Source organism: Aegilops tauschii, chromosome 7, assembly GCF_002575655.3.
Source record: "Aegilops tauschii subsp. strangulata cultivar AL8/78 chromosome 7, Aet v6.0, whole genome shotgun sequence".
Classification (NCBI taxonomy): domain Eukaryota; kingdom Viridiplantae; phylum Streptophyta; class Magnoliopsida; order Poales; family Poaceae; genus Aegilops; species Aegilops tauschii.
In genome coordinates, this window is record NC_053041.3 from 354,213,481 (window position 1) to 354,329,795 (window position 116,315).

Genomic DNA, 116,315 nt, shown 5'->3' on the forward strand with positions numbered 1-116,315 from the left:
GTTGAGTTCGTTATTGACCTTGAGCCCAGTACAGAACCCGTTTGTAAGCGCCCCTACAAGCTTGGGCCAGAAGAGCTGAAAGAGTTGAAGAAAGAACTCGATGAACAAGAACGTCTGGGTTTGATCAGACCAAGTTCGCCTCCTTAGGGATGTGGTGTTCTCTTTGTCCAGAAGAAGGATGGCACGGACCGACTTTGCGTCGATTACCGCCCATTGAACAAGAAGACAATCAAGAACAAGTACCCCCTTCCCAACATCAACAAGTTATTCGAGCAACTCAAAGGTGCAAAAGTGTTTTCCAAGCTTGACCTCCATATGGGGTATCACCAGATTCGCATTCCTGAAGAAGATATCCCAAAGACAGCTTTTAGAATGAGCTTTGGTTCTTATGAATATACTGTCATGTCTTTCGGGCTTGCAAATTCCCCTCCAACATTCTCTCGCATGATGAACTTCATCTTCAACCCCTACACCAATGAATTTGTCCTGGTATATCTCGATGATATCCTGGTGTTCTCCAAGAATAAAAAGGATCATGCTAAACATTTGTGATTGGTGCTCGACAAGCTCAGAGAGTATCAATTCTATGCAAAGTTCTCCAAATGTGAGTGTGGCTTGATGAAGTTCTTTACCTTGGTCACATCATCTCTGCCAAGGGCATTTCTATCAATCCGGAAAAGGTTTCTGCAATTGTGAACTGGGAGCCTCCTCAGAACGTCAACCAGCTCCACAGTTTCCTTGGGCTTGCAAGCTATTGTCGAAGGTTTGTCGAGAACTTCTCAAAAATCGCTAAGCCTCTTTCCAACCTCCTCTAGAAGAATGTCAAATACTCCTGGACTCCTGAGTGTGATGTGGCCTTCAATACACTCAAAGAGAAACTCGTCACAACTCATGTCCTCACTCCTCCTGATGAGTCCAAGCCCTACCAAGTTTTCTGTGATGCTTTGTTGCAAGGTCTCGGTGCTGTGCGAATGCAAGAAAGGAAAGTTGTGGCTTACACTTCTCTTCAGTTGAAGCCAAACGAGAAGAACTACCCCACCCACAATCTTGAGTTAGCGGCAGTTGTCCATGCATTAATCACATGGAGACATCTCGTGTTGGGTAGGCAACTGGACATTTTCACCGATCACAAGAGCCTCAAATATATCTTCACTCAGCCCAACCTCAACCTCCGGCAAACTAGATGGGTCGAAATGATTCAAGAGTACAATCCAAGCATTGAATACACTCCAGGCAAGGCTAATGTGATTGCAGATGCGTTGAGCAGAAAGGCATATTGCAACAGCTTAATTCTCAAGCCATTTCAGCTTGATCTTTGTGAAGCATTCCGCAATCTCAACCTCCAAGTTGTTCATCATGGTTTTCTTGCCAACCTTCAAGTCACTCCAACTTTGGAAGATCAAATCCGTGAGGCACAACTCCTTGATACCATGGTGAAGAAGGTGAAACATGGTGTTGCCAAGGGCTTACCCAAATACAAGTGCTATCACATTGATGATAGAGACACTTTGTTCTTTGAGGACCGGATTGTGGTTCCAAAAGGTGATCTCAGGAAGGTCATAATGAATGAAGCTCATAATTCTCTTCTTTCCATCCATCCAGGCAGTTCGAAGATGTACCATGACCTCATGCAGTCGTATTGGTGGACTCGCATGAAGCGAGAGATTGCTTAATTCGTGAATGAATGTGATGTCTATCGAAGGGTGAAAGTAGAACATCAACGACTAGCTGGTCTCCTCCAACCTCTTGCTATTGCAGAATGGAAGTTTGGTCATACGAGATGGACTTTGTCACTGGCTTTCCCAAGTCCAAGCGAGGGAATGATGCTATCTTCGTTGTCATCGACAAGCTTACAAAAGTGGCTCATTTCCTTCCAGTCAAAGAATCTATCATGGCAACTCAGTTGGCAGAGCTATACACCTCCAGAATTGTCTCGTTGCACGGGATTCCTCAATTGATCTCCTCAGAACATGGAAGCATTTTCACTTCAAAGTTTTGGCATTCCTTCCAAAAGGCCATGGGCACCAACATTCTTTTCAGCACGGCTTTTCATCCTTAAACAAATGGCTAAGTCGAGAGAGTCAATCAAATCCTCAAAGACATGCTAAGAGCTTCTGTCATCTCTTTCGGTATGAAGTGGGAAGATTGCCTCCCATATGCTGAGTTCTCCTACAACAACAGCTATCAAGCAAGTTCGGGCAAGGCCCCCTTCAAAATTCTATATGGCAGAAAGTGTCATACTCCTCTCAACTGGTCCGAGACTAGTGAACGCCAACTTATTGGCAATGACTTGATCACAGAAGTTGAAGAAATGTGCAAAGTCATCCGTGAAAATCTCAAAGACGCACAATCGCGCCAGAAGAGTTACTATGATAGCAAGCACCGTGACTTGGCTTTTGAGATTGGAGACCATGTATATCTCCGAGGCTCTCCAATGAAAGGCACTCAACGCTTCGGTATCAAAGGGAAGCTTGCCCCAAGATATGTGGGTCCTTTCAAAATTGTGGGCAAAAGAGGCGACCTTGCCTATCAACTGGAGCTCCCTTCCAACTTCTCAAATGTGCATGATGTGTTTCACGTGTCACAACTTCGCAAGTGCTTCAAGATGCCCGAGCACACAATCACCTTCGAAGAGATTAACCTCCAAGAGGACTTGTTTTATCATGAGCATCCCGATGCCATTCTTGAAGAAACCGAGCGAAAAACTCGCAACAAGTCGATCAAGTTCCTGAAAGTTAAGTGGTCTCACCATTCCGACCGAGAAGTTACTTGGGAGTGCGAGGATCACCTCAGTTCCGAATATCCGGAGTTCTTTCAGTCCTAGATATCGGGACGGGATCCTTTTGTAGTGGAGGAGAGTTGTAACATCCCATTTGTAAAACTTCCATATTTGGCAATGTATCCATGTTGATCTCCATCCAATTCCATTTGGGGTTCCATCTTTTGGTCTCATCTTGTTTTGTTATGTTGTTTTACTCATTTCATTGCCATGCTTACCTTGTCATATTGCATTTGTGCCTCTTGTCATTTTGCATTCCATCCTCATCATGTGCATTGTGTGATTGTTTTCATGCATGTTATATTGTTGAATGCTCCATGGGTGATCCATGCACCATCACTTCTCCTTCCTACCCCTTTCTTCCTTCTTTTGGCAAGTCCCATATTGCACTACTCCATTAATGTTAAAATTCCCCCAATTAATCTTGCACCATGTCCTAAATCTTTCTGCCAAATTTCACCTCATTTGAAGTTGTTTTGGTTGGGTTCAAAAATGCCTCAAGTTTGAATTATATTCAAACTTGTTTTATTTTTCTACCTCTGAAAATGCCCAAGGCAATTAATTCAAATACTACAAAATTCCAGGACCCCAGTCATATTTTTATCTCTCCCTAGATCCTCTCCTATCCCTCTGTGCTTTTCATGTCTTATTTTGTGGTTGCAGAAAAGAAAAGAAAAGCTGCAGTGGGTAGCCAAGCAGCAGCACAGCCTACCTGGGCCCCGGCCTCCAGACCGGTCCATTGGCCCGCGCGCAAGCCAACCCAGCTAGCCCGCGTGCCCTCCCCCTCTCGCCTTTTCTCACCCGCACGCGCACACACCCCCGCTAGCCCCTCTCCACATGGCCGTCCCAGCCCCACCTGTCAGCGTCTCCGCCCATGCCCACACCCACCTTTTCGTCCTCCTCCCGCCTTCGCCATGGGGACCGCGTGAGCTCCAGCTCGACGCCTCCGGCCCCTTTTTAAGCCTCCCTCTGTGTTCACCGAACCCCTAGGGTTTCCCTCTTCCCTCCTTTGCCGCCGCCAGGAACCTAGAGCCACCAGATCCGTCCCGCTACCACCATCCCGAGCGCACTTGAGCGCACGGCCTCGTCACCGAAGTGCTCCCCGTTGTCCTCCACCTTGCCGACCGTGTCCCTCTTCTTCCTCGTCATTGACTACGTCCCCGTCATCTACTACGTGGAGCCGGAGCCTCTGCATCGACCTCTTCTTCCCCGTCTTTGACCATGGCCACCATATCTGTTCGATTGCCGCCATCATCGTCTCCATCCACCTCCCGACCAACGGAGCTCACCTCCGAGCTCCTGGTGAGCACACGCACCTCCCTAACCTTTTTCCCATTTGCTAGCCTGCTCCGTCGCCGTTTTCCGCTTTCGCCCGAGCTCATCGCCGTCGGGGCTCGTCTCGGGCGAGTACCCTGACCCCCGTAGGTCGCTTTCTCGTGTCCATCTCGCTCGCCGCGCTGCATAGATCGATCTGTGCCCTCAGCCGCTCGCTTAGGTTGCCGCTGCGTCGCGTTCGTGCTCACCGTCGCCGCCTCTGTGCCTCGTCGCCGGCGTCGCCTCAGTCATCGTCTGGTGCGCGGAGACGCACGCGCGTGTGCGGGATCGACTTTCGATCCTTTTGCGCACCTCCGCCGTGCCGTAGGGTTCTCAGAGCAACCTCGGCGAGGCCCTCCGCAGTGCCCGTCGCCGGCTGGCAGTGCCTCTGCTTTGCCGTACTTTTGCTTCAGCCGCAACCACTGCCAGGTGGGACCCACGGGCCCCACTGCTCAGCCAACCCACCCGGCCAGTCACACACGCTCACGCGCACCCTCACACATGACACGTGGACCCACGGGCCCACATGTCATCCTCACGCCTTTATTTTAAACCCAATTGAGCATATTGCCGTTTTGAGCCATTTCCAATTCGGGCCTTTTCCTTATTTGGCAAGTCCAGATCGGGACATATCCATTTAGGGCATTTTCCTTTTCTGTATAGCTTCCATTTAAGGCAGTATTTTGTTTATTGCATTCATGAGCATTTTTCTACAGTAACATATGCATATTATATATGTTCTTGGGCTAGAAAAATCCCAGCAATCCAGTGGTGGCGTTAGTTTCTGCATCTGAGCAAGTTTGCACACATGTCATTTTACATCATGTTGCTGTTTTGTCATTAATGTGGATAATTATGCAAAGGTGTTATGTGTTAGTTTTGCACATGAACATGCTCTTCATCATGCCTACATTCTGCTAGAATTAATTTCATGCCATGATATGCCCTGTGTAGAGTTAAACAAGCTTGTAAACATGCTATCATGAACCTGTTTCTGTCATGCCATGAGATTCTACAGTCCGGGTCAGTTCATATCACTTGCCATGTTTGCATTGATGGTATCATCATTTCTGTATATCTTTGGAGCAAGTTCAGTAAGATAGTTTTATTAAGTGCATTTAGTACTAGCATTCCATGCTCAAGTTTGCCATGATCGGCTCTTGTGTCATGTAGTTTACTAGCTCTAAACTTTGCAACCTGTTGCTGTTTCTGCCATGTCCAGTATTTTCACTGTTTGTAAAACTGTTATCATTTGCATTTTTTCCATGCTGTTTTAGTCATGCTCTAGTGGTTTCTAGCAGTATCTCAGTAATCATGTTTTGTAGTGCTTGATATGTACTTCACTGCCATGCCTATTGTTTTCATGTTTGAGTTTTGTAGCATGTTTAAAATATGCATCTAAGTGGCCATGTTGCTGTTTTCAACAGATTGCACTGCATCTTGTTTGGCTTGTCATTTTCAAACCGTGCATTCGTTTCCGATGATCTTTATATCGATTTCAACCCAAATCTATCAATATATCCAGTGGCATGCTTGGGTTACCAAGATTGTGCCATGTTCATCTTTTCTCCTTCCGTATCGTTTGCACCCCTTTCGAAGCACCTTATATGCATTGCACCTCATATCTTAGATTCCATGTCATGTCTTGCATCATGTTGCTTGCGCATTGCACCATGATTGATTGTTGTTCCGTTGTTGTGTTCTTGCTTTAGGTAGAGCCAGGAGACAAATTCGTGAACAAGGACCCTGTCGAGTACGTTCACGAGGAGCAATGATTCGATACCTCTGAAAACATTGCAGGCAAGATGATCATTACCCCGATATCATGGTCTATCTTTGCTTGCTAGTTGTTCGTTCTATCGCTATGTCGCGCTACCTACCACTTGTTATACAGTCTCTCAAATTGCCATGTCAAGCCTCTAACCCACCTTCCTAGCAAACCCTTGTTTGGCTATGTTACTGCTTTGCTCAACCCCTCTTATAGCGCTGCTAGTTGCAGGTGCAGTGCAGGTTGTTCCTTGTTGGAACATGGATATCTTGGGATATCAAAATATCTCTTATTTTAATTAATGCATCCATATACTGGGAAAAGGGTGGAAGGCTTGGCCTTTTGCACGGTGTTTTGTTCCACTCTTGCCGCCTTAGTTTCTGTCATACCGGTGTTATGTTCCTTGAATTTTGCGTCCCTAACATGGTGGGGGTTTATGGGCCCCCCTTGATAGTTCGCTTTGAATAAAACTCTTCCAGCAAGGCCCAACATTGGTTTTACCATTTGCCTAATAACAACTAAAACTTGCATAGGGAGTAATTAACCCGAGGATTCTTAATCAACAACCCGGGCCAATGCTCCTTATGAGTGTTGGTCCAAACTAGAGCACCTAGCGGCGCCCCCTTGGCAACTTGGGTCTCACCGACCGTAAGCTTAGCTCATCCGGTCATGGCCTGAGATGAGATACGCGCGGCTACTATCAGGGTGTCGGCACGTTGGGAGGTCTTGCTGGTTTTGTTTTACCATTGTCGAAATGTCTTGTGCACCGGGATTCCGAGTCTGATCAGAGGGTCCCGAGATGGAGGATTGTCTCCGTGGATCGTGAGCTTGTCATGGGCTAAGTTGGGACACCCCTGCAGGGTTTAATCTTTCGAGAGTCGTGCCCGCGGTTATGTGCTCGATGGGAGTTTTCAATATACGGTTGTAGTGAACTTGAAACTAATCTCATTAAAACACACCAACCGCGTGCGTAACCGTGATGGTCTCTTTTCGACAACGTTCGGGAAGAGAACACGGTGGGGTTATGTTTTAACGTAAGTAGTTCAGGATCACTTCTTGATCATTACTAGATCACGACCGTTTGCGTAGCTTCTCATGTTATTCTTGTATTCGTAAGTTAGCCATCATACAAATGCTTAGTGCTTGCTGCAACTCCACTACTTAACCATGCCATACCCACTTAAGCTTTGTTAGTCTTGATACCGTGGGTGATATGATTGCTGAGTCCCCATGGCTCACAGTATACTACAAACACAGTTGCAGGTACCAATGAGTCTGATGCAGGTGATGCCACTGAGCTCAAGTGGGAGTTCGACGAAGACCGTGGCCGTTACTATGTTTCCTTTCCGGACGATCAGTAGTGGTTCCCAGTTGGGTCGATCGGGACTTAGCTTGGGTGGTTGTCTTTTATTAATTTGCTTTCGTCCGTAGCCGGACTCTCTGTTCATCTTGAATGATTGTATTGCTTGATGATATTTGTGTGACATTGTGGCGATTGAAAGCCAAAGCTCGTACTCTATCTATTCAGTACATGAGATGTGCAAAGATACAACCACTCTTGCGACCATACCAATATGCGCTTATGCCCCAAGTCGTGCCTCGACACGTGTGGAGTATAGTCGCATATTGGGCGTTACACCGGCCCAGCAGCCTGGGCGCTGCCCCGCCACCCCGGGTGCCCGGGCCCTTAGCCCCTGGGTGCCCGTCCCCAACAGCCACAAGGCCGCGGCCTCTCTGACCGGATCTGGAGCCCGGTCCTCCGCACCCCGGGTGCCCGGCCCCCCGTGACACATCTCTCTCCGAGTGCCCGGACCCCTTTACCCCGGGTGCCTGGACACGTCCGGTTTGTGTCTGCGTGCACTAAGGGAAAAAGACCCATGTACCCTTGTTTTACCCCCCAATTCGTCCCTAGCCTATATATACTCCTCACCTAGCTTCTTGGGGAGGGTAGCAAAGTATTACATAGACAAAGAGAGATCTTTGCTCATCTTCCTCTCGGAGATCTAGACCTCCTCTTGGAGAAGCTCCTCTTGGAGATCAAGCCCTCCTCTTGGAGAAGATCCTCTTGGATATCAAGACCTCACCTACTGGGAAGAACTTTTACCCTAGTGCTATTTTCCGTGAATTGTTCATGTATGCTTGTGGATCTCTTGTATGCTACTCTAGTGCATGTGTTATTTGGGTTTGTTAGAGTGATTTACTCCTTGTGATCTTGTGTGTTCTTGCTGTCCCCCCCTCCAAGTGTGAAAAGATCCCCTCTAGGGTTTCACCCTACAACAAGAGGGGTGCTGAGATGAGCATGCATGAAGAGGGAACAACTATATTGAGATGAGAATGCAACCAAACACACCCACGCGCTTTGTGCTATTGTGAATGATCTGCATCGTCTGAGTTTGATCGAACGGCCATGTTGCACCGAGACATGGACATGTCCATGCAGAGGACGCCTAAACACCATTGAAGTCCCTCTGCTTCTCGAGGCGCACGATGTTGGTGATGCAGGGTGCCACCACCCAAAGAGCCCGCTCTGATCGACGGGAGCCAGCTCGTCAAAGACGGCGTCCAATGGCACGAATGGATTCCGGCGACGAAGCCCTGAGAGGATTCGCCCGGAAATGGTGATGGCAGCTCGCAACCCCTCCTTGTCCAGCTCCACCCCCACCATGCGCGGAGACGGCTCAGCTCCTCGGAGATATAGATGAAGAAGGAGACCAGGTCAGGAAGCCGTGGCTCGTTGAAGTCAACAAGGTGGTCGAACAGGTTTAGCTCGACGGCCGGCATGGTTGCTCTGGCACGATGGTAGGCATCGCGCTGCCGCAACACGTGCATGGCAACATTGATAGAGGCAAAGGTGTCCCGTCTTTCCATGAGATGGTGATTATCGTTTCGGAGGAGTAGACTTTGATGATCCGAGAGGTTATTGAACACGTCGGAGCATGATCAACCTGACCACGAAGGTCTATTTCCTGCAAGCAAACGAAGAACAAGCAAGAATCTAATATTGCAATCTGGATATTGCAAATATAAGAAGTAAGATTTATTGAACAAGGTGGGGTTCTGTGACGTCTTGGTCTGGTCATTGAACACAAACGAAGTATGCGAAGTTGCAGCTATGGCAAACTTTGAATCTAAACAAAACCCAAGGAAAAAGCTACTAGATAAATCTAATTATATAGGAGCAAGGGGTGGTGGCCAAGGAGGTGGGAGGACGTCTCAAGGCAGCCTAAAACTAACCCTAAGTCATACAAGGTTCATGGGCCCAAGTGGAGGTGATGCAACACCTTTGGACTTGTAGTTTGACTCGGATTCTGGTGCAGCATCAAATTGTTTCGTCGATAACTCAACGCTCCGGACGAATTTTAAGGTGAATCCAATTGGGTTGGAAAGAGAACAAAATCTACTTTCCAACAACAAAATAATCACCCAATTCAGAGTCTGTATGAAAGAGTTCTTAGCATTTTAAGTCAGGTATGTCTGTGTAGTCCGAATCTGAATCCAGAACGTGAGAGACTTGGACTCTATGTTCTCTTGGCCCAAAAGTGACGTGAGATGACTTTTTGAACGGCACCTAAGCTTCTCTTTTTCCCTTATCTTCATATGTGGATTGTACAAATGTCCCATACACCTGCAATTAGACATGGCACAAAAGTTTGTGAAGTATTTTTGTCCTGGATGACATAAATAAATTATTGCATAGTTTGCATTAGAAATCACCTCACAAATATACATGTATGCAATATTTGTGGTCGTATCCTTGGTAGTCATGTCCTCATCATCCTCCCCTTCTTGAAATTAAAGCTGTCCTCGATGTTGCTTAAGCTGAAATGTGGCTAACCAAAGAGACAAGGTGTACATGTTGTATATGTATATGTCATCCATTTTTACTTTCCTTGGTTTTTTCACATATGACACATGTATACATGAGTAACTTTCATAGTTCATAAAATATAAAGCCAAAATATTATCACAAGAAGTAGAAGGCATGAAAATATTGCAACTCAGTTTGCACATATAAGTGAAGCTGTTATTCATATCAAAAATTGACAATGTTCATCATTAAACCATCCCAACATTGGTGAATAAACCTTACTTGCATCAAATTTACATGCAACAACATTCTTAAATAAGCAAACATGCAATAAGTCATTTGACACAGAATCATCACCAAGATTAGAGGTCATATCAAAATGATTAAACATTGGTTCTTTTGCATCAACAGTTAATTCAATGGGCGCATTCAAAATTGTTGGTATTTCAGTTGTTTGATCACATGATGCATTCATGACAGTAAACTGATTCTCTAAAATAGGTGGTGTGTTCAAATCAATAGGTAACTCAACACATGATGTATTCAAGTTAACTAGGCATGCATCATTCTCATGTGAAAGTGGAAAATCTATATCTTTGTCCTTACCTCTTATGATCAACTCAGATGATGTAGGCTCTCGGTGGTGATGTGTCACATGGTGGAGATGATGTAGTCCTTGCAACAACGGATGTGGTTGTCATAGTACGCCAAGTAGCTAAAGGAACAACCATATCAACTCCTGGAATGTGCACCATGCGCTTGTTCTCCTCATGGGCAACGCGTCATTTTATTTCCTGTTCAGCGTTGCAAGCAAGATGAAACAAACGGTCCATAGGATAGCACTCTTCATGAATTAGTATCTCCGGAATATCACAGTTTAATCCTCCCCAAAATCTATCCATAAAATCTCTTCACTTTCTTCTAAAAAGGAATGCAACAAGGTAGTTTGTAAATCATCATAACATTTTGTTACGGTGTCACTACCTTGTTTTAAATATTCTAGTTTTTTAATCATGCCATGAGTATAATAAACATAGACTAATCTATCTCTCATGATAAGTTTTAAATCATCCCAAGTAGTAGGTATATAATCAGGGTATAACCGACAATGTTCGCTCCATCAAACTAAAGCAAAGCTATTGAACGTACTAACCGCAGCTTTAACTTTTCTACGCTCATCAAAATTATGAAAAGCAAATATAGTATTTATTTCGTACTCCCATTCAATATATAAATTAGGCCTAAAATGACCAGTAAATGGTGGCATGGAAAGATTAACCTGATTATGTGTATTCTGATGTTGTTGCTCCTCTTGTGACGGTTGTTGTATTTTTCTTAGGTGGTGGCAAATCTCCCACGATCGATGAAACCCAAGAACTAACAACTCCGGAACCTGCCATAATTAGTAGAAAACAAGAAACAAAATCCGAGAATAATGTTCCTATGAACTACTAGGATGGGGTGGTAAAACAGTCAGAGTGTAGCAAATATCAATATATTACAAGTTCTTACCATGCAGCAGGTGGTGACTAGCAACCGGCGGTGTCAAATAACTCCAAATATTGAGAAAGCGATTGCCAGGTGAACGTAAATATGCACGGTGTAGAAATACGTGGAGCTGGGTTGGCTATATATGGTAGCAAAAGAATAGCGATAATCAATTCAGAGATGCAATGTTGAATAAACGCTCAACGACGCTACTATGTTGGTCCTAGGCTAGACCGGACTAGAGATGCGAGCCTAGAACACTAATGAGATCACGGCGTAGAACAACTAGCATCAACAAAGGGTATGAAGTAGCTCTGGACAGCAAGATAAAAGTGAAGATCACAATAGCGGTAAACATAATGATGTGAAACAACTGCCAAGCAGGATACACCAACAATTTCTCTCCAACTTTCCTCTCGAAAAGTTTGTGCCAATTTTCTGATGATTTTTCTCAAGAATGGCATCGACTCAAGCTATCAAACACAAAAAGGATCACTCAATTCCGAGTTGATATGAGGAGTCAAAAAATTCTAAAGCCGGAACAAGGTGTGTTCACGAACTTCGGAGGGCAAGAAGATCTATTTAGAAGCCGATTTTGAAGTGTCAAATATTGAACTTGCGTCTGCAACTATTTAGATGTGGCTTGGCGCTAGCTTTAATTTGAGTACTCACGGAGCCAAACCGTCTTCGTATGAGGAAGATATGCCTGTTTTACTGAACAGTGCACAAAATAGATTCCAATCCGAATTCAGCTATGAGATTGACTCTAGATAGATCCGAATTTTGATTTTTCTTCTCTTTTTTCCTCACACTTTTTTCTTTTTATTTCTCTCTTTTTTTCTATGACTTTTTTACTTTTTCTCTCTCTCTCTCTTTTTTCTCTCTCTCTCTCTCTCTCTCTTTTCTCTCTCTTTTTTTCTCTCTGTCTTTCCAAAACAAACTAGATAAGATGCAGATTGGATCAAGCAAAGATGTGAACGACCTCAACTATGATTATGCCAATGAACGGTGGGTAGCATGTGGTGGAAATTGATGGATGGAATGGTGGACAGCGGAAGGAATAACGATGCAGCGGCGGCATGACTAATGTGAACAGAACTTGAAACTCTAAACGAACTAGACCTAAGACCAGCAACTCGACACGACGATGCAAGCGATAGTACAATAATGCAAACAATGAAAAGAAAATTGCAAAGACTCAGACTGGCTAGGATAAAAGATGAATAAATCTAACTTTTTTGTGGCTTTTTCTTGGACAATTGGTTAGAAATATAATCTAGGGATAACTGGAAATTCTCACCGATCAACCTAAAAACTGATACCACTTGATAGAGGCAAAGGTGTCCCGTCTTTCGATGAGATGGTGATTATCGTTACGGGGGAGTAGACATTGACGATCCGACTACGAACGTGCAAGGATGTCGCGCCTTAGCAATCGCTAAACCAACTCCGAGAGGTTATTTACCACGCCGGAGCATGATCAACCTGACCACGAAGGTCTATTTCCTGCAAGGAAATGAAGAACAAGCAAGAAACTAAGATTGCAAACTGGATATTGCGATTATAAGATGTAAGCTTTATTGAACAAGGTGGGGTTCTGTGATGTCTTGGTCTGGTCGTTGAACACAAACGAAGTACGCGAAGTTGCAGCTATGGCGAACTTTTAATCTAAACAAAACCCAAAGAAAAAGCTACTAGATGGATCTACTTATATAGGAGCAAGGGGTGGCAGCCAAGGAGGTGGGAGGACGTCCCAACGCAGCCTAAAACTAACCCTAAGTCGTACAAGGCTCATGGGCCCAAGTGGAGGTGTTGCAACACCTTTGGACTTGTAGTTTGACTCGGATTCTGCTGCAGCATCAGATTGTTTCGTCGATAACTCAACGCTCTGGACGAATTTAAAGGTGAATCAAATTGGGTTGGAAAGAGCACAAAATCTACTTTCCAAAAAAATTCACCCAATTCGGAGTTCGTATGAAAGAGTTCTTGGCATTTTAAGTCAGGTATGTCTGTGCAGTCCGAATTTGAATCAAGAATGTGAGAGACTTGGACTCTATCTTCTCTTGGCCCAAAAGTGACGTGAGAGGACTTTTTGAACAGCACCTAAACTTCTCTTTTTCCCTTATCTTCATATGTGGATTGTACAAATGTCCCATACACCTGCAATTAGACATGGCACAAAAGTTAGTGAAGTATTTTTGTCCTGGATGACATAAATAAATTATTGCATAGTTTGCATTAGAAATCACCTCACAAATATAATGTATGCAATATTTGTGGTCGTACCCATGGTAGTCATGTCCTCATCAAACATGGTCCACCAAGTGGTTGAGGCGGTCCTAGACCTCGTCACGATCGGCCCGCTCGCGCTCCAGCCAGCTGGCCTTACCGCCTATCGTATCTCCTGCTTTCTGCAGCAACGCCGCCGACGCCTCAAGCATCTTTGTGGTGGACGCCTACCTCTTTTGTAGCTCCATGAACTCCCGCACATAAAGGAGGAGCATGGCAGTCCTCTCCTCCTTGAGCTCACAGAGCTCCACGTCCTTGGCCCTGAGCTCCACATCCTTGGCCTGGAGCTCCTATGTCAGGCGCCTCACCTCCGACTCCGTGATCTGGTGCGCTGCCATGGAACCAGGTAGAATCAATGGGGAGAGGACGCAAAGGGGGTGAAACGGCTAAAAGGCAATGCAATCTATGGGAAGGCGGAGGGAGCCAGCCGAGGAGCAGGGTGAATCTTTTGGTTTTCACCATGGGAAAACACCAGTCAACGACTTTTCACATCAGGGATCAGTGGGTTTTACAGGCGGCGTCATCATGACTAATTGTTGCTCCGCTTGCTCCCGTCAATCGAAAAAATAAAAATCCTGCCGCGCTTGCTGCACCCAAAGACTAGAGCAACATCACGGTGGATATTTAAATTTACCTGCCGGCAAGGAGAGAAAAAAGGGGTGAAAAATCAAATGTGGCGGCGGCCAAGCTAATCTGTCGCACTAGCCCAACTAGCTACCCACCGTGCTTCACTGATGTACTTGGTGGGAAAGGTGGGATTTTGTGATTTGATGACTCATTTACTTGCTTCGGCGCTACGACCGAGGAGGACCCAGAAAATGCGCGGTAGGGCATCCCACGTCTCGGAAAGGAATAAAATATGCGTGAACCACCCGGGAGGACCCAGAAACCGCGCGTTAGAGTGTGCCACATCTCGGCACGGAGGAAAAATGTGCGTGTAAAAATATAATGTATCAGACGTACTACCTATGGTTCGACCTTGGGACCCAGCCAGTCAGTCCAAAACACCCCACTGGCCACACAACTTCATCATGCTAACGTGGCACGGAGGATAGGTGTGGTTAGCTCCGTATCGACCAGCCACAACGTCTCTTGTTCTAGGCAATTCTTCTATTTTCCAAGCATTTTTTAGTTATAATAACACCACGGCAAGCTCGCGCCGCTCTTCGTGTGTGCCCGTGCGTCTAAAGGTTAGACGATGGAGAGGAGAGAGAGATCGCAGACATGGGACCCACCAGTAAGTGAGTCAACGGTCATGCACGTGTTGACGAGCCACTCCCTCTACTCTACTCAACGTAATACTGTATAAAATCAAGTTATGCGACAAAGCCAACAACCGTTGCTGTTTCAGGCTATCGACTTACGCTTTATAGTCTAGGTTGACAGTTCGAATCTCGTCTTTCAGATGTGTTAGTCTTAGGTCCAAATTTGATCAATGACAAGTGGGACCCCCGTGTGTTGTTCCGAATTTCAATGTAGGATGGTTTTTTTTTTGCACAACACTTTGCGCGGTTAGACAAGTAACGGCACCAGTTACACGTATTTTGCAAGTTTAGGAACAAAAATGACAGCGGCATAGAATATCACATCCACGCCATAGCTTAGATGCTATGGTGATACGAGTTTTTACGTCGTTGGATCTGAGATCCCATGGCTTGGGAATAGTGTTTGTAATTATGCGCAATTTCCAAAATCTCCAAGGTTTTTTTGCAAATAAAACATCTAGGCCTCGTGTGTGCCGCTGCATCTTGGATCAAACGGCTCCCAGTAGCTCATAATAGGTGCTCCCCATAGCTTAATTAGCCACTACGGTGATATGGGGCACATTAGCCAACCCCAACCACTCGAGCCTCCGTGTTTCAAGTCGAAATATCTGGCGGCCAGAATTCCAGCCCTAGGAAATTCCCCTCATGTCCCCGCTCCATAATGCCTACCGATGAACAATGGAGGGATGCTTTAGTAACTAGACAACGTTACCTACCGTGCCGAGCAGGGTTCAATTCCCTCGGTCGCCGCTACCCAAGGTCACCCGTCAACTCCATTCCCTAGTACTAATAGGAGTACTACACCAGGATGAGCACAGAACTAAGCCCCGTTTGTTCGTGCCTAGTACTTGAGTTAATATATCAGGCAATGCACTGGTACGGAGAGACTATCCTTTTACTCTGCATATATAACTTGTCTAAAGGCTAACTAAGCAAAATGTTTGACCAAATCCTTTCTTAAGAAATATTAACATATACAACAGTAAAGATGTATAGCTTGAAAATTTATTGCATGATACAAGTTATGATATTGTTTCGCATCCTGGATTTTAAATTTCAGAAAATCCAAAAGTGACCTGAAATTCATGAAACTGAGCATGGTCTCGTGATATGGCACAAATATGCTGTCATATTTTTTTGTTCAATTTGAGACAAGCTGCTTATGAAAAGTTGCACAAATGAAGAGCCAAGGTATTTTGGAACAAAGACCTGTCACGTTAACGCGAACGCTTTCACTATTCAAACCGTGGGTGTTTACATGTCGCCATGAGTCCCGCTTCTCATCAGCAGGTGACGTCCGAGCAAGCGTGTGAGTCAACGAGAGGCGTGCGAGCAGACCGCTGCGCTGGCTGACCAGGAGGCATGCGAGCAGGCCGCTGTGCAGGCTCACCGCGAGGCGAGCCCTTTGACCAAGCTCCACCGCCACCTTCGTCCCAATTGCCCCACTTTTAATGGCGTCAGCGCTGCAGTTTAAAATCACCCCAGCACTGCCCGGTATCGCTACGATCTTCTCTCTTCCTCTCCGATTCTCATGTCGTCTACCTCCAACCAGTCTGACCTAACCATACGCCATGATGCATCACGATGGTCTGCCCTTAGTCTTCAAGTTTCCTGAGGAAGACACCCAGATGGAGTCTCAAGAATATAAGGCGCTTTGGGACGAGCTTGAACTGGCCTTGCGGGAAGACGTCGTGCTTGTCCCCGCTCCCATTTTGGCTCCCGTCGCCCCGACTACGCCAACACCCATCCCCGTGGCATCGATGGGCTAGGAGCCGCACATTGTCACCGAGCTTGATGCCACGTGGTTCCACGAGGTCCCCATCGACTTTCACGCGATCGTGCACCTGCCAGTGCATGCGCCTGCGCGTGCACTAATGCGCGCGCCCGTGCCAGTGCCCGTGCACACGAATGTCTCCGTCGTGCCGTTGCCAGCGCCTTTCCCCGCGCGGGTGCTAGTGCCCACCTCAGCGGCATGCATCGCCGCCGTCGACCGCTTCCTTGCACCAACGCCAGTTGCCTCCTCCCGCCAGTTGACTCGCTCCTAGAGACCGAAGTCCAGAACATTCTGCCCTTCCTTGCTAAGCGTGTGGCATGAATTCCTCCATAAAAATAACCACTACTAGTGTTGTGTTGCAACTTGCGTGCAACAATCGCTCCAAGATTATAACTTCTATCACCGGTGAGGGCGGTGCATATGAGGCTCAAGTCTGGAGCACAAAGTGTACTACAATCTTGTTTACCTACAATACATTTTCCATTAAATAATGCAAAGTACTGAATTGCGGGGAAAGAATGCTCTTTATTATACCTTGCGTCACTCCCCTAGTCTCACCATAGCAAAGACTAGTCAAGAATGTTTGAAACTCAGATCTTGGTGGTTCGTCAAGCGAACCCTAGAATGGGATTTTGCAGTGGTGAGCAAATCTCTCTAAAGATATGGTAAATGGATTTTCATACAGTTTAAATGGCACCCTAGACTCACGGGGATGGAATTTAAATCCTTTGACAAATGATTCAGTGAGAGTGAGGTGTTGGTTGCACTTATCTGCAATGTAGGGACCGAGCTCGGCATTGTGAACATGTTGCTCAAATTCTTCCTTAATGCCCACACTCACCATATAATCGTTGCATGGCCATAAGCATGTTTTGGTGGCGGCATCTCGTATGGAACTTTCACTTGGTTCAACATAAGACCGATGAGCGGAGCTACTACTAGAAGATGCCTCCGAGGATCTCGAAGAACTCCTTCCAAAGAGGTTAATCATGTTCACGTACAATTTTCTAAAAAAAATTGGGTCACAAAAATTTATCAACAACACTCTACAAGATTGATAGCAACTACTCATAGGTACATAGAGGCCATCACAAGCATTCAAACTACTTAGAACTCTAAGAATTCAACATGCAAGCTCATCTACAGCAGCACCAAGAGCAACTAATTATTCAAAATATAAACTACTAAAGCAAAAACTAATTGGACAAACGGAGCAGTCACATACCAAGCAACAATCCCCCGAAACAGTTTCAGAAATGGAGCTTCGAGCAGAGAGATCGAAATCCGCGGGTTTGAGAGCAAGAACATGAGAGAGAGAGCAATGACGATTTTTTTCTAGAGGTAGGTGGTGATGTGGGATGAAGAGATAAGTGAGGGGCCCACGTGGGGACCACAACCCACCAGGGCGCGCCTAGCGGTCCTCGCGCGCCCAGGTGGGTTGTGCCCACTTGGAGCACCTCTCTCTGATATTATTTGCACCAGATATTCTTAAATATTTAGAAAAAAATCATATTAAATTTTGAGAGCATTCTGATAACTTTTATTTTTGGGTCATTTTTTATTGCACGGGAAATTCAGAAAACAAACAAAACATGGCACTTTATTTTATTTAACTAATAAAAACAGAAAACAAAGGTAAGGACAGAAGGTAGTGCTTACTAAATTCAGCAACTTTATACCTCTCAAAAATGATCCATTAATAAGGTTGATCAAGTCTTATTAACAACCACTTTCGATTAGCATGAAACCGAAGAACTTTCGTAAATCACTAAGTTACCTCAACGGGGATATGAATGTCCCCAACAATGAGCATTTCATATTTATTTTTAATAGTAGGTAGAGGTAGTTGAAAACTTACAATAGTGATTGTCGGAGATTTTTCAATAACATTAATACCATTCACTTGGAATTGTTTCTTCGGAAAGTGCACCGTATGCTCATTACCATTGATATGAAAAGTGACCTTGCTTTTATTGCAATCAATAACAGCCCCTACAGTGTTCAATAAGGGTCTACCAAGGATAATCGACATGTTGTCATCCTCGGGCATCTCAAGTATAACAAAGTCAGTCAAAATAGTAACATTAGCAACAACAACGGGCACATCCTAACAATACCGATAGGTATGGCAGTTGATTTATCAGCCATTTGCAAAGATATTTAAGTAGGTGTTAGTTTATTCAAATCAAGTCTTTTATATAAAGAGAAAAGCATAACACTAACACGAGCTCCCAAATCACATAAAGCAGATTTCACATAATTTCTTTTGATGGAGCAAGGTATAGTTGGTATTCCCGGATCTCCAAGTTTTTTAGGTACTCCATCTTTAAAAGTATGATTAGCAAGCATGGTGGAGATTTCAGCTTCCGGTATTTTTCTCTTATTGGTGATGATGTCTTTCATGTACTTTGCATAAGGAGGCATTTTTAAGATATCAGTCAAGTGAATAGGAAAAAAGACAGGCCTAATCATTTCAGCAAAGCATTCAAATTCTTCGTCATCTTTCTTTTTAGTTGACTTAGGTGGAAAGGGCATAGGTTTTTGAACCCATGGTTCTCTTTCCTTACCATGTTTTCTAGCAACAAAGTCTCTTTTATCATATCTTTTATTCTTGGGTTGTGGGATATCAAGATCAACTATCGATTCTATCTCAACATCATTGTCTGGTTCTTTATTATTTGTTTGAGTATCTTCATGAACCTCACCATTATCTTTTTCATTATCAGAAGGTGAGTGTTCACTACCAGATTGAGTTTCAGCATCATAGATAGAAACTTCATTATCATTATCAGGAGGTTTTTCTACTTCAGGTTCACTAGAGGCATGCAAAGTCCTATCATTTTTCTTGTTATTTTTCTTTTGAGAAAGACTAGGTGCATCAGTGTTAACTCTTTGAGAGTCTTGTTCAATTCTTTTTGGGTGTCCCTCAGGATAAAGTGCTTCCTGAGTCATCCTACCTCCTCTAGTCATTACTCTAACAGCATGATCATTGATATTATTATTCATTTGATCTAGCAACTCTCTTTGAGATTTAGCAAATTGTTCTAACTAAGTTTGAACCATAGAAGCATGCTTCCCACACCTCTAACATCATTTCAGATTCTAAATAACAAGTCACTCAAGCGAGCAATCATATCTGAATTGTATTTCAATTGCTTCATTACATTTGCATTGAAGTGATCTTGCTTTCTAATGTAGTTTTTAAACTCATAAAGGCATTGGCTAGGGTGCACATTGTGAGCATTATCATTATCATTGAATTTCATTAGAGAATTTGCCTCTACCACCTTAGCTGGTGGTGATGTATCAAGCCCATGTATTTCTTCAATGGGAGGTAAAATTTTAACATCCTCTGCTTTCATACCTTTTTCCTTCATGGATTTCTTTGCCTCTTGCATATCTTCAGGACTGAGATATAAGATACCCCTTTTCTTCGTAGTGGGTTTAAGCAGTGGTTCAGGAAGAGTCCAATCAACATAATTTTTCAACATGTTATTCAATAACTCTTCAGCTTGTCCAATAGTTTGTTCCCTGAAAACACAACCAAAACAACTATCTAGGAAGTCCTTAGAAGCATCGCTTAGTCCATTATAGAAGATATCAAGTATTTCATTTTTCTTAAGAGGATGATCAGGCAAAGCATTAAGCAATTGGAGAAGCCTCCCCCAAGCTTGTGGGAGACTCTCTTCTTCAATTTGCACAAAGTTAAATATTTCCTGTAAGGCAGCTTGTTTCTTATGAGCGGGGAATTTTTTCCAGAGAAGTAATAAATCATATCCTGGGGACTATGCACACAACCAGCAGCAAGAGTATTATACCAAGCTTTAGCATCACCCTTTAATGAGAACGGAAATAATTTGAGAATATAGTAATAGCGAATTTTCTCATCATGAGCAAAAAAGGTGGCTATGTCATTTAACTTAGTAAGATGTGCCACAACAGTTTCAGTTTCATAACATGGAAAGGATCAGATTCAACCAAACTAATTAACTATGGGTCGACAGAGAATTCATAATCCTTATCATCAACAAAGATAGGTGAAGTAGCAAACTTAGGATCACACGTCATTCTAGCATTCAAAGATTTTTCTTTATACTTGCATAATAATTTCTCTAGATCATCTCTATCCTTACAAGCAAGAATGTCTCTAGTTGTCTCCTCATTCATAACATAACCTTCCGGTACCTTTGGTAATTCATATCTAGGAGAACTAGTTCTAATAGGTGTTTCAAGATTTCAGTTTCAAGCTCATCATCAGTTTCAACAATATCATGTTGTCTTACTCTAGCAATTTGCTCATCAAGAAATTCACCAAGCGGCACATTATCGTCAAGCAAGGTACTAGCATCATCAAGAGTAGCATTCATAGGAGAAGTAGCATCATCAATAACTTGCGACATATCAGAATTGATAGCATGTGGTGGTGTTGCAAGTTTCCTTATAACAGAAGGTGAATCTAAAGCGGAGATGGCAGTTCCTTACCTCCCCTCATCTTAGAGGGAAAAATCTTAGTCTTAGCATCCTTCAGATTCTTCATACTGACAATTTGATAATAATCCCAAGTGACTCGATAAATATAGCTATGCTCCCCGACAACGGTGCCAGCAAAAGGTCTTGATAACCCACAAGTATAAGGGATCGCAACAGTTTTCGAGGGTAGAGTATTCAACCCAAATTTATTGATTCGACACAAGGGGAGCCAAAGAATATTTGTAAGTATTAGCAGTTGAGTTGTCAATTCAACCACACCTGGAGATTAATTATCTGTAGCAAAGTGATCGGTAGCAATGTAGTATGATAGTTTTGATAGTAGTAGCAAAAGAAGTAGTAACGGTAATAATGATAGCAATGATTTTGTAGCAAGTGCAATAGTAACAGCAGCAGTAGTAACTTAGCAGAAACAATATGTAGGAAAATCATAGGCATTGGATCGGTGATTTGTTGGATGATATTCATCATGTGACAGTTATAACCGGGCGATACGGCACTAGCTCCAGTTCATAAATATAATGTAGGCATGTATTCCGTAAATAGTCATACGTGCTTATGGAAAGAACTTGCATGACATCTTTTGTCCTACCCTCCCATGGCAGCGGGGTCCTATTGGAAACTAATGGATATTAAGGCCTCCTTTTAATAGAGAACCGGAACAAAGCATTAACACACGGTGAATACATGAACTCCTCAAACTACGGTCATCACCGGGAAGTGTCCCGACTATTGTCACTTCGGGGTTGCCGGATCATAACACGTAGCAGGTGACTATAACTTGCAAGATCGGATCTAGAACATAGATATAATGGTGATAACATAAACGGTTCAGATCTGTAGCCATGGCACTCGGGCCCAAAGTGACAAGCATTAAGCATGTCAAAGTCATAGCAACATCAACCTCAGAACATAATGGATACTAGGGATCAAGCCCTAACAAAACTAACTCTACTACATGATGAATCTCATCCAACTCCTCACCGACCAGCGAGCCTACGAAGGAATTACTCACTCCCGGTGGGGAGCATCATGGAATTGGCGATGGAGAAGGGTTAGTGATGACGAAGATCAAAGATTCCCCTCTCCGGAGCCCCAAACGGACTCCAGATCTGGCCTCCCAATGAAGAACAGGAGACGGCGGCGGCTCCGTCTCGTGGAACGCGATAATTCTTTCTCCCTGATTTTTTTGTCAAAAATTGTGATTTTATAGCGTCAGTTTCAGGGTCTGCGGGGCCACCAGGTGGGGACAACCCACCTGGGCGCGCCTGGAGGGGGTGGCGCACCCTGGTGGGTGATAACCCACAAGTATAGGGGATCGCAACAGTTTTCGAGGATAGAGTATTCAACCCAAATTTATTGATTCGACACAAGGGGAGCCAAAGAATATTCTCAAGTATTAGCAGCTGAGTTGTCAATTCAACCACACTTGAAAGACTTAATATCTGTAGCAAAATATTTAGTAGCAAAGTACTATGGAAGTAGCGGTAACAGTGGCAAAAGTAATAGTAGCAGTTTTGTAGCAATTGTAACAGTGGCAATGGAAAAGTAACGAAGCAAAGATCAATATGAAACGAGCTCGTAGGCAATGGATCAATGATGGATAATTATGTCGGATGGCATTCATCATGCAACGGTTATAACATAGGGTGACACAGAACTAGCTCCAATTCATCAATATAATGTAGGCATGTACTCCGAATATAGTCATACGTGCTTATGGAAAAGAACTTGCATGATATCTTTTGTCCTACCCTCCCGTGGCAGCGGGGCCCTATTGGAAACTAAGGGATATTAAGGCCTCCTTATAATAGAGAACCAGACCAAAGCATTAGCACTTAGTGAATACATGAACTCCTCAAACTAAGGTCATCACCGGGAAGTGTCCCGACTATTGTCACTCCGGGGTTGCCGGATCATAACACGTAGTAGGTGACTATAACTTGCAAGATAGGATCAAGAACTCAAATATATTCATGAAAACATAATAGGTTCAGATCTGAAATCATGGCACTCGGGCCCTAGTGACAAGCATTAAGCATAGCAAAGTCATAGCAACATCAATCTTAGAACATAGTGGATACTAGGGATCAAACCCTAACAAAACTAACTCGACTACATGATTAATCTCATCCAACTCCCCACCGACCAGCGAGCCTACGAAGCAATTACTCACTCCCAGTGGGGAGCATCATGGAATTGGCAATGGAGAAGGGTTGGTGATGACGAAGATCGTAGACCCCCCTCTCCGGAGCCCCAAACAGACTCCAGATCTAGCCTCCTGATGAAGAACGGGGCTTGGCGGCGGCTCCGTCTCGTGGAACATGATGAATCCTTCTCTCTGATTTTTTTCTCCCCGAACGTGAATATATGGAGTTGGAGTTGAGGTCGGTGGAGATCCAGGGGCCCACAAGGACAGAGGGCGCACCCTAGGGGGTGGGCGTGCCCCCCAAACTTGTGGCTAGGGTGTGGGCCCCCTTCGGCTGATTCTTTCGCCAGTATTTTTTATTTATTCCAAAATTGATCTCCGTGAATTTTCAGGTCATTCCGAGAACTTTTATTTCTTCACAAAAATAACACCATGGCAATTCTGTTGAAAACAGCGTCAGTCTGAGTTAGCTCCATTCAAATCATGCAAGTTAGAGTTCACAACAAGGGCAAAAGAGTTTGGAAAAGTAGATACGATGGAGACATATCAACTCCCCCAAGCTTAACCCATTGCTTGTCCTCAAGCAATTCAGTTGACAAACTAAAAGTGATAAAGAAAAACTTTTACAAACTCTGTTTGATCTTGTTGTTGCAAATATGTAAAGCCAGCATTCAAGTTTTCAGCATAGATTATGAACTAACCATATTCACAATAACATTTAGGTCTCACATTTACTCATATCAATAACATAATCAACTAGCGAGCAATAATAATAAATCTCAGATGACAAAACTTTCTCGAAATAATCATGATATGATATAACAAGATGGTATCTCGCTAGCCCTTTCTGAGACAGCAAAACATAAATGCAGAGCACCCCTGAGGACTGACTAGATGTTCTAATTCATGGTAAAAGAGTTCCAGTCACAGTCATACTCAATATCAATTAATAACAATGCATACAAATGACAGTGGTGCACTCTAACAGGTGCTTTTTATAAGAGGATGATGACTCAGCAATAAAAGTAAATAGATAGGCCCTTCGCAGAGGGAAGCAGGGATTTGCAGAGGTGCCAGAGCTCGAGTTTTTGAAATAGAGATGAATAATATTTTGAGCGGCATGCTTTCATTGTGAACATAACAACCAAGAGATCTCGGTATCTTCCATGCTACATACATTATAGGTGGTTCCCAAAAAAATGGTAAAGTTTATACTCCCCCACCTGATGTGGACATCAATACCATTGTTACACCCACAGCCCCTACTACTACATATACTGGACCAATTACTAGAGCTTGCGCACGCCAATTAAATTATCAAGTACTTTTGTTTCTTGGTAATGATTCTAATGTACATGAGAATATGATGCTGCCTAAATTGGATGCATTTGTTTTGCTTACAAATGAAGGGCCTGGCATGGATAAAAGCGATAAACACTAGAGCAAGACCAAGCATGGAGATGATGGCATGTGCAAGGGGAAAAGAAAGGGGGTTACAAGTGATGATTTCAGGACTTTGAAGCCACCATAAGGAGTGCATGAAGCCTTGGACGAAATATACAAAATGGCACTTCATAAATTTCGTCTAGATGCTATTCTAGGTGCCGCGTCACCTTATTATTGGGCCAGGCCCATGTAATTTCGAAATACTTAAGTATAGGCTGTGTTTAGAGTTCGTATGTGTGGGGAAACAAGAGTTAGGGTTGGTTTCGGACCCCTCCTCCAAGGGAAATTCCCCCCTCTTCCTCCATATATATAGCCCTTAGGGCGTCGTTTAGCCTTTGGTGTTTTGTTTAGACTAAAAGTTCGACATAGCTACAACTTCGCGTACTTCGTTTGTGTTCAACGACCAGACAAAGGCGTCACAGAACCCCACCTTCATTAATAAAGATTTCCTCTTATATTCGCAATATCCAGATTGCAATCTCAGTTTCTTGCTTTTCCTTCATTTCCTCGCAGGAAACAGACCCTCGTGGTCAGGTTGATCGTGCTCCGAGGTGGTCAATAACCTCTCGGAGTTGGTTTAGCGATTGCTAAGGTGTGACATCCTCGTACGTTCGTAGTCGGATCGTCAAAGTATACTCCACCATAAATGATAGCCACCATCTCATCGAAAGACGAGACACCTTTGCCTCTATCAAGTGGTATCAGATTTCTAGGTTGCTCGGTGAGATTTTACACTTTTCCATAGTTTAGATCCAGTCTGTTCTTCATACTACAGTCCATGAAAAAGCCAAAAAAAATAGGGTTAGTTCATCATATCCGAACCAATCTGAGCCTTTGCATAATCTTTTTTGGGTTTTGCTTTGTTGAATTTGCGGTTGCATCATCGTGTCTAGTTGCTGATCTTAGAGTCTAGTCTTTTAGAGTTTTGAGTTCTGGTCATAAGTTGTCACGCCGCGACTGCATGATCATCATTAGCCCTGCCATCTACCACCACCGCTTATCCGCCACCGATCCGTATCCATATACCATCACACTTTCGTATCCATATACCACCACCAATATGTATCCATATACCACCACCTATCCGTATCCATATACCACCACCAATCTGTATCCATATACCACCACCAATCTGTATCCACCACCGCTGCCATATCCTACCACCATATATCCACCATCAATCTGAGTTCTTTTCAAATTAGGTTTGTTTTCGAGATCCATCTATTTTCCGATTCGTGTTTCCTTGCCTGAGTAGGTTTCAAAAAAGAGTCTGGAGACCCCGGGCAGTTTTTAGGCCAGAATTTCGGCAGTCGAAAATATTTATTCCCTATCCTGTTTTTAGGCTTTTCTGAGTCTTTTGCAACACTCACCATCATAGTGATTTTTCGTCGCACTTTTTCGTCGTCGCTGCCCTGATTTCCGAAAAAAATGTCAAAAAATTTTGTGCCTATCAGTTTAACTTGGGAAGAGTTTTGAGACACTCGCCATTATAGTGATTTTTCGCAAAAAAAAGGAGCAAAAAAATTCAAAGTGTGCTTTTCCCTTGTTTACGTGCCGCGCCGTGATTTTGTTCGTGTTCTAGGCTCGCATCTCTAGTACGGTCTAGCCTAGGACCAGCATAGTACCGTCGTTGAGCGTTCATTCAACTTTGCATCTCTGAATTGATTATTGCTGACCCTTTTTGTTACCATATTATAAGCCTTCCTAGCTCCACATACATCTATGTCGTGCGTTTGACTCTCCCTGGTAATCACTCTTTCCAAGCTTTCAGAGTTTTGACTACAACGGTTGCCGATCACCGCCTGCTGTTGGGTAAGAACTGGTAAGAATTTGAGATTTGCTTGACGGATTTGTGACACCCACCACCACCACTTGTTAGTAGTCCGTAGGATCATATTCTTGTGTGTTTCTATTACTGCTAACCATGGCAGGATCACAAGCCGACGAGATTGACTGGGAGAACTTGACGAACAAGGAGCTTCATGATAAGTTTCAGAAAATGATGAGTGGACAGGTGGAGGATGTGCTCAACAGATTTGAAGAGGCCATGGAGAAGATATATGGCATTGAGAAGGCGTTCAAAAAATCAATAACAAGTTTAATGAATTTCTCGCGCGTCTTCCACAACCACTGCCCGCGGCACCTGCCGCACCTCTACAGCAACTACAACAACAACATCGCCTTCCAAATCAAGTGGGACGAGCACTGCGCGTTCCCCTTGAGCCTGGTCAAACTTCTGGTGCCGCTGTACCTACTGTTGATGCTTCTGTATCTCCTGCTGCTACTACAGAGGTGGGACCATTACGAGGATGAGGTTTATCAAAATCAGAACTGCGTGCAACCACCGGCACCACGTCCAACAGGTCGTCCTCATGCATATCATCGCAACGGTAGGGCTACACCACCACCTGAGGTACGAGATTATGACCATCTTCCTAAACTAAAATTGCATATTCCACCATTTGAGGGTAGATATGTTCCTGATATATATCTTGCTTGGGAGTTAGAAACTGAACAACGGTTTACATGTTTACAATATCCTGAGGAGAGACGTGTTGCTGCTGCTATTTGTGCTTTCACTAGTTTTGCATGTGTTTGGTGGTCTGAACATTGTAGATTATATCCTATTCCAGCTACTTGGGCTGCTTTGAAAAATGTTATGCGTACTCGTTGGGTTCCACCATATTATCAACGTGAATTGCTTCAAAAATTGCAGCGTTTGGGACAAGGAAAAAATTCTATAGAAGAATATTATCCGGAATTACAAACTGGTATGATGAGATGTGGTATTGCTGAGGATAATGAAGCTATGCTTGCACGTTTATGGGTAGATTAAATAAAGAGATTCAGACCATTCTAGAGCATAAGGAATATAATAATATCACTCGTTTATTCCATCTTGCTTGCAAAGCTGAACGTGAAGTGCAGGATCAACAGGCATTGGCACGAACTAACTTTTCGGCAGGTCGACCTTCATCATGGACACCACGTCCATCCTCTACTTCCACACGTTCTGCTGCACCAGCACCTCCGTCAGCTTCCACCTCCAACCGTGATACAAGAAAGCAGGCACAACCACCACTATCAGCCAAGAGCAGACCTTTTGGGCCTGCACAGAGCTCTTCTTCATCCATGGAATCAACAGGGCAAACACATGATATTATGTGTTGTTGTTGCAACGGTGGAGGTCATTATGCAAGAGAATGCCCATCTAAGCGTGTGACGATTGTTACTGAGGATGGTGGGTATGACTCCACTAGTGACTATGATGAGGATACTTTGGCTCTTATTACAAGTGAAGAACACGGTGGAGATGATTCTGATCATGAGACGCAATACATGGCTGCTGAAGATGCTGACAGGTATGAACGTTTAGTTGCTCGACATTTTTTGAGTGTGCAGGTTACACAAGCCGAGCAAAATCAGAGGCATAATTTGTTCCATACAAAGGGAGTTGTGAAGGAACGTTCTGTTCGCGTCATCGTAGATGGAGGGAGTTGTAACAACTTGGCTAGCATGGAGATGGTGGAGAAGCTATCTCTCACCACAAGACCACTTCCACATCCTTACTACATCCAATGGTTCAACAAGAGCGGCAAGGTTAAGGTAACACGTACTGTTCGTGTGCATTTTAGTATCTCTACATATGCTGATTATGTCGATTGTGATGTGGTACCCATGCAAGTGTGTTCCTTATTACTTAGTAGACCATGGCAATTTGATAAAAATTATGTACACCATGGTAGAAACAATCATCATACTCTGGTTCATAAGGATAAACATATTACTTTGCTTCCTATGTCTCCTAATTCCATTTTGAAAGATGATATTAATAGAGCTAATAAAGCAAAACAGGAGAAAAATAAGAGTGAAAATCAGATTGTGGTAAAATAATTTGAGCAACAAATGAAGCCAAATAATAAACCATCTAGTGTTGCTTCTGAAATTAAATTGAAAAGTTCATGTTTACTTGTCAAATCTGATATTGATGAGCTACATTTTAGCAAATCTGTTAACTATGCTTTTGTGTGCAAAGAGGCATTATTTTCATTCGAGGACGTGCCTTCCTCTTTGCCTCCTGCTGTTACTAACATTTTGCAGGAGTTTGCTGACGTTTTCCACAAGACGTGCCACCGGGATTACCACCTATTCGAGGGATTGGGCATCAGCTTGACTTAATTCCCGGTGCATCGCTACCCAACCGTGCACCATACCGTACCTATCCACAGGAGACGAAGCTGATTATGCGTCAAGTCCAGGAGCTGCTCGACAAAGGTTATATACGCGAATCCCTTACTCCTTGTGATGTTCCTATTATTCTAGTGCCGAAAAAGGATGGTACATCGCGTATGTGTGCTGATGGTAGAGGCATTAATAATATTACTATTCGTTATCGTCATCCTATTCCTAGGCTAGATGATATGCTCGATGAATTGAGTGGCTCTATAATATTCTCCGAATTTGATTTGCATAGTGGATACCATCAAATTCGTATGAAATTTAGGGATGAATGGAAAACAGCATTTAAAACTAAGTTTGGATTATATGACTGGTTAGTCATGCCTTTTGGATTAACTAATGCACCTAGTACTTTCATGAGATTAATGAACGAAGTTTACGTGCTTTGATTGGACGATTTGTGGTAGTCTATTTTGATGATATACTGATTTATAGCAGATCTTTGGAGGAACATTTGGAACATTTACGTGCAATTTTTATTGATTTATGTGATGCACGTTTGTTTGGTAACCTTGGGAAGTGCACCTTTTGCATCGACCGAGTATCTTTTCTTGGCTATGTTGTTACTTCACAGGGAATTGAAGTTGATAAAGCCAAGATTGAAGCTATTGAGAGTTGGCTGCGGCCCAAAACAGTCACAGAAGTGAGGAGTTTTCTTGGACTCGCTGGTTTCTATCACTACAGGAATCAGGAACTTTGTCGTCAGTCATGGCGGATGGCAAAGTCACACATGGCGGATGGCAAAGACCTTTGCCGTCAGCCAGCTGACGGCAACACCTCCGGCTGAACAGGCTACGGCAAAGGCTTCTTTGCCGTCTGCTGGCAGACGGCAAAGATACAAAGGTCTTTGCCGTCCGCCAGCCGATGGCAAAGAGCCTGGACGACGCACGTGTCAGTTTAGGTCCGAGGGGTTAACGGCATGCATTGCCGTCGGCTGGCGGACGGCAAAGACCTTTGTATCTTTGTCGTCTTCCAGCACATGGAAAATAGCATTGAATCATTGCCGCCAGCGGACGGCCAAGCATGCCACGTGGCAGCACCTGGGTGCCTGGCCTATTTGGTAGCTTTGCCGTCAGCTGGCTGACGGCAAATATTAAACGTTCTTTGCCGTCCGCTGGCCGACGGCAAAGCAACAAAATAGGAAGCCTACTGCCCCAGGTTGCGCAGGTAGCTGACATGTGGCATGTTTGCCGTCCGCTAGCTGATGGCAAAGCTCGTTGCCGTCCGCCAGCAGACGGCAAAGAGTCTATATAGCCCCTGTTTTTTCTATTTTTCTTGAAATCATTCAATTTGACAGAATTTCACACATATATATATATACACATATGAAAATACTTTCGACAAGCATACCAACACATATACATACCAAATCATATCCCTGCCATATGGATACGATCATCCAACACATATACATAGCAAATGGTTTCATCCAACACATATACATAGCCAACATATCCAAGAATAAGCATTAAATAGTTTCATCCATACATATATATATAGGTAGCAAGTTTGACATTGTTCATCGTACAAAATCAAAATAAAAGGAAGCATAAAGAGAAGAGTAGACTCCGTCAACGGAAGCTTCCTCATCTAAAGCAAATCTGCAAATTGGGAAAGAAGCAAGTTAGAAGAAGAAGAAGATGATGATGATGATGATGATGACGATGATGAAGAAGAAGACTATCTAGAAAAAGAAGAAGAAGAAGAAGAAGAAGAAAAGGAAGAAGAAAAGGAAGAAGAAAAGGAAGAAGAAGAAGAAGATTTTTTTTCTTCTCTTTCTTTTTCGCCTCTCCTCTATTTTATCTTCTTCTTCTAACCAAGGTAGGTAAAAATGCCATTTTATTGGTAAGCTAGGTAAAAAATGCTAAGTGTAGGTCATTTTAGAGCTAAGCTAGGTAAATAGGTCATTTTGGAGCTTACTAAGGTTATTATGTCATTTTCGAGGAAAGTAGGTCTATATCATTTTGGAGGTAACAAAGATTATCATGACATTTTTGAGGAAAGAAAGCTAAGTATAGTTCATTTTTTGTCTAACTTAGGTAGTTATACCATTTAGGAGGAAAGTAAGCTAAGTATGCATTTGTTAAGCAAAACACTGGAGAAAACTTATCCTCATCACAACAAATACGATGAAGATCGCAACTATGGTAACAATTGATCCAACGGCATAATGATACCAAGCCTCATTATCAATGGCATATTTTCTAATCTTCTTAAGCTTCAGGTGCATTGCATCCATCTTCAAGCGCATTGCATTCATCTTCATCTTGTGATCATCGACGACATCGGCAACATACAACTCCAATGTCATCTTCTCTTCTTCAATTCTTTTAATTTTTTCTTTCAAATACTCATTTTCTTTTTCAACTAAATTTAACTTCTCGACAAGAGGGTCGGTTTCAAATTCCGGTTCACATACCTCCTAGATTAAAATATCTCTATGTCAACTTGATGGCCATAATTGTCATAAATGAGAAATGCAACAAATAGTTATGAAAGAGAATTTACCACATCTGAATCATAAAGCGGGCGAGGGCCGACGGGGACGGACATCAAGTCCATGGCACTATGTATACGAAACAATCATACAAAGTAAGAAAAATATACAAGTAACTATATAAATCATACAATCATACAAGTAACTATATAAATCAAGTACAACATAAAAGATTGAATACCTAGTCATAATCTAGTTCAATAAATGCTTCAGGACCAATAAATGCATCATCATCATCACTATCAGTAATGACGTGCTCATCATCATCATTAATAAATGCATCATCATCATGTGGAAGGCCACCTCTACATAATCTGTCAAGCATTGACAGGTCATCCGCAGTAGTAACCTCTTCTAGTTCAGGCTCTTCTTGTTCTGGCTAAGGGGTGAAGTCGGGTTCAGTGTCGCTGTCTACTTCAATGTTCTGGGGTGAAGTAGAGCGGTTCTTGAAACGTTTTTTGGAAAGACGCGTTTCTTGGAAGAATTCTCCTTCGTATGTGTTTGGGTTAATGTGAGGTGCATAATCATCTTCATTGGGGGGGAGGTGGTCTAACACGTGGCGGCACTTCATAAACGACATCCCAACCTTTGAGATTAGGATCACTTTGATAGGCCCATAGTAGATAGAAAACTTGGGTTGCCTGTTGAGCCATAATATAGACATCGGGAACATCCAAATGGGTGCTTTGATTGATTTCCACTAGCCCTATATGTTCATGAGTCCTTCTAGTCTCCTTTGGCTGGAACCAATAACATTTGAAGACTACGACGTTTGGTGGGTTTGCACCATAGAATTGAAGTTCATAAATTGCTTCAACTCTTCCATAATACTCGGTATCTCCTTCAACTCTTCCATAATACATGTACCAGACACGCATTATGAAGTTCCGTTTGGTAAAGGCGTCGTCTGTCTTGAACCCATTATCCCAGGCTTCTTGCAATTCGTCCTTCAGCGGCTGCATGTACACATTCATATTCTTCCCCGGATAGTTGGGCCTAGAATTATGAACGTCAGGAAAATATTCTTTCTTTGCATAATCTGTCCGGGGGGGAGATTGAGTGGAAAGACAAATATGGGCCAACAACTGTATTGGGCTGCCGTCAGACCAAACACACTGAACCCATCCGTGCTGATGCCGACTCGAGGATGCCTCAGATCTGCTACTTTGTCATCATGTAATGCATCGAAGCTCTTCCATGCTTCACCGTTCGATGTGTGCACCATCATCAGCTTCCCATCTGCATCTAGTTGGGTTCTTTTGCCTGTTTTGTGCCATGTCATCTGTCTTGTCGTCTCTTCGACCATGAAAAGACGTTGAAGTCTTGGTACGATTGGCATATACCGAGGAACATTAACGGGGATTTTGGTCTGCGTCTTCTCACCCATACCGTTGTCTACCACAACATACCTGGATGACTTGCAAATGGGACAATAGTTCAAGTCCGCATACTGAAGCCTAAATAGGGCACTTCCTTTCTCACAGGCATGTATCTTCTCATAGGGCATCTTAAGAGCACGGAGAATTTTGTCTGACTGGTACAGGTTTGCAGGTAGTACATGGCCTTTGGGTAGAAAACGTCCAAATATTGTCATAATTGCGTCATAGCATTCTGTGCCCAAGTTGAATTGAGCCTTCAGAGCCATTATTTGTGAGATGGCATCCAGCTGACAAAGCTTGGTGTGCTCATGGAGAGGACGTTTTGAAGACTCCAACATTTCATTGAAGGCCTTTGCAGATTCCTCCATCTCATCGTCCGAGTCCCGAGCATCATCAAAGTTTTGCACCATGTCTTGCATCCCGGTACCATGCTCGTCGGTGCGACGAGGAAGCACCTTAGCTTTGGCACATTGGGCAGACTCGCCATGAAATGTCCACACCGTATAATCTGGCATTAAACCCCACTTCTACAGGTGTTTGCCCATTTCATCCTTTGTCCTCTTGTGCCAATTGTTGCACCCGGCGCAGGGGCACCAAGTTATCCTCTGGCCATTTGCAAATGCGGCTCTCAGAAACCCCTTGGTTTTTGTTAACCATTCAGTGGTCATGTCTTTCTGACTAGTGTGACCGGTGTACATCCACGCACGATCAGTCATCTTGCCTAGCTACTAGACACATAAGAAAAATATATATAAATCAGCATGTATATATTCATCAGTTAATGGAGTTTGTCACTTTTAGTACGTCCATGCAACCTAGACGCTAATAGGTAAAGATAGGTCCTAATCCCACCCGAGTATGTGTAGATTGGGTTTGTTTTCCCATGCTCTGCTCCGGATCCGACGCAAAATTTTGGCAGCACCTCCCCGCTGTTCTCCTGATACACGTCTCGGCAATAAGTAGAGAGCATGTGTACCCGGAGAACAACAGGGAGGCACTGACGAAATTCTGCATCGGATCTGGAGCAGAGCATATGGGAAAACGAATCCAATCTACACATACTCAGGCTGTCCATGGATAACGTTGGATTCGAAAGAATCACCGTTATAAATATGCAAATGCATGCATATTTATAGATGCAACCCTTTCGAACGGGAGACACATACTGGTCACGCATACTGATGATTGAATACACCTATAGCTAGCAAGTTTCATCGGCACGAAGACCGGAACAGAGCAAATCAAGGGGGGAGGAGATGTCATTTGTGCTAACCCACGAACGCAGGGGCGGAGCTCGTCGAACACTAGACCCTCGCGGCGATGAAAAAACTGCACATTTAAATCGAAAGATGAGTTTCGTAGCAATATTGTATATTCCGTCAACCTAACTAAATATTTACAACAGGACGAGCGGGTTAGGAGTTCCTCGGCGTCGATAGAACCCTAAATAGCAAGTATCATCGGTGCAAGATACATGAGGCGCTCGGCGTTGAACATTAGATCCACGTCCCACAAGTGACGCCGGCGCCCGGCGTCCCGCAACAATAGTTCTGGTGGCCGATGATGGTCAAACACCTTGGCAAATTTGTCTGGCAGCCTCTGCGATGAGGATTAAAGCCAAGTTTTGAAATTTGGAACAACCAAACCGACTTGAGTCAGTTTGGGTGTTTCAAGTTTCAACACTTAGCTTTCAATCGTCATCTCAGAGACTGCTAGACAAATTCGCAATGGTGTTCGACCGCCATCGACGCCGAGAACTATTGCTGCGGGATGCAAGACCCCTGTGTCACTTGTGGGACGTGGATGTAGTATTTGACACCGACGGCCACATGTATCTCGCACTGATGATACTTGCTATTCAGGGTACCATCGACACCGAGGAACCCCCTAACCCACTCGTCCCTGGGTAAACTAAATTAGCATGCATTCAATAAGCAAAACTACATAATCACTTGAGTCCGTACATCGTCGAATATTATCACTAATACATCTCGAATAGTATCATACATATAGCATCACTAATACCGCTAGAACCGTAGCGAACGACGGGTATCGGTGCGGGCGGTGGACACCCAAAGAGAAGGAACCATCACAAGATCATAGCTCCAATGAGATCCCTGAAGAACCTGCCAGGTATTGTCGAACATGCCCTCCAACGCAACCATGTAGCGACGGATGTGCTCATCCTCCTCGCTGACACGGTGACGTACCACCTCCGCGGTGTCCGAAAGCCTCGGCACCATCACTGGCCCACGCGACCGCCACCAAATAAGGTTCGGGTCAATGACGGGCTGGCTCCTCACCAACCTGCGCCCCCCGAAAGGTAGAACCTCCCAGTACCAGCCCGGTGGAGCGCAGTCTCAGATATGGCTACAAATAACTACAAATTTCACATGTTCAAAATAAACCAGAAACTTAACCTAAAGTAAACTAAACTAAACCTAAACTAAACTAACTATACTAGACCTAAACTAATCCTAAACTAAACTAACTAAACTAAACCTAAACTAAACCAGAAACTTGACCTAAACTAAACTAAACTAATCTTAAAGTAAACTAACTAAACTAAACTAAACATAAACTAAATTATACTAAACCGAATTAAACTAAATTATACTAAACCGAATTAAACTAAATCTAAAAAACAGAAGAAGAAAAATGAAAATGTCTCACCTTGGAGCGGCCGGGACGGCGAGGCGGGGCGGCGGGGCGGAGCGGCCGGGGCAGCGAGGCGGTGCGGGCCGGCGGGGCGGCCGGGGCAGGGTGGCCGGGGCGGGGTGGGGCCGGCGCGGCCTATCGGGGCGGCCGGGGCAACGAGGAGGCCCGGGCGCGGCGGGGTGGGGCGGCTGGGGCGGGGCGGAGTGGCGGAGCGGCCCGGCGTGGCGGGGCGGGGCGGCGCGGCGAGGGGGGCGGCCGGGGTGGGGCGGCGGCGCGGGGTTGGGATGAGCGGAGGGAGAGAGAGGGGCACGGCGCGAGGGCGTTATGTTACATATAGGGCACAACTCTTTGTCGTTCGCTAGCTGACGGCAAAGAGCCTAGCTAACGGACGTTAGAATGGCCACTTTCTTTGTCGTCTGCTAGCGGACAGCAAAGTTTCTTTGCCATCAGCTAGCTTACGGCAAAGAAAGTGGCCGTTAGCTGCCCCTCGCTATCGGCCCACCCTGCCTCTTTGCCGTCCGTAGCGGACGACAAAGGTTCTATGCCGTCAGCTAGCTGACGTCAAAGATGGGGCTGACGGCAAACAGTTTCTTTGCCGTCAGCTGCTTCTTTGCCATCAGTTTTCTGCTAGCTGGCGGCAAAGAAATGGCTGACGGCAAAGTTCCTAATTCCAGTAGTGTATAGGCATTTTGTGAAAGATTTCAGCACGATTGCTACACCTCTCAATGAGCTTACAAAGAAGGATGTGCCTTTTGTTTGGGGTACCGCACAGGAAGAAGCATTCACAGTATTGAAAGATAAGTTGACACATGCTCCTTTACTCCAACTTCCTGATTTTAATAAGACTTTTGAGCTTGAATGTGATGCTAGTGGAATTGGATTAGGAGGTGTGTTATTACAAGATGGCAAACCTTTTGCATACTTTTCTGAACAAATGAGTGGGCCTAGTTTGAACTATTCTACTTATGATAAAGAATTATATGCTTTTGCTCGGACCTTAGAAACATGGCAACATTATTTATGGCCCAAAGAATTTGTTATACGTTCTGATCATGAATCTTTGAAACACATTAAAAGTCAAGCAAAACTGAACCTTAGACATTCTAAATGGTTTGAATTCATTGAGACTTCTCCTTATGTCATTAAACACAAGAAGGGTAAAGAAAATGTTATTGTTGATGCATTGTCTCGTCGTTATACTATGCTTTCACATCTTGACTCTAAAATATTGGGTTTGGAGACCATCAAAGATCAATATGTGCATGATGCTGAATTTAAAGATGTATTGCAGAATTGTAAGGAAGGGAGAACATGGAACAAGTTCATCGTTAACAATGGATTTGTGTTTCGTGCTAACAAGCTATGCATTCCAGCTAGCTCCGTTCGTCTTTTGTTGTTGCGGGAGGTGCATGGAGGAGGATTAATGGGACACTTTGGCGTGAAGAAGACAGAGGATATACTTGCCACACATTTCTCTTGGCCAAAGATGAGACGGGATGTTGAGCGTTTTGTGGCTCGCTGCACTACATGTCAAAAAGCTAAGTCATGACTCAATGCTCATGGTTTATATATGCCTATCCTTGTACCTAGTGTTCCTTGGGAGGATATATCTATGGACTTTGTTTTAGGTTTACCTCAAACAAAGAAGGGGAGGGATAGCATATTTGTTGTTGTGGATAGGTTCTCGAAAATGGCACATTGTATACCATGTCATAAAAGCGATGATGCTGCTAATGTTGCTGATTTGTCTTTCGTGAAATTATTCGCTTGCATGGTGTGCCAAATACAATTGTTTCAGATCGTGATACTAAATTTCTTAGCCAGTTTTGGAGATGTTTATGGGCTAAGTTGGGGCGTAAACTGCTTTTTAGTACTACATGTCACCGCCAAACTGATGGAAAACTGAAGTAGTCAATAGAACATTGTCTACTATGCTTAGGGTTGTTTTCAAGAATAACAAGAAATTGTGGGAAGAATTCTTGCCTCATATTGAATTTGCTTATAATCGTTCATTCCATTCTACTACTAAGATGTGCCCTTTTGAAATTGTGTAGTGTTTCCTTCCTCGTGCACCTATTGATTTGTTGCCTCTTCCTTCTTCGGAGAAGGTTAATTTTGATGCTAAACAACATGCTGAATTGATCTTAAAAATGCATGAGCTAACTAAGAAGAACATTGAGCATATAAATGCTGAATAGAAACTTGCTGGAGATAAGGGTAGAAAACGTGTTGTCTTTGCACCTGGAGATCTTGTTTGGTTACATTTGCGTAAGGATAGATTTCTTGATTTGCGCAAATCAAAGCTAATGCCACGTGTTGATGGTCCATTTAAGGTGTTAGAGAAAATAAATGATAATGCATATAAACTTGAGTTGCTGATATGTCTCCAACGTATCTATAATTTTTTATTGTTCCATGCTATCATATTATCCATCTAGGATGTTTTATATGCATTTATATGATATTTTATATGATTTTTGGGACAAACCTATTAACCTAGAGCCCAGTGCCAGTTTTTGTTTTTTCAATGTTTTTGAGTATCGCAGAAAAGGAAAACCAAACGAAGTCCAATTGACGGAAATTATTTTTGGACCAGGAGAAGCCCACGGAGTAGAAGAGTTGGGCCAGAACAGTCCCGGGCTATCCACGAGGGTGGGGGCGCGCCCTACCCCCTGGGCGTGGGCCCCTATCTCGTGGACGACTCGGAGACCCCCCTGACGTGAAACCAATGCCAAAAATTCCTATAAATACATAAACCCCCAGAAAGAAACCTAGATCGAGAGTTCCGCTGCCACAAGCCTCTGTAGCCATGAAAAACCAATCGGGACCCTGTTCCGGCACCCTGCCGGAGGGGGGATCCCTCACCGGTGGCCATCTTCATCATCCCGGCGCTCTCCATGACGAGGAGGGGGTAGTTCACCCTCGGGGCTGAGGGTATGTACCAGTAGCTATGTGTTTGATCTCTCTCTCTCTCTCTCGTGTTCTTGATTTGTCACGATCTTGATGTATCGCGAGCTTTTCTATTATAGTTGGATCTTATGATGTTTCTCCCCCTCTACTCTCTTGTAATGAATTGAGTTTTCCCTTTGAAGTTATCTTATCGGATTGATTCTTTAAGGATTTGAGAACACTTGATGTATGTCTTGCATGTGCTTATCTGTGGTGACAATGGGATATTCACGTGATCTACTTGATTTATGTTTTGGTGATCAACTTGCGGGTTCAGTGACCTTGTGAACTTATGCATAGGGGTTGGCACACTTTTCGTCTTGACTCTCCGGTAGAAACTTTGGGGCACTCTTTGAAGTTCTTTGTGTTGGTTGAATAGATGAATCTGAGATTGTGTGATGCATATCGTATAATCATACCCACGGATACTTGAGGTGACATTGGAGTATCTAGGTGACATAAGGGTTTTGGTTGATTTGTGTCTTAAGGTGTTATTCTAGTACGAACTCTATGATAGATTGAACGGAAAGAATAGCTTCGTGTTATTTTACTACGGACTCTTGAATAGATCGATCAGAAAGGATAGCTTTGAGGTGGTTTTGTACCCTACAATAATCTCTCTGTTTGTTCTCCGCTATTAGTGACTTTGGAGTGACTCTTTGTTGCATGTTGAGGGATAGTTATATGATCCAATTATGTTATTATTGTTGAGAGAACTTGCACTAGTGAAAGTATGAACCCTAGGCCTTGTTTCCTAGCTTTGCAATACCGTTTACGCTCACTTTTATCGCTTGCTACCTTGCTGTTTTTATAATTTCTGATTACAAAAACCTATATCTACCATCCATATTGCACTTGTATCACCATCTCTTGGCCGAACTAGTGCACCTATACAATTTACCATTGTATTGGGTGTGTTGGGGACACAAGAGACTCTTTGTTATTTGGTTGCAGGGTTGCTTGAGAGAGACCATCTTCATCCTACGCCTCCCACGGATTCATAAACCTTAGGTCATCCACTTGAGGGAAATTTGCTACTGTCCTATAAACCTCTGCACTTGGAGGCCCAACAACGTCTACAAGAAGAAGGTTGCGTAGTAGACATCAAGCTCTTTTCTGGCGCCGTTGCCGGGGAGGTGAGTGCTTGAAGGTATATCTTTAGATCTTGCAATAGAATCTATTAGTTTCTTGTTTTATCACTAGTTTAGTCTATAAAAGAAAACTACAAAAAAATGGAATTAAGGTTGCCTCATATGCTTCATCTTTTTAATGTCTTACGTGAAAATGATGGGATGGAAAATTGTGCTCAAGTACTAGAAGAAGAATTACATAGAATGCTTGGCATAAAATATGTGAATGATGAGCATGATTGCAATGTTGTTAGTATGAATGCTTTGAATACCCATGATGCTAATGATATGCAAAGCCACAAGCTTGGGGATGCTATGTTCGATGAGGATGATATGTTTAGTCCCCCAAGTTTTGATGAGCAAATTTATTATGATGAAAGCATGCCTCCTATTTATGATAATTATTGTGATGACATGTATGCTATAAAGAATAAAGATAACCATGAAACTTGTCATAATTATTTTAATTTTCAATTGGATTATGCTTCACATGATAGTTATTTCGTTGAGTTTGCTCCCACTACTATTCTTGAGAAGAATTTTGCTTATGTAGAGAGTAGTAAATTCTCTATGCTTGTAGATCATGAAAAGAATGCTTTAGGTGCTGGTTATATTGTTGAATTCATTCATGATTCTACTGAAAATTATTATGAGGGAGGAATGTATGCTTGTAGTAATTGCAATAATATCAAGTTTCCTCTATATGTGCTTAAAGTTTTGAAGTTATGCTTGTTTTGCCTTCCTATGCTAGTTGATTATTGTTCCCATAAGTTGTTTGCTCACAAAATCCCTATGCATAGGAAGTGGGTTAGACTTAAATGTGCTAGTCATATTCTTCATGATGCTCTCTTTATGTTTCAATTCTTATCTTTTTTGTGAGCATCATTGAAATCATCATGCCTAGCTAGGGGCGTTAAACGTTAGCGCTTGTTGGGAGGCAACCCAATATTATTTTTGTTCCTTGCTTTTTGCTCCTGTTTAGCAATAAATAATCTATATATCCTCTTGTTAGATGTGGTTTTATGTTTTAATTAGTGTTTGTGCCAAGTAGAAACTTTGGGAAGACTTGGGTGAAGTCTTTATGATCATGCTGTAAAAAACAGAAACTTTAGCGCTCACGAGATGTGCTGCCATTTTTTACTGGAGAGTGCTTTTAGGTTGATTATTTTTGCAGATGATTAATAGATAAATTCCTCACGTCCACCAATTTATTTAAGAATTTCTGAAGTTCCAGAAGTATACGTTTGATACAGATTACTACATACTGTTCTGTTTTTGACAGATTCTGTTTTCCTTGTGTTATTTGCTTATTTTGATGAATCTATGAGTAGTATCGGAGGGTATGAACCATAGAGAAGTTGGAATACAGTAGATATTATACCTATATGAATTTAGAATGAGTTCACAACAATACCTAAGTGGTGGTTTTATTTTCTTATACTAACGGAGTTTACGAGTTTTCTGTTAAGTTTTGTGTTGTGAAGTTTTCAAGTTTTGGTAAAGATTAGATGGGCTATGGAATAAGGAGTGGCAAGAACCTAAGCTTGGGGATGCCCAAGGCACCCCAAGGTAATATTCAAGGACAACCAAGAGCCTAAGCTTGGGGATGCCCCGGATGGCATCCCCTCTTTCGTCTTCGTTCATCGGTAACCTTACTTGGAGCTATATTTTTATTCACCACATGATATGTGTTTTGCTTGGAGCATCATTTTATTTTCTTTTATTTTGCTTGCTGTTTGAATAATATCCCAAGATCTGAAATTCTTAAATGTTAGAGAGTCTTCACATAGTTACATAATTATTCAACTACTCATTGATCTTCACTTATATCTTTCGGGGTAGTTTGTCGTTTACTCTAGTGCTTCACTTATATCTTTTTAGAGCACGACGGTGGTTTTATTTTGAAGAAATAGATGAACTCTCATGCTTCACTTATATTATTTTGAGAGTCTTAAACAGCATGGTAATTTTCCTTTGTTATGAATTTAGTCCTAATATGATGGGCATCCAAGAGGGATATAATAAAAACTTTCATATAAAGTGCGTTGAATACTATGAGAAGTTTGATACTTGATAATTGTTTTGAGATATAAAAATGGTGATATTAGAGTCGTGCTAGTTGAGTAATTGTGAAATTGAGAAATACTTGTGTTGAGGTTTGCAAGTCCCGTAGCATGCACGTATGGTTACTGTTGTGTGACAAATTTGAAGCATGAGGTGTTCTTTGATTGCTTTCCTTATGAGTGGCGGTCGGGGACGAGCGATGGTCTTTTCCTACCAATCTATCCCCCTAGGAGCATGTGTGTAGTGCTTGGTTTTGATGACTTGTAGATTTTTGCAATAAGTATGTGAGTTCTTTATGACTAATGTTGAGTCCATGGATTATACGCACTCTTACCTTCCACAATTGCTAGCCTCTTCGGTACCGTGCATTGCCCTTTCTCACCTCGAGAGTTGGTGCAAACTTCGCCGGTGCATCCAAACCCAGTGATATGATACGCTCTATCACACATAAACCTCCTTATATCTTCGTCAAAACAGCCACCATACCTACCTATTATGGCATTTCCATAGCCATTCCGAGATATATTGCCATGCAACTTTCCACCGTTCCGTTTATTATGACACGCTTCATCATTGTCATTTTGCCTTGCATGATCATGTAGTTGACATTGTATTTGTGGCAAAGCCACCATGCATAATTTTTCATACATGTCACTCTTGATTCATTGCCCATCCCGGTACACCGCTGGAGGCATTCATATAGAGTCATACTATGTTCTAGTATTGAGTTGTAGTCTTTGAGTTGTAAATAAATAGAAGTGTGATTATCATCATTAATAGAGCATTGTCCCGAAAAAAAGGCCAAATAAAAAAAGAGGCCAAATAAAAAAATGGGGAAAAGAAGAAAATAAAAAGGGACAATGCTACTATCCATTTTCCACACTTGTGCTTCAAAGTAGCACCATAATCTTCATGATAGAGAGTCTTTTATTTTGTCACTTTCATATACTAGTGGGGATTTTTCATTATAGAACTTGGCTTGTATATTCCAACAATGGGCAATGAATCAAGAGTGACATGTCAATGTGATGGGCATCTCCCTAGCCCGTTGATTAGCCACGTCAATGTGAGACTTTCTCCTTTTTTGTCTTCTCCACACAACCCCCATCATTATATTCTATTCCACCCGTAGTGCTATGTCCATGGCTCACGCTCATGTATTGCATGAAAGTTGAAAAAAGTTTGAGATTACTAAAGTATGAAACAATTGCTTGGCTTGTCATCGGGGTTGTGCATGATGAGAGCATTTTGTGTGATGAAAATAAAACATGGCTTAACTATATGATTTTGTAGGGATGAGCTTTCTTTGGTCATGTTATTTTGAGAAGACATAATTGCTTAGTTAGTATGCTTGAAGTATTATTATTTTTATGTCAATATTAAACTTTTGTCTTGAATCTTTCGGATCTAAACATTCATGCCACAATAAAGATAATTACATTGAAAATTATGTTAGGTAGCATTCCACATCAAAAATTCTGTTTTTATCATTTACCTACTCGAGGACGAGCAGGAATTAAGCTTGGGGATGCTTGATACGTCTCCAACGTATCTATAATTTTTGATTGTTCCATGCTATTATATTATCCATCTAGGATGTTTTATATGCATTTATATGCTATTTTATATGATTTTTGGGACTAACCTATTAACCTAGAGCCCAGTGCCAGTTTTTGTTTTTTCCTTGTTTTTGAGTATCGCAGAAAAGGAAAACCAAACGGAGTTCAATTGACCTGAAAATTGACGGAGATTATTTTTGGACCAGGCCCACAGAGTAAAAGAGTTGGGCCAAAAGAGTCCCAGGCTGTCCACGAGGGTGGGGGGCGCGCCCTACCCCCCTGGGCGTGGGCCCCTATCTCATGGACGACTCGGAGACCCCCCCTGACGTGAAACCAACGCCAAAAATTCCTATAAATATAGAAATCCCCAGAAAGAAACCTAGATCGGGAGTTCCGCCGCCGCAAGCCTCTGTAGCCACGAAAAACCAATCGGGGCCCTGTTCCGGCACCCTGCCGGAGGGGGGATCCCTCACCGGTGGCCATCTTCATCATCCCGGTGCTCTCCATGACGAGGAGGGAGTAGTTCACCCTCGGGGCTGAGGGTATGTACCAGTAGCTATGTGTTTGATCTCTCTCTCTCTCTCTCGTGTTCTTGATTTGGCACGATCTTGATGTATCGCGAGCTTTGCTATTATAGTTGGATCTTATGATGTTTCTCCCCCTCTACTCTCTTGTAATGGATTGAGTTTTCCCTTTGAAGTTATCTTATCGGATTGAGTCTGTAAGGATTTGAGAACACTTGAAGTATGTCTTGCATGTGCTTATCTGTGGTGACAATGCGATATTCACGTGATCTACTTGGTGTATGTTTTGGTGATCAAATTGCGGGTTCAGTGACCTTGTGAACTTATGCATAGGGGTTGGCACAATTTTCGTCTTGACTCCCCGGTAGAAACTTTGGGGCACTCTTTGAAGTTCTTTGTGTTGGTTGAATAGATGAATCTGAGAATGTGTGATGCATATCGTATAATCATACCCACGGATACTTGAGGTGACATTGGAGTATCTAGGTGACATTAGGGTTTTGGTTGATTTGTGTCTTAAGGTGTTATTCTAGTACGAACTCTATGATAGATTGAACGGAAAGAATAGCTTCGTGTTATTTTACTGCTGTAGCGACCCGACCCAAATGGATCAAGTCTCTGTGCTTAAGTGTCATCCCTGGATCGGTATGCTGACACACACAGTACTCGAGGATTTATAACAGAGGTAAATCACATGTATAAAATAACGTAAATACTATTACCTCAATCCAAAATAGCGGAAGTAACAAGGTTGTGGATTCCCATCAACACCAACCGCAAAGTTGAGTGTAGAAATCGTAACCCTAACGTATCACTTACTCGTCGTAAGATATCCTGCAACATGAAATGTTGCAGCCCGAAAACGGGTCAGCACATGGAATATGCTGGCAAATTCACACCATAGAGAAATGATGAACAAAGTCTATCACTACATGCATATATGGCTGGTGGAAAAGCTCTATGGTTATAATGTTTTTGCGAAAAGCCAATTTTTCCCTACTTCAAAGGAATAAATTTTATTTAACTATCATGGTGGTTGTGAAACATTGAGATGGTTGACAGCATCTCAATCCCAATTAAGAACGTGATTTAACCCAAATCAAATTTAAATTAAGTAACATGATGAGATCAACGGGATAATCCAAGAACTAGATACTCAAGATGTCCATAACCGGGGACACGGCTAATCATGATTAGTTTGTACACTCTGCAGAGGTTTGTGCACTTTTCCCCACAAGACTCGATCGCCTCCGCTTGATTCTCGCACTACATGATGTTTGAGAAACGGATGACCGAGACACAGTCTTTCAGAAGCGTTAGCACCTTACGATGGGTAGACCGGTACACCTACATCCCCTACATCTGCTAGTCTACCACTGTAAGAGTTCACACAACTTAATCAACTATGCTAGAGCCCATAATAGCTTGCGGCTGCACATGGAAGTTTCTAGCATGAATAATCTTATGATCCCTTTGAGCCTGGGTGGCGGTCCTTATACAAACAGACAACACTGGATTCTCCAGGTGCCTCAATCCACCCAGATGTGAGTTTTAGTTGCCACCTTAGGTAAACCATTATTAACAATCTCACATCTGTCATGAATTTCACTCAAACCCAATCCACGTCTACGGGCATAGCATGGCAATATAATAGCAACATAGAAGTAACTCCCAAGGGTTTGATAAATAACACAGGTAATGGGTACTACCTCAACTACTTCCCAATTCCCACAATTTAATTAGATCCTAATCATGCAATGTTTGAGAAAATAGATCTAATGCAATAAAAACTGGGTATGAAAGGTATGATCAAAGTGTTACTTGCCTGCAATGTTGATGAAGATGATTCGCACTCAATACTCTGGATAGATCTACTCGTCACACTCCGGTCAATCTATCGTGAGCAAGCAATAGCAACCATACATAAGCAATCACTCAAAAGATCAGAAAGAACGAGGGAAACAATTCGGAAAAATTTCAAAACCAAGCAAATAACTCTTGCAACATAAAACAATTTCTAACAGCACCAAAATTATGTGAATTTGGCCTTATCAGAAAGTTTAGGTCAAGAGCTTCGCTTTGCAAAAAGAATCAACTCAAACGGAGTTACGGAACTTAAGTTACGAACAAAAGAAGTTTGAATTCAAATCTGATATAATTCAAATTTTAAAATTTCAAAAACATGTTTGAGTTGGATTACTGGTTAGAGGAGGTCATAACGAAGAAGTGGGCGTTGGTTTCGTTGGATTTGGATAAACGAGTAAAAAGTAACGAACGTTTGAAGAACAGGGACTAATCTGTAAAGAAATCATCAGAGATAGGTCCCTGACCGAAAATAACAAAAAAAAAAGAAAAAGCTAAATAGTGAACGTTCGTTTATAGGATCTAAACAGTGGACGTCCGCTGTTTAGTAAAACCTAAAAAACAGATCTAGGCTAGGTTTTTTTTTAAAAAAAAAACCGAACTTGAAAAAAAAACGGATTGGACCGGCGGGTTATACCAGTTCAGCAACGGTCCGGCGCCGGCGGGGAAACTCCGGCGAGGCGGGGCAGTGGCGACGGCGAGCTCCGGCTCGGCTGCTTCGGGTCGAAGCACGGGGAGGCGCGGCGCGGCGAGGTGAGGAGGATGGCGGCGTCGGCGGCGGTCCTCGGCGACGGGACGAAGCGAGGCGGCGGCGGAACTCGTCGGGGCGGGGCTCCGGCGAGGGCGGCGGTTGCCGCGGGGAGGAGGAGAGAGAGGTCGGGGCCCGAGGCGACGCTATTTAAGGGGGGAGGGGCGGCGCGGTGGCGTGCGGGAGGGGCAGAGGAGAGGCGGCGGAGGGAGTCCCGCACGGGTACGGGCGGCGGCGGCGATGTCGTGGTGGAGGCGGACTCCGCCGGAGTCGGGGACGGGCGCGGGCGCGCTGGGCCGCGGCCTAGCTGGAGCTGGGCCAGCCCAGTTCGGCGGAGGGAGAGAGAGGAGAGAGAGAGCAGTGCTGGGCTTCGGCCGGGCACTGTTCGAAGAAAAAAAAATTAACAGAGAGAAAAAGAAAAGAAACAGAATATAAAATAAAATATTATATAGGCATATAATATATCAAAATTTTCAGAAAAAGATTTCCTTCAACGTGAACATTTTTCTAAAGGCAAATAAAATCCTCACAAATTTTAATAAATCAAACAGTGCTACTGCCTTAATAAAATCCAATAAAAATCATTTTAAAAATACCAAAATGATTTCAAATTTATTTTTCTCCAATTTTCTGACGTAGGGAATCATGTTACCCTATTTTCTGTATATTTTTATTTTGGAGAAAAATAATTTGAATAAAACTCAAATAAGTCCAATATTGGAAAATAATTTCAATGGGACTTTGAATTTAATCCTTTGAAACTCCCAACTCCTATTTCAGATGTTTTGAAGAAGTCATTTTATCTTCTCTCGTGAAAATCATTGAGTTGCATAAAGTTTCTGAAATGGGAAATATTTTCAAATGAAATTCAAATATTTTCAACACCCCTTGTCATTTAAATAAATGGAAGAAGTCATGTCATCTTCTCTCGAGGGCTTTGTGATGAAAAGAATTTGAATTCATGGAGATCATAAAAAGAAAAATGAAAGTTTGGGAAAGTCCTTTTATTCCCTCTCATTTAACTTTCAAAAGATTTCGAATTCCACTCACTTTCAGTAAATCAATCAAACAATCAATCCAATCTATCTGTTTATTATAACATTCCAAAATTTAGAATTTTGGGATGTTACAAACCTACCACCCTTAAAATGAATCTCGTCCTCGAGATTCGGAGAGGCTAGCAAGAAATAGGTTAGGGTTTGGGGGTCTTCTCAAAATCCATCGATCATCACAGGGGGTCTGGGGTGCTACCACCCTTAGAAGCATTGTTACTGTTCCATCAAAACCCATATACTCCATCCTTATTGTTGACAGTGTCGGTCTTCTCAGATCGTAAGGATAATAGGCTCTTCCGGTAGTGGCATAACCTTTTTCCTCAATTCTTCTGTATCCTTTCATCTTGGTATGGTTCTTCCATGACTGGGTCTTCTTAGCTGACGGGTCTGGCGCCAAAACTAAACAACTATCGATATCTCATGGTGGTCAACGATTTATGGTTTCTCCTGCAGGAAATGGGTCTGGTTGATCCTCACCGTATAACCTACGATTGGCATCAACTGCCGTGTACAAGGGAAACATTCTTATACCATTCTAAGGTTCAAACAAGGTTTAATACCGTCGTCTCTCTACTATAGGTAGGTCACTCAGATTTACCATCCCATATAGCAAAGCGAACAATAAGAGTAAGTCGGTATGGTGATCAATCCATCCCGCACCCAAATCATTATCTTGTATATGGTTTAGCGAATCTCGCATACTAACACTCGGTCATCCTCGCAAGCATTGCAGAATTTCTCTTGTCGACGAACCAAGTTCGGATAAATCCATGGATTCTGCAAGCCAAACAAACATCTATCGTTCCTTCCCAACCCTCAGGTTTTGCGTAACTCCTATAAGATCGTTTGTCGATAAAATCGTAACTTCTTCCGGGATCTTTCCTTCAGCAAGACTGTGCTTGCTTCTTGGCAGGTCCTGGGGCCTGTGGGTTATGGGCCCACCTCATCACTTGTAGTTCTTGAACTTATCATCGAGCAACTGATCATTAATCCAACATCCAACTTCCTGGTATTCTTAAATCCATCCAATTGTACTGTCTTCCTTCCTTCTATTGGCACCAAACTAGGACATGATTACTCAAACTCATCATCGAATTCGATTGATCCATATTTCCAACATCATACCTCCTTTATATCCAATAGTAATTCATCTCTTCATCCTCGTGGGATATCTCACATACCGAGATAAAAAAACACTTATACTTATGAAGTCCATACTCCACTTCGTGGAACATCATTATCCTTTCCAGGGTCAAGCATCCTTACAGGGGAATATTGGCCATCTCTGCATGGCACTTCTTCAACTGGGAAACATGAAACACATCATGAACTCCTGACAGTCCTTCGGGTGACTCCAACTTGTTGGCCACTTCTCCCATACGCTCCAAAACTCGGTATGGTCCTACAAATCTCGGGGTTAACTTTCCCTTAACTCCAAATAGTTTAACTCCTTGCAGAGGGGACACACGAAGACATGCTCTGTCTCCAATTTCATAGACTACCTCCTTTACATCCAATAATACTCCATACCCTCATATTCTTGGGGTATCCAACATATCGAGATAAAACTCATACTTATTTTGTTCGAAATCCACTTCGTGGAATATCATTACCTTTCTCCAAGGGTCAAGTTTCCTCACAGGGTACTACCACCTTTAAAATGCACAATCTTCCATAGACCGTATTTCTCATATCCTCGAAAATGGTCAAAATCTTTCTTCATAGAGTAACAACTCATAGAATCCAAATCAATACCAATGATGCTAACTTTATTGATTCTCAAATTATTACAATCTCCTGCATTCCATTACATGCCTCAATCCGACACCTCACTAATAAAAGAAATGTCCACACTACTACTACTATATTTCTCGTTGCACTCAACTATTTATCACAAGTCTCCGTCTCCTTGGGGCATTCTCTGGCAAAGTGCACTGCTTCATCACAACGGAAACATATTACTTATGACATATCTCGAGGTTTCCTTGTGATTATATAGCCTCCTGGGGTCCTCATCTTTCCTTTTGGGCAATCATTGTGGTAGTGTCCTGAATTTTTGCACCTGAAACATGTGATATGACTCAGGTCTCTCTTTGTAGAAATTGGGTTGTTCCTGGGATCCAATCTACTTCTCTTCCTGGACTTTTCCGTTCCAATCAGGGCTTCTATTTCCTGTGGGTCATACTCTACTTCCTCTGTCGGGAATTCTACTAAATCCCCATTCAGACAATTTTGGGAGATGTGTCCTTCTTCTCCACATGAATAGCATGACTTGGTGCAGGGTTTAATTGGTTCTTCTTTGGGTGTGTCCTCCACCTCTTCCTTCATCACAGATTCCTCTAAAATTTCCATGAGGGCTCTTTTCATTGCTTCTTTCTTCTGCTGGACGGTCCTTTGTACCATGGGGTAGATGTGACACTGAGCAGGGTAGTGGGTACTCCCTTCACACAAGAAACAAGTGATCTGCCTAGTTGGGCATTCTTCAGCTGGGTGACTTCCTTCACAATTAGGGCATTCATCCTTGTGTTCCTTATGTTTGTGTCCTATTTCTCCACAAGGCTTGTATGCACAAGGTTTCTTCATATCCTTTCCATAAGGCTTCAATTTCTGGGACACAAGACGAGATCTTTGTAGAGTCCACTTAAATTCTTTCCAAGTGGTTACTCCTTGCCATCCTTTGATGGTTTGGTACATCCTCCACCAAGTAGCAGCACCTCTTTCAAAACATTGAAGAGCATGCCGGGTCATATCCTTTCCGATAGGGTTATTCTTCATGTGATCCTCCATGTTCTGAATCCATCGGTCCGTCTCCAATTGACTCATTGGTCCAGAAAATACAAGCTCATCTCCATTCATCCTCTATTGGGTCCATGGGTTTGGGGTGAGATAAGAGAGGTCGAGAGGGATGCACACAATACAAACAAAATTTTGAAAAGACAGATTTTTTTTTGTGGCTGTCGGAAAAACAACAAACAAATGACAGCTCACAAACGTCGCATCTAACATAGGTATAACAGGGGTTTGGTCTTCTAAAGGTCAATAAGTCTTCAACGTCGCCAAACTCTTCAAGTCTTGTTAATGTCTCCGATGGCTTCTTCCAATCATGCTTGTCCTTCTCAAGTTCTTTTGCCAAATCATCTCTGTTGACGCGAAGTCTCTCGTGACGTCCTTTAAATTTCTGGAGTTGCGTTCCAAACTTCTGGGTTTCAACATCCTTGACATGAACCATGATCCTACTGTCCTTCAGTTCCTGACGAGTCTTTGATGTCTCGAGGTTTTGCTCCTCTAGCTTGGCTACTTTCAGCTTCTGCGTCCCGAGTTCTTCACAAAACGCTTCCTTATCAAATACTATTTCCTGCAGGTCCATCTTAACGTCTTGATGTAATACTCCAGATCCTGGTGATACACCAGCTAAGGTTAAAACTTCGTCTTGCTGGTAGGTGCTCCATCAGCCTTCTACCATCCAATCCTACCATGCATATGCAGGCTTAACTCAGCACGGTGACAATAGCATAAGCGGGCGATAACCTCATGGGTATCTGTGTTTCTGCTCTTGTCATTACCATGAGCTATCATTCCATAGTTGATATCTCCTGCCTTAGGGTTTCCTTGACAAAACTTTGAGTTTCTAACTCTCCATGTTTCGGTCTTTCTCCGATACACCTTGCTCTCGAGTATTGACAGCTTCCATAGTCTGCCAAGTTCCATAAGGGTAACCTTCCTAGGTCATACACATCTGGCAATTCTTCAGAGCCTCCAAATTCTCCCAGTCTTCAGAATCTTCAACCGTTGTAGTTTCCATTATCATAATGCACGGTAAAATCCTCTTCATTCCGAATGGTCTTAGTTGTCCGATATCCTGTACTTCTTGGAGTGGTTTCATCAGTCAAATCTTCGAGTGGTCAAAAGGGGAAAGGGGTATGGTCTCACTAAAAGGGAATATTTGAATAAGACTCAGAAAAGGAGAGAGGTAAAAGATCTTTTTGAAAAGGAAAGTTGTAGAGAAAAAAATTCCTATGGGCTTGCCAGTTTCTAGGGTCACGTCCTACAGTCAACATGTGCTCTGATACCATCTTGTAGCGACCCGACCCAAATGGATCAAGTCTCTGTGCTTAAGTGTCATCCCTGGATCGGTATGCTGACACACACAGTACTCGAGGATTTATAACAGAGGTAAATCACATGTATAAAATAACGTAAATACTATTACCTCAATCCAAAATAGCGGAAGTAACAAGGTTGTGGATTCCCATCAACACCAACGGCAAAGTTGAGTGTAGAAATCGTAACCCTAACGTATCACTTACTCGTCGTAAGATATCCTGCAACATGAAACGTTGCAGCCCGAAAACGGGTCAGCACATGGAATATGCTGGCAAATTCACACCATAGAGAAATGATGAACAAAGGCTATCACTAAATGCATATATGGCTGGTGGAAAAGCTCTATGGTTATAATGTTTTTGCGAAAAGCCAATTTTTCCCTACTTCAAAGGAATAAATTTTATTTAACTATCATGGTGGTTATGAAACATTGAGATGGTTGACAGCATCTCAATCCCAATTAAGAACGTGATTTAACCCAAATCAAATTTAAATTAAGTAACATGATGAGATCAACGGGATAATCCAAGAACTAGATACTCAAGATGTCCATAACCGGGGACACGGCTAATCATGATTAGTTTGTACACTCTGTAGAGGTTTGTGCACTTTTCCCCACAAGACTCGATCGCCTCCGCTTGATTCTCGCACTACATGATGTTTGAGAAACGGATGACCGAGACACAGTCTTTCAGAAGCGTTAGCACCTTACGATGGGTAGACCGGTACACCTACATCCCCTACATCTGCTAGTCTACCACTGTAAGAGTTCACACAACTTAATCAACTATGCTAGAGCCCATAATAGCTTGCGGCTGCACACGGAAGTTTCTAGCATGAATAATCTTATGATCCCTTTGAGCCTGGGTGGCGGTCCTTATACAAACAGACAACACTGGATTCTCCAGGTGCCTCAATCCACCCAGATGTGAGTTTTAGTTGCCACCTTAGGTAAACCATTATTAACAATCTCACATCTGTCATGAATTTCACTCAAACCCAATCCACGTCTACGGGCATAGCATGGCAATATAATAGCAACGTAGAAGTAACTCCCAAGGGTTTGATAAATAACACAGGTAATGGGTACTACCTTAACTACTTCCCAATTCCCACAATTTAATTAGATCCTAATCACGCAATGTTTGAGAAAATAGATCTAATGCAATAAAAACTTGGTATGGAAGGTATGATCAAAGTGTTACTTGCCTGCAATGTTGATGAAGATGATTCGCACTCAATACTCTGGATAGATCTACTCATCACACTCCGGTCAATCTATCGTGAGCAAGCAATAGCAACCATACATAAGCAATCACTCAAAAGATCAGAAAGAACGAGGGAAACAATTCGGAAAAAACTTCAAAACCAAGCAAATAACTCTTGCAACATAAAACAATTTCTAACAGCACCAAAATTATGTGAATTTGGCCTTACCAGAAAGTTTAGGTCAAGAGCTTCGCTTTGCAAAAAGAATCAACTCAAACGGAGTTACGGAACTTAAGTTACGAACAAAAGAAGTTTGAATTCAAATCTGATATAATTCAAATTTTAAAATTTCAAAAACATGTTTGAGTTGGATTACTGGTTAGAGGAGGTCATAACGAAGAAGTGGGCGTTGGTTTCGTTGGATTTGGATAAACGAGTAAAAAGTAACGAACGTTTGAAGAACAGGGACTAATCTGTAAAGAAATCATCAGAGATAGGTCCCTGATTGAAAATAACAAAAAAAGAAAAAGCTAAATAGTGAACGTTCGTTTATAGGATCTAAACAGTGGACGTCCGCTGTGTAGTAAAACCTAAAAAAACAGATCTAGGCTAGGTTTTTTTCTAAACCGAACTTGAAAAAAAAACTGGATTGGACCGGCGGGTTGTACCGGTTCAGCAACGGTCCGGCGCCGGCGGGGAAACTCCGGCGAGGCGGGGCAGTGGCGATGGCGAGCTCCGGCGCGGCGGCTCGGCTGCTTCAGGTCGAAGCACGGGGAGGCGCGGCGCGGCGAGGTGAGGAGGATGGCGGCGTCGGCGGCGGTCCTCGGCGACGGGACGAAGCGAGGCGGCGGCGGCGGAACTCGTCGGGACGGGGCTCCGGCGAGGGCGGCGGTTGCGGCGGGGAGGAGGAGAGAGAGGTCGGGGCCCGAGGCGACGCTATTTTAGGGGGGGAGGGGCGATGCGGTGGCGTGCGGGAGGGGCAGAGGAGAGGCGGCGGAGGGAGTCCCGCACGGGTACGGGCGGCGGCGGCGATGTCGTGGTGGAGGCGGACTCCGCCGGAGTCGGGGACGGGCGCGGGCGCGCTGGGCCGCGGCCTAGCTGGAGCTGGGCCAGCCCAGTTCGGCGGAGGGAGAGAGAGGAGAGAGAGAGCAGTGCTGGGCTTCGGCCGGGCACTGTTCGAAGAAAAAAAATTAACAGAGAGAAAAAGAAAAGAAATAGAATATAAAATAAAATATTATATAGGCATATAATATATCAAAATTTTCAGAAAAAGATTTCCTACAACGTGAACATTTTTCTAAAGGCAAATAAAATCCTCACAAATTTTAATAAATCAAACAGTGCTACTGCCTTAATAAAATCCAATAAAAATCATTTTAAAAATACCAAAATGATTTCAAATTTATTTTTCTCCAATTTTCTAATGTAGGGAATCATGTTACCCTATTTTCTGTATATTTTTATTTTGGAGAAAAATAATTTGAATAAAACTCAAATAAGTCCAATATTGGAAAATAATTTCAATGGGACTTTGAATTTAATCCTTTGAAACTCCCAACTCCTATTTCATATGTTTTGAAGAAGACATTTTATCTTCTCTCGTGAAAATCATTGAGTTGCATAAAGTTTCTGAAATGGGAAATATTTTCAAATGAAATTCAAATATTTTCAACACCCCTTGTCATTTAAATAAATGGAAGAAGTCATGTCATCTTCTCTCGAGGGTTTTGTGATGAAAAAAATTTGAATTCATGGAGATCATAAAAAGAGAAATGAAAGTTTGGGAAAGTCCTTTTATTCCCTCTCATTTAACTTTCAAAAGATTTCGAATTCCACTCACTTTCAGTAAATCAATCAAACAATCAATCCAATCTATCTGTTTATTATAACATTCCAAAATTTAGAATTTTGGGATGTTACAACTACGGACTCTTGAATAGATCGATCAGAAAGGATAGCTTTGAGGTGGTTTCGTACCCTACAATAATCTCTTCGTTTGTTCTCCGCTATTAGTGACTTTGGAGTGACTCTTTGTTGCATGTTGAGGGATAGTTATATGATCCAATTATGTTATTATTGTTGAGAGAACTTGCACTAGTGAAAGTATGAACCCTAGGCCTTGTTTCCTAGCTTTGCAATACCGTTTACGCTCACTTTTATCGCTTGCTACCTTGCTGTTTTTATAATTTTAGATTACAAAAACCGATATCTACCATCCATATTACACTTGTATCACCATCTCTTGGCCGAACTAGTGCACCTATACAATTTACCATTGTATTGGGTGTGTTGGGGACACAAGAGACTCTTTGTTATTTGGTTGTAGGGTTTCTTGAGAGAGACCATCTTCATCCTATGCCTCCCACAGATTAATAAACCTTAGGTCATCCACTTGAGGGAAATTTGCTACTGTCCTACAAACCTCTACACTTGGAGGCCCAACAGCGTCTACAAGAAGAATGTTGCGTAGTAGACATCAGTTGCCTATAGATTTTATGGTTAGTCCCACTTTTAACATTGCAGATTTGAAGCCTTATTTGGGTGAGGAAGATGAGCTTCCATCGAGGACGACTTCATTTCAAGAAGGGGAGGATGATGAGGACATTAATACAATTGTTACACCCACAGCCCCTACTGCTACATATACTGGACCAATTACTAGAGCTCGCGCACGCCAATTAAATTATCAAGTACTTTCGTTTCTTGGTAATGATTCTAATGTTCATGAGAATATGATGCTGCCTAAATTGGATACATATGTTTTGCTTGCAAATGAAGGGCCTTGCACGGATAAGAGCGATGAACACTGGAGCAAGACCAAGCATGGAGATGATGGCATGCGCAAGGGGAACAAGAAGGGAGTTACAAGTGATGATTTCAGAACTTTGAAGCCACCATAAGGAGTGCATGAAGCCTTGGACGAAATATACAAGATGGCACTTAATAAATTTCGTCCAGAGGTTATTCTAGGTGTTGCGTCACCTTATTATTGGGCCAGGCCCATGTAATTTAGAAATACTTAAGTATAGGATGTTTTTAGAGTCTATATGTGTGGGGACAAGAGTTAGGGTTGGTTTCGGACCCCTCCTCCAAGGGCCACGAAATTCCCCCCTCTTCCTCCATATATACAGCCCTTAGGGCGTCGTTTAGACTTTGGGGTTTTGTTTAGATTAAAAGTTCGCCATAGCACCAACTTCGCGTACTTCATTTGTGTTCAGCGACCAGACAAAGGCGTCACAAAACCCCGCCTTCATTAATAAAGATTTCCTCTTACATTCGCAATATCCAGATTGCAATCTCAGTTTCTTGCTTGTTCTTCGTTTGCTCACAGGAAACAGACCCTCGTGGCCAGGTTGATCGTGCTCCGGCGTGGTCAATAACCTCTCGGAGTTGGTTTAGCGATTGCTAAAGCGCGACATCCTCGTAAGTTCGTAGTCAGATCGTCAAAGTCTACTCCACCATAAATGATAGCCACGATCGCATCGAAAGACGGGACACCTTTGCCTCTATCACCACCACCAACAGGCACGCTCCACGGCTGGTCCGAAACAATTGGTACCGTCCAACTAACAACAGTCCTGGGAGAGTTTTGCTTGCAATTATTTTGATTTGACTTAGGCATGGGACTGGGCATCCCGGTTACCGGCCATTTTCTTGTGAATGATGAGCGGAGTCCACTCATCGTGAGAATAACCCACCTAACATGGAAGATATGGACAGCCCTAGTTGGTACATGAGCCATTAGAGCATACAAAACAGATTATCATTTTAAGGTTTGGAGTTTGGCACTTGCAAATTTACTTGGAATGGCAGGTAAATACCGCATATAGGAAGGTATGGTGGACTCATATGGAACAACTTTGGGGTTTATGGAAGTGGATGCACAAGCAGTATTCCCGCTTAGTACAAGTGAAGGCTAGAAAAAGACTGGGAAGTGACCAACTAGAGAGCGACAACGGTCATAAATATGCATTGAGATTAACCAACATTGAATGCAAGCATGAGTAGGATATAAATCACCATGAACATAAACATCGTGGAGGTTATGTTGATTTTGTTTCAACTACATGTGTGAACATCTGCCAAGTCAAGCCACTCGAATCATTCAAAGGAGGATACCATCCTATCATACTACATCACAACCATTTTAATTTCCATGTTGGCACGGAAGGTAAACCATTATAAACTCCTAGCTAATTAAGCATGGCATGAGTAACTATAATCTCTAATTGTCATTGCAAACATGTTTCATTCATAATAGGCTGAATTAGGAATGATGAACTAATCATATTTACAAAAACAAGATAGGTCGAGTTCATACCAGCCTTTTCTCATCTCAATCATTTCACCATATATCGTCATTATTGCCTTTCACTTGCACGACCGAACGGTGTGGATAATAATAATAGTGCACGTGCATTGGACTAAGCTGGAATCTGCAAATGTTATTCAAAGGGGAAGACAAGGTAATATGGGCTCTTTGTTAGATCAACAGTAATGCATAAGAGAGCCACTCAACATTTTCATCGTGGTCTTCTCCTCTTGACCCCCAAAGAAAAGAAAAGATTTCAAAGAAACACACTAAAATATTGTTGGAGTTTTTGTTTTTCTGAAGAAAGTAAAACAAGAACGAGAAAAACTATTTACACGAGAAAGCTCCCAACTAGCAAAAGAAGAACGAGAAATCTTTTTGGGTTTTCTTTTAATACTACAACTAAGCATGCATAGAAAGTAAACTAACTGCAACTAATTTTTTTGACTTTTCTTAAGGTTTTTCAAACACACGAGAAGAAAGCGGGAAAAAGAAATAAACTAACATGGATAATACAATGAAAAAGTATGAACACCGACAACTGGAATGAGTGTGTGAACATGAATGTAATGTCGATGAGAAATACATACTCCCCCAAGCTTAGGCTTTTGGCCTAAGTTGGTCTAGGGCCACCATTGGCCCGGATGATATCCGAAATCATAATCTGGATCGTATTGTGTTGTGGCAGCTACCGCTGGGCGAGCTGCCTCCTGGAGGCGAGCGGCTTCCGCTGTTCTCTCATACTCGTTTGCCTCCTCTCTAGTTATAAAATATCTCCCATTTGCTTGAAAGTTAAAGAAGGCAGGAGTAGGAAGGGTAATATGGACGGCACGCCGTCTGTCAAAGATTAATCGGTACTGGAGGAACTGCTCATTCCTTTCAAGAAACTCGTAGAGTACCATTGCATTATAATCAAGAAAAGCAAGTGGTAACTCTATGTCATTCCCTCTAATGGGTACACCAAGATAATTAGCTAAACAAGTTGCATAAATCCCATCAAATAAATCTCCCTCTTTAGCATTAAGATGTAACCTCCTCGCAATAATGTCCCCCAAGTTATATTGCTTATCACCTAACACTGCACACTTGAGGATACTACGATCTGGAACGCAAAGGTGGCAATGTTCATGCTTACCGTTAATGCATCTACCTATAAAGAGAGCAAAATAATGTATGGCAGGAAAGTGAATGCTCCCTATGGTGGCTTGTGTGATGTTTCTAGTTTCTCCCACAGTGATGCTAGCAAGGAAATCATTGTATTCGGATTTGTGAGGCTCACCAAGAATACCCCATTGTGGAATTTTGCATGCATCACAAAAATCTTCTAGGTCCATGGTATAATATTTATCATAGAGATCGAATAGGACAGTATGAGTATTACGTTTAGATGAAAACTCAAACCTCCGCACAAAGGAATCGGTGAGATAATAATATTGTCGGCACTTGTTTGATAAGAAGTCCTCAAGGTCGGCATTTTGTACGTACGCATAGAATTCATCCTTGAAACTTGCACGAACCATAAATTCATTCGGTGGCCATTCACAAGGCTTCACTTGAGCTTCCCTTGGTGGTTTAAGGTCCGGTTCGCGTATCGCGAGCCTCGGTGCTTGCTTCCTTGAAGAACCACCTTGGTACATTCTCCTAGACATTTTTCTTCCTCTGAAAATTTCTGAAATTTTTAGTGACTCAAAATAAAACTGAACAAAACTCAACAAAATTGATAGCAACTACTCCTACAGGTGCCTAGAGGGTATATCATGCATCAAAACTACTTTGGACCATATAAATTGACATGCAAGCTCAAGAACAAGGTCACCACACCAGCAAAAATTTGCAATAAATAAAGCACTAGAATAAAAACTAATTGGACCATTGGAGGAGTCACATACCAAAGAATTATCCCCCAAAGCAGTTTTGTGAATGTAGCTTTGAGCAAGGAGATCAAAAATGGCAGCAAAATGAGCAAGAACACGAGTTTGAGCTATGGAGTGGTTTTTTCTGGAGGAAGGAGTAGATGGGTGCTGGAATAAGTGGAGGGGGCCATGTGGGGCCCACATGGACGGGGGCGCGCCCAGGGGGTAGGGCGCGCCCTCCACCCTTGTGGCTAGCTGGTGAGGCCCCCTGGTGTGTGTTCAATGCCAGAAATTCTCAAATATTCTATAAAAAATCATACTAAATTTTCAGGGCATTTGGAGAACTTTTATTTTAGGACATTTTTTATTGCACGGATAATTCAGAAAACAAACAGAAAATACTATTTTTGCTATATTTAATCTAAATAACAGAAAGTAAAAAATGGGTACAAAGAGTTGTGCCTTGTAAATTCATCCATCTCATGCCCATCAAAAGGAATCCATTAACAAGGTTGATCAAGTCATATTAACAAACTTCTTCCGAATGACATGAAACCGAAGAATTTTTGAATAACACTAGGTTACCTCAACGGGGATATGCATGTCCCCAACAACAAGAATATCATACTTCCTTTTTACAGTAGGAAGAGGGAATTCAAAACCTCCAATAGTAATAGTTAAAAGTTTCCAATAGAGTTGATACTATGAACTAGAGGTTGTTTCTTCGGAAAGTGCACCGTATGCTCATTACCATTAACATGAAAAGTGACATTTCCTTTGTTGCAATCAATAACAGCCCCTACAATATTCAAAAAAGGTCTACCAAGGATGATCGACATACTGTCGTCCTTGGGAATATTAAGAATAACAAAGTTCGTTAAGATAGGAACGTTTGGAACCACAACAGGCACATCCTCACAAATACCGATGGGTATAGCAGTTGATTTATCAGCCATTTGCAAAGAGATTTCAGTAGGTGTCAACTTATTCAATTCAAGTCTTCGATATATAGAGAAAGGCATAACACTAACACCGGATCCAAGATCACATAAAGCAGTTTTAACATAGTTTCTTTTGATGGAGCATGGTATAGTTGGTACCCATGGATCTCCAAGTTTCTTCGGTATTCCACCCTTAAAAGTATAATTAGCATGCATGGTGGAAATTTCAGCTTCCGGTGTCTTTCTTTTATTAGTAACAATATTTTCATATACTTAGCATAAGGAGGCATTTTAAGCATATTAGTCAAACACATACGCGAAAATATAGGCCTAATCATTTCGGCAAAGCGCTCAAAATCCTCACCATCCTTTTTCTTGGATGGCTTAGGAGGAAAGGGTTCCGAACCCATGGTTCTCTTTCTTTACCATGTTTCCTAGCAACGAAGTCTCTTATCATAAGGTTGATTCTTTCATTGTGGGTTATCAAGATCAACAGCAGGTTCTATCTCTACATCATTATCATTACTAGGTTGAGCATCAACATGAACATCATTATTAACATTATCTCTAGGTTCATGTTCATCACCAGATTGTGTCTCGGCATCAGAAATAGAAATATCGTTGGGATTCTCAGGTGTGTCTATAGCAGGTTCACTAGCATGCAAAGTCCTATCAGTTATCCTTTTGTTTTTATTAGAAGGACCAGGTGCATCAGTATTAGTTCTCTGAGAATCTTTCTCAACTCTCTTAGGATGGCCCTCAGGATACAAAGGTTCCTGGGTCATTTTACCACCTCTAGTCATAACCCTAACAACATTATCAGTATTCTTATTATTCAACTCATTAAGCAATTCATCATGTGCCTTAAGTACTTGTTCTACTTGAGTTGTAACCATGGAAGCATGTTTACTAATAAGCTTAAGATCATCAACAGTTCTATTCATATAATCACCCAAGTGGTCAAGCATGTAAGCATTACGTTTCAATTGTCTACCAACATAAGCATTGAAGTTTTCTTGTTTAACAATAAAATTATCAAACTCATCCAAGCATTGAGTAGAAGACTTATTATGAGGAATGGTACCTTCATCAAATCTATGGAGAGAGTTTACCTCTATTACCTGTGTCGGGTTATCAAGACCATGTATTTCCTCAATAGGCGGTAGATTCTTGGCATCTTCATCTTTAATACGTTTTTCTTTCATAGATTTATTTGCCTCTTGCAAATCTTCAGGACTGAGAAATAGAATACCCCTTTTCTTCGGAGTTGGCTTAGGAGTTGGTTCAGGAAGTGTCCAATCATTATCATTACTCAATTTATTATTCAATAGCGATTCAGCTTGCTCAATAGTTTGTTCCCTGAAAACACAACCAGCACAACTATCCAGGTGGTCTCTAGAAGCATTGGATAGTCCATTGAAAATATCAAGTATTTCATTTTTCTTGAGAGGATGATCAGGCAAATCATTAAGTAATTGGAGAAGCCTCCCCCAAACTTGTGGGAGACTCTCTTCTTCAATTTGCACAAAGTTAAATATTTCCTTGTAACGCTCGGATAATTAAGCTACAGTGAAACTCTGCTAATGATGCCACGTCACCTCCATTACTGTTGCTAATCTCTCATTAGTTCGAAACCGGTTCAAAAATCAAATTCAAAGTCACGGCAAACAATAAAAGTTTTCAAACTTTAAAACTAAAACGTTCGGAGTGTGCAAAATAATTCCTAGGTATTTTAGGTGAAGGAAATACAATTTTACAGAATGCCTAAATATTTTAAATTGAAATGAAACAGAAAAGAAAATAAATAAAAGGAAAAGGACTAAACGAAATAAAAAACATGTAGAAGAGAAAAGACCCCCCCGGGCCAACCGACCCAACTTGCCGGCCCAGTCGACCACTTCAGCCGGCCCACCCCCACTCCCTCTCCATAACTCCCCCCGAAACCCTAACCCACTCCCACGTCGCCCCACACCCCACTCCCCCACTCCCTCGACTGGATCTGGATCAGGAGGAGCCCGCGCTCGCGCTCTAGGCCGGACTCGCACCCTCCCCTGTCTTTGCCTTCACCGGCACCTGCGTGGCCACGGCCACGCCCGCGCCGCCCCGCTCCCTGCTGGCGCTGCTGCCTGAACCTGCTGCGAGCTGCTCTGCGCCGCCTCGCCTCACCCTCGCTACGGCCACCGCCACCATGCGCGCACACCACCCGCGTTCGAGGTGCGCCACACGCGCCCGCTCGCATCGCCCCCTGCCACTGCTGCTTTAGCTGCCGCCGTCGCCTGCGGCTTGTCGCACCCGCCTCCGCCCAACCTTGCCACTTGCTGCTCCCGACGAGCCAACCCGCACCCTCCTCCGCCTGGCCGCGCCGGCTCCACCCGACCGCGCCGCCCTCGCCTGGCGTCCGTCCCGCCCCGCCTCGCCTCTGCCCCACTGCCTGAGGCCGCCGCCACCTCTTCCCCTACGCTCGCCCACGCCGCCCCTGCCGTTGCCTCACCGGCGCCACCGGCCCCCTGCCGGGTCCGCCCGCACTGGGCGTGCGCCCGCTCGGGCGCGTCCTACGCCCACGCCCGCTAGCGGCGCCCGATAGGCCCCTAGGGCCAATGACGTGTGGGGCCCGGCCCCAGAACATTTTAATAAAAAACAAAATTGAAAAGTTAGATAAAAATGATAAAAATAATAAAAATAAAAATAAATTTAATTAATTCTGTTTAATTAACTTAATTAATTCTGTTTAATTAACCTAATTAACTATTGTTAATTAGCTAAACAGTCAATGACATGCGGGACTCACACGTCAGTTTGACCCAGTTAATGCCCTGTTGACTGCTGACGTCATGATGACGTCGGCATACACTATTCTGGATAATGTTAAATTAAAATAATTAAATAAATTCTAAAAATGATTAAATCTTTTAAAATTAATATAAAATAAACCATAGCTCGGATGAAAAAACTTTGTACATGAAAGTTGCTCAGAACGACGAGACGAATCCGAATACACAACCCGTTCGTCCGCCACACATCCCTAGCATAGCAAACTCGCAACTTTCCCCCTCCGGTTCATCTGTCCGAAAACGCGAAACACCGGGAATACTTTCCCGGATGTTTCCCCCCTTCGCCGGTATCACCTACTACCGCATTAGGGCACACCTAACACCGCTCATTGTCATGTCATGCATCGTCAATGCATATGTTTGCATTATATTTATTGTTTCTTCCCCCTCTTCTCTCGCTAGACACCGAGACCGACGCCGCTGCTACCCAGTACGACTACGGTGTTGACGACCCCTCCTTCTTGCCAGAGCAACCAGGCAAGCCCCCCCTCCCCCTTGATCACCAGATATCGCCTATTCTTCTCTCTACTGCTTGCATTAGAGTAGTGTAGCATGTTACTGCTTTCCCTTAATCCTATCCTGATGCAGAGCCTGTCCTTGCTACAACTATTGTTACCTTTACCTGCAATCCTACATGCTTAGTATAGGATGCTAGTATTCCATCTGTGGCCCTACATTCTTGTTTGTCTGCCATGCTATACTATCGGGCTGTGATCACTCGGGAGGTGATCATGGGTATATACTTATATACATAATATATGATACATGTGGTGACTAAAGTCGGGTCGGCTCGTAGAGTACCCGCGAGTGATTCACGGATTGGGGGCTGAAAGGACCTTCGTCCTGACGGCCCTCTGGGTGGATCTTCGTGGCAGAGCGACAGGGCAGGTTGAGACCACCTAGGTGAGAGGTGGGCCTGGCCCTGGTCGGCGTCCGCGGTTACTTCATAATAACATGCTTAACGAGATCTTGGTATTTGATCCGAGTCGGGTCGTTGACCTTATACGCACTAACCGCCACGTGGACAAGATATGGGCAATCGGCATCGTGGTATCAGCCGAAGCTTTCGTGGCGTCAGCGACTGAGCGGCTCGCGCTGGATTGGACTGGAATGCCTGCTCTTGTATTAGGGAGGCTAGGTCTGCTTCCGGCCGCGTTCGCAACGTGCAGGTGTGCAATGGGCGATGGGCCCAGACCCCTGCGCCATAGGATTTAGACCGACGTGCTGACCTCTCTATTGTGCCTAGGTAGGGCTGCGACTTGTTGATCTCCCGAGGTCGGACATGACCCAGGAAAGTGTGCCCAGCCAGAGGGATCGAGCGTGTCAGGTAATGTAGTGCACCCCTGCAGGGAAGTTGATCTATTTGAATAGCCGTGTCCACGGTAACAGGCGACCCAGAGTTGTACCTTCACCTTATGACAACTAGAACCAGATACTTAATAAAACACACCCTTCCAAGTGCCAGATATAACCTGGTGATCGCTCTCACATAGGGCGACGAGGGGAGGATCACCGGGTAGGATTTATGCTATGCAATGATACTTGGTTAACTTACCATCTACTCTCTTCTACATGCTGCAAGATGGAGGCTGCCAGAAGCGTAGTCTTCGACAGGACTAGCTATCCCACTCTTATTCTGGCATTCTGCAGTTCAGTCCACCGATATTGCCCCTTTACACACATACCCATGCATATGTAGTGTAGATCCTTGCTTGCGAGTACTTTGGATGAGTACTCATGGTTGCATTGCTCCCCCTTTTCCCCTTTTCCTTTCTACCTGGTTGTCGCAACCAGATGCTGGAGCCCAGGAGCCAGACGCCACCGTCGACGACGACCCCTACTACACCGAGGGTGCCTACTACTACATGCGGGCCGCCGCCAACGACCAGGAGTAGTTTAGGAGGATCCCAGGCAGGAGGCATGCGCCTCTTTTGATCTGTGTCCCAGTTTGTGCTTGCCTTCTTAAGGCAAACTTGTTTAACTTATGTCTGTACTCAGATATTGTTGCTTCCGCTGACTCGTCTATGATCAAGCACTTGTATTCGAGCCCTCGAGGCCCCTGGCTTGTATTATGATGCTTGTATGACTTATTTTATTTTTAGAGTTGTGTTGTGATATCTTCCCGTGAGTCCCTCATCTTGATCGTACACGTTTGCGTGTATGATTAGTGTAGGATTGAATCGGGGGCATCACAAGTTGGTATCAGAGCCGATTGCCTGTAGGAATCCCCCTTCCCAACTCCTTGGCCGAAGTTGAGTCTAGTCATTGCAAAACATTTACTAACATGGCTGTGTGGCTCACGGGCCCACATCGCGATTGGGTGGTATTAGGATCTTTTATTCCTTTTCTATACTCTGGGATTCTGATCTCTCTTCTATTCGGGTTAAATGATTTTCTAAAATCTAACTTTAGGTTCTAGAAAATGCTTTCTCCCGGAGAGCCCCTTTAGTCCAGATGATCGCCAGCTGCACATGAAGATTTCAAAGTTACTCTCCGATACTCTTTCGAGACTGCCTGTTGCTTTTCCGATTCCCTACCACCGAAATATCCCTATGAATAAATACGTACACTTGCAGTTCTTACTTTTATTCCCAGTTGATCTTGTTATTACAAGATTCCCTGGAATTCTCTCTATTGTTCCGAGAATACTTTGTGCCTACTGCCTTGTAGTTCATTACCCACATGAACACCCCTACGGATAATTCCTCACACATACCGAGTATTCGCCCATCCCCAGTTTATTTATGTGTTTCACTAAGGTCTTCGAAATAATATTCGATCTTCCAAAAATCCTTAAGCAGCTTATTGCTCTTGAAATTCTTGCTTGCTTGCATTATGGTTAATACCATAAGTATAGTAATCTTAATGGCAGCCTTTGTCACTATCATTTTGAGTCCATTGATTCAAAATGTGCGAATGCACGCAATCATCAGTTGATCCTTTTAAATTATTTGTCCGGCTCAAACGTCATTTAGAACATGAGCTGGTTCTCGACCAATCAAATTGTTGATGATTTTACCCCTAAGCTTACTCAACTTATCCATCCTTAATCAGAGCGTTTGCTTCTGATCCTTTGATTTGCAAATCATAATTCCTTTACATGTGAGCTTTGAATTAGTCAGTTGCTACTATAATCCAATGCCTTCGCATTGATTCTTCCTCTGGTTGTGTGCCGATACCCACATCAGCTCCGCTATGGACCTTCGGATCCTTTGTTGGATTTTATCCGACAACGTTCTTCATATTCAATCACGTTGGAAGTTCTTTCCCTGATACATAATGCCATTGGTAAATCCTATTCTCTGAATTGGCCAACGATGCTCTGCTTTCGAGCTTGTGGTATTTACTATTGAAGCTTCTGGTATATGTTTCCACGATACCTTGATGGGTTGAACCTATGCCTTCCTTAATAGGTGTGAACTCGAAAGTTTTCACGATTCATACTCTTCTGGTATTTTTCCAGATAAAGTTTCAACACTAGAACTTCATCGAACGCGAGAAGTAAATGAAAGGTTGTGCATTGGAGAAGTGGGGGTCGACCTTGAACTTTCTGTTCATGCCCATGGACCCGATGTGGAACTTATCATGGAAGCTTCTTGCAAAATATTTAATCATTTGGGTAATTCTTTCGATGTCATTAAATTGGATCCCTTGCAGCTATGGTTTCGGCCATATTGATCTTCTTTGATCCCATTTCTCGGCCAAGTTTAAGCATTTGTCTTCTGCTGATCAATACCCCAGTCCAACCTTTACTTTGATCAACCGTCATGTATTACCCCCATGGTATCTCGAGGATATATCTTATGAATTTTTGATGAAGTAGTACCTTCCCTATCATAGTGACTCCACGGGTTCTGGGTTGTCGTCAACCGAGAACATCCATAAGTGAATCGATTCCGCGCTCTGATACGATAACTCTAAGTAATTTTCATTGCTTATGAGTTTCATAATCCTTGAAGTCATTCCTAGCCTGATTGGCTATATCCTTATCGTGCTAAATTGTAACTGTGCTACCTTGTTCTTTTTCCAGGAGCACAATTTTCGATGATGAGCAAATCATGCGTCGATCTTCCTCGTCATATCAATTCTCCTCGAACAGCGAACTTGATTTCAAGTTTGTGTCGTACCCATGGTTCCGATAACTTTTCGCTTCATCATTCCTTTGACTTGATGTCATCGCCAACCGATTACATCTCCATGAAACCTCTCGACAAAATTTGTCATGATCATCATCAACATTCTGAGTTCCGCCAGGATATCAATCGAATTCATGATGAGAAATACCATCCTTGCCCCTCGATGATTTGTGTTATCATCGGCAACATTCTTGCCTTTCCCCAACACAAACTTGTTCATGTTTTGTGTTGTACCTTGATTTCCTTGCTATCTATGCTCTACCTTGTAGCATTACTGTCTTCTATATCAAGAATGTTGTGAGAGTTTCACCACCTCTTAGGAAATTCTTGACGTAGTAATACTTCTCGCCATCTCCGTTCATATCTTGGTCCCGTGTTGTTTCTAACCGGATTACCAACCATTGAACTATGACGTGTGAATTCAAAACTTCTAGTAACCCTATTGCGTTGAAGTTAATGGTCGACATTTCATTCTTAGACCATTGGTTATCAAAACACCATTCTAACATCGGTCATGCTACATAAGCCCATATTTCGGGTGCACCTTTGAACTGATGTTTAATTGGGTATGTTTTCCTCGAGTATATCTCATTATATCATTTGATCTAACAAATGTTATCTCCTTGTTCACATAATTGTGGAAATCCTTCTTTTCGAAATCTCGTTGAATTGTCGCTGAGTCCATCAGCCACCTCCTCATCCTCTCCTTGGTTTATTGATGAACTCTTGTTTCGGAACTCGCTTCCATAGTTCATTTCCCGATAATCTTATAATGTATTTTCGTCAATTTGTCGCACCTTTTCTTCTCAGGCATCCTGAGTCTGAGGTATCCTGACACCAATCAAATCTGAATCTCGGTCAGATATGATGGTTGGAACATACTTTCAAGAGTTATAACATTGGTCCTCTTATGACACGGTAAGGTGATGTCATGCCTAGCACACCCGGCCGGAGGACCTAGTGTTATAGTTTCCTTTTTAACAAGGTTAACAATTCTTCCATGCGGAAATTGAATGACTTGTTTAATAAGTTTTTCTGATGGATCCTTTGTGTATCCAAGGTCTAACCTTTGCTTGAAGACCTTGTCAATGCTATCTCAAAGCATGTCTGTGTTACTCTGATCTTCAATAAGAACATTTGAAGCAAAATGCTATCTTTTCTTTATCAATTATCCAAAACACCGTTGTATGGGTATGGTCATCAAATTCCTCTCCCCATACCTAAAGGGTTTTCTACAGTTATATCCTGTCATGGATATCATGCTCTGCTTGTCCTTGGAAAGGATATACCCCTGAATAATGTGTTTAAACCCTTTTCCTTTCCATTGTTCTATTTAATCTGATGATCACCTTTTCCTTTCCATTGTTTTGTTTAACCTTTCTAGTGATCTATATGATCTAAGCAGTAATATTTTTCTGCTTATGTAAACACCTAGGTGTACAATCGTATCGGTAAGATCCTGTTACTATTGTTGATGACATTCCGGTAACCACCGATGGACGAGAAATTTGCCTATTGGTCCACCTCGTTCAACGAGCAGGAGAATGGTTCTCTTCGTCCCTCGCCCTTGGTACCGATGTTGTTGCCGACATAACTGACAGGCTATCCTCCGGCATGCCTTGCTTACATGATCGTGTAAATCGTCACCGCCTTCCTACTTTTAATCCACATAGTGGGCCCATAACCCATAGTTCCACAGGATCGAAATCTGACTCTCCTGTACACCCCCTGTTCTCAAGGTTGTTCCTCGCATGTGGCCTCGTCTGAAATTCACGCGCCACTTTCTGAGAGATCAACAATTTTGTTATCAGACACAGTACTTATTCTAGTTGCCCTAAAACCCTTTCACCTTCTGAATAGGCATCGAACGATTGCGTGGCCGCTTGAAACTCCTTATTGTACCTTATTACTTTCCTCTCGAAATTTTCTAAGTTTCAATTCGAGAGTTACTTTCCGCCATCTTCATTGACGTTATCTACCAGATAGCAACCTTGTAGAGGTTCGTTCTTCTGAAGTTACCCCTTATCCTTTTCGTACGTGCGATGAAGATCCCGAGGGAAGGATGACGACTTTGTCATTTTGACCTGAAGCAGAAGTATGAAGGTATCAATATATTGGATTGACCTCTTCGAGAAGAGCAACCAACACCGAGAAGACCCGTTAGAATTTCGTAACCAATCCCTTCCCCATTACTCCCTTCCTAAATCTTGGGATGAGATTTCTTGTAATGGAGGAGAATTATAACGCCCGGATAATTAAGCTACAGTGAAACTCTGCTAATGATGCCACATCACCTCCGTTACTGTTGCTAATCTCTTGTTAGTTCGAAACCGGTTCAAAAATCAAATTCAAAGTCACGGCAAACAATAAAAGTTTTCAAACTTTAAAACTAAAATATTCGGAGTGTGCCAAATAATGCCTAGGTATTTTAGGTGATGGAAACACAATTTTACAAAATGCCTAAATATTATAAATTGAAACGAAATAGAAAAGAAAATAAATAAAAGGAAAAGGACTAAACGAAATAAAAAAACATGTAGAAGAGAAAAGACCCCCCGGGCCATCGGACCCAACTTGCCGGCCCAGTCGACCACTTCAGCCGGCCCACCCCCACTCCCTCTCCATAACTCCCCCCCCCCCCCCCCCGAAACCCTAACCCACTCCCCCGTCGCCCCACTCCCCCACTCCCTGGACTGGATCTGGATCGAGAGGAGCCCGATCCCATCGCCCCTCCCCCCCCCCCCCCCCGTTGCCCGCCGCCGCGGCCACCTCACCGCCCGGAGCGTCCTCGCCGGACTGCTTCCTCTCCGTCCCCGTCGTCTCCATCCTCCTCCCCGAGCACCGCTGCCCGAACCCCTACCGCCCGCGGTGAGGCCCCCGGCCTCCTCCCTCTCCCTCGCCCCACTCTCACCCCGACACTGTCGCGTCCACGTCCGCGTCCGCATCGCCGCGCCCGCGTGCCGGAGCTCGCGCTCCATGCCGCACTCGCCCCCTCCCCTGTCTTTGCCTTCACCGGCACCTGCGCGGCCACAGCCACTCCCGCGCCGCCCCGCTCCCTGCTGGCGCTACCGCCTGCGCCTGCTGCGAGCTGCTCTGCGCCGCCTCGCCTCACCCTCGCTACGGCCATCGCCACCACACGCGCACGCCACCCGCGTTCGCGGTGCACCACACGCGCCCGCTCGCATCGCCCCCTGCCACTGGTGCTTTAGCTGCCATCGTCGCCTGCGGCTCGTCGCACCCGCCTCCGCCCAACCTTGCCGCTTGCTGCTCCGAGCGAGCCACCCCGCGCCCTCCTCCGCCTGGCCGCGCCAGCTCCGCCCGACCGCGCCGCCCACGCCTGTCGTCCGTCCCGCCCCGCCTCGCCTCTGCCCCACCGCCTGAGGCCGCCGCCACCTCTTCTCCTGCGCTCGCCCGCGCCGCCCCTGCCGTTGCCTCGCCGGCGCCACCGCCCCCCCTGCGCCGGCCCCCTGCCGGGTCCGCCCGCACTGGGCGTGCGCCCGCTCGGGCGCGTCCTACGCCCACGCCCGCTAGCGGCGCCCGATAGGCCCCTAGGGCCAATGACACGTGGGGCCCGGCCCCAAAACTTTTTTAATTTTTTTTTTGAAAAGTTAGATAAAAAATGATAAAAATAAAAATAAATTTAATTAATTAACTTGATTAATTCTTTTAATTAACCTAATTAACTATTGTTAATTAGCTAAATAGTCAATGACATGCGAGACTCACACGTCAGTTTGACCCGGTCAATGCCCTGTTGACTGCTGACGTCATGCTGACATCATGATGACGTCAGCACACACTATTCTGGATAATGTTGAATTAAAATAATTAAATAAATTCTAAAAATGATTAAATCTTTTAAAATTAATATAAAATAAACCGTAGCTCGGATAAAAAACTTTGTACATGAAAGTTGCTCAGAACGATGAGACGAATCCGAATACACAACCCGTTCGTCCGCCACACATTCCTAGCATACCAAACTAGCAACTTTCCCCCTCTGGTTCATCTGTCCGAAAACACGAAGCACCGGGAATACTTTCCCGGATGTTTCCCCCTTCGCCGGTATCAACTACTACCGCGTTAGGGCACACCTAACACCGCTCATTGTCATGTCATGCATCGTCAATGCATATGTTTGCATTATATTTATTGTTTCTTCCCCCTCTTCTCTCGCTAGACACCGAGACCGACACCGCTGCTACCCAGTACGACTACGGTGTTGACGACCCCTCCTTCTTGCCAGAGCAACCAGGCAAGCCCCCCCCCCTTGATCACCAGATATCGCCTATTCTTCTCTCTACTGCTTGCATTAGAGTAGTGTAGCATGTTACTGCTTTCCGTTAATCCTATCCTGATGCATAGCCTGTCCTTGCTACTACTGTTGTTACCTTTACCTGCAATCCTACAAGCTTAGTATAGGATGCTAGTATTCCATCTGTGGCCCTACATTCTTGTCCGTCTGCCATGCTATACTATCGGGCCGTGATCACTCGGGAGGTGATCTTGGGTATATACTTATATACATAATATATGATACATGTGGTGACTAAAGTCAGGTCGGCTCGTAGAGTACCCGCGAGTGATTCACGGATTGGGGGCTGAAAGGACATTTGTCCCGACGGCCCTCTGGGTGGATCTTTGTGGCAGAGCGACAGGGCAGGTTGAGACCACCTAGGTGAGAGGTGGGCCTGGCCCTGGTCGGCGTCCGCGGTTACTTCATAATAACATGCTTAACGAGATCTTAGTATTTGATCTGAGTTGGGTCGTTGACCTTATACGCACTAACCGCCACGTGGGACAAGATATGGGCAATCGGCGTTGTGGTATCAGCCGAAGCCTTCGTGACGTCAGCGCCTGAGCGGCACGTGCCAGATTGGACTGGAACGCCTGCTCTTGTATTAGGGAGGCTAGGTCTGCTTCCAGCGGCGTTCGCAACGTGCAAGTGTGCAATGGGCGATGGGCCCAGACCCCTACACCATAGGATTTAGACTGACGTGCTGACCTCTCTGTTGTGCCTAGGTAGGGCTGCGACGTGTTGATCTCCCGAGGCCGCACATGACCCAGGAAAGTGTGCCCGGCCAAAGGGATCGAGCATGGCAGGTAATGTGGTGCACCCCTGCAGGGAAGTTGATCTATTCGAATAGCCGTGTCCACGGTAACAGGCAACCCGGAGTTGTACCTTGACCTTATGACAACTAGAACAGGATACTTAATAAAACACACCCTTCCAAGTGCCAGATATAACCCGGTAATCGCTCTCACATAGGGCAACGAGGGGAGGATCACCGGGTAGGATTTATGCTATGCCATGATACTTGGTTAACTTACCATCTACTCTCTTCTACATGATGCAAGATCGAGGCTGCTAGAAGCGTAGTCTTCGACAGGACTAGCTATCCCCCTCTTATTCTAGCATTCTGCAGTTCAGTCCACCGATATTGCCCCTTTACACAGATACCCATGCATATGTAGTGTAGATCCTTGCTTGCGAGTACTTTGGATGAGTACTCACGGTTGCTTTGCTCCCCCTTTTCCCCTTTTCCTTTCTACCTGGTTGTCGCAACCAGATGCTGGAGCCCAGGAGCCAGACGCCACCGTCGACGACGACCCCTACTACACCGAGGGTGCCTGCTACTACATGCAGGCCACCGCCGACGACCAGGAGTAGTTTAGGAGGATCCCAGGCAGGAGGCTTGCGCCTCTTTCGATCTGTATCCCAGTTTGTGCTAGCCTTTTAAGGCAAACTTGTTTAACTTATGTCTGTACTCAGATATTGTTGCTTCCGCTGACTCATCTATGATCGAGCACTTGTATTCGAGCCCTCGAGGCCCCTGGCTTGTATTATGATGCATGCATGACTTATTTTATTTGTAGAGTTGTGTTGTGATATCTTCCCGTGAGTCCCTGATCTTGATGGTACACGTTTGCGTGTATGATTAGTGTACGATTGAATCGGGGGCGTCGTATTCCTTTTAAGCAGCTTGCTTCTTATGAGCGAGGAAATATTTTGCAGAGAAGTAGTAAATCATATCCTAGGGACTACGCACAACCAGGAGCAAGAGAATTAAACCATAACTTAGCATCACCCTTTAACGAGAAAGGAAACAACTTAAGAATATAGTAATAGCGAATTTTTCCTCATGAGCAAATAGGGTGGCTATATCATTCAATTTAGTAAGATGTGCCACAATAGTTTCTGATTAATAACCATAGAAAGGATCAGATTCAACCAAAGTAATTAACTCAGGATCGACAGAGAATTGATAATCCTTATCGTAACAAAGATAGGTGAAGTAGCAAAAGTAGGATCGTATTTCATTCTAGCATTCAAGGATTTTTCTTTCAACTTAGCTAACAATTTCTTAAGATCCTCTCTATCATTGCGAGCAAAAAAGTCTCTAGAAGTTTCTTCATCCATAACATAACCCTCGGGTACAACAGGCAATTCACATCTAGGGGGAGAATCATAATCTTCAGTTTCAATAATATCATCAGTTTCAGTAATTTCATTCTCTCTAACCCTAGCAAGTTGTTCATCAAGAAATTCACCTAGTGGCACGGTATTATCAAGCAGAGAAGTAGTATCATCATAAGCATCATGCATAGCAGAAGTGGCATCATCAATAACATGCGTCATATCAGAATCAATAGCAGGTATAGGTGTCGCAAGTTTACTCAAAACGGAAGGAGAATCAAGTGTAGAGCTAGATAGCAGTTCCTTACCTCGCCTCGTAGTTGAGGGAAAAATCTTGGTTCTTTAATCTTTCAAATTCCTCATAGTGATCAACAAATATAAATCCCAAGTGATTCAGAGAATAGAGTTATGCTCCCCGGCAAGGGCGCCAGAAAAATGTTTTATAACCCACAAGTATAGGGGATCGCAACAGTTTTCGAGGGTAGAGTATTCAACCCAAATTTATTGATTCGACACAAGGGGAGCCAAAGAATATTCTCAAGTATTAGCAGCTGAGTTGTCAATTCAACCACACCTGAAAGACTTAATATTTGCAGCAAAATATTTAGTAGCACAGTAGTATGGAAGTAGCGGTAACAGTGGAAAAAGTAATAGTAGCAGTTTTGTAGCAATTGTAACTGTGGCAATGGAGAAGTAACGAAGCAAAGATCAATATGAAATGAGCTCGTAGGCAATGGATCAATGATGGATAATTATGTCGTAAGGCATTCATCATGCAACAGTTATAACATAGGGTGACATAGAACTAGCTCAATATAATGTAGGCATGTATTCCGAATATAGTCATACGTGCTTATGGAAAAGAACTTGCATGACATCTTTTGTCCTACACTCCCGTGGCAGCGGGGTCCTATTGGAAACTGAGGGATATAAGGCCTCCTTTTAATAGAGAACCGTACCAAAGCTTTAGCACTTAGTGAATAAATGAACTCCTCAAACTACGGTGATCACCGGGAAGTGTCCTGACTATTGTCACTCCGGGGTTGCCGGATCATAACACGTAGTAGGTTACTATAACTTGCAAGATAGGATCAAGAACTCAAATATGTTCATGAAAACATAATAGGTTCAGATCTGAAATCATGGCACTCGGGCCCTAGTGACAAGCATTAAGCATAGCAAAGTCATAGCAACATGAATCTTAGAACATAGTGGATACTCATCCAACCCTAAGAAAACTTACTCGATTACATGGTAAACCTCATCCAACCCATCATGGTCCAGCAAGCCTACGATGGAATTACTCACTCGCGGTGGTGAGCATCATGAAATTGGTGATGGAGGATGGTTGATGATGACGATGGCGACGAATTCCCCTCGCCGGAGCCCCAAACGGACTCCAGATCTGCCCTCCCGAGGAAGAACAGGGCTTGGCGGCGGCTCCGTATCGTAAAACGCGATGAATCCTTCTCTCTGATTTTTCTCCCCGAACATGAATATATGGAGTTGAGGTCGGTGGAGGTCCAGGGGGCCCACAAGGACAGAGGGCGCGCCCTAGGGGGGTGGGCGCGCCCCCAACCCTTGTGGCCAGGGTGTGGGCCCCCTTCGGTTGATTCTTTCGCCGGTATTTTTATTTATTTCTAAACCGATCTCTGTGAATTTTCAGGTCATTTCTAGAACTTTATTTCTGCACAAAAATAACACCATGGCAATTCTGCTGAAAACAGCATCAGTCCGGGTTAGTTCCATTCAAATCATGCAAGTTAGAGTTCAAAACAAGGGCAAAAGAGTTTGGAAAAGTAGATACGATGGAGACGTATCAGTGGGTTGTGCCCACCTAGGTGCCCCCCTCCGGTGGTTCTTGGCTCCAGAAATTATCTTTTATTGTATAAAAAATCCCTGCAAAGTCCGTTCCAATCCGAGAACTTTTATTTCTGGACAAAAACAACACCATGGTAGTTCTGCTGAAAACAGCATCAGTCTGGGTTAGTTTCATTCAAATCATGCAAATTAGAGTCCGAAACAAGAGGAAAATCATTAGGAAAAGAAGATACGACGGAGATGTATCACTCCTATTTTGATGCAGACCTTTGGAGAAAAATTTCTAAGTTTTATGAACTGAAAGCTGGCAATAAAATTCTAGTGCATGCACCACAGCCTGGTCTAACTAACATGGATGTTTACTTCCCCAACGTCATCAGCCGATCACAGTCTGATCGAGTTAGTGTTCTTTCAACCTTCTCCATGTTGGCATATTACTTAGTAAAATTGGAGTATTCGTTCTGACTAACTAACCACTATTTAAGCAACCAATTGTGATTTCATTTTCTGACTCTGTTCCTAGGCACTAACAAATTCTATTTACCAATTTATGTCCACTATTCTTCTGCCATGTTCTGAATAAATAATCCTTTCCACCATTTAAGCAGGATATGTTGGATGCATAGTTAACGATCTATATGTTACTCGGCGTACCAAATTTCACTCGAAATACTTGAAGCATGTCATAAAATTTGTTGATAATCTGACAGAGACAGCACAACGTCAGAATGCTAGATTTGGGATGGGATTAGTTCTACCACTGGTACACACATTGAACAAGACCAATTGTGCGCACAAAAAGCTGGTACAAAGTCTTATTTTTATGTTGATGTTCATAAACTATATATAGCTTCAACTATGTGTTACAGTTGGTTTTTATTCTACATTGCAACAGAAACTTCCCTCTGTAGCTATTCCTGAATCAATTTCCCAGTGTGGTCCAATTACACTTGTGTCTGCTAATAACGCCAAAGTGATTGCAAGGGACTGTATTTCTTGCAGAAATGGAACCATTCAAATTAACAAGTTCTCGCTTGTCCTGGCAATGCATCCACATCGGAAAATTGCAGACACTGTTGTGATTCGAATAAAACATCAACAATCGGAACTTAAGTTCCGGTTGTTGTTTCTTAAATTTTGGTGGTTGTTTCTTAAGTTTCGATTGGAATTATACTTTTGCGTTAATTGAGGAATATGTCTATGTTCTTCCTTTTCATTGACAAGATGTCGAGTCAACATGATCAAAAGCTGCTTCCAGTGGATAGTTGTGGTTGTTGGCCCTATGCCTCTTAAATTGTGCTAGTTGTTACTATGTTAAGTATGTAGATATGGACCATATGGTTATCAGAATTGTTAAGTACCGCATTGCCTAGATCCGCCTTTTGTCGAATAGTGTCACCACTATATATATGGTACTCAAATGTTGTTAGCCAAGTTCTTAAATTTTCATGGAAAATATTAGTATCGTACACAGTTCATTCAGTTTAAGAGCGTGCCCGGCAGACTAAACGATGTCCATGTTTTCGACGTGGCGATCAGTACCGATGTCCAGATGGCATTTGCATATTAATTGTCCTTATTGCAAATTCAGATAATATACAGATAGGCCAGCCCATACAATTGACATATTTGGCATGCATGCAATCAATCGAGCATATATATATATATTATATATATATATATATATATATATATATATATATATATATATGCTCAAACCATTGGTCCAGTGCCTAGTTCGATGAGTAATTTACTAACCATTAGCTCGCTAATTTACAAGAATGCACCGGACGCCGACCCAGCACGCACAGCTCCCATCGCCCATCAGCGTCTCGATCCTGGGCTCGGGAGGAGTGGAGGCCGCCAAGTCGATGACCTACAAAATTGATCGATTGAGGCTGGGGCAGCCTCGATATCGGGGATCGCCGGTACTGCCTTGGGTGCAGCGCTCACCAGCGCTACCGCGACCACCATGTCTGCCCCGACGACGTCCAGCAAGACGACGTAGGCTCTCACCAGGGCTGCCGTCACGGCCCCCAGGCATGCCTCGGCGACGTCCAGCTTTGCGCCCTCCTCCATCTAAGACATAAGCATGTGCCTCGTCCGGCGGTCGCCACTGCCGCAGTTGCCCTTGAGTCACCGCGGTTCCTGCTCTGCCGGCCGCACCATTCACCACACTTTGTGCCGAGCCAGCAGTGTCGCCCGCTCTGATGAGGACATCAATACCATGGTTACACCCATGATATGTCTCCGTCGTATCTACTTTTCCAAACACTTTTGCCCTTGTTTTGGACTCTAACTTGCATGATTTGAATGGAACTAACCCGGACTGACGTTGTTTTCAGCAGAATTGCCATGGTGTTATCTTTGTGCAGAAACAAAAGTTCTCGGAATGACCTGAAACTTCACGGAGATTATTTTTGGAAATAATGAAAAATAAAAAATATTGCATGTTTTCAAAAATTATTTTTGAGTAAAAAAAATGTTCACCATGTTCTAAATATTCTAACTAGACGGGGAAAGTTTATTTTATCTTTTTTGGACTTTTATTTATTTTTCTACGATTTTTTTTTGCGGAACGTATTTAAAAAAATGCGCCGCGCCCGACCGGGCCGAGGCCCAGCCGAGCCGCCGGCCCGCCCGCGCCGTCTCCTTCCCCAGCACGTCGCTCGCCGCCGCCGGAGTCCGGCTTGGACACGGGAGTCGCCGCCGCCTTTGCCCCTTCCCCAAGCCACCTCCCCCCTCCATAAATAGGCCGCCGCCCCCCCCCCCCTCCTTCTCACCCCGCCGCCGCCCGCACCCGTCCGAGCCGCCGCCGCCGGAAGCCCGTGCCGCCGCCGCCTCGAGCCGCCAAGCCCCGCCGCCGGAGCCGCCCCCTCGCCGCCCCTCTCACCCCCGCACCCCGCCGCCCTCGCCGCCCGTCGCCGGAGCTAGCCGGAGCCCGCCCCCGACGAGGTATACCTCGCCGCCGTTCGTTGCCGGTTTTGTTTTAAAAAAACCGTTCGTTAAAAAAAACCCGAGATCGGTTTTTTTCGGTTTTGTTATTTTGTGAGCGTTCACCGACACGTTCGTTTTAGCGAACGCGTTCGTCGGATTTTCTCTGTTAACGAACGTCCGTTCGTTCGTTTTTTCTTTTTCGTCGGATTTTTCCGCGATTATTTCAAATTCGATTTCTGATCGAATCTTCGTTTCTGTTTAACTTTTCGCTCGTTTATCGGAATCAGGCGATTCAAGCGCCTAGAGTTTCGTCTCGAAATTCTCTTTCCGTTTAACCTACTCAAACATGTTTTTGCTACTGTAAAATTTGACCTAGATCCAGATTAGTAAACGAAGCCTGTTTCTTTCGTAGTTTGACTTTCGTTGCTTCGTTCGAGTTGATTCTTTTTGCAAACCGGAGTTCTTAAGTTGAACCTTCTGGTTGGATCTTTCATTCGAGTTTTACCTGTGCATTAGATGAGTACTTATTGTTTGCTTGTTTGTTTGCGATAGAGTACCCGGAGTGTGCCGCTTGTTACTTCGAATCGCTAGGTTTCGCGGATCATCAGCAAGGCAAGTAACACTTTGATCATACCTTCCATACCCAGTTTTATTGCATTAGATCTATTTTCCTCAAACATTGCATGAGTAGGATCTAATTAAATTGTGGGTATTGGGAAGTACTTGACGTAGTACCTATTACCTGTTCTTTTATCAAACCCTTGGGAGTTACTTCTACGTTTGCTATTATATTGCCATGCTATGCTCGTAGACGTGGATTGGGTTTGAGAGATATTCATGACAGATGTGAGATTGATAATTAATGGTTTACTTAAGGTGGCAACTAAAACTCACATCTGGGTGGATTGAGGTACCTGGGTATTCCAGGATTGCCTGTTTTTCTTTTGGACCGCCATCCAGGTTCAAAGGGATCATAAGATTATTCATGCTAGAAACTTCCGTGTGCAGCCGCAAGCTATTATGGGCTCTAGCATAGTTGACTAAGTTGTGTGAACTCTTACAGTGGTAGACTAGCAGATGTAGGGGAAAGTAGGTGTAACTGTCTACCCATACGTAAGGTGCAAACACTTCTGAAAGACTGTGTCTCGGTCATCCGTTTCTCAAACATCATGTAGTGCGAGAATCAAGCGGAGGCGATCGAGTCTTGTGGGGAAAAGTGCGCAAACCTCTGCAGAGTGTACAAACTAATCATGGTAGCCGTGTCCCCGGTTATGGACAACTTGAGTATCTAGTACGTGGATTATCATGTGAATCTCATCACCATGTTACTTTTAATTAATTTTGCTGGGTTTATGATGATTCTTAATTGGGATTGAGATGCTGTCAACCATCTCAATGTTTAACAACCACCATGATAGTTAAATAAAATTTATTCCTTTGCAGTAGGGAAAAATTGGCTTTCCGCAAAAACTTTAACCATAGAGCTTTCCACCAGCCATATATGCATGTAGTATAGCATTATTATTGTTCATTATTCTCTGTGTGTTACTTTGCCAGCATATTCTATGTGCTGACCCGTTTTCGGGCTGCAACGTTTCATGTTGCAGAATTTTCAGACGACGAGTAAGGTGCCTTAGGTCGTGGTCTTATACTCAGTGATGCCGCTGGAGTTGATGGACTCACTTATCTTCCAAGTCTTCCGCTGTTATCGTATTTAGATGGCCTTATGCCATATTTATCATACTTATTCTCTTTGGAGATATTCGATGTAATAAGTGTGTGATTGCTACTCTGTTATAAATCCTCCATTTGTACTGTGCGTGTCAGCATTACTGATCCAGGGATGACACTGGTGCACAGCAGCACAGACTATTTGAGGTCTGGTCGCTACAAAGGTGGTATCAGAGCCAGGTTGACTGTAGGACACGACCACTAAGCTTAAGCCCTAGAAAACTTCTCTCTTCTCATTTCTGACCCCTCTCCACTTTCTACTCTTTTAGGAATGGCGGATGCAAGGAGCAAGTTCATGCAACCAGATGAAGACACGCCTTTTGGTCGACACTTGAAGGAAGTCACTAAGTATTAGAACATAAGAATACCAAGCATCACCGGAACCTACAACGCCACATTACCTGAAGAGGAGAGCTGGAAGATTCAAGTTCACATTCCAGGAAGGACGTTTGTACCAGTTACTGAACCCATAAGATTCGTTTTCGAAGCACCAACCTGGAGTTTAGGGAAGAGCATGGCCGCACACATCGCCATGGGACGCATTGGAGAAGTCTACCACCAGGAGCTTAAGGATACAATTTATCAGATTTGTGGACGCCGAGACGCTCAATGGGAGATGATCAGAACCAAGAAGGATGGATCAATTGCAGCTTTCATCCAGGAGCAAAACCAACATATTCGTCGCCAGGAGAACCAGATGTGCACGGACAAGGAAGAACTGAAGAAGGCATTGACAAAGATCAAGGAGCTGGAGGAAGAACTCAAGGCTACACGCGAGGATTATATGGAGGAAATCATCGCACTAGTAGGGAAGAATGACGACCTGGAGAAGAAGATTGGAGTATTCATGGGAAATCCAGTGCCAAAAGCGAAGGATGACGAATGCACTTGTCCGGATAACTACATCATCATCGACGACACCGACTCAGAACCAAGTGAAGATGACTTTGTTGATGAAGCTGGAGCAGACATCATGGAGTCTTCAACTGATCAGAATTTCTAGTAGACCACCATATAAGTAGTAGTTTTCCCCCATTTAATAGTATAGTTCAAGCACTTTGTAACGCTAGTTAGATCGATTGTTATGCCTTGTTTGAATTGATTGAGTGATATTGATTGTATTTGTCTCATGAGCATATGGGTAGTGTTTTCCCTCTAGACCTCATTCTATTCTTAACTCTCATCTTTTCTAACCCATCAGATGCCTCCGAGACGCGACACCGGATTTGTTTTCCCACCAGAGATCACCCAGTTGATTCAGCAACAGAATGCCCTGATGCAAGTGTTAGTGCAGAATCAAGGCAACAACATCAACAACAACAACAACAACAACAACAACAACAACAACAACCCACCGCCACCACCACCTGTTGATCACTTAGCCCGTTTCTTGAGGCTAAACCCGCCGGTGTTTTCCAGTAGCACCGAGCCGATTGTTGCAGATGATTGGCTCCGCAAAGTTGGAAGGGAGTTGACCACTGCAGGATGCACAGATGCGGAAAGAGTGCGTTTTGCCGCACATCAGCTTGATGGACCCGCAGCATCATGGTGGGAGAATTATACAGCCACGCACCCTATTGACACTGTCACATGGGACCAGTTTCAGCAAGCTTTCCGTACAGCTCATGTTTCAGCAGGAGCTATGGCTATGAAGAAGCGCGAGTTACGCAACCTACGCCAAGGAGGACGCACCGTAGGCCAGTATGTGGAGGATTTCAGTAAGTTAGCACGTTATGCACCAGATGACGTTGCTACAGATGCTACCAAGCAGGAGAAATTTTTGGAAGGACTGAATGATGAACTGAGTATGCAGTTGATGGTAGCAACCTTCAACAACTACCAGGAGCTGGTAGATAGAGCTCTCATGATTGAAGGGAAGCAACAGCAGATTGAAAACCGTAAGAGGAAGTATGGACAAGGGAAGTATAACTCAGGAGCTCAACAGAAGCCTCGTTTTGCCCCGAAGCCGGGAGGACAGTTTCAGCATACCCATGGAGGAGGTAGTTCGCACAACCATAATGGCTCTAAAAATGGTAATGGGAATGGAGGAAGCAACGGACAGAACCGCACCAACCCATCTACCCCAGCCAAGAGGGACCTGAGCCAAGTCACTTGCTTTAAGTGCCAGAAGACTGGACATTATGCCAATGAATGTCCTGAAGCCCAAAATGGAAATGGAAATGGAAGCTCTGGGAAGAAGCCGAACCCGTTCAACAAAGGACATGTGAACCACATGAGCGTGGAGGAGGTTAAAGCTCAGCCTGATGCAGTAATAGGTAAGTTTTTGGTCAAGTCATTTACTGCAACCGTTCTTTTCGATACTAGTGCATCGCATTCATACATATCAAGGGGATTTGTGAATAAGTTTAAGCTGTCCACCAAAGTTCTCAGAACCCCTATGTTAGTAACCTCGCCAGGAGCAGAGTATATGGCAAGCCAAGGATGTTTTCAGATACCATTGGCCATTGGTAGGCATGTTTTCCCCTCAGACCTAATAGTTTTGGAGTCACAAGGTTTGGATGTGATTTTGGGAATGGATTGGCTATCGTTGTATGGAGGAAACATCGATTGTGCCAGCAAGACGATTTTGCTTACCACCCCAAAAGGAAAAAGGATCAAGTATGTATCCCGGCACATGCCGAAGAGGACTCAAGTGAATTCCTTATCAGGAGTTGTACAGGAGGAAGTACCAGTGGTGAAGGATTATCCGGATGTATTTCCAGAGGAGTTGCCAGGCATGCCACCGGATAGAGACATTGAGTTCTTGATTGAACTTTTGCCAGGCACAGGGCCAATATCTAAGAGACCGTACAGGATGCCCGCAAAAGATTTGGAGGAAATTAAGAAGCAGATCAAGGAGTTACTGGATAAAGGCTATATTCGCTCAAGTTCGTCACCTTGGGGATCACCAGTACTTCTAGTGGAAAAGAAAGATGGATCGCTGAGGATGGTTGTTGATTACCGTGGATTGAATGAAGTGACCATCAAAAACAAGTACCCGCTGCCGATGATCAATGATTTGTTTGACCGCCTACAAGGAGCTAAAGTATTTTCCAAGATCGATCTACGATCGGGATACCATCAGTTAAAGATTCGAGAGCAGGATATACCTAAGACGGCTTTTACCACCAGATATGGATTGTATGAGTACACCGTTATGTCATTTGGTCTGACTAACGCACCTGCCTATTTCATGAACCTGATGAACAAAGTGTTTATGGAATTTTTGGATAAGTTCGTCGTGGTGTTCATTGATGATATTTTAGTCTTTTCCAAGAATGAGGAAGAGCATGAGGAGCATTTGCGATTGGTACTTGAGAAGCTCAGAGAACATCAGTTATATGCCAAGTTCAGCAAGTGTGAATTTTGGCTGAAGGAAGTTGGATTCCTTGGACATGTTATTTCTGGAGAAGGAATAGCAGTAGACCCTGCCAAGGTTGACAAAGTGACAAGTTGGGAATCACCCACGACAGTTGGAGAAATCCGGAGTTTTCTTGGACTTGCAGGATACTACCGGAGATTCATCAAGAATTTCTCGAAGATTGCTAAGCCCATGACTGAGCTATTGAAGAAGGACACCAAATTCAATTGGACTGAGGAATGTGAAGCTAGTTTCCAAGAGTTGAAGAAACGATTGGTTACATCACCAGTGTTGATTCTGCCAGATCAACCCAAGGACTATGAAGTTTATTGCGACGCTTCTCGTCGAGGACTTGGAGCAGTGCTTATGCAGGAAGGAAGAGTTGTATCATATGCCTCACGACAACTTAAACCCCATGAGAAGAATTATGCTACGCATGATTTGGAGTTAGCAGCCGTGGTGCATGCATTGAAGACATGGAGACATTTTCTCATCGGAAACCATTGTGAGGTGTACACGGATCACAAGAGTTTGAAGTATATTTTCACGCGAAGGAGTTAAATCTCAGACAGAGGAGATGGTTGGAGCTCATTAAGGATTATGATATGAGATTGCATTATCACCCAGGAAAGGCTAACGTAGTAGCAGACGCGTTGAGCCGCAAGAGTCATGTCAACACCCTCATGACAGGAGAGTTACCTCAGGAGTTAGCCGAGGACCTTCGCGAGCTGTGTTTGGAGATAGTCCCTAGAGGCTATTTAGCGACACTGGAGATTCGGTCTACCTTGATGGAAAGGATCAGAGAAGCTCAGAAGACAGACAAGGAGATTGAAGAGATAAAGGGGAAGATGAGCAAAGGAAAAGCCAAGGGATTTCGTGAGGATGAGCACGATACCTTATGGTTTGAGGACCGCGTATATGTGCCAAATGATCCGGAGATCAGGAAGTTGATTTTGCAAGAAGCCCATGATTCACCGTACTCGATTCACCCAGGGAATACCAAGATGTATTTGGATCTGAAGAATACTTTCTGGTGGACCGGAATGAAGAAGGATATTGCAGAGTATGTAGCAGTTTGTGATGTATGTCAGAGAGTGAAGGCAGAGCATCAGAAGCCAGCAGGATTGCTACAACCATTGCCGATACCCGAATGGAAGTGGGATAAAATAGGCATGGATTTTATCACGGGATTACCCAGGACTCGTTTAGGCTATGACTCAATATGGGTTGTAGTCGACCGTTTGACGAAAGTGGTTCATTTCATCCCAGTGATGACCACTTACACCAGTGCTAAGTTGGCAAAGATATACATGACCAGAATCGTATGTTTGCATGGAGTTCCGAGGACCATTGTATCAGACAGGGGAACCCAATTTACCTCGAAGTTTTGGAAGCAGTTACATGAAACATTGGGAACCAGGCTAGAATTTAGGACAGCTTTTCACCCACAGACAGATGGACAGACCGAGAGAGTCAACCAGATTTTGGAGGACATGTTAAGAGCTTGTGCACTAGATTATGGATCTAGTTGGGACGACAATTTGCCGTATGTGGAGTTTTCTTATAACAACAGTTATCAGACCAGTTTGAAGATGGCCCCTTTCGAAGCTTTGTACGGAAGGAGGTGTAGAACACCGTTGTTATGGGACGAAGTTGGAGATCGTCAGTTGTTTGGACCAGATTTGATTAAGGAGTCTGAACAGAAAGTGAGGTTGATTCGCGATAGGCTCAAGGTAGCCCAGTCCAGGCAAAAGAGTTATGCTGATTCTAAACGAAAGGAGACAGTTCACGAAGTCGGAGACAGAGTTTATCTTCGAGTATCACCACTTCGAGGAGTGAAGCGTTTTGGAGTTAAGGGAAAGTTAGCGCCCCGTTTTATCGGACCATACAGAGTTTTGGAACGTATGGGAGAGGTTGACTACAAGCTGGAATTGCCCGAAGGATTGTCTGGAGTTCATGATGTATTTCACGTCTCCCAGTTGAAGAAGTGCCACGCAGAGATGGCTGAGATACCACTGAGAGATACTGTGCCGCTGGAAGCAATTCAACTGGAAAGTGATTTGACCTATGAGGAGAAACCAGTTAAGATTCTTGAGTATGCCAGCCGAGTTACCCGCAGTAAGGTTATCAAGTTTTGCAAAGTCCAGTGGAGTCACCACACGGAAGATGAAGCCACCTGGGAGCGAGAGGAAGATCTATGGAAGGACCACTCCCACCTGTTTTCTAGCCAACCCGAATCTCGAGGGCGAGATTCATCTTAAGGGGGGTAGGTTTGTAACATCCCAAATTTTCAATTTGGTATGTTATACATAGATCATCATTGCATACCATATTTTATTGCATTTTGAAAAAATCCTCGATAAATCCTAAGCAACTCAAGGACCCTCGGAGAGAGTTGGGGATTTTCTCGAATTTTCATATTTGATTTCCATCAAATAATAAAACGAGGATTTTGGTTTTAATTATTTTCTCTCCGGAAAAATATTTCATTTTAAAAATAAATGAGAGGAGAAAATATGACTTCTCCAAAACAATTGAAATATTGGAGGAAAAGTGTTAAAATCATTTATTGGAATTTATTTGGATTTTATTTGCAATTTTAATTGCATTAAAAATATTGCATGTTTTCAAAAATTATTTTTGTGTAAAAAACAATGTTCACCCTGTTCTAAATATTCTAACTAGACGGGGAAAGTTTATTTTATCTTTTTTGGACTTTTATTTTTTTTTTACGTATTTTTTTCGCGGAACGTATTTAAAAAAAAATGCGCCGCGCCCGACCGGGCCGAGGCCCAGCCGAGCCGCCGGCCCGCCCGCGCCGTCTCCTTCCCCAGCACGCCGCCCGCCGCCGCCGGAGTCTGGCTTGGACACGGGAGCCGCCGCCGCCTTTGCCCCTTCCCCAAGCCACCTCCCCCCTCCATAAATAGGCCGCCGCCCCCCCCCCCCTCCTTCTCACACCGCCGCTGCCCGCACCCGCCCGAGCCGCCGCCGCCGCCGGAAGCCCGTGCCGCCGCCGCCTCGAGCCGCCAAGCCCCGCCGCCGGAGCCGCCCCCTCGCCGCCCCTCTCACCCCCGCACCCCGCCGCCCTCGCCGCCCCTCGCCGGAGCTAGCCGGAGCCCGCCCCCGATGAGGTATACCTCGCCGTCGTTCGTTGCCGGTTTTGTTTAAAAAAAACCGTTCGTTAAAAAAAACCCTAGATCGGTTTTTTTTTGGTTTTGTTATTTTGTGAGCGTTCACCGACACGTTCGTTTTAGCGAACGCGTTCGTCGGATTTTCTCTGTTAACGAACGTCCGTTCTTTAACCGTTCGTCCTTTTTTCTTTTTCATCGGATTTTTCCGCGATTATTTCAGATTCGATTTCTGATCGAATCTTCGTTTCTGTTTAACTTTTCGCTCGTTTATCGGAATCAGGCGATTCAAGCGCCTAGAGTTTCGTCTCGAAATTCTCTTTCCGTTTAACCTACTCAAACATGTTTTTGCTACTGTAAAATTTGACCTAGATCCAGATTAGTAAACAAAGCCTGTTTCTTTCGCAGTTTGACTTTCGTTGCTTCGTTCGAGTTGATTCTTTTTGCAAACCGGAGTTCTTAAGTTGAACCTTCTGGTTGGATCTTTCATTCGAGTTTTACCTGTGCATTAGATGAGTACTTATTGTTTGCTTGTTTGTTTGCGATAGAGTACCCGGAGTGTGCCGCTTGTTACTTCGAATCGCTAGGTTTCGTGGATCATCAGCAAGGCAAGTAACACTTTGATCATACCTTCCATACCCAGTTTTATTGCATTAGATCTATTTTCCTCAAACATTGCATGATTAGGATCTAATTAAATTGTGGGTATTGGGAAGTAGTTGAGGTAGTACCTATTACCTGTTCTTTTATCAAACCCATGGGAGTTACTTCTACGTTTGCTATTATATTGCCATGCTATGCTCGTAGACGTGGATTGGGTTTGAGAGATATTCATGACAGATGTGAGATTGATAATTAATGGTTTACTTAAGGTGGCAACTAAAACTCACATCTGGGTGGATTGAGGTACCTGGGTATTCCAGGATTGCCTGTTTTTCTTTTGGACCGCCACCCAGGTTCAAAGGGATCATAAGATTATTCATGCTAGAAACTTCCGTGTGCAGCCACAAGCTATTATGGGCTCTAGCATAGTTGACTAAGTTGTGTGAACTCTTACAGTGGTAGACTAGCAGATGTAGGGGAAAGTAGGTGTAACTGTCTACCCATACGTAAGGTGCAAACACTTCTGAAAGACTATGTCTCGGTCATCCGTTTCTCAAACATCATGTAGTGCGAGAATCAAGCGGAGGCGATCGAGTCTTGTGGGGAAAAGTGCGCAAACCTCTGCAGAGTGTACAAACTAATCATGGTTAGCCGTGTCCCCGGTTATGGACAACTTGAGTATCTAGTACGTGGATTATCATGTGAATCTCATCACCATGTTACTTTTAATTAATTTTGCTGGGTTTATGATGATTCTTAATTGGGATTGAGATGCTGTCAACCATCTCAATGTTTAACAACCACCATGATAGTTAAATAAAATTTATTCCTTTGCAGTAGGGAAAAATTGGCTTTCCGCAAAAACTTTAACCATAGAGCTTTCCACCAGCCATATATGCATGTAGTATAGCATTATTATTGTTCATTATTCTCTGTGTGTTACTTTGCCAGCATATTCTATGTGCTGACCCGTTTTCGGGCTGCAACGTTTCATGTTGCAGACTTTTCAGACGACGAGTAAGGTGCCTTAGGTCGTGGTCTTATACTCAGTGATGCCGCTGGAGTTGATGGACTCACTTATCTTCCAAGTCTTCCGCTGTTATCGTATTTAGATGGCCTTATGCCATATTTATCATACTTATTCTCTTTGGAGATATTCGATGTAATAAGTGTGTGATTGCTACTCTGTTATAAATCCTCCATTCGTACTATGCGTGTCAGCATTACTGATCCAGGGATGACACTGGTGCACAGCAGCACAGACTATTTGAGGTCTGGTCGCTACAAAAACCTTATGAAAACCAAAAAAATTAGTTGTAGCGTTTAGCTAGTCTACTTTCTTGCTTTAGTAGTAATTAAAAAGAAAACCCAATAATATTTCTTGTTCTTCTTTTGCTCGTTGCAAGCTCTCCCGTGTAAATAGTTTCCATTTCTTTTCTTTCCTCTGGGGGTTGATAGGAGAAGACCATAATGAAAATGTTGAAGTGGCTCTTATATGAATTGTTGTTGATTTAACCAAGAGCCCATATTGCCTTGTCTTCTCCCTTGAATTGAATGCTTGCAGATTCCAGCTTAGTCCAATGCGCGTGCACTATTATTATTTTACACATCATTCGGTCGTGCAAGTGAAAGGAAATAATGACGATATAAGAGGGACTGATTGAGATGGGAGAAGCTGGTATGAACTCGACCTCTCTTGCTTTTGTAAATATGATTAGTTCATCGTTCCTGATTCAGCCTATTATGAATAAACATGGTTGCAATGACAATTACATATTATAGTTGCTTATGCCATGCTTAATTAGCTAGGAGTTTATAATGGTTTACCTTGCGTGCCAACATGCTATTAAAATGGTTGTGATGTGGTATGATAGGGTGGTATCCTCCTTTGAATGATTTAAGTGACTTGACTTGGCACATGTTCACACATGTAGTTGAAACAAATCAACATAGCCTTCACGATATTTATATTCATGGTGGATTATATCCTACTCATACTTGCACTCAATGTTTATTAATTTTAATGCATGTTCATGACTCTTGTCGCTCTCTAGTTGGTCGCTTCCCAATCTTTTTCTAGCCTTCACTTGTACTAAGCGGGAATACTGCTTGTGCATCCATTCCCTTAAACCCCAAAGTTATGCCATATGAGTCCACTATACCTTCCTATATGCGGTATCTACATGCCATTCCAAGTAAATTTGTATGTGCCAAACTCTAAACCTTCAAATGAAATTATGTTTTGTATGCTCGAATAGCTCATGTATCAACTAGGGCTATCCGTATCTTCCATGTTAGGCGAGTTATTCTCAAGAGGAGTGGACTCCGCTCCTCACTCACGAGAAAATGGCTGGTCACCGGGATGCCCAGTCCCATGCTTTATGCAAATCAAATCAAAATAATTGCAAAAAAACTCCCCCGGGACTGTTGTTAGTTGGAGGCACTCGTTGTTTCGAGCAAGCCATGGATTGATGCTTGTTGGTGGAGGGGGAGTATAAATTTTACCATTCTGTTTGGGAACCGCCTATAATGTGTGTAGCATGGAAGATATCGCCATCTCTTGGTTGTTATGTTGACAATGAAAGTATGCCGCTCAAAATATTATTTATCTCTATTTCAAAATCGAGCTCTGGCACCTCTACAAATCCCTGCTTCCCTCTGCTAAGGGCCTATCTATTTACTTTTATGTTGAGTCATCACCCTCTTATTAAAAAGCACCAGCTGGAGTGCACCGCTGTCATTTGCATCCATTACTATTAATTTATATTGGGTATGACTATGACTGGATCTCTTTTACCATGAATTACAATGTTTAGTCAGTCCTTGATCTTTAACGGTGCTCTGCATTTATGTTTTGCGGTCTCAGAAAGGGCTAGCGAGATACCATCTTGTTATATCATATTATGATTGTTTTGAGAAAGTGTTGTCATCCGAGATTTATTATTATTGATCGCTAGTTGATTATGCCATTGACATGAGTAAACATGAGACCTAAGCGTTATTGTGAATATGGTTAGTCATAATCTTTGCTGAAAACTTGAATGCTGGCTTTACATATTTACAACAACAAGAGCAAACAGAGTTTGTCAAAGTTTTTCTTTATCACTTTCAGTTTATCAACTGAATTGCTTGAGGACAAGCAAAGGTTTAAGCTTGGGGGAGTTGATATGTCTTCGTCGTATCTACTTTTCCAAACACTTTTTCCCTTGTTTTGGACTCTAACTTGCATGATTTGAATGGAACTAACCCGGACAGACGCTGTTTTCAGCAGAATTGCCATGGTGTATCTTTGTGCAGAAACAAAAGTTCTCGGAATGACCTGAAACTTCACGGAGATTATTTTTGGAAATAATAAAAAATACTGGCGAAAGAATCAAGGCCAGGGGGGCCACACCCTTTCCACGAGGGTGGGGGCGCGCCTGCCCCCCTCGGCGTGCCCCCTGCCTCGTGGCCCCCCTGGAGCTCCACCGACCTCAACTCCAACTCCATATATTCGTGTTCGGGGAGCAAAAATCAGCGAGACGGATTCATCGCGTTTTACGATACGGAGCCGCCACCAAGCCCTAAACTCTCTCAGGAGGGCTGATCTGGAGTCCGTTCGGGGCTCCGGAGAGGGGAATCCATCACCATCGTCATCATCAACCATCCTCCATCACCAATTTCATGATGCTCACCGCCGTGTGTCAGTAATTCCATCGTAGGCTTGCTGGACGGTGATGGGTTGGATGAGATTTATCATGTAATCGAGTTGGTTTTGTTAGGGTTTGATCCCTAGTATCCACTATGTTCTGAGATTGATGTTGCTATGACTTTGCTATGCTTAATGCTTGTCACTAGGGCCGGAGTGCCATGATTTCAGATCCGAACCTATTATGTTTTCATGAATATATTTGAGTTCTTGATCCTATCTTGCAAGTCTATAGTCACCTACTATGTGTTATGATCCGGCAACCCCGAAGTGACAATTATCGGGACCACTCCCGGTGATGACCATAGTTTGAGGAGTTCATGTATTCACTATGTGTTAATGCTTTGGTCCGGTACTCTATTAAAAGGAGGCCTTAATATCCCTTAGTTTCCATAAGGACCCCGCTGCCACGGGAGGGTAGGACAAAAGATGTCATGAAAGTTCTTTTCCATAAGCACGTATGACTATATTCGGAATACATGCCTACATTATATTGTTGAATTGGAGCTAGTTCTGTGTCACTCTATGTTATGACTGTTACATGATGAACCGCATCCGGCATAATTTTCCATCACCGATCCAACGCCTACGAGCTTTTCACATATTGTTCTTCGCTTATTTACTTTTCCGTTGCTACTGTTACAATCACTGCAAAACCCAAAAATATTACTTTTGCTACCGTTACTGTTACTTCCATACTACTTTGCTACTAAATACTTTGCTGCAGATATTAAGTTATCCACGTGTGGTTGAATTGACAACTGAACTGCTAATACTTGAGAATATTCTTTGGCTCCCCTTGTGTCGAATCAATAAATTTGGGTTGAATACTCTACCCTCGAAAACTGTTGCGATCCCCTATACTTGTGGGTTATCAACCCACAGCCCCTACTACTACATATACTGGACCAATTACTAGAGCTCGCGCACGCCAATTAAATTATCAGGTACTTTCATTTCTTGGTAATGATTCTAATGTTCATGATAATATGATGCTGCCTAAATTGGATACATTTGTTTTGCTTACAAATGAAGGGCCTGGCATGGATAAGAGGGATGAACACTGGAGCACGACCAGTCATGGAGAGGATGGCATGTGCAAGGGGAACAAGAACGGAGTTACAAGTGATGATTTCAGGACTTTGAAGCCACCATAATGAGTGCATGAAGCCTTGGATGAAATATACAAGATGCCACTTCATAAATTTCGTCCAGAGGCTATTATAGGTGCCGCGTCACCTTATTATTAGGCCAGGCCCATGTAATTTTGAAATACTTGAGTATAGGCTGTTTTTAGAGTCCGTATGTGTGCGGAAACAAGAGATAGGGTTCGTTTCGGACCCATCCCCCTGGGGCCACGAAATTCCCCTCCTCTTCCTCCATATATACAGCCCTTAGGGCACCGTTTAGACTTTGGGTTTTGTTTAGATTAAAAGTTTGCCATAGCTGCAACTTCGCGTACTTCGTTTGTGTTCAACGACCAGACAAAGGCGTCACAGAACCCCACCTTCATTAATAAAGCTTTCCTCGTATATTCGCAATATCCAGATTGCAATCTTAGTTTCTTGCTAGTTCTTTGTTTGCTCGCAGGAAATAGGCCCTCGTGGTCAGGTTGATCATGCTCCGGCGTGGTCAATATCCCTCGGAAGTTGGTTTAGCGATTGCTAAGGCGCGACGTCTCGGACGTTCGTAGTCGGATCGTCAAGGTCGACTCCCACAGAAAACGATAGCCACCATCTCATCGAAACATCGGACACCTTTGCCTTTATCAAAGTGGTATCAGTTTTCAGGTTGCTCGGTGAGATTTTATTGTTTTTCGTAGTTTAGATCGAGTCTGTTCTTCATACCTATAGTCCATGAAAAAGCCAAAAAAATTAGGGTTAGTTCATCCTATCCGAACCAATCTAAGCCTTTGCATAATCTTTTCTGTTTTTGCTTTGTTGAATTTGCGGTTGCATCGTCATGTCAAGTTGCTGGTCTTAGCGTCTAGTCCTTTAGAGTTTTGAGTCTTGTTCACAGGTTGTCACGTTGCCGCTGCCATATATCACCACGGCATCATCATCATCACTGCTGGCATATACCACCACCGCACCAACTTCATCGCCGCTGCCATATACCACCACCACATATTCACCGCCAATCCGAGTCCATATACGCCACAAAATATCAGTCGCCATCACTCCAATCCGAGTCCACCAGCAACATATATCCGCCACCAGTCTGAGTTCCACCAGATTCATCTCCGCCACCAGTCCGAGATTCCGCCAGATTCATCTCCGCCACCAGTCCTAGTCCGAGTCTAGTAATTGTTGCTTTGTTTTCGATTTCCAGATCACGCGATACTCCGAGTCGTGACAGAGTAGGACTCCCCAACTTCTGAGCCATCCGCAGAAGAAAAACAGTTCCAGTTTCAAAAAAAATAGTTCCAGTTCCAACTTCCGAGCCAAGTCTGGAAAATTCTGGCTAGGCAGTTTTTAGGACATTTGTAGACTTTTTCGAAAAAATTTGTTGCGGAGCAAAAAAAGAGGAAAAAAGTGCAAAAAAAAGTGAAAAAGGAAAAAAAATTCAGAGTGTGCTCCTCCCTTGTTTACGTGCAGCGCCGTGATTTTCTTAGTGTTCTAGGCTCGTGTCTCTAGTACGGTCTAGCCTAGGACCAGCACAGTACCGTCGTTGAGCGTTTATTCAACTTTGCATATCTGAATTGATTATTGCTGACCCTTTTTGCTACCATATTATAAGCCATCTCAGCTCCACATACATCTACGTCGTGCGTTTGACTCTCCCTAGTAATCGCTCTATCCAAGCTTTGAGAGTTTTGACTACAACGGTTGCTGGTCACCACTTGCTGCTTGGTAAGAATTGGTAAGAATTTGAGATTTGCTTGACGGATTTGTGACACCCACCACCACCACCACTTGTTAGTAGTCTGTAGGATCATATTCTTGTGTGTTTCTATTGCTGCTAACCATGCCAGGATCACAAGCCGACAAGATTGACTGGGAGAATTGAACGAACAAGGAGCTTCATGATAAGTTTCAACAAATGATGACTGAACAGGTGCAAGATGTGCTGAACAATTTTGAAGAGGCCATGGAGAAGATCACTGGCCTTGAGAAGACGTTCGAAACAAAGCTCGATAACAGATTTAATGAACTACTTGCGCGTCTTCCACCACCGGCTGCACCCAACAACAACAACAACAACAACAACAACAACAACAACAACAACAACAACAACAACAACAACAACAACAACAACAACAACAACAACAACAACAACAACGACGACGACGACGACGACGACTACCTCCACGTCACGAAACAGCCCTCCGCCGAGCGAGCCGTGTCCTTCTTCAGCCTGGCCAAACTGTTGGTGCTGCTGTTGATACTTCTATGGCTCCTGCAGCTGATGCGGAGGATGATTATGCGGGAGATTACGAGGATGAGGTTGATCAAAATCAGAACTACGTGCAACCACCAGCACCACAACCACCAGGTCGTCCACATGCAAATAATGGCAATGTTAGGGCTCCCCCTCGGGTACGAGATCATGACCATCTCCCTAAACTGAAATTGAATATTCCACCATTTGAGGGTAGATATGTTCCTGATATATATCTTACTTGGGAGTTAGAAACTGAACAACGATTTACATGTTTACAATATCCTGAGGAGAGACGTGTTCCTGCTGCTGTTTGTGCTTTCACTAGCTTTGCATGTGTTTGGTGGTCTGAACATTGTAGATTATATCCTATTCCAGCTACTTGGGCTGCTTTGAAAACTTCTATGCGCACTCGTTGGGTTCCACCATATTATCAACGTGAATTAATTCAAAATCGCAGCGTCTAAGACAAGGAAAAAATTATGTAGAAGAATATTATCAGGAATTACAAACTGGCATGATTAGATGTGGTATTGTTGAGGAGAATGAAGCTATGCTTGCATGTTTTATGGGTGGATTAAATAGAGAGATTCGGACCATTCTAGAGTATAAGGAGTATAATAATATCACTTGTTTATTCCATCTTGCCTGTAAAGCTGAACGTGAAGTGCAGGATCGACAGGCATTGGCGCGAACAAACTTTTCTGCAGGTCGACCTTCATCATGGACACCACGTGCATCCTCTACTTCCACTGCACCATCACCTCCATCAGGTGCCACCTCCAGCCATGATACAAGAAAGCAGGCACAACAACCACTCGCTGCCAACAGCACACCTGCCGGGCCTGCGCAGATCTCTTCTTCTTCCATGGCGTCCACAGGGCACACAAGTGATATTATTTGTTGTCGTTGTAAGGGAAGGGGACATTTTGCGAGAGAATGCAAATCTCAGCGTGTGATGGTTGCTACTGAGGATGGTGGGTATGAGTCTGCTAGTGACTATGATGAGGAGACTTTGGCTCTTATTACACATGAAGAACACGGTGGAGATGATTCTGATCATGAGACGCAATACATGGCTGCTGAAGATGCTGACAGGTATGAATGTTTAGTTGCTCAACGTGTTTTGAGTGTGCAGGTTACACAAGCTGAGCAAAATCATAGGCATAATTTGTTCCATACAAAGGGAGTTGTGAAGGAACGTCATATTCGCGTCATCATAGATGGAGGGAGCTGCAACAACTTGGCTAGCATGGAGATGGTGGAGAAGCTATCTCTCACCACAAGACCACATCCACATCCTTACTACATCCAATGGTTCAACAACAGCGGCAAGGTTAAGGTAACACGTAGTGTTCGTGTGCATTTTAGTATCTCTACATATGCTGATTATGTTGATTGTGATGTGGTACCTATGCAAGCATGTTCCTTATTACTTGGTAGACCATGGCAATTTGATAAAAATTCTGTACACCATGGTAGAAACAATCAGTATACTCTTGTTCATAAGGATAAAAATATTACTTTGCTTCCTATGACTCCTGATTCCATTTTGAAAGATGATATTAATAGAGCTAATAAAGCAAAACAGGAGAAAAATAAGAGTGAAAATCAGATTGTGGCAAAAGAATTTGAGCAACAAATGAAGCCTAATAATAAACCATCTAGTGTTGCTTCTGAAATTAAATTGAAAAGTGCATGTTTAATTGCCACCAAATCTGGTATTGATGAGCTAGATTTTAGCAAATCTGTTTGCTATGCTTTTGTGTGCAAAGAGGCATTATTTTCATTCAAGGACGTGGCTTCCTCTTTGCCCCTGCTGTCACTAACATTTTCCAGGAGTTCGCTGACGTCTTCCCACAAGACGTGCCACTGGGATTACCACCTATTCGAGGGATTGAGCATCAAATTGACTCCCGGTGCATCGCTACCCAACCGTGCACCATACCGTACCAATCCAGAGGAGACGAAGGAGATTATGCATCAAGTACAGGAGCTGCTCGACAAAGGTTATATATGCGAATCTCTTAGTCCTTGTGTTGTTCCTATTATACTAGTGCCTAAAAAGGATGGTACGTCGCGTATGTGTGTTGATTGTAGAGGCATTAATAATATTACTATTCGTTATCGTCATCCTATTCCTAGGCTAGATGATATGCATGATGAATTGAGTGGCTCTACAAAATTCTCCAAAGTTGATTTGCGTAGTGGATACCATAAAATTCGTATGAAATTGGGAGATGAATGGAAAACAGCATTTAAAACTAAGTTTGGTTTATATGAGTGGTTAGTCCTGCCTTTTGGGTTAACTAATGCATCTAGTACTATCATGAGACTAATGAACGAAGTTTTACACGCTTTCATTGGACGATTTGTGGTAGTCTATTTTGATGATATACTGATTTATAGCAAATCTTTGAAAGAACATTTGGAACATTTACGTGCTGTTTTTATTGCTCTACGTGATGCACGTTTGTTTGGTAACCTTGGGAAGTGCACCTTTTGCACCGACTGAGTATCTTTTCTTGGCTATGTTGTTACTCCACAGGGAATTGAAGTTGATAAAGCTAAGATTGAAGCTATTGAGAGTTGGCCACAGCCCAAAACGGTCACACAAGTGAGGAGTTTTCTTGGACTCGTTGGTTTCTATAGGCGTTTTGTGAGAGATTTTAGCACCATTGCTGCACCTCTCAATGAGCTTACAAAGAAGGATGTGCCTTTTGTTTGGGGTACCGCACAGGAAGAAGTCTTCACGGTATTGAAAGATAAGTTGACACATGCTCCTTTACTCCAACTTCCTGATTTTAATAAGACTTTTGAGCTTGAATGTGATGCTAGTGGAATTGGATTAGGAGGTGTGTTATTGCAAGATGGCAAACCTGTTGCATACTTTTCTGAAAAATTGAGTGGGCCTAGTCTGAACTATTCTACTTATTATAAAGAATTATATGCTCTTGTTCAGACCTTAGAAACATGGCAACATTATTTATGGCCCAAAGAATTTGTTATACATTCTGATCATGAATCTTTGAAACACATTAAAAGTTAAGCAAAACTGAACCGTAGACATGCTAAATGGGTTAAATTCATTGAGACTTTCCCTTATGTCATTAAACACAAGAAGGGTAAAGAAAATGTTATTGCTGATGCATTGTCTCATCGTTATACTATGCTTTCACAACTTGACTTTAAAATATTTGGTTTGGAGACCATCAAAGATCAATATGTGCATGATGCTGAATTTAAAGATGTATTGCAGAATTTTAAAGAAGGTAGAACATGGAACAAGTACGTCGTTAACGATGGATTTGTGTTCCGTGCTAACAAGCTATGCATTCCTGCTAGCTCTGTTCGTCTTTTGTTGTTGCAGGAGGCGCATGGAGGAGGATTAATGGGACACTTTGGCGTGAAGAAGACGGAGGACGTACTTGCTACACATTTCTTTTGGCCAAAGATGAGACGGGATGTTGAGCGTTTTGTTGCTCGCTGCACTACATGTCAAAAAGCTAAGTCACGACTCAATCCTCATGGTTTATATATGCTTTTGCATGTACCTAGTGTTCCTTGGGAGGATATATCTATGGACTTTGTTTTAGGTTTACCTCAAACAAAGAAGGTGAGGGATAGCATATTTGTTGTCGTGGATAGATTCTCGAAAATGGCACACTTTATACCATGTCATAAAAGCGATGATGCTGTTAATGTTGCTGATTTGTTCTTTCGTGAAATTATTCACTTGCATGGTGTGCCAAATACTATTTGTTTTAGATCGTGATACTAAATTTCTTAGCCACTTTTGGAGATGTTTATGGGCTAATTTGGGGACTGAACTGCTTTTTAGTACTACTTGTCACCCCAAACTGATGGTCAAACTGAAGTAGTCAATAGAACTTTGTCTACTATGCTTAGGGTCGTTTTGAAGAATAGTAAGAAAATGTGGGAAGAATGCTTGCCTCATATTGAATTTGCTTATAATCGTTCGTTGCATTCTACTACTAAGATGTGCCCTTTTGAAATTGTGTATGGTTTCCTACCTCGTGCACCCATTGATTTGTTGCCTCTTCCATCTTCGGAGAAGGTTAATTTTGATGCTAAACAACATGCTGAATTGATCTTAAAAATGCATGAGTTAAGTAAGGAAAACATTGAGTGTATAAATGCTAAATATAAACTTGCTGGAGATAAGGGTAGAAAACATGTTGTCTTTGCACCTGGAGATCTTGTTTGGATACATTTGCGTAAGGATAGGTTTCCTAATTTGCACAAATCAAAGCTAATACCATGTCTTGATGGTCCTTTTAAGGTGTTAGAGAAATAAATGATAATGCATATAAACTTGAGCTGTTTGCAGATTTTGGTGTTAGTCCCACTTTTGACATTGCAGATTTGAAGCCTTATTTGGGTGAGCAAGATGAGCTTCCGTCGAGGACGACTTCATTTCAAGAAGGGGAGGATGATGAGGACATCAATACCATTGTTACACCCACAGCCCCTACTACTACATATACTGGACCAATTACTAGAGCTCACACACGCCAATTAAATTATCAGGTACTTTCGTTTCTTGGTAATGATTCTAATGTTCATGAGAATATGATGCTGCCTAAATTGGATACATTTGTTTTGCTTACAAATGAAGGGCCTGGCATGGATAAGAGGGATGAACACTAGAGCAAGACCAGGCATGGAGAGGATGGCATGCGCAAGGGGAACAAGAACGGGGTTACAAGTGATGATTTCAGGACTTTGAAGCCACCATAATGAGTGCATGAAGCCTTGGATGAAATATACAAGCTGCCACTTCATAAATTTCGTCCAGAGGCTATTATAGGTGCTGCGTCACCTTATTATTGGGCCAGGACCATGTAATTCGAAAACTTGAGTATAGGCTGTTTTTAGCATCCGTATGTGTGGGGAAACAAGAGATAGGGTTGGTTTCGGACCCCTCCCCCAGGGGCCACGAAATTCCCCTCCTCTTCCTCCATATATACAGCCCTTAGGGCACCGTTTAGACTTTGGGTTTTGTTTAGATTAAAAGTTCGCCATAGCTGCAACTTCGCGTACTTCATTTGTGTTCAACGACCAGACAAACGCGTCACAGAACCCCACCTTCATTAATAAAGCTTTCCTCTTATATTCGCAATATCCAGATTCCAATCTTATTTTCTTGCTTGTTCTTCGTTTGCTCGCAGGAAACAGGCCCTCGTGGTCAGGTTGATCGTGCTCCGGCGTGGTCAATAACCCTCGAAAGTTGGTTTAGCGATTGCTAAGGCGCGACGTCTCGCACGTTCGTAGTCGGATCGTCAAGGTCGACTCCCACAGAAAACGATAGCCACCATCTCATCGAAACATCAGACACCTTTGCCTCTATCACGCTGGCAATCCCTATCCGCTTTTAGGATGACCCTGGCTAACCTGGTGCTTTGCTCGTACCGCGTTTCCTGCTACCTCTGGCCGTCGTCGGGAGAGGCGGCGGCATGGCCGTCGACCGCCAATCCGACCATCACACCGTCAGCCTCGATTCCGCTATCGCCCAACTTCATCCTGTCGTCGGCCGTTGGGGTATGCCGGTACGTGTGGGTAACTAGCTAGCAAGGGGATCAGTAGTTAGTCGACGCCGCCGACCATTGTTGTGGTTATTTATAGCTAGCAGCTGGCTAGGGGATTGAGGGTTTTACAATTTACCCCTGCAGCTGGAAGGGAAGTCTTCGCTAGAGCGCGGGAAGACTAAGTGGAGCACACAATTCCCAGTACACAACCATCTGTTGTGTCACGTGCTATCACACATGTGTTAACATAAGGACACGTATGTGTAACTTACAAATCATCACACATGAGTACTCGCACCATGCATCGTGTGCGATGCTCCTAGCCATCGCACACAACTCGTTTGCATTTTCAAAGTTTTTTCTACACACATAGTCTCACATGAAACAACTGTAGCAACTATCACCAAGGGTTAGGGGTGCCATAAATATCATCTCTTCGCTCTCTATCGTATCTTTCCTCTCGCAGCCCCCAAATCTGGCCTTCTTCTCCCCTCTGTCTTCGCCTCCACAAAATCCTCCACATCACGCATGTCCATAGAAACTCAAACCACCCTCTCCATCGTGGAAGGCACGGGGGAGACGCGGCTCATACGCGCATCGGAGCCCGCAGTGGCAGCGGCGGTGCATGCTAATGAGGGTGCGGCAAGCGCAGAAGAGTTGGCGGTTGCAGCAGATTTGTTGGGGGCACGCGCGGTTCTATATGCTGAACAAGCGGTTGAGGTCGCGTCCTGGGCGGCACGCGATGATGAGCCCGCCGTTGACTTGGAGTTGGCGGCATTCGCGGATTTTCCTATGGTAAGGGTGGCAGCCTCCTTAGGGTCTTCTAGAGCTCTAGCAGCACACACAGTAGATGCCTTTGCTATTTACGGCCTCTTGGAACATGTCCATCAAGGCCGCATCGTACGCGCATGTTTGGCCGTGGATGGAATTTTCCCTGAGACCGGAGCTCCTGTGATGGAGCGGGAGCAGACAAATGGCAGGGCCTATGAAATGTTCAAGGACATGGTCATCACCGACCTGAATCTCGACCCTTCCTTCCGAGAGAGGATTTTGCATGAGTGCAGAGAATATTTCAACATCGTCGTACCAACAGTCCAGCCCTGCAACAACGCAGACGTGTAGTTCTTTATATTTTGCTGTTGTCTGAACCTTGCTGATATGTAATGCTGCTATTATGTCGTTTGGTTGATTATGTATGGGTACGAACAATAATTTGTGCAATCATTTTCTGAATCAGGTGCTTATTAGCACGAATCGTATGTGTGATTGTCAGACCGTGTTACTACACAACTCTGATTACTGACCTGTTTGCTGGGTATCACACACATCTTATTACGGCGAATCGTTTGTGTTATTTTTTATCATCACAAACAGTTCACCTGAGCGCTAATTTTTTTAAATAATACATTTTTTATATTAAATTTCAGAAATATTACGCCATAATTATATATTTTTTAAAATATTACCCAGTCGGCCTACTGCTGACCGATTGGATCCAGCCGGCCTACTGCTGGCCAATTGGCCCCCAGTCAGCCCACTGCTGGCCGATTGGCCCTAGTCGGCCCACTGCTGACCGATTGGCACCCAGTCTGCTTCCTCTAGGCCGACAGGTGCATGCAACCATTTATCTGTTCAATAGGTATTTGAAAAATGTTGAAGAAGTATTTGAAAAAATGTTGATCATGCAGATAAAAATGTTAATCAAGCATTTGAAAAAAAATATTGAACAAATATTTGAAAAATGTTGAACAAATATTTGAAAACTGCTGAATAGGTATTTGAAAAATGTTGAAGAGGTATTTTAGGAAATATTGATTATGTATATAAAAATGTTAATCGAGCATTTGCAAAAAATGTTGAACAAGTATTTGAAAAATATTAATAATATATATAAAAATGTTGAACAAGTATTTGTAAAAATATTGATCATGTATATAAAAATGTTGAACAAGTATTTGAAAATATGTTGAACAAGTATTTGAAAACTTGTTCAACATTTGTATATACATGATCAACATCTTTACAAATACTTGTTCAACATTTTTATTTACATGATCAATATTTTTTTAAATATTTTTCAACATTTTTTTCAAATACTTGTTCAACATTTTTTGCAAATGCTTGATTAACATTTTTACATGCATGATAAACATTTTTTTAAATACTTCTTCAACATTTTTCAAATACGTATTCAATAGATAAATGGGTGCAATGCACCTGTCGGCCTAGACGAAGCAGACTGGGTGCAAGGACCAAGCTTTGGAGGCAAGCGACATGGTAACGAGCAAGGATGATGCTTCCATCTTAGGAGGCGAGAGTGATGTTGTGCGATCTTCGGCCTTCATCCACAGCGAGAATAATGTTGTGCCATCTTCGGCCTTCATCCACGGCGACGGTGACGAGATGATCGAGCATGGGATTTTCCCTTCAGTCATGGAGGAGAGTGATGATGTGCCATCTTCGGCCTTCATCCATGGCGACGGCGATGAGACAGTTGAGTATTTCACCTCGACCACGGTGACATATGATGACTTGAGTGACTTGTGCCACCATATTGAGAGTGAGAGTGACTTCACCACTAGCCCCATATATGATGTGTTGCCACAATCCCCATGTGAGGAGAGCCACAACCCCCACCATTTGAGTGAGATGAGTGACTCCACCAGATGTGAGTTTGAGTGCACCTACCTTGAGGGAGTGAGTGAACCACCACATAGAGAGAGTGAGATAGTTGATGAGGCATATGAGGCCATTTCGATTTCTAACAACTTAACCTCTACCTCTATTGTGTCTTCTCATTTGGTGCTAGGTATCATATATGATGACGCGCCGATCCTCGACGACTTCGTCCTTCCTTTGGACAAGACGATGGCCATGGTGGAATATGATGCACCCCCCACATGGTTCTATCAAGATGAAGATGGCCACGATATGGTCTTTCCCACCTCACCTACACCACTTGAGTGGAATGAACAAGGTAACAAAGGTGAAGGTGATGCTCTTGTCCCACTAGTGGACATTCTTGACATTGATTGCTTGCATGATGTTGATCCACCTATTCCCATGTTTCATGCTAGTGCGACTTCCTCATGTCATGACTTACCACTTTATGATGACTATGATGATGAGCATGTTGAATTGCCTAGTTGTGATGCCATGTTACATAGGATTTCTTGTAACAATTCTCTAGGTCACATCATGTTTGACAATCCGCTTGACTTGTCATATGCTATGCATGAGATCAATCATATGTCTTATTTGCAATCTCATCATAGTGACTATGCATATGCCATTAAAATAAACCCGATTTGCACATATGGCATAGATGACAAGCCCATGGTTATTGGCATTTGTTTTTCTTGTGATGATATTGATATGCTCCCTTTGCATCATTTATCTCATATGCCATGCCATGACCACCTAGCTTCGGATATGCATTGTTTTGGATGTTGTTCATATTCTCCATATGATGTTTCCACTATTGCTCATGAGGAGACCCCCATAGTTTCCTCATACATTTTAGGAGATTTTGATTCATCCTATCCATTGCATGATCCCACTACTTGTGTGCATCATATGCTTTCCATGAATTATGTGCCATATACTTGCATTCTCAATTTGTGTCCCCATCGTGTCATACACAATAACTATTCTTTCATGATGGATGACATGTTCTTATATCATGCATCAAATTTCTTTGAGCGATGCTTATCTTGTGCTAACTCACACATGCACATACACATCATGATGGATGATGTGTACATTTACCACACACACACGTTCTTTCGTTTGTGTCTCTTTTGTGTAGGTACCCATGAATACTTGTCAACCTCACAATCCCATGAGTTGACAAAACGAGCTCTAGAGAGCAATGATGACTTGGGATCCCATGGATTTCCTTTCCCACCACTCTCTTCGCGCAAAGACGCATTTCTTCTACATGGCCCTCACATAGCTATGGGTTATATACCACTTCTCACTTTATGCCCATATTTCCATGTTCACTATGCTTGATATGATCATTCATATGCCTTTGTCATGCATTTGTGACCAATGCTTTGCATTACACATGATGATTGTTTCTACTACTTATATGTGTATTTGCAAGCTTGGTGGAGACATTGCTTGTTATTGCCATGTTCCATTTGTGACCCATACCTATGATGATACTATGATCTTGCTATGTGTTCGTGCTTGCGACATGTCATATGCATTGTATATGCCTCTTATTTGCTCACATGACATGATTGCCATCATTTCCTCTAGTGTGTTGCATCTTCGCTCCACTAGTTTGCACGACATGATTACCATGATTGACTTGTTTGCCTCACACATGTTGAACAATTGCTCTTTACATTGTGTTGAGTGCCATGATATCTTCACTACACCCTATGCACACTATGCTTGGATTGTCTTGCACTTGCCCCATGTGTTTAGACATCTCATTATACTTGGTGTTGTGAATGATTCCTATGCCTACCATAGACCTTTCATTGAGTGCTTTATGCATACTTGCTATGACCTTGAGGTAGATGCTTGTTCACTTGTCACACATATTTGCATCTCGACCTCACATTTACATGCTTGTTTCCATGATGTCCTTGATTGTGCTCAACTTATATGCTTAAATGCCATGCCACACTTCTTTGTCAGACCATATTCTATGCTTGATGACAACACTTGTTGGGTGAATCACCTCTTGAATGCTTGGTTTTGCTCTTACGCCAACCACATTTGTTTTTCCAAGTGCTTGTTATCTTTGATCCTTTTGAAGGAATTACAAGACGGTGCGACATTGGAGAGTGCCCATTTGAAACTACAAGATGATGCATGCTTGGTGATCGTTAACTTCTACACGGCAACATCATCTCTTTCCCATGGTGATTTGGATTTCGATCCGAGGTCGGATCTTTCCCAAGGGGGAGGGGATGATGCGGAGCATCCTATGGACATCACCATGTAAAGAATCCCATCGCTAAGAGACATGTTCAACTTCTACTTCAATCATACTAAGGTGAATTCCATCCTTAATGCGTGTCTTCTTAGTTCCCTTGAGGATGGTATACTACTTGACCGTCCTACCATGTGCCCATATAGGTTTGAGCCCGATGATGAACGTGCCATGGAGGAGGTCAACCACAAGCGAGCGCCTACACCGTCCTCGAGAGAAGCCTGGAAGCGGAGAAGGAAGCGCCAAGAAGAAGGCAGCAGCTCCCAGGCGACCCCATGTCCACGGGCCCCTCCGACCCCGTGCCCACGGGCCTCCCAGGTTGGCGGTCCTGAAGACCTCGTGCGCACGGGAGTGTATCGTGCCCACGGGACCCCCGTGTCCACGGGCCTCATGGATCCCGTGCGCACGGGCCCTTGCGTCAGGTCTCTGGATACCCCGTGCGCACGGGCTCCACTTACCCCGTGCACACGGGGCCCCCTGTGTGATGCTGCGGGCTTTGCCCTTGTTTTACCATTTCGCCCCACTTATCCCTCTCTTTGCCTAGGACTATATATACTCCTTCATCTCCTCCATTTAGATGAAGCTAAGAATAGACACAAATCATAGAGCTTAGCTCATGTACCTCCCCTTGTGGGATTCCTCTTGAGAGAGAAGGCTCCATTGGAGTACAAGACCTCCATTGGAGAAGATCCCTAGGGATGCAAGCCCCCCTTTGGGGAAGGATCTACCTAGATCATCAAGCCCTCATCTCCTTCATAGGATTTGGGATGAACTCTAGCATGTATCTTGTTTCCCTTTGATTGTTCATGTACCTTGTGGATCTTGTGTGTTTGTTGGTCTAGTGGATGTGTGATTGGACTTGTTCTTGAGTGTTCCTCTTATTTTCCCTCCTTGTGTTCATCTTGTTCTTGGGGATTCCCCCTCCAATTCGTGAAACATCTCTCCATAGGGTTCCACCCTACAACAGCGCTATTGTTGCAAAGCGGTTAAATCTTAACCATACTAAGGGCCCCATCTTGGGAGGCATCTTCGCCACGCGCCTCGCTGCATACTATAACATACCTATTAGGCACTATGAGAAAGAAGAAAAACTGCTGCCTTCTGTTTATCTAGATTATAAGAGTATGGTAGCGCATGATTTTATTGTTAAGAATAGGGAAAGGGCGCTTAAATACAAACTGTAATTTGATAAAAAACACCCTGAGACTATTACCTTGCCTGCTCCTTCTTTGTTTGATTTATCTGCAGGACAGTATCTCGTTCCGCTGGAGGTCATCCATGCCTACCGGAACCCTACAGAGCCAGAGCCAGAGCCATAACCACAATTTGATCCTCCACGACAGTCTAATTACCAGTGGGATCCGGAGGCGATTGCCAACCAGTGGCAATCCGAGGCTTCTTCACAGTACGACCCCAACTATAACTTTGGATATCCGCCAGGCCAGCCGTGGCCATAGACCAACTTAGGCGAAAAGCCTAACCTTGGGGGAGTACGTATCTCTCACCCACATTACATTCATGTAGACACACTCATTGCTAGTTGTCGGTGCTCATACTTTTTCACTGTAATATCCATGCTAGTTTATTTTCTTTTTATGCTTTGTTCTTGTGTGTTTGAAAAATCTTAAGAAAACCAAAAAAATTAATAGTAGCTTTTAGCTAGTTTACTTTCAGGTTGTAGTAATAACTAAAAGAAAACCCAAAAAGATTTCATGTTCTTCTTTTGCTTGTTGGGAGCTTTCCTGTGTAAATAGTTTTATTTCTTTTCTTTTCTTTGGGGGTCGATAGGAGAAGACCATGATAAAATTGTTGAAGTGGCTCTTATATGCATTATTGTTGATTTAACCAAGAGCCCATATTGCCTTGTCTTCTCCTGTTTATTGAATGCTTGCACATTCCAGCTTAGTCCAATGCACGTGCACTATTATTATTATTCACTTCATTCGTTCGTGCAAGTGAAAGGCAATTATGACGATATATGATGGACTGATTGAGATGAGAGAAGCTGGTATGAACTCGACCTCTCTTGTTTTTCTAAATATGATTAGTTCATCGTTCCTGATTCAGCCTATTATGAATAAACATGTTTGCAATGACAATTACAGATTATAGTTGCTTATGCCATGCTTAATTAGCTAGGAGTTTATAATGGTTTACCTTGCGTGCCAACATGATATTTAAATGGTTGTGATGTGGTATGATGGGGTGGTATCCTCCTTTGAATGATTCAAGTGACTTGACTTGGCACATGTTCACACATGTAGTTGAAACAAATCAACATAGCCTTCACGATACTTATGTTCATGGTGGATTATATCCTACTCATGCTTGCACTCAATGTTCATTAATTTTAATGCAGGTTCATGACTGTTGTCGCTCTCTAGTTGGTCGCTTCCCAGTCTTTTGCTAGCCTTCACTTGTACTAAGCAGGAATACTGCTTGTGCATCCAATCCCTTAAAACCCAAAGTTATTCCATATGAGTCCACTATACCTTCCTATATGCGGTATCTACCTGCCGTTCCAAGTAAATTTGTATGTGCCAAACTCTAAACCTTCAAATGAAATTCTGTTTTGTATGCTCGAATAGCTCATGTATCAACTAGGGCAGTTTGTATCTTCCATGTTAGGCGGGTTATTCTCAAGAGGAGTGGACTCCGCTCCTCACTCACGAGAAAATGGCTGGTCACCGGGATGCCCAGTCCCATGCTTTATGCAAATCAAATCAAAATAATTGCAAACAAAACTCCACCGGGACTGTTGTTAGTTGGAGGCACTCGTTGTTTCGAGCAAGCCATGGATTGATGCTTGTTGGTGGAGGGAGAGTATAAACTTTACCATTCTGTTTGGGAACCGCCTATAATGTGTGTAGCATGGAAGATATCACCATCTCTTGGTTGTTATGTTGACAATGAAAGTATGCCGCTCAAAATATTATTTATCTCTATTTCAAAATCGAGCTCTGGCACCTCTACAAATCCCTGCTTCCCTCTGCTAAGGGCCTATCTATTTACTTTTATGTTGAGTCATCACCCTCTTATTAAAAAGCACCAGCTGGAGTGCACCGCTGTCATTTGCATCCATTACTATTAATTTATATTGGGTATGACTATGACTGGATCTCTTTTACCATGAATTACAATGTTTAGTCAGTCCTTGATCTTTAACGGTGCTCTGCATTTATGTTTTGCGGTCTCAGAAAGGGCTAGCGAGATACCATCTTGTTATATCATATTATGATTGTTTTGAGAAAGTGTTGTCATCCGAGATTTATTATTATTGATCGCTAGTTGATTATGCCATTGACATGAGTAAACATGAGACCTAAGCGTTATTGTGAATATGGTTAGTCATAATCTTTGCTGAAAACTTGAATGTTGGCTTTACATATTTACAACAACAAGAGCAAACAGAGTTTGTAAAAGTTTTTCTTTATCACTTTCAGTTTATCAACTGAATTGCTTGAGGACAAGCAAAGGTTTAAGCTTGGGGGAGTTGATACATCTCCGTCGTGTCTACTTTTCCAAACACTTTTGCCCTTGTTTTGGACTCTAACTTGCATGATTTGAATGGAACTAACCCGGACTGACGCTGTTTTCAGCAGAATTGCCATGGTGTTATTTATATGCAGAAACAAAATTTCTTGGAATGACCTAAAACTTCTAGGGGATTGTTTTTGGAAATAATAAAAAATACTGGTGAAAGAATCAAGGCCAGGGGGCCCACACCCTTTCCACGAGGGTGGGGGCGCGCCTGCCCCCCTGGGCGCGCCCCCCTGCCTCGTGGGCCCCGTGGAGCTCCACCGACCTCAACTCCAACTCTATATATTCGTGTTCGGGGAGAAAAAAATGAGAGAGAAAAGATTCATCGCATTTTACGATACGGAGCCGCTGCCAAGCCCTAAACTCTCTCGGGAGGGCTGATCTGGAGTCCGTTCGGGGCTCCAGAGAGGGGAATCCGTCGCCGTCGTCATCATCAACCATCCTCCATCACCAATTTCATGATGCTCACCACCGTGTGTGAGTAATTCCATCATAGGCTTGCTGAACGGTGATGGGTTGGATGAGATTTATCATGTAATCGAGTTAGTTTTGTTAGGGTTTGATCCCTAGTATCCACTAAGTTCTGAGATTGATGTTGCTATGACTTTGCTATGCTTAATGCTTATCACTAGGGCCCGAGTGCCATGATTTCAGATCTGAACCTATTATGTTTTCATGAATATATGTGAGTTCTTGATCCTATCTTGCAAGTCTATAGTCACCTACTGTGTGTTATGATCCGGCAACCCCGAAGTGACAATAATCGGGACCACTCCCGGTGATGACCGTAGTTTGAGGAGTTCATGTATTCACTATGTGTTAATGCTTTGGTCCGGTACTCTATTAAAAGGAGGCCTTAATATCCCTTAGTTTCCGCTAGGACCCCGCTGCCACGGGAGGGTAGGACAAAAGATGTCATGCAAGTTCTTTTCCATAAGCACGTATGACTATATTCGGAATACATGCCTACATTACATTGATGAATTGGAGCTAGTTCTGTGTCACCCTATGTTATGACTGTTACATGATGAACCGCATCCGGCATAATTCTCCATCACCGATCCAATGCCTACGAGAATTTCACATATTGTTCTTCGCTTATTTACTTTTCGGTTGCTACTATTACAATCACTACAAAACCCAAAACTATTACTTTTGCCACTGTTACCGTTACTTCCATACTACTTTGCTACTAAATACTATGCTGCAGATACTAAGTTATCCAGGTGCGGTTGAATTGACAACTCAACTGCTAATACTTGAGAATATTCTTTGGCTCCCCTTGTGTCGAATCAATAAATTTGGGTTGAATACTCTACCCTCGAAAACTGTTGCGATCCCCTATACTTGTGGGTTATCAACGCCAAAGTGGGAAGGCCCTTATCGGGTAATACGAGTCACCAGGCCCGGCGCAGTCTGCCTGGAGACCGAAGATGCTATTCCAGTGAGCAATTCCTGGAACATTGAACATCTTCGCAAGTTTTACCCATAAGGCGCGGTTGCCGGGCCCCCCGGCAAACCACCTTTTGTACAAGCCTTGCTGGCAAGGCATGTAACCCTCTATACAAAGCCAGGCGCAGACCCTGAGCATAAATAAATGAAGCACTAACGCCCTAACTTTTAGCATGCATGCTAGGTTGAGTCTCTCCTTCGGTTAGGGTTGATAGTGCTTAGCAGCGACTAACCCCTTGCATAGAGGTCGAGTGTGCGTTTCTCTGTTCCTTTCCGTCCTCTTTGGTTCGCAGGGTACGTGGACGTTTCTGCTGAGCTGTTTGGAGGAAAGAGAACGAGCCGGCGCTCCGGCCTCGGCAAGCCAAGGTTGCCGGGGGCTGTATCTAGAATCCAACCACGGCAAGCCAGGGCTGCCGAGGGCTGCAGATTCAGATAAGTCTTTTATCAACTGTTGTGCATCTCCGTATGAAGTTGGGACATATGAAACCTCGTTTTGCTCCTAGACCACCGTGCTCCCCCTTGTTCCTAGACCCAAGTCCCTGGGTCGGAACCGGGTCGTAGTCACGGTGGCGAGGAAATAAACGAGGGGCCTAACTCTACTTCGCCCCTGCCTACGCCAAGAGCGCGAGAATGGTCGACTGAAGTAAGGGGACGGCAAGGCCTGTTGCCGGGCGACAATGTTTATCTTAAAAATAACAAGGATTTATTCCTTGGCATGGGCCTCGCTCACGCACAAAGAACCTGGCAAGCACCCTTTTTCATTAAAAACGTCCCATATAGGTACGGTTCATACGGGTTAAAAAAACATGAGCAAGGGGATTACAAGTTTTCAATCTAACAAATGCCCGCAGGCTTACAAACTAAAAAGAGATAAGATGCCCGTAATCCCTTTCTTGTCCCTCTCCTCAGAAGATGGAACAAGGTAACAGGAGGGCAAAAAGAGCGCCTAGGCGAGGTACGAGGAGCAGAAGGCACCAAGAGAACATCCCGGTGCCGGGAGGGGAGCTGGAAGATGAGGCAGCGGGCCGACAATACGCGACGAAGGCATCGGTGCCCGCGTACTCCGACTTGACGGCTGTCACCCGCCTTCTTCGCCTTATCCGGCCCTCCTACGCCAGCCACCCAAGGAGGCGACGGGGAATGCGCCGATGGAGAGCTTGACGATGAAGGCCCTCGGCAGGGCGCGTGGCCGAGGGAAGGACGACGCGGTCAATCGGAGTCGAGGTCGGCGTCCCGCCGCTCGGCGCCCTCGTCGTCGTTGTCGCTGTCCTCCTCGTCACTCCCGCTTGAGGAGGAATCTTCATCGTCGGAGGAGCTCTCCACGCCGCACTTTAGGCGAGTTCCAAGATCTCCAAAGACCTTGACGGAGAGCAGGCCCTTCTCCATTAACTTGAAGTAGAGAACGAGCCCCGCCGTTAGGCTGTGGACACGAGCGGACGCCTTCCATCCGCGACGGAGGTACATGACGTGAGGAGCGGGGAAGTCAACATCGACCCGCGTGCCGCCGTTCCCGCAGCCCCTCATGTGCAACCTAAGGGTCTGGGGTGGATCGAGCTCCATCTCCCGAGCAAATGGGGTAGGGAGACGGAGACGACGACGCGGTGGCCGGCGCAGCCTGATGAAGAACTCACGGGGCTGGTCCCCGACGTGTCCCTCCATCGGGGGAGGCATCGCTGGCGGAGGCAAGGACGGCGCGCCGCCCCGTCCCCCTCTTCCCCGAGCACCACGGCGACCTCGGCCTCGCCCCCTTCCTCTCGCGGCCGGCTTCGCCGCCGCAGGCTCTTGGGAAGGAGGGACGCGCTATCGAGCAGCAACCCTCGCCGCCACCGTTGAAGGGTCGGCGCCTCCTCTCGCCATGGCAGATTGAAGAAACGAGCCGAAGTGAATGGAGACGGATGATGAAAGGATGTGGGATGCCATCCCCCTCCCCCTTCTTATAAATGGGCGGGGTCGGGGCTCGGCCACCCCACTCAACCAATCCGGCCATCGGGGGCGCAGGGAATCGAGACCGACCCGCTGCCCCAATCAGCGACAGCCCGGTTTCCCGCCTCCACCGCCTGCCACCTGCATGGGGGACACGTGGCGAGCAAGCAGAACCGAGGGGATGGGTGAGGCGACCGTTCCCCACCCCGTGATCGTGGGGCACGAACACCTTGAAGACCGCGACCCGAGTCCACTCAGTAAATGAGCCGCGCCTCTGCGTCTCCCTATTTTTATGGGGAAGGCGCGAGCCGCCTCTTTACCCCCACGTCACGTACGACCCTCCATGTCGCGTGTTTAACGCGGGTCGTGGGGAAGCGCGGCGGACGAAAAAGTCACCACGGTTAAAATCCGCCCCACTTGCCCGCGCACCGTTCTGGGCCTAGCCCAACAACGTGTCGCGCTTATGTGTGGCCCAGGCCCGGGGGCTGCTGTCGGTGTACAAAAGTAGGGGCTCTCCTTTTAAACCCCTTTACTTGTGCACGGGGAGTCAGAGCCGCGTCCGCGGCACACTTAGCAGGGCAGAGGAGGGAAGCCGGAGCACAAGACAATCAAGGCAACGCCAAGACCAGAAACACAAAAGAGCAAAGGGGCGAGGTGGACTCCCCCGGCAAGGCCCTTGCCGGGGCAGCCTCCGCGGCCCCGGCAAGAGCCTTGCCGGGGCAGATTGCCCAACACCAGCAGAGCGAGCCACCCTTGAGCCCAAGGGTTCCAAACACTGCCAACGACTACATTGGAACCAGGACTCGGGAGGCACCTCCGTGGTGGCATGCAGATCTTTGTCAAGATCATGAACACACGAAATCAGATGAGGACCAGAAGAAGACGACCCTCGGCGGGATCCTAGCCGAGGAAATCCATAAGACGCCCGGCAAGATCCTTGCCGGGGACGACCACAACGCCACGGCAAGACCCTTGCCGGGGCCCCGGCAAGATCCTTGCCGAAGACACCAGCGGAGCCGCAGCCAGGCCCGCACCTACCAAGACTACACCGCCATTCCCATGCAGCTGCTAGCTCAACCAGCTGGGCAGGCACCTACGTGGCGACGGGTGACCTCTACACCGACCCAGCAAGCACCTGCGTGGTGGCATGTGGGCCTTCGTGAAGGCTCCACCACCGCGCTAGCCCAGCAGCCAGCCAACGTGGCGCTACGACGCCTCGTCAGCTCGGACGCGTGTCGAAGCCAGGCGAGGCAGCGACAGCTGGGACGTGCTTCCTTGCCATCCCCGATAAAGCAAGAGGGGCACGTCGGAAGCGCATTAAATGCATTTGTCCGACGATGCCAGAGGATAGACTCATCCACTGTACACCTTTACACCTCCTGTTTGCCACTGTGCAACCCCTTTTGTCTATAAAAGGAGGCCTGAGGCGACCAGGAGAAGGATTCGGATCTTTTGGGCAACTCACACCCCGTAGCTAGCTCAAGAACACAAGAACACTCAAATACATCCATCAAAGCAGGACTAGGGTATTACGCATCTTCACGGCCCGAACCTGGGTAAACGATCTGTGTGCTTCCTGTCAGACCCGCTCTTTGCACAACCCCACGCCCGCCAACCGTAGAAGGGATCCCAGTGATCCCATAGGTGTCGTTTCCCCGACAACGTCATAGGGCGCAATGTGCTTTCTGGCGTGAAATGATTCATGCCCTTGCTGCCAGAAGGTCCCACTCTGCTCCTTCCTACGAAATCCGCGGATACGACCAACCACGCATCGCACAACAACTCATCCTCTATGGTCGAGTACCCCACCATCTTTCTTTCTCTGGAAAAATGACATGGCATCCGAAAATAAGCCTAATGGCGTTTGACCGAACACCTGCCGGGCGTGGTGGCCACCATGGAGGTCGTCGACTGGGTGGCGGAGTGTATCTGGGTACAAATGGCTCCATGGTGGACAACGCCGTTATAAAAGGCGAACGGGCGCATCGGTGTTGGTTGCGAACGCCGTCATAAAAGGAGAGGTACAATGACAACGACGAAGGTGGAGGTTGCAGATGCAAAGCAAGGGGGAGAAGTGGTGGAGTGGAATAAAACGAAACTAGGAGGGCGGATTTAGTGGGCCTGGGGTGTCAGAGTCCAACGTGGCTGTTGTCTGAACTCCCGTAAAACCGCAGTTTATCTTCATTTTGCAAGAGAAAGTGCGCCCAGACCGCCGAGCAGACCGATATCATCCATGTTGGATGGCTTCCATGGTCCGGACCACATGGTCTAAACGTATGCGAACGGTTTAAGGGTCTACATTTGGAGATGCCCTTGGGATGCTTTTTAGGAGCCATTCAAGTGTTGGGGAACGTAGTAATTTCAAAAAAAATCCTATGTACACGCAAGATCATGGGGATGCATAACAACGAGAGGGGGGTGTCATCCACGTACCCTCGTAGACCGTTAGCGGAAGCGTTATGACAACGTGGTTGATGTAGTCGTACGTCTTCACGATCGACCGATCCTCAGTATCGAACGTACGGCACCTCTGCGTTCTGCACACGTTCAGCTCGGTGACGTCCCGCGAACTCACGATCCAGTAGAGCTTCAGGGAAGAGCTTCGTCAGCACGACGGCATGGTGACGGTGTTGATGAAGTTACCGACGCAGGGCTTTGCCTAAGCACCGCTACGATATGATCGAGGTGGATTATGGTGGAGGGGGGCACCGCACACGGCTAGGAGAGATCAACAGATCAACTTGTTTCTTGGGGTGCCCCCCTGCCCCCGTATATAAAGGACCAAGGGGGAGGCCGGCCGGCCCTTGCAGGGCGCGCCAGGAGCAGGAGTCCTCCTCCTAGTGGGAGGACTCCCCTTTCCTAGTCCCACTAGGAGGGGGAAGGAAGGAGAGGGGGAGGAGAAGGAAAGAGGGGGCGCAGCCCCTCCCCTAGTCCAATTTGGACTAGGCCCATGGGCGGTGCGCGGCCAGCCCTCGTGGCTTCTCCTCTTTTTCCCCTAAAGCCCACTAAGGCCCATATGTACTCCCGTATTCCCGTAACTCCCCCGGTACTCCGAAAAATACCCGAATCACTCGGAACCTTTCCGATGTCCAAATATAGTCGTCCAATATATCGATCTTTACGTCTCGACCATTTCGATACTCCTCGTCATGTCCCCGATCTCATCCGGGACTCCTAACTACCTTCGGTACATCAAAACACATAAACTCATAATACCGATTGTCACAGAACTTTAAGCGTGCGGACCCTATGGGTTCGAGAACTATGTAGACATGACCGAGACACGTCTTCGGTCAATAACCAATAGCGGAACCTGGATGCTCATATTGGTTCCTACATATTCTACGAAGATCTTTATCGGTCAAACCGCATAACAACATACGTTGTTCCCTTTGTCATCGGTATGTTACTTGCCCGAGATTCGATCGTTGGTATCTCAATACCTAGCTCAATCTCGTTACCGGCAAGTCTCTTTACTCGTTCCGTAATGCATCATCCCGCAACTAACTCATTAGTCACATTTTTTGCAAGGCTTATAGTGATGTGCATTACCGAGAGGGCCCAGAGATACCTCTCCTACAATCGGAGTGACAAATCCTATGCTCGATCTAAGCCAACTCAACGAACACCATCGGAGACACCTGTAGAGCACCTTTATAATCACCCAGTTACGTTGTGACGTTTGGTAGCACACAAAGTGTTCCTCCGGTATTCGGGAGTTGCATAATCTCATAGTCATAGGAACATGTATAAGTCATGGAGAAAGCAATACCAGTAAACTAAACGATCAAGTGCTAAGCTAACGAAATGGGTCAAGTCAATCACATCATTCTCCTAATGATGTGATCCCATTAATCAAATGACAACTCATGTCTATGGCTAGGAAACTCAACCATCTTTGATCAATGAGCTAGTCAAGTAGAGGCATACTAGTGACACTATGTTTGTCTATGTATTCACACATGTATTATACAATTCTAGCATGAATAATAAACATTTGTCATGATATGAGGAAATAAATAATAACTTTTATTATTGCCTCTAGGGCATATTTCCTTCATCAAGATGTCTACTTTTTATCACGTATGCTCACTAAAACTGGTGTGGTACGGATTTGGACAGGCATGTTAAATACTTGTATATATCGCATACAGGTCGAGGCCAACTCCAACGCATGACCCAAATGGTCCGGCCGCTTCCGTTTGAGACTAAACGGACACAAAACGCGCCTCAGCGCGTGCCGGCAGATGCACAAATGTCTGTTGTAACATCCCAATTTTCAATTTGGATGTTATACATAGGTCATCATATGCATATCATATTTTATTTGCATTTTTGTTGTGATCCTAGAAATCTTAAGCAACTCAAGGACCCACTGAGAGAATTGGGGATTTCACAAAAAAATCATATTTGAATTTCTCAAATTTGAAAGAAAGGATCATTTCGATTCTAATAATTTTTCTCTCCAAAGTATTTCCAATATAAAAAATAAATGAGAGGAGCTAAAATGACTTCTCCAAAATAAAAGAAATATTGGAGGAAAAATGTTAAAATCAAATAAATATTTTATTTGGATTTTTATTGCTAATTTATTTGAATTAGAAAAAAATATGCATTTTTCAAAATTCCATTCTTAGGCTAGAAAAATGTTCACTTTCTTATAAATATTTTATTTAGATGGTGAAAATTGTTTTGGCATTTTTAGAATTTTTTAGAATTTATTAGGATTTTCTTTTTTGGTGGAATTATATATTTAAAAAAAATCGCACAACTGGCCAACGGCCCCGCCGAGCAGGCCGGCCCAGCGCGTCGCCGCCTCCCTCTCCGACTCGGGACAGAGTCCCGAGCCACGCCGCCGCATGCCGCCGTGTCCCGTCTGGACACCGCCGCCCGCGCCCCCTCCCGCAAGCCTAGCCCCCCTCTTATAAGTAGCCACCGCCGCTGCCCCTCTCCACCCCGTCCCGAGCCGCCGCAGCCGCCCACTGCCACCGCCAACGCCGTCACTGCAGCCCGCGCCGCCGCCCGCTACTGCTGCTGCTGCACTGCCGCCCGACGCCGCACCGCCGCCGCCCGAGCCCCGCCTAGCCTCGCCGTTGACCACGCCGCCCCGCCGCCGTTCGGATCCCCCGCCGCCGACCGGTTTTGTCCGGTTTTTGTTGGTTTATTTCGGTAAATCCTATATCTAATTAGGTTTTTTTAAAGATCGGTTTTTC

General features: G+C 44.1%; 1 protein-coding gene across 1 annotated transcript; it reads left to right on the top strand.

Annotated features, from left to right (window-relative positions):
* The first annotated feature begins 27,700 nt into the window (after window positions 1-27,700).
* On the top strand, window positions 27,701-70,163 carry LOC123494924 (uncharacterized). Its single transcript, XM_073504128.1, has 2 exons — window positions 27,701-28,281; window positions 69,653-70,163. Exons 1-2 carry the CDS (start codon window positions 27,701-27,703, stop codon window positions 70,161-70,163), a joined length of 1,092 nt encoding a protein of 363 aa, XP_073360229.1.
* The last annotated feature ends 46,152 nt before the right edge of the window (window positions 70,164-116,315 follow it).

Bases quoted from the DNA above. Each gene is read 5' to 3' on its own strand.
- LOC123494924 (XM_073504128.1), top strand. From the start codon at position 27,701: ATGGAATCAACAGGGCAAACACATGATATTATGTGTTGTTGTTGCAAC. The intron at 28,282-69,652 runs GCAATTTGATAA...GCGCGGCCACAG, and splicing joins TTATTACTTAGTAGACCATG to CCACTCCCGCGCCGCCCCGC.